This window comes from Macrotis lagotis, chromosome X, assembly GCF_037893015.1.
Source record: "Macrotis lagotis isolate mMagLag1 chromosome X, bilby.v1.9.chrom.fasta, whole genome shotgun sequence".
NCBI classification, from domain to species: domain Eukaryota; kingdom Metazoa; phylum Chordata; class Mammalia; order Peramelemorphia; family Peramelidae; genus Macrotis; species Macrotis lagotis.
The window spans coordinates 353,255,839-353,400,017 of NC_133666.1; the positions used below are offsets into that span (position 1 = coordinate 353,255,839).

At 35.0% G+C, this 144,179-nt stretch overlaps 1 long non-coding RNA gene across 4 annotated transcripts; it reads left to right on the forward strand.

The window, feature by feature from the left end:
- The first annotated feature begins 26,958 nt into the window (after positions 1-26,958).
- Positions 26,959-120,029, forward strand: LOC141497772 (uncharacterized). Of its 4 annotated transcripts, none has more exons than XR_012471445.1 (5): positions 26,959-27,488; positions 28,387-28,650; positions 52,991-53,073; positions 105,392-105,557; positions 106,894-108,190. It is a non-coding gene; the product is annotated as an uncharacterized LOC141497772 (long non-coding RNA). The 4 variants fall into 4 exon arrangements; XR_012471446.1 differs by having other exon boundaries at positions 107,384-108,190; XR_012471447.1 differs by lacking the exons at positions 105,392-105,557; positions 106,894-108,190 and adding an exon at positions 114,026-120,029.
- The last annotated feature ends 24,150 nt before the right edge of the window (positions 120,030-144,179 follow it).

A 144,179-nucleotide genomic window follows, 5' to 3' on the forward strand; every position in this document is an offset into this window, starting at 1 on the left:
ATCTAAAAACCAAGGGAGAAGGGGGTATTAATAAATGAAAGTAAAAGGCTACAGAGAGAACAAGAATAATGAGGACTGAGAGACCACTGAATTTGACAACTAAGAGATTTTTAGTAACTTTGAAGAGAGCAATTTTGGTGGAAATATAAGAATGGAAACTAGCTTGTAAGGGGGTAAGAAGAGAATGAGAGGAGAAAAAATTGGAAGTAGCCTTCTTGAAGAATTAACTAGAAAGAGCAGAAGTATTATAGAGAGATGTTTAATGGGGTTGGAAAGACCAAGTGAGGGTATTTTCTAGGATAGGGGAGCCTTGGACATGTTTTTAAGGCAGCAGGGAATGAATCAGCAGAAAGGAAGTGGTTGAAAATAAGTGCAAGAATTGGGATGACAGAGGGGGAACTATATTGAAAGATATGGGATAGCTTTAATATTGAATAAGGCTACTTCATCATGTTAGGGATAAAGGAAAACAATAGTGACAGAAGGAATCTATGTGATTAAAAAATGAAGGAGAGAAGATGGAGTTAACAAAAATGTCCTCATTTTTTTTCTAGAAAATATTCTCAGCTAAGAGAGTTAGGGGAAGGAAAACCATGAGAGATTTGAGAAGGGATAGAATAATTCAGAAGAACCCTTGTAGAGAGTGGGATAGTGAATTGAAAAGGGAGAGTAGAGTGGGATAGTCTAGCAGCAATAAAGGCCCAGTTAAAATGTATAATGCTTGTAGTGGACCTAGTCAAATGGTTGTGTAATTTCCTCCACCTTCATTCAGCAGTACATGTAAAGAAGTGAAGGTAATGAATAATGAGAATGATCCAAAGCTAGACCTATTTGGGCATACCTAGTGATATGATAAGAGGATAGGGATTCAAGAGAGGAGGATAGTGTAGGGTTGAAGTGGCTCACCAAAGATGGGGGGAAAGAGAAGAGAGTGATTAGTGCAAGGAAGATGAATTGGTAGAGAAAGGTTCAAGCTACTAGAGATCACAGTGTGGATGAAGAGTAGGGTTATGTAAAGAAAGGCAGAAGAAGATGGGAAAAGTCAATAGATGATGACTGGAGAAGAGAATTTCAGAATTTTTGAATATAGATGAGAGGTATTTGTGAGTGATGGCAAGATAAAGGGTATGATCATCTTTGAGGGTAACTGAAGTGTGGTATAATAGTAGCTCATGGGAAGTGAATAGGTTGAGAAACTGAATGGGTTTCTGAGGTTTCTGAATGAAATATTTGGGGGAGAGTCTTTATGTATACTAAAGTTCCTTTTTATGAGGGCAGGGATTAGGGAGGAGAAAATAACGATAAACCAGATGTCAAACTCATTGAGGAAGGAGGGGGAATTACAAGGTGTTCTGTAGGTAGCAATTATGAGTAATTGATTGGATGATAGATATGAATAGTATGAATCCAAAAGGAAGAGTGGTTATTAGGTGATGGAGGAAGGAAGAGAATCTGAAAGTAGCAATGGGGAACAAAGAGTACTCCATCAGGATCAGTGAGTTGAAGAGAATGAGTGAAATTGCAGTCAGCTACTGGAAAGGGTAACTAAAGAGAGTGTATTATCAGAAAGGAGCCAGGTTTCAGTAAGAGCTAGTAGATGGAAGGAATAGGAGATGAATACACTTAAGATGAGAAGTTTGTTGTGAATAGAAAAAAGCATTCCAGAAGGCACAATAGAAAGACTTGAGTGAAGTCAGGTCAAAGCTTTAGGTTGAGGGGGATGACAATGATCAGGTGGTGATGGGTTGGAAAATGAGACTTTGGATAAAAATAAACAGAAGTTCAGAGTCACTGGGAAGTGAAGGAAATGACTATGTATGTGAAGTTTATTAGTTAGTGGAGGGTACAACTTTTTCTCAACAGATTGGATATTGACTGCAGGCAAGTATGATATGAAATTGGAGATACATGGTCAGATGGGTAGATGGGAGGCCTCATTCTTCCAAAGACTGGAGATTAGTCCAGAAAAGGGTACAGTTGGAAATGGAAATTGAACCTGCACAACAGGAGAAAGAAGTCCTATTACCATCAATTTTTTCCTCTTCATTTTTCTTCATAACATAGGCACACCAGGAAAAGGAAGGCTTGAAGTCAAAGGGAAGGTTGCTCATCTTTGCCCTAAGTTTTCCACATCTGAGGTGGATCATGGAGCAAGGGGGTGAGTGTTGCCTTTTCTGGCACAAAGAAGTGGTTGCTTTGGAGAAGATGTAAGATACCTTACCTAGTGGTTTGAAGCCTTCCCTCAGGAGATAAGTGAGTGCACTAGGGAGATGTAAGGCATAAAGTACTAATTTTTCTGAGGTCTTTTCAAATGAGGTGACTGGTTTTGAGGAAGCAACAGGAAATGATAGACTCCTATAAGGTGAAGTTCTTTGACCCAGGTAAAGCAATGCTTACTATGTATAACTCTGGAACTAAGAATCCCAAAATACTGTGTAAGAAATGAAATTATTTTCTTCTTTGCCATATCACTATATAGAACTGTTATTACTAGCTATTAAGTTCTGTTATTAGTACTTTATAGATTTCAAATTCCTTTATATTCATGATATTATTGAACCCTCACAATAACCCTGTATGGTAGGTAATACGAATATTGCTATCTTCATTTTGTAGCAGAGTTAACATAGTTAATATGATAGTGGACAGAGACTGGTCTTGAGGTCAGGAAGCACTGTGGTCAAGGTCCACCTCTGACACATGCTAGTATGTGCGATCCTGGGTATATCACTTAACCTTTTGATGCCCTGGGACACTATACAGGCTAAATGTTCAAAGTGGGTGCTGATCTGTGGTATAAACAGGTAGGCACTCCACCAATGAAATTGTAAGTTCCATGCCATTTCCATATACAACTGGAGAAACTGAGACTCAAAAGGTTAAATTAATTTCATTTCTCTGGCCATGGGTGTGCCATAGGATTCTGTCCTGGTTCCTCTTCTCCCCCCCCCCCCCACTCTCATCTCTATGATAATGATTCTAAAAATCTACCTTTTGTACCCTAGCATCTCTGCTGATCTCCAATATCACAGTTCCAACTGCCTTTCAAATATCTAGAGCTAGATATAGACATCTTAAATCCATCATGTCTAAAAATCGAACTTATCTTCCCCCTAAACCATGACTCTCCTCTTAACTTGCCTATTTTTATTATCAAGGGCAACATCATTCTCCTAGTTACTTAGGATTACAACTTAGGTGTCATCCTCAACTCCCTACTATTTGTAGCCCCCAAGACCCCAATACAATCTATGACCAAGGTCTGTTGATTTCATCTTTGTAATATCCCTCAAATAAGCTGCCTTCTTTCCTCTGACAGGACTACCACTGCGGGCCTTTATCACCTCATGCCTGGACATCTAGAGGGCTTGCTAAATAGCACAGTGGGTAAAGCACTGACCCTGAAGTCAAGAGGACATGAGTTCAAATCTGACCTCAGACACTACTAGCTGTGTGACCTTGGGCAAATCACTTAACCCTGATTATTTTGCTTCCAGGGCCATCTCCAGTCATCCTGATTCATATCAGGCCACTGGATCCAGGCTCTGGAGGAGAAAGTGAGGCTGGTGACTTAGCATAGCATCCCCCTCTCTCAAATCCAATTCAGGTGCTTGTCTTGGCATCATCTCCCCAATGTCATGGTATTTTTTTCGAAAATGAAGGGCAAACATCAAAAACATCATGGTTTTTGCAGTTATGATTTGTGCTGGTACCCTAAGTCTCTCCTCATTCTAGTCTTTCCTCTATTTAGCCAACAAAGGGATTTTCCTCAAGTTCAGGTTCAACCATGTCTCCCCCCTCCCTTCCCCTACCCCAAAACTTCAATAACTCCTTATTGCTTCTAGGATTAAATATAAAAGGTTCTGTTTTGTATTTAAAACCTTTCATAACTTAACCGCCTTTTACCTTTCCAGTCTTCTTATGGGCTATCTTGTGCATATCCACCATACACATACAACCCCTTTGATTTGGTAAGACTGGCTATCTGGCTGTTTCTTTTCTTTCTTTCTTTCTTTCTTTTTTTGGCCAGGCAAATAGGGTTAGGTGACTTTCCCAAGGCTACACAGCTAGGTAATTATTAAGTGTCCGAGGCCGGATTTGAACTCAGGTACTCCTGACTCCAGGGCCAGTGCTCTAACCACTGCACCACCTAGCCACCCCTCTATCTGGCTATTTCATGAACAGGATACTCCATCTTTCAGTTCCAGCCATTTTCTCTGGTTGTCTCCTTCGCCTGGAAGTTTCTCACACTACTCTGCCTACTGACCTCCCTGACTTCCTTTAAACTCCATATAAAATTCTACCTTCTACAGGAAGTCTTTCCTAACTCTTTTTAATTCTATTACTTTCCTTCTTTTAACTTTATTTTCTATTTACTGTATTTATAACTTGTATATATATATTTTATTTATTTGATATATAACTTGTTTATGTATGTATGTACACACACACACACACACACACACACACACACACAAAAGTTTGCCTGTTGTCTCTCTTCCACCCATTAAATTTTTAGTTTCTTGAGGGCAAAGACTGTCTTTTGCCTCTTTTTGTAACTTCAGTGCTTATAACAGTGTCTGGTTTAGTAAATGCTTACTGACTGCTAATAAGTTTCTGAAGGTTTTTGGCAGGGCTAGAGGTCAGCCTTTTGCCTAAGGCTTGTTTCTATATTGCTCCTTTCAGGGCTAGGACAAGGAAAACTAATTGAGACCTCCCCAGTTGAAAAGTGAGAAGAGGACTCAAGCAGGAGATTCTCATTCAGGGAAGATACAGAAGCATCAAAAAAAGCAGAAAGTAAGAAGGATTTAGATTGATTGAAAGCAGGGTATACATAGAAGGTTAAAAAACAGAGTGGAGTGGAAGAAGAGAAGTCATGCAGGACACATAGTTCAAATGTGGTTTCAAAATGAGATTCCAACTTCCACTGTGAGTTTCCCTAATTTATGGCACTCAACAATTTTGTTTGATGATAAGTATGCTTCACATTCTGGGAATTTACAGAACCTCAAACAAGTGATCAAAATGTTCCATGAATATCCAACCCAAAATGAGCTAGAAAGCTAGCCAGATTCCAGATTCTCCTCTCTCTTGCTCACTTCTCCCTCCCTGCTACTTACTCTATATTAAAAATATCAGTCTTTCCTTCTTGGATTCAGCTGATGTTCTCTCAGGAAATGAGAAATCATTAAGCACTTAGTATGTACCAAATGAGTTCTTTTTTTTCTGATGAGTTCTTGACAAAAAAAAAATTGTCTCATTTGCTTCTCATAGTAACTGGAAGATGGGTCTTCTTATTGTCATGATTTTACAGGAGAGAAAAATAAGGCAGATGGAGATTAAGTGATTTACCTAGGATCACAAAGCTAGTAAATGTCTGGGATCAGATTTCTATCTACTGTGCTACTGCCAGATCATTCTGGATTGCTCTCATTGCTGCCATTCTGGATGCTCTCAGGTTTTGGGCAAGGGACCTCAAGCATCCTACCTTTTCCTTCCAGTTACTATTATCATTACTACATAAATAGCTCCTAATTGAGCAATAACAGAGAAGAGAACATCAAAGGAATCAGAAACAAATAAGTTCTGATAAAAAAATTAAAGCTATGTCCCAGTTACACAACAAGATAATGACAGCTTAGGGTGTTCAAGAGGTGAATAAATGATTAGTAGAGATGTTACATTTACAATAAGAATGTGATTCTCATGAGTATAAGTCAAGAGTTCAAGATGTCCATATATTCTTGTTATTTGATTAATCAGCTTCTGGATGATGTTAAAATATTTTCCTCTATTTTCTGTTATGGAAATGATGAGTTAAAGATGCAAAAGGGAAGCACTAAGACCAAAATGCTTCAAACTCACCTGGACATATGTTTGCTATGGTCAAGATAGCATTTACAACAATGTTTTAATACTGTGTAAAAGTTGATTATTCAAATACTGAAATGGCTAGACATACCTTTATTTATACAACAATCATACATTTAATATGAGTGAAACCCATCTACCAGCAAACCATCTACTCTCCTAAAGTGTTAACACCTTGCTGCATATCTGGGACTTGTTTTTAATCTTTCATCAGCAAAGATTTGTTTCTGACATCTTTGATGACGTTCTCTTTCTGTTATTACCCAACTAGGGGATGACTTATATGCCAACTATACCTTTAAATAGAAAGGAAAAGAATGGGAGGGTGCCCAAACCCAGATAGCATCAGCCTCATAAGTCAACATATTAACTCATTCAGGGGAAGGAAAAATCAGCCAACTAGGGGAGAGAGTATCAGTTGAAACCAAAAAGGGAAGATTCAAAAAGCATGGAGGGAGGGGACAGTGAGAGAGATGATATTTTGGGGGGTGTGGAAAGATAGACACACCAGTGCATTGTTGGTGGAGATGTGAATTAGTACAAGCATTTGGAAATCAATTTGAAATTATATGAATAAAATGTCCAAAATTCCCATATCCTTTGACTCATGGATTCTGCTGTTAGGCTTATGCCCTAAAGAAGCCAATGATAAGGAAGCGTCTCTCTCTCTCTCTCTCTCTCTCTCTCTCTCTGTATATATATATACATACACACACACACACATATTATATATATATATTTAATAGATTTTTGTGATAACAAAAAATTAAAAATGAATTGGCAGATGGAGGGTCCCCATATGTGATGGAATGGGTAAAAAATATATTGTGCATAAAAATAATAGAATAGTGGTCATTATCCTAATGTCCTTCATCTATAGGTTCATAGTACATTCCAGAGAATAAAACTTCATGGAAAAAAAGTAATAGAATAAGTAGAAATTAACAAATAGGTTAAATACAGGAAGCCTGGAAATATCTACATAAATTCTAAGGGAGTGAAATAAGTAGAGCTTGGGTAACAATATATGTAATGACTACAACAACATAAATAGAAAGATCAACCATAAAAAATAAAAAATAACTCATGCTAGATTACAAAGAAACATACCCTAAAAGAAGAGATTTTAAAATATAGTCCCATCCTACCCCCCCCCCCCCCCCCGCCGCTTCCTACCCATGAGTGTGATACACTGACTTTTTTGTTGAGTTGATCAGTTATGATGGCTTTCCCCTCTTCTTTTCTTTTATTTTTTGCCTTTAAAATATAATTTTCATTAATGGGTTAATTCTTTAGGTGGAGTATGAAAGAAATTCTATAAGAAAATTTGGTTGGTCATGTAAAAAAATTGATAAGACTTATTTAGGAAAAAAACAAAAAGTCTTTCTTGGTGTATTTCATTTTTGCTCATCTGAAAGACCAGTGTCAGAAATATACCCTTCTTTTGTTTTATTTCCCTTCCTGCTCTAATTGTCTCATTAGTAACTCAACTCAGAGATTATTAAGGGGAGAGATTAAAAGTATAAACCCAGGGTTCCCAGGAGACAAAAGTTTTACAATTTCTGAATCATTTCATTTCCTAATAGTTTTTGCCTTTTCCTTCTCTTATCCTTTGAATCTTTGAAATAGAAGTATACCTGTTAAGTGCAAATCTTTTCTACAGAGTAGCTGAATGGAGTATTTCATAGCTCAGAATCCTTTTAGCATTGTATGCATAGGCTGATCCCAAAAATATCTTTAACATTTTTACCACACAGAGTCATTGGGAAATTAAAAAAAATTAAACACATAATCAACGAGCTTGAAAAGTACATGACATTGAAGAGTGTTGTGATAAAATGGCTGTTCAGTTCATATGTTTGCATCATTTCTATTTCAGTCTAATGGATGTACTTTTAGCAAGTTTTGAAGAATAACTTGACCTTCCATCTGAGATATACTTAGTTTCTTATCCAAATTGCAGGTTTGAGGAATGGAAAATAACTTTCTTAGGCTTGCTAAAGAAAGACTATTTGGAAAACTGAATTACTTGGGTAGTTTAAATGTTTCTGGGTTGGTTTCCTTTAGGGAAATAGTAGATACAAGTTTCTAGGAATAGATATTTTGGAGTGAACGTGTTGCTTTTTACTCATGCAAGTACCTTTTTATGCTTTTACCAGATAATGGATAAGCTTGATAAGCTTGTAACAATAGATTAGAAAGGATTTCCATAGTCAACAGGCCTATACCTCTATCTACAGGCTAGATTTTACTAGGGAGAATAATTTCAGAACATTCCTTTGAAACCTGTTCTTATGTCTAATATAAAGACTTATTTGATTACAAAGTAAGCTTATTTCCTTTTATATACTAAGGCAATATAGACTAGTTGATTACCAGCAGCAGTAAACTGCTGTTCAAGTAATGGTTCCTGTCTTTTTTTGTTTGCCTTTGTGTTTTTGTGAAAATCAGTTAAACTCTCTAAGCCTCAGTTTCTTCATCTAAAAATGAAGATGTGGGACTAAGTGAACTCAAGTGTCCCTTCTAGTTCTAAATCCATCATATCATATATCTGAAAAAGGCGACTATGTTTCTCTTTTTCAGGTTAGCCAATGAATCCCTAATTTTAAAACATATTCATTTATTTATTTATTTTTAGTTTTTTCAAGGCAATGGGGTTAAGTGGCTTGCCCAAGGCCACACAGCTAGGTAATTATTAAGTGTCTGAGGATGGATTTGAACTCAGGTACTCCTGGCTCCAGGCCCAGTGCTTTATCCACTGTGCCATCTAGCTGTCCCTAAAACATATTTATTTTTATGACTCCATGATGATTATCAGATAACATGCACCAGCTTTAGTGTTCTTAGTACCAAGGAAAATTTCAACCCATTTGTATTTTCATAGATAATTCTTTGGTTTATTTACTGTTGGTGATGTGCTTAGCTGAAAATGACTAGACCTTGCCCAATATATCAGCAATTCCATCCTCAAAGGCTTTCTTGTTGATTGTAGAACTATTAGAGTTTGTATTTGGCCAGCATGGTTTCAAGAATACAATATTCTTTCTATAATATGATGAGGGATCAGAATAGAGCATTAGGAAGGGACTTGATAATAAAGTAAAATTTTGTGAATAAATAAGGAAAAAAAGTTCCATAAGGATTGAGGAGATGGCTAGACAAGAATTAATATGAAAAATCTGAAGGCTTTAGAGAGCTCTACAGCTTTAGAGAGCTGCTAGACTACATTGAGAGAACTAGTATTCAAAATGGAACAGGTGATAATCTTCCTCTAATGTGCCCCAATTTGAATATTGTGCCACTTATTTAGGAAAGACATTGACAAACTGGTCAAAAGGTCATCCAGGAAGATAGGAGACTATGTTCTATTTTTCGTTGGAAGAACTCAGAATTTTTAGGTGGGAAAGAGGTGATTTAGAGGGAAGTAGTGGGTTCTTCCTTATAGAAGTTCTTTAAAAAAGTCTGGAAGATCATTTGTCAGGGTACATTATGGAAGAGATCCCTGTTTATGTAGAGAATGACCCAGATGACCTCTGAAATTCTGTAATTTAAATGATTCTATAACTTAAATTCTCACATTTTTACCAGGATTGAAATCAAACTCATTGGCCAATATAATCTGTAGGTTAAATTCTCTTGCCTTTTTCAAAATCAACCAATGTTCAGCATGGTTCGATCTTGGGATAGCTCTTCCATTCTTCATAATCTCATAAAGATCACTATCATTGACTCAGAAATAATATTTGTGCCTTGATTTCACCAAGGCAACTACATTCTCTTGTAATTTCACCTTGGGACTTTTTGACACAAAGTTCCTATTAATCACTGGGGAATTTCCTGTTATGCATTGTTTTCTCCCCATCTTTGCAGACCAGAAATTATTCTCCTTGCCAGTGAAAAGAAAAACACAAAATAGGAGTTGAACCACTTTGCCTTTTATTTATCATCCAGTATTAGCATCCTATTCCTGCTGAGCAGCAGTGACATCTCTTCTTTAAATTAACTCCTCATTTTCCAATAATGCTAACAGAAAAACAAAAATAAACTTTCCATGGTCCTTAGATTTCCTCACCAGCTCCTGTTCATTTTGATTATTAGGACTTTTGATTCAGGGCTTGTAGCACAGTGTCATACTTTTATATTCCTCCTTCATTATCTGGGCTTGCATTATCTTCAGCTTGCATCTTTTCATCTTAAGTTTGTTGGGATAGTCCCATAATTCTTTTATTTTCTTGCTCATTGGAACTATTTCTTGGTATTTTCAGAATGTCATAGCCCTCATAGAAATGACTCCTGCTATAGAATTTTAGATTATAAGATATAACTTTTCCTTTCTTGAAACCTTTTGAAATCGATCTTCCATAATGTAGGCCAGACTTTTCTTGACTTCTTTTTTCCTTTATCACTTGGGGAGGCAAATGGGGTTGAACAATTTGTCCAAAAGTGCCATTTGTCTGAGGTTGAATTTGAACTCAGGTCCTTTTGCTCTATCACTGCTACCTACCTGCTCTCTATCTCAAATTCCTTTTTATAAAATTGATATTTTATTTTTCCAAGTACATGTTATGAAAGTTTTTCGGCATTCATCCATATGCATATATGTATTTTTAAGTTACAAAATTTCCTTCCACCCTTCCTCCCCCCACCCCAGCAGCTGATAATCAGGTTAATGTTGTACGACATTTGTGTCAAACATGTTTATAGATTAGTCATTTTCAGTATAAGGAATTAGGATTAAGGGAAAGAAAAATATAAGATATTTAAAAAAAAGTGAATGTAATGTTCATCAGACTTTGAAGGGGTTTTTTGGTTTGGTTTTGTTTTTCTTCCTATGGATGGGGATAGCATTGTCCACAGCTGATCTAATAGGGTTGTCCTAGCTCTCTGAACTGCTGAGAGGAGTTGCACCCAGTAAGGTTGATCATCTCATAATGTTGTTGTTAATGTGTACATTATTTTCTTGATTCTGCTCCCTTTGCTCAGCATGAGATCCTATTATTCAGTCCATCCTTCTCTAGAATCCAACTATATATGGTTTCTTATAGAACAATAATATTTCATAATATTCATATACTATAACCTGTTCAACCATTCCCCAGTTGACGGACATCCCTTCAATTTCCAATTCTTTGCCCCTACAAAAAGAGCTGCTATGAATATTTTGGAACCTGTGGGACTTTTCCCATTTTTTATGATTTCTTCTGGATATAGATATAGATCTAGAATTGAAATTGCTAGGTCAAAGGGAATGAACAGTTATTGCTCTTTGGGCATAGTTCCATATTGTTCTCCAGGATAATTGGATCACTTCACAACTCCACCAGTAATGTATCAATGTCCCGATACTCCTACAACTTTTCCAACATTGATCATTTTCCCTTTTTCTCATGTAAGCCAGTCTAATAGGTGTGAGGTGATAACTCATAGTTGTTTTACTTTGCATTTCTCTAATCAATAATGATTTGGAGCATTTTTAATATGATTTATGTATGGCTTTAATTTCTTCATTTGAAAACTGTATATTTATATCCTTTGCCCATTTATCAATTGGGGAATGATTTGCAACCTTATAAATTTGATGCAATTCTCTATATATTTTAGAAATGAGACCTTTATCTGAACTTCTGGTTGGGAAGACTGTTTCACAGCTTTCTGCTTTCCTTCTAATTTTGGCAGTATTGATTTTATTAGTGCAAAAGCCTTTTAATTTAATATAGGCAAAATCATTCATTTTGCAGTTCATAGTGTACTCTGTTTCTTGTTTGATCATAAATTTTTCCCCTTTCCATAGATCAGATAATTTCTTGATCTATTATTTCATCTATTGTGTTGTCCTTTATGTCTAAATTCTATATCCATTTTGACCTTAATTTGGTATGGGGTGTGAGATGTGGATCTATGCCTAGTTTCTGCCATACTATTTTCCAGTTTTCCCAATAATTTTTGTCAAATAGAGAGTTCTTATCCCAGAAGCTAATGTCTTTGGGTTTGTCAAATAGGAGATTACTGTAATCATTTACCACTGTTTCTTTTGAATCTATTCCTAATCCACTGATATATTACTCTATTTCTTAATTAGCACCAGGCAGTTTTGATGACTGTCACTTTATAGTACAGTTTAGATCTGGTAGAGGCCTCAATTCCCTTGCTATTCTTGACCTTTTGTTGCTCCAGATGAATTTTGTTACTATTTTTTCTACCTTGATAAAATAATTATTTGGTAGTTTGATTGATATAGCACTGAATAAGTAATTTGATTTGGGTAGAATTTACATTTTTATTATATTAGCTTGACCTAACCATGAACAATTAACATTTCCCCAAATATTTGGATCTGACTTTCTTTGGGTGAGATTTATATTTGCGTTCATACAATTTTTGGATTTGTCTTGGGAAGTAGATTCCCAATTATTTAAGTCTGTCTGAAGTTACTTTAAATGGAATTTCTTTTTCTATCTCTTACTCTTGGACTTTGTTATTCATTAAAAGAAATAAGGATGATTTATGTGAGTTTATTTTATATCCTGCTACTTTGCTGAATTTGTTAATTGTTTCAAGGAGTTTTTTTTTATTATTTTTCCAGTTCTCTAATTATATGATCACATCATCTACAATGAAAGCTTTGCTTGCTCATTGCCAATTCTGATTCATTCAATTTCTTTTATTGTTAAAGCTAACATTTCTAATACTAAATTGAATAGTAATGGTGATAATGGGTATCTTTGTTTCCACCCCTGATCTTATTGGAAATGCTCTGAGTTTATCCCCATTACATATAATATTTGTTGATGGTTTTAGATAGATACTACTTATTATTTTAAGGAAAACTCCATTTATTGCTAAACTTTCTAGTGGTTTTTAATATAAATAAATGTATTTTATCAAAGGCTTTTTAGCATCTATTGAAATACATGATTTCTGTTGGTTTTGCTATTGATATTTTCAATTATGTTGAGTATTTTCCCAATATTGAACCATACCTGGCCTAAATCTGACTTGGTCATAGTTTATTATCCTAGTAATAATTTGTTGTAATCTCATTGCTAAAATTTTATTTAAGATTTTTGTGTTATTGTCATTAGTGAGATTGGTCTATAATTTTCTTTGTCTGTTTTGATTCTTCCTAGTTGATCTATCAGAACCAGGCTGGTGTCATAAAAGGAATTTGGCAGAACTCCTATTTTTTAAAAATAGTTTATGTTGAATAGGAATTAATTGATCCTTAATTTTAGGTAGAATTCATTTGTAAATCCATCTGGACCTGGAGACTTTCTTAGGGAGTTTATTGATGATTTATTCAGTTTCTTTTTCTGAAATGGGGTTATTTAAGTATATTATTTCCCCTTCTGTTAATCTAGAGAGTTTTTATTTTAGAAAATATTCATCCATTTCATTAAGGTTATCTAATTTATTGGCATACAGTTTGGCAAAATAGCTCTGAATTATCTCTTTAATTTCCTCCTCATGGTGGTTGGTTTGCCCTTTTCATTTTTGATACTGGTAATTAAGTTATCTTCTTTCTTTTTTAAATCAGATTAACCAAAGGTTTATCTATTTTATTGATGTTTTCATAAAGCCAACTCTTAGTTTTATTTATTAGATCAATGGTTTTCTTGCTTTCAATTTTATTAATCTCTTTCTTGATTTTCAGAATTTCTAATTTACTATTTAAATGGGGATCTTTAATTTATTCTTTTTTCTTGTTTTTTTTAGTTGCATAACCAATTCATTGATCTCATCTTTCTCTATTTTATTCATATAAACATCTAGAGATAGAATATTTCCCCTCAAAAATTGTCTTGGCTGCATCCCATAAATTTTGATATGATATCTCATAATCAATTTTTGGATATAATTATTATTTCTATGATTTACTATTTGATCCTCTCATTACTTAAAATTAAGTTGTTTAATTTCCAATTAGTTTTTGGTTTCTCTTTCCATGACACTTTATTACATATAGTTTTTATTGCATCATGTCTGAGAAGTATGTTATTTATTATTTCTGCCTTTCAGAATTTGATTATAAGATTTTTTTATGACCCAGTAATGATCAGTTTTGGCATAGGTGCTATGTACTGCAGAGAAAAAGATATATTCTTTCCTATTCCTATTTAGTTTTCTCCAGAGGTCTATCATATCTAAGTTTTCTAAGATTTCATTCTTCTGAACTTCCTTCTTGTTTATTTTGTACTTAGATTTATCTAGTTCTGAGAGAGGGAGGTTGAAGTCCCCCATTATTAAAGTTTTGCTGTCTATGTCTCTTTGTAATTCACTTAGCTTTTCCTCTAGGAATTTTTAAATGCTATACCACTAGATTCATGCATATTTAATAATGATATAGATTCATTAGCTATGGTGCCTTTTAAGAAAATGTAATTTCCTTCCTTATCCCTTTTAATGAGTTCTATTTTTGCTGTTGCTTTATCTGAGATCAGGATCACCACTCCTGATATTTTTACTTAGGGGGAAGCATAATATATTTTGTTCCATCCTTTTACCTTTACCCTGTCTGTATCTCTCTGCTTCAAATGTGTTTCTTGTAAACAACATATTTTAGGATTCTGTTTTTTAATCCATTCTGCTATCTGCTTCCATTTTATGGGGCAGTTTATCCCATTCACATTTACAGTTCAGATTACTAATTCTGTATTTCCCTCCACGCTATCTTTCCCCATTTATATTTTTCTCTTTCTTTTCCTCTTATTTCTCCTCACCAAATTTTAGCTCCCTTTCCCCCTTTAATTATTTTTTGTTTTTTTTTCCCTTTAATTTATTTACACATTACTAAAATATTCCGGTGTAAGAGTAAACATAATACCCCTCCCCCACAAAAATATAAAACCTCATGAGAAATAAAGTAAAAGAAAAAAGGAAAAAATGTGCTTCATTTTGTGTTCTGATACAATCAGCTCTGTCTCTTGTGGATCATTTTCTTTATCATAAATCCATCATAGTAGTTACTTCCATATTTTTCCACAGTTGCTGTTGCTGATTGTAATTCCCTCCATCCATTCCTCCCCACTACCATCTATTATATTTTCTCTCTCCTTTCACTCTGTCCCTCTTCAAAAATGTGCTATGGGGCAACCCAGTGGCTAAGTGGGCAGAGCAACAGCCCTGGGGCCAAGAGACCCCAAGCCCACATCCCACTCCAGAGACCCAGCAACCACCTGGTCCCATAGTCCCAGAAAGACCACCCAATGCCACCACTTTGAAAAAATTAAAAGAGAAAATGTGTTATATCTGACTATCCTCTCCTATGATCTACCCTTTCCTTTATCACCCATATCCCCTCCCCCTGTCCCCTTTCTCTCCTTTTCCCTCTAGATGTCTATACCCTATTGAATGTGTGCTATGTCTTCTCTGAGCCATTTCTGATGAGAATGAAGGCTCCCTCATTACCCCTCACCTTACCCCCTTTCATACCATTGCAAAAGCTACATTAAATATATTTTATATGAAATATCTTAGCCTATTCTACCTCTCCTTTCCCCTAGTACATTTTCCTTTCAACCACTGACTCGATTTTTACAATATATTATCTCTTCAAATTCAGCTCTCTCCTATGCATCATCTATAAAAGCTCCTTCTACCTGTTCTATTAAAAGAGAAGTTTCATATGAATATTATCAGTATCTTCTTTACATGCAGTAATACATGCAGTTCATCATCATTGAGGTCCTCATATTTTACCCTTCTCTTCCACTCTCTATGCTTCATCTGAGTCCTGTACTTGGTCAAACTTTCTGTTCAGCTCTGGTCATTTCAACAGGAACATTTGAAATTCCTGTTTCATTGAAAGTTCGTCTTTTCCCCCTGGAAGAGTATGTTCAGTTTTGCTGCATAGTTGATTATTGTTTACATTCCAAGCTTTTTTGCATTCCAGAATGTTATATTCCAAGTCCTACAAGCCCTTAATGTAGATGCTGCTAAGTCCTGTGTGATCCTAACTGTAGCTCCATGATCTTTGAATTGTGTCCTTCTGGCTGCTTGCAGTATTTTCTCTTTGACTTGGGAGTTCTGGAACTTGGCTATAATATTCCTGAGGATTGTTTTTTGGGGAGAGTGGTAGATTCTCTCAATTTCTATTTTACACTCTGCTTCTAGGATATCAGGGCAATTTTCCTGTAGAAATTCTTTAAAAATGTGGTCAAGGTTTTTTTCCTGATTATGACTTTCAGGTATCCCAATAATTTTTAAATTATCTTTCCTGAATCTGTTTTCCAGATCAGTTGTTTTTCATTGAGTTGTTTCACATTTTCTTATGATTTTAGATTCTTTCAGTGTTGACGTATTGTATCTTGACTTCTTGTAAAGTCATCAGATTCCTTTAGCTCCATTCTACATCTTAAAGATTTGTTTTCCTCAGAGAGCTTTCTTATCTCTTTTTCCATCTGGTCAATTCTGCTTTTTAAAGCATTCTTCTCCTCAATAATTTTTTTGAACTGTTTTATCCATTTGACCTATGCTGGTTTTTAACAAGTTATTTTCTTCAACATTTTTTGGATCTCCTTGATTAAGCTGTTGACTTCTTTTTCATATTTTTACTTCATCTCTCTCATTTCTTTTCCTAATTTTTCTTCTATCTCCCTCATTTGATCTTCGAAATCTTTTTTGAGCTCTGTCATTTCTCAATTATGTTGTTCTTTTTTCTCTGTTTACTCATTCTCCAGCCTGTGCCTAGTTTTGGGGTGCTTCCTGAGCTTTTGAGTATTATTGGGGCAACCCCCTCCACAAGGCACTCAGTGTGTGAGTCCGTGACTGCTCTTTGTCTGCGAATGACCACAAGCTCACCCCTCTGCCCCGAGGCTGTGGGGGGGAGGGTTCCCTGCCCTATGGGAGGCCTAGACTATGACCAGGGTCTGAATGTGGTCAAAGCCCCAGAGTCCTGTTCCAGGGACAGAGGACAGACCTTGGCAGTCTTCCTTCACTCCCTTACCTTCTGTGGATTGAGCACTCAGGGTGCAGCTGCGTGGAGGTTCCTGATGGATGGCTCCATGGACCTGCTTCCTTTTCCTGGATCTGGGCTGCCGTAGCAGCACTGAATGTTGTAACCATGCTGAAGGCCTGGGCTTCATGCTTACTCTGGCAGAGGTCTCCCTGCTGATATTCCAAGTTGTGCTTGGTGCTCCCTAGGGTACAGGTCAGGAAATTGCTTCTGCTGCTGGGAGCCAGTACTCCAAGCTCCCTGGGGCTGTTCCTGGGAGGCTGACATTCATTTGCTCAGCCTGGTGCTGCCTCTCCAACCCCAAGGAAGAGATTTTTCAACTATTTTCCAGGTTATCTTGGGTTGGAGAATTGCCTCACTGGATTTTTCTGTGGGTTCTGTCTCTCAAAAATTTTGTTCAAGTCATAATTTTAAGTTTTTTGAAATATTTTGGAGAGATCACCCAAGAGAGGCTTTTTTTTCCTGATGCCATCTTGGCTCTGCCCCCTCCCCTTTAATTTTTAAATAAATTTAATTTTCAGTTTATTTTCAATTATAACTTTGCCTTCCTTTTTAGCAGTTCCTTCATCCCTTATCTTTCCCTTCCCCTGCCCCACCTTCCCCTTTAGAGTAGGATAGATTTTTAAACCCAAGTGGGAATGCATCACATTCCCTTTCTGGGCCAAATCTACTGAATAGAATTTACTTAGTGTTCACACCCTCCCTTCCTTCCCTCTAAAATTATAAATCTTTGTGCCTCTTCCTTTGGTATTATTTATCACTTCTGTACTATTATTCAGGTATCATCAATCACAGCTTGATTTATTTGATTGCTTGATAAGCTCAAAGTGTTATCAGAGTACCATCACAGATTGATTGATTGCTTGATTGTTTGATAAGCAGTATTGCCTCAAAATCATTAGAAGTACACTTTTCAAGAGTTTTGGATTACATCAAATTATATTTTTTTACCTTACTCCCTTTTCAAGTACCCTCCAAGGATACACAATCCTCATGAGCCAAAGTATCATCCAAAGCCAAATCATCTAAGCATTCTTTCTCCCACACTCCCCTGTCCCTCTGCCAGGGTACTCAACCCCTTATTTATTTTTTTTAGGTTTTTGCAAGGCAAAAGGGGTTAAGTGGCTTGCCCAAGGCCACACAGCTAGGTAATTATTAAGTGTCTGAGAATGGATTTGAACCCAGGTCCTCCTGACTCTAGGGCCAGTGCTTTATCCACTGCACCACCTAGCCACCCCCTCAACCCCTTATTAAGTAAAGCATGTATTAAGTTCAACCCTGATTTAATTAACTATAAGAATCTCAAAGTGCCCTAAGTACTGGGAAGCTCTGAAGGTCTCACTTAAGAACTTTACAACTGATTGTAAGGTATGGGAGAATCTGACTCAGGACCACCCAGCTTATGATGTCCTCATCAGAGAAAGTACTAAGCTTTGTGAGCACAGAAGAATTAAAATAGGTGAAAGGGAACTGAGATACAAGAAGTTTAGAGTGGACACCCCTGCTTTTCATCAGGGCTATCTCAAACTATCTCAAACATAGTGATGTCATTTTGGTCCTCTTCAATAGAGAGGCAAGATCCAACCATATCCACATCTTCTTAGTCTGATCTCTTCAATTATATTTATTATCCTAAAAGAAATACAATTCTCAAGAGTTATAAGTGCCATATTTTTCCTTTTAGGATTGTATAATTTTTTTGTTTTCTTTTGTATTTTCCTTCCCCTTTTCATTTACCTTTATATGCATCTCTTGAATTGGGTATTTAGCAATTGAATTATCTGTTGAAGTTCTGGTCTTTTTGTCAGGAAATTTTGGAAGTCCTCTATTTCATTGAACATCCATCTTTTGGGGGGCAGCTAGGTGGCACAGTGTATCAAAATAGCACTGACCCTGGAGTCAGGAGGACTTGAGTTCAAATTTAGCTTCAGTCACTTAATAATTACCTAGTTGTGTGACCTTGGGCAAGCCACTTAACCCCATTACCTTGCAAAAACAAATAAACAAAAAAATCCCCATCGATCTTTTTCCTCTGACAATGCTGTATTTTGCAGAGTGGTAAATTGTTATTTGTAATCCCAGGTCCTTTACCCTTTGATACATGGTATTCCAGGTTCTCTGGTCCTTCAAAGTTGAGGCTGATAGGTTCTGTTTGAATCTGATTGTGTTTCTTTTAAATTTAAATTGTTTCCTTTTTGCTACTTGCAGTATTTTCTCCTTTATTTGGAGTTTTGGAATTTGGCTATAACAGGTCTTGGAGTTTTTATCCTGGGTGTCTCTTTCTGGAGCGGTATCATATATTCTTTCCATGGCTGTATTGTCTTCTTGTTCTAGCAGATTTTGACAGTTTTCCCTGATTATTTCCTGCATGATGTTTTCCAGTTCTTTTTTTTTTTGTTCTAGTCTTTCTAGTTCTCCAATGTTTTATAAATTATCTCTTCTGGATCTATTTTTCCAGGTCCTTTGCTTTTCCTAAAAGATAATTTATGTTTTCTTCAATTTTTTCAGCTTTTTACTTTTGTTTGGATGGAATCTTGTAGTCTCATAGATTTTTTGGTTTCTATTTGTTCAATTCTAATTTTTAGGCTTTCATTTTCTTCTATTAGCTTTTGTGTTTCCTTTTCCAATTGGTTATTTTTACTTTTTAACAGTGTTGATTTCTGTGGTCCTACATGACTCATTTATTTTTTTCTATTTTTCTTCTTCCTCTATTATTTGGCTTTTAAATTCTCTTTTCAACTCTTCTATGAGCTTTTGGATTTGAGGCTCTTGAGAGTCTCATAGACTCTTTTGAGATTTCCCTTGTAAATAATTTTTCATTGATTTCTTCTTCAGACATGGTATTATTATCATCTTTATTTGCATAATGGTTTTCTATAGTGAGTGTTCTTTTAGCTTTTTTGCTCATCTTTATTTTTTGAGTTCTACTTCTGGGTAAAGGGAGTATAGATCCAATCTTTTTATACTGGGGCTGGGGTCTGATACCTGGCTTGTTGTCAGCCAAGACATTACCTAGGCATTGCCTTGCCTTTGCCTTTGTGTCCATGTTCTGACTATGCAGTGGTTTGTTCCCAACCCAGTCCTCTTTTTTGCCCCAATGTTCCCAAGGTTTAGATTATGTTTGGGGTTGGGATCCTCCCTGCTGATTTGCTATCTAGCTGCCAGGACCTATGCTGTTGCCAAGCTGTTGGGACCTGGAGTGAACTGTGGTTTAAAGTCTCCCACTGGCTTTTCCCCTCTCCAGCCCTACTTGGCTTTATTTTTCCCTTTCCTCCCAAAGAGACAGATCTTCACTGAAAATCTTACTTGATATCTACTGTTGAAAACTTCTTCCAATCTTCTCTTTTTCTTGGTGGGATCTGTAGCTTTAATGTCAGTGTAGAAGTAGGGAAATGCTCCGGGAAGCTGCTTATTTCCTACCACCATCTTGGCTCCACCCCAAAAGTCTATCACAAATTCTAAAATGAAATGGCCACTCTTCTCCATGTACCTCATTATTTCTACCACAGCCAACAATTTCACCTTGCTAGTAAGTAAGAATAAGATTCATAAAAGGATTTCCCTTCCTTGGTACCTCCATATTTTGAAGTGTGATTGTTGTCAAATCAAATCAATGAATTAGTCATTTTTTTATTGAGAGAGTTCCAAAAGTTGTCCGGCTTATTGAAGCCTTCATCATTATAATATTATGCCTCTCTGTCACATTTATGATCTATTTCTTTTCCTTCTTGTTTATATCCTTTGTCTATTCAGGTTGTCTGGAGTATATTTTAATGATCTTACAACTTCTTTTTTGGTCTCTTGATTTTTTTCCCCAAATATGATACATGTTTCTATCCTCTGACTGGTTCCTGAATTTCTTTACATGATTTTATCTACTCAAGATACAACATAGGGAGCTTCTTAATTACCTGCTTTATTCTCTTATCTACAAAAAGCATTTTTTAATGCTTTAGGGTTTATAAAGTACTTTGCTCAAAACAGCACTGTGAAATAGCTATTGCATGTTATCTCCCAATTTTACAAGTGAAGAAACTGAGTTTCAAAAAGCTTCAAGATCTTACCTAAAATCTTCTAATTAATGAAAATCAGTGTAAAAAAAGTCAGAAGACTGATGAAGATGATGAAGAAAATCTATTATTTATATAGTGGTCTAAATTCTTTGAGCCCCTTATTTCATTAGACTTTCAAAATAATCCTGTGAGTTAATTGTTATTGTTATTTCTATTTTGAGTAATTTTCCTGGAGTCACATAGCTAGTCAATGTCTGAGTTGGATTTTGAAGCCAAATCTTACTCCAAAACAATTCTTCCATGATAACACATCCCTAAATTCTTGGAATTTAAAGAAGATGATTCAGACACATTGGGAGATGCTCTTCCATAAAAATCTGAAAATATTGCCAAAAGAGTCTAATGAAGAAAATTAGTTAATTAATCATTTGTTTATCAAATACAGTTTTATTAAACACCACTATTATGCCTGGAACCATTAGCTGCTGGGAATATAAAGACAAGAATAAAATCAGTCTATACCTTTAAGGGAACTTGTGCTTCTATTCTATTGGGAGCTGCTGACTTTCTCTCTAAAGAGGTTAACATGGCTCTTTCGGGAACTCCTCAGTGGGTTCATATTTTAGAAGAATAGTTAGAAAATATAGAAGGAAAGAAACATAACTGTGGATTAATAATAATAACTTTGTTACTATTATTATAAGTGCCATCGACCTGTTAGGAAGGCTAATGCACAGAATAAGCTAAGGCCTACTGAAAATATTGAGGATACCAAAAAAAAAAAGCTTAATAAAGTTATATTTGAAACAAAAAACAAAACAATAAAGTGAAAGCCTATTACCTAGGGTAGATGATACAATATGCTTGTCATGCTTTGATTTCATATTTTATGATAGCACAAATGAAACTTAAATTGTAAAGTGTAGTTCAGACAATATTAAGATGGAATTAAAGCTTTGAAATTAAAGTTATCCTCATGAACATCTATGACCATTAAAGATGGGTTGCTTGGCCATGTCCAAGAGGAAGGGAATTTTTGACATGTGTCCAGCTTATGTACTACACTGGTATCCATGAAATATTAGCATAGTTAGAGGCATATTGTGAAAATGTTATATGAAAAGTTTACAGAAAGATGTGAGCAAGAATCGCACAGGATATGAAGGCATGGATAGGCTGTTATAAGAATCAATAGAAGAGTAATCACCCTGCTGAGATTAGAGATAAGTCAAGGTCAGTTAAGAAGATATAAAAATATAAAGCAAAGATGCAAGGGGGACATGGTAACAGTATTCAAATATTTGAAGGATTGCTAAATAGAAAAATTAGATTTATTCAGCATTTCTTTCTGAGCTAGAACTAGCACCAGTGGGTGGAAGTAACAAGGCTCAGATTTTGGCTCAAAATAAGGAAAAGTTCCTAACCTTTTAAATTATAATAATATATATATAATATATAATAATTATAAATTATTGTTTTTTGTCATGAAGGCATGAGTTTCCCATAAAGGGAAATGTTCAAACCATGATTAGCATTCCATTTCTTAGATATGATTTAGAGACGATTCCCACATCAAGTTTGGTGTTGATATAGATTTACCCTTAAAATGCTTTTCAAATCTGAGATTAAATGATGAAGCCATATCTAATAATAATTTTAACCAAAATTTGGTTTAAGACATGTTAAACAAATTTTGAAAGATCAATCAATAGCTGAAAATAGTGTTGAACACTATACCAGAAAGCAGGAAATTTTACCCCAAATTAGTAATTGGGCAAATCACTCAATTTCTCGGAATCTCAATTTTCTTCTATAGTAAAATGGGAATAATAGCTTATCTCTCATAGGCTTTTAGTGAGAATTAAATAAGATAGCAAATATAGAAAACTTTGTAAAATTAAAACATTTGTTTATTGTTGGAATTGGGCAACTAGGTGGCATAATGGATGGTGCACTGGCCTCATCCTTCTGAGTTCAAACCTGGCCTCAAACACTAGCTGAGTTACTGGGCAAATCACTTAACCTGTTTACCTCAGTTTCCTCATCTGTAAAATGAACTGGAGAAAGATATCCCAGTATCTTTGTTGAGAAGACTCAAAATAGGTCATAAAGAGCTGAACACAATGGAAATGACTCAACAACAAAATTGTTGGAATGATCTCCAGGAATTTTTTATTTTGAGCAGATTTCATTTTGAAGAAGTCTCCGGAAATTAAAATGCAAGTTGTGGGATACCATAGTAAAGCTGATGTTAATGCTACATAACTTTAAGGAACCCAAAATTGAATCTTTGAGGCAAATTTAGAGCAACATGAATATGTAATGTGCCTCTGTCCTCAGAGAACCTTTAATTATAGGGTTAACTCCTTTTTAAAAAAAAAGGAAAAGTAAAAACAAAACACTGAAAGTCTTTAGTGACCTCATGAAAATGGTAATGACTAAGCCAACCTACAATGGCCTCTTTGGAAAAAGTACTCATTATATAATTTCCATAACTATACTTTAAAAATGAATAAATGAAGTAATTTCTGAGGAGTTAATTCATGACTGCAACTTAATGATTTAGAGAATTTCTTTTCTCACATAAAAGAAAATAAATGAAATTCATTGATGAAGACAAGAGAAATGAGATACTTTGCCTTACTCCCCAGATAAAGAATTTCTTTAAGGTTTTTTAAAGTTTTTTGCAAGGCAAATGGGCTTAAGTGGCTTGCCCAAGGCTACACAGCTAGGCAATTATTAAGTGTCTGAGGCCAAATTTGAAAGTCAGGTACTTCTGACTCCAGGGCAGGTGCTCTCTCTACTGCACCATCTAGCTGCCCCCTGAATTTCTTTAAGTTTTAAGAAATTTCTTAGTCTTCCAAGAAAGCAGGTTTCCTTATTAAACAATTATATGTATTCTACCAAGGTTTATTTCTCTCCCCTTTTTCCTTCGACCTTTCATGAGGAAATAATTTTTTGAATAGCATGTGACCGGCAATTAATGGATTTTATTATAAAATTATTTCTCCCTAACTCCTATATTATTTTACTGTGTGACAAATTATATTTTGCATCTTCTCCCTTTATTCTTCCTTCTGATATGCCAGGAAGATAGATAAGACCTTATTCTTTAAAGTACTTTTGGAGTCTAAGAACCACTGGCCAGGAACTTGAGGCAAGATTAAATAAAGGTCCTTCATTTAATAGATTGGAAATGGAAGCCCATAGAGTGTGGATGTCCTGCTTAGGTGGTGCAGTGGATAGAGCCCTGGCCCTGGAGTCAGGAGGACCTGAGTTCAAATCAAGTCTCACACACTTAATAATTACCTGTGTGAACTTGGGCAAGTCACTTAACCCCATTGCCTTAAATAAAAGTAAAAGAAAATTTTAAAATCACATAGCTACTTAACAAATGAAAAAATATCAATAGCTCTCTTGCAGTTTAAGAAGTCATGAATTGCAAAAAGGGCTCAGAAAACTCAACTAATGGAATATCTTTAAGGAACATTTGATATTCATAAATACCATTTGCTGGGCATATTTTGGCAATATAAAGAGTTATGAACATATATGACACCCTTTTGACTACATTTAAAATATTATAGAGGGTCTTGGTGCCCTAATAACATCTGGTACTCTGATGAGCTCTATGCTCTTCATTATATGCATCTTCCAAGCTACAATCATGCAGATTACAATTCATCCCAACCTTAATTACAGAGTGGCTTCATTGAGGTCTGTTCAATGTGGTCAGAGACTTTCTTTAGTTTGCATAATGTTGAGTAAATAAAAGTGAAGCACATACTATCCACAAGTTATCCCTTTGTTTGACCACATGATGATTAATTGACTTAGATTATACTATCTCTCTCATAAGACTCTTGGTTGGTATTATGTTGTAATTCATTTATGCCCAACATTTCCTTTATCTTTTATATGACTCCAAACTGATTGAGTACATAGTACCATGACTTGCAGCCATAACTCTGCCCCATGTAAATGTATACACATACATATTCAAACACTCTGTTGGAAGGAAATCATTAAGGTAGCATTCTGCTCTATCAAAATAAATGCTTTTTAAATAAGCAATAAACCAGTGAGATCTTGTGTTCTCTATATATTTCTAGTAATTGTGTCACTATAAAGAAGTGGTCTATTGTAGAATATCAGTTGAAAAAACTTTTTTTCTTATGTGTTTATCAAAGATGCATGTATAAGTTATATTAATATTTTTGGAGAGTTAGGGAAATAGATAGGTAGCTAGGTTAAGGATTAATACTTTTATCATTAGTTGTTACTAATGATAAATCTTGAGATTCTCCTTCGCCAAACTTTTAGTATCTTCCCTTCATTGGATAGAACTTTAGAATCAATCCTTCCGTCCCTTCAAAATGAAGACATTTCCAGCAATGGCCGTTTTGTGTCTACTTAGTCTAGACCAGCTATTCATGCCTTTGTTTGCTTTATTACTGTTTCTATTTTTTATGTGCAGCACAACAAGGACTGCGATGTTAGAATATAAATGTGACAGCTCCACTTTGATTGGTGGTGAAAAGATTTGTTATAAATATCTTAACAGATATTTTCAAAATTTTTTCATTTTTCATTGTATCTTTTTTGAGTTTCAACCCCAAATGTCTTGGGATGACTTTAGTTTTTTTTTTTTTTTTTTTTTAGATTTTTGCAAGGCAATGGGGTTAAGTGGCTTGCCCAAGGCCACACAGCTAGGTAATTATTAAGTGTCTGAGACTGGATTTGAACTCAGGTACTCCTGACTCTAGGGCCGGTGCTTTATCCACTGTGCCACCTAGCTGCCCACTTAGTTAGATTTTTCACCAAGTTTTCTTTGAGTTTATTTTTAGTTTATTTTTATTTTATTCTGTTGATGGTCTTACACCATATTTTTCTGCAAGATATTACAAATGAGTGAAGCATCTAAACTGGTATTGCCCTTTGAGACTCAGACCCAGGAAATCAAGCGTATGCTGGTTTGTATAGTTTCTAGAATTTGGGTGTCTGTTTGTTATGGCATTTGGTTTATATTCATTACATTTTTTTTTAGATTTTTCAAGGCAACGGGGTTAAGTGGCTTGCCCAAGGCCACACAGCTAAATAATTATTAAGTGTCTGAGGTTAGATTTGAACCCAGGTACTCTTGACTCCAAGGCTGGTGCTTTATCCACTGCACCTCATAGCTGCTCCCTACTCATTACATTTTTTAGGAAATAGTAATTGGTCAATTCAATTAAATAATAATTTGTCAAATGCCTATAAAGTATTAGGTGTTAGGAATACAAAGACGAAAATGAAATAGCCTCTGCCCTTAAGGAACTAATATTCTAAAGGAGGAAAAAATCCCATTCATCCAGAGATACAAATACAAATCACACAAAGGATGACTGAAAGGTGATTATAGGAATGATGTCTATTGCTTTGTGCATTTCCCATTTAGTTGATATTATTTTCCAGACTATCATATGCATTCCAATGGGTAACCTATTTATCTTTTGGTTTCATTTATAGCAAATATATCAAAAATCAATCTGACTCAGTTCCCATTCTAGTGTGTTCACTTAATGGTCAATGGATCTTGACTTCACATTTAGAGTACCAACAGCTAAGTTAGTGCTTGCTTATGGTTTTAAAACTGTGATTTTGAGTACCTCTTATTTCCCTCTCTGCTACTCCCCCCTGCCACTTTCACTGCAGAACTGCAGGGAGATCAGGAGGTAAAGATTTAACATAGGTTAGTGACTGAATGTGTGGAGAGGATCAGATAAAGGGGAGTCTATGAAGGTAGAATCTGCAAGCATTGGCATTTGTGTGGGGAGAGGGTAAAGGAGGGAGAAAAATAAAAAAAAATGACATTGAGGTTTCAGGCCTTGGTGACTAAGAGGCTGTTGTTGTTCTTAAGAAAAATAGGAGTTGGGGTGGCTAGGTGGTGCAGTGAATAGAGCACCAGCCCTGGAGTCAGGAGTACCTGAGTTCAAATCCGGTCTCAGACACTTAATAATTACCTAATTGTGTGGCCTTGGGCAGGCTACTTAACCCCATTGCCTTGCAAAAACCTAAAAAAAATAGGAGTACTGTGGACAAAGTTCAGTTACTTTGTCAGGGTCCTTTCCAGGGAGGTACACATTGACCATGAGGTTGACACACACATTGCCAGAACTAGCTCAGTATTTGGGAGGTTCTGAAAGAGAGTGTGGGGGAGAAGAGGTCTACAGAGTCATTGTGCTGACCTCATTATATACCTGTGAAACTTGGACAGTCTACCTGTGCCATGTCAGGAAACTGAATTACTTCCATTTTAAATTGTCTTAGGAAGATTCTGAAGATCACCTGCTGGAGAAGATACCAACCACTGAGGTCCTTTCTGGAGCTAAACTGCCCAGCATTCCAATATCACTACAGAGAGTGAAACTATGATGGGTGCTTGCCAAAAAGGCTATTTTATGGAAAACTCATATGGAGTAAGTGCTTATAAGGGGGTCAGAAGGAGTGATACCAAGTCACTCTGAAGGTCTCATTGAAGAACTTTAGAATTGATTGAACAGCATGGAAATCACTGGCATAGGACTGCTCAGCATGGTGTGCCCTCATCAGGGAGGGAGCTGCACTCTATGAGGAAGGCAGAACTGAAACAACTCAAAGGAAACCTGACATAGGTAAGTTTAGAGTACTCACCCCAGGTGTTCACATGGACTATTTGTGCCTAGCCTGTAATAGAATATTCTGTGTTCATTTTGGTCTGCTCAGCCACAGCTGGGCACACTGTCATTCATCTAAATGTCACAAGAAGACAAGAACCATCCAGCCAAGGAAAATAGGAAAAGTTAGAAGAGGATATAAATTTAAAGGACAATATCATTAGTTTGGTTCTGGATGTAATGTTTGAATTGCTGTTTATATAGCTTTTTCCAGCAGGTGGTTGGAAGCAAAGGTATAGAAGTCAGAGGAGGATCTTCATATATAGATGTGAAGGCTTCTTTGTAGAGATGATAATTAAAGTTATGCATAGAGGGGCAAAAGAAGAAGGTCAACAGAAATACTCAATAAATAAATCTTAGTACCTTTGAAATAAAATAAACAACACCATAGAGATGATAAACTAGCTTTCAGCCAATTCAGCTGATAAAACTAGCTGAATTGTTTGTCCTTCCTTTGCTAGAAAATGGAAAATCATTGAGGTCACAAGAAAATGCTTTACATATGTTCTATAAAGGTGATAGGATACTGTGATACAGTTTTGAAGAGGATGGCCTTAACTGTGGTATACCATTTTACAAATATGAAATTGAGACCAAGAGGAATTAAGTGACTTAAAATTTTCACACTTGGCTGGTAAAATTAGATATTTAGAAATAGTATCTGAACACTATATGCTTAAATCTTTAGCTGTCTTTCAAGTGAAATTTTTATTTAAATTGAATAGTATGTTGTTTTTAACTGTTAAACATTATGGGATTTTATAAAATAGGAATATTCTTATTAATTTTTTTAACTTTAAAGGACAAAGCCTTTAATCTCTTTAATCTTTAATCTCCTTTTCTGCCTATTTTCCAGACATTAGGTGTGCTTGGAGATAAAAGATTTTCAAAGAACTTCTTAAAGCTGCATTTGTGTTGTTTTTCTTAATGAAGGAGAGACTGAGTAAATCTAAAATGTACTGCAGTCAGCCTGCACTTTGAGAAGATAAGTATACTGCCAATATGCACTGACTTCATATGGTCTCCAGGATTATATTTTTTTCTGGCACAAACAATACATTCTGAAAAGAACCTGGTTTAGCAGCTGGGGATTTCAATTTTGCTGGGTAACCAGAAAAAGGTAAGCTGGTCATTATCACTTTCTGCTTCCTGGCCTAGGTAATTTTCTTCTATATAATTATATGCTGTGCTACTAAGCCAATCTAATAATTATATTTATGGAAGCTTTTTTCTCCTTCCTTTCCCCCCTTTCAGTGGGGAACCACTAAGCATTTAACAATAGTTTAACGATGAAATTGCCAATTTAACTTTATGCACAGTGCATCCTTAGGGAATGTTAAAATCTATAGTTATCTTTATTTGATTATATTTCATTTTTCTCTACATTTGTTTAGATCCTATATTGTTTAATTCTGGATTTTGTAGGCACTACAGTTTTTAAGCTAGAAAGGATATTAGGGTGACCCTTGATGTGAGAGGTCATAAGAGGTTGAAGATTTACTAATGCAATAAACTTATCAGAGAGCTAAGGATGTCTAATGGATGTGGTCTAATGGATGCAGTTGTAGAAGGGAGACTGCTTCCTAGCATTCTGTCTGGAGGTAGGCATCAAAGGAGAAAAAGGAATGAGGAGTGATTGGCAAGGAGGAGGGATTTGTAGGGGCCTCCCTATCACTCATATCCCTCTGGTTACACCTTTTCTGTTAAATGCCTCCATTAAGACCACAAAAATGCTAACATTATCAATATGCTATTACTAATAATTATCAATCAAAAGTTATTCATTTTAATAATGTCCAATAAACTGTATAAAGTCTATGTCTCTCATTTAGGCATGACTATAGCACAGAGACTTAAAGTGACTTGGTCAAAAATTCCAAAGATATGTGGCCAAGTCAGAATTTGAATCCAGATCCTTTGACTGCTAGACTAGTATTTTTTTTTTCAGCAGAAGTGGTTAATATAGAGTTTAGTCTTGAATTAGTGGAAAGGATTTTATTATTTAGGGTTTCCCATATCAATGAAATCACAGGTCCAGTTCCTTTTAAATTAGGCATAGAATGTTGACCTAATAGTCTAAAAAAAGTGAAAACACCCTTAAAAAAGAAAAAAAATACTTTTCTTGAAAGAGGGATCAAAGAAAACCCTATGCCAGATATTTTTGGTTTATTTCTCTAGTTTTATAGATTCTGGTGAACCTTTAGCATTGTCATGAAGAATACATACACAGCACAAACTCCATATTGAAAAAAGGACTCCCAGTTGATCCTAAGGTTCTCCAGCTGCTTTCATGTGAAGATAACACTGGATGATATCAAACCCCAGGAGAATGAAGAGTCTCTTAAAAGAGATTACATATCAATTAAAAAGAATTTGGTCTTACAATATGAAAGGAAAAACAAGTGAATGAAGAATTTTTTCCCCCAGACTATCATATACATTCAAATGGGGAACCCATTCAACTGGGACATCAGTAGATATCTAAGGACAGCCACTTAAGATGGACAATGCCTTAGAACTAGGATTGAATAGGAGCTAGTTTGCATCTGGGAAACTGCCAAGCTTCCTCAATTATGCCTAGTTTTTCTGAATTAAACCCTGATCTTTTTAACACCAATATTCTTCCAGTGTCTTAGGATCTGGACCACAATCTCTAAATAATTAGAATTGTAGATGATGCAAAGTTCAAAGGAAAGACAAGTAGTGGTCCTATACAGTGTGAGAGAAAAATCATTTAGGAGAGGAGATAGGCCAACCATGTAGCAAAAATGAAAGATGACATGCTGGTCATCTATAGAGGGTACATTACCGCCTGTGAAATGATAAGAGGAATGGAAGAAGCCTCCAGGATAACTTCCTTATGAAGGTTATTGGCGAAAAAGCTCAAGGGTTGAAAAAACAAAAGCAGGGATAAGCTGCAAGCTGTCTTAAAACAATGCATCCCCAACTTCTTGCTCTCAGGACTTCTTTGAACTTTTTTTTTTTTTTAGGTTTTTGCAAGGCAAATGGAGTTAAGTGGCTTGCCCAAGGCCACACAGCTAGGTAATTATTAAGTGTCTGAGGTCGGATTTGAACTACAGGGCTATCCATTGTGCCATCTAGCTGCCCCCAATTCTTTGAACTCTTAAAAAAAAAAATACTGAATATTCCAAGGGTTTTTTGTTTCTATTATAGTTATCATATTAGAAATTAAATGATGCATGTAAAATATATATTAATTCATTTACAAAAATAATAAACCTATTAAACATTAATATACTTTAATGAAAAATAACAATATTTTTCCAAAAGAAAAAAGTAAGCTGAATGACTTTTTTTTTAAAAACACACAATATATGTGTATATATACATATAATTTTTAATGGCAGTTTTTATAGAAGACAATTGAATTTTCAGTATCTACTTCTACATTCAACATGTTATAAGATATTATTTTGGTTGAAATACTGGGATTTGGGGGAAAAATAAACTTCACATGAATAGGTAATTGGAAAAAAGAGGAACATTTTTAATAGGTAAATAATGCTTCAGTATTATTATGAAAACAGGTTTGAGCTTTAAAGGATCTTCTTACTGAGAACCACAGAAGGACATTTTTTGTTTTGAAGTTCAAGTCTTGATGGACATAATCACAGATTCCTTGAATTCAGCACTGAAATTCCTTGAGACAGCATTTTAAAAGTGCTTTTCAATCAGAAGAGCATGCATTTGCTTGAATGAATGCAAAAATATCTCTTTTAATTCTTTTTGTTAAATGAAGCCTCCCTAACCTATCATTATTTATTTTGGCTATCTGAAAAGGTAAATACAAGATGTAAAAAAGCTAATGGAAATATTGGCTGACTGAAAATGGGTAAGCTATGTGTGAATATATGTGTGAATATGTGTGAAACTGCGTGAATTCTTTAAACTCTTCTCAAATATCTCTTTGGCCTACTTGAAAAATGGATAGACACTTCCTAGTTGTGTGATCCTGAGCAAGTCACAACCCAAAATGCCTCAGTTTTCTCAAGAATTGGCCAAGGAAATAGCAAACCACTCCAGTACCTTTGCTAAGAAAACCCAAATGGGGACAGAAAAATGGGGACACAATTGAACATTCTATTTAAAAAATGTGCTTCTGCACATTCTGTGCTTTTGCTGATAACTCATTTCCCACCTTTACTTTCCACTCACCCTCTCCAACTTATTGCCCTTCCCAGGACTTCTTGTGTAATAGAGAACTTATGTAATTTGTTTTACATGTTAACTGTCTCAGTGACAACAATAAATGGATTGAAATTTGGCTGGGGCAATTTGTCATATAGAAGTGCTGTTCCCAGGAATTTAATAGTCATTTCCCCTTATTGTATATATATTTAACATTCAGTAGTTCATTGATAAGATATATATATATATATGTGTGTGTATATATATATATGTATGTGTATATATATATATGTATGTATATATATACATATATATATATATATATATATATATATATATATAATCTTAAATCATCAAAGGGTGAATCAGTCCCCAGAGATGGAAAAGAAGCTTTCATTGATTGGAATGGAGTTTTCATGCCTTTCTCAAAGTGTAGGCTTTTGGCTTAGTGTTTTGCTTCAAATTGAAAATCAAGTCCTTGACTTAGAGTCTCTGTTTGAACAAGACAGTTTGCATTAAGAGAATTAGTTACTAAGTTGGAGGTCAAAGAGTTCTTGAGATTTTGAAGGCTAACATGGCTGAGTGACCAGGTAATGAAATGTAATAGAAAGTTTCACTTTGGTTCTTATTTTGAACATTTTCCAAGGTTACTCTAGAGAAATAGGATAAATAATTTCCATGTCCCAACTCTGATCAGGAATCTGTTGTATGGAAAGTAAAGTAAAGCATTTGCAATCATTATGATAAGGGGGAAACTTTTCTCATACTACCTTGGAGTTTGTAATATGAATATATAAACCATTGTATATATATATGGTAACTAACCAGAGGATGATGCTTAACAACCAGTTCTCCAGGAGAAAAAATATACATATGATATACTTTTAAATTTAATCTGCATTATTAATGTTTTCTCCTTCAGTTTCTTAAGTCTAGGCAATCATATAAATAATAAATTAAGCCCCAAGACATAGTATTTGCAGATTTTTGATATTTAACTGTTTTCAGTGAAAATTTAACGTGTACTCTCAACTCACATGTGAGCCCCAACTCACCCCCTCATGGTTATTCCCAGTTTCCCAGGACATCTGCCATCACTTGAAATCAAAGCTCATGAAACCCAGCAACATTTTCACCTTTTCTAGTTATCCAGAGGATATAATTCATTTGATGCAAAAGAATTTGAAGAAATAGAAAGGTAACAATAAATTATCTTCATTAATTCAGGGGCACATTCTCCCTCAAATTCTCACATCAATAGTGGAAAGATTAGACAAGTATAGGATATGCACATATGTGGGGTTGGAACAGATTTGTGAAGTGGTAATTCACTCCTCTGAACTAGAGGGCTTCAGATATTTTTTGTTGATAGCATCATGTTGTTTCTATTGGGCTTACTCTCAGTTGTTTTGTCATATAGTCCAGATATATGGGGCTCTGTTCTTTGTTGACCTCATAATTGATGTGTTTCTTCTACTGGCCCTGTGGTCAGTGCCAGAGATGGCTCCACTGGTCGAGAATTTGTGAAACTTACTTTTACTTTCAGCTTCTACCTTCAATTAGTCCTGAGCTGAGGTTCTACTCCATCATTGGAAGAATGGTTTCTACCATGATCCTTTAGTTTAAAGCCCATGGTTTTTTAAAACCCCTAAAATAATCAGCCGTTTGCCTTAGAGGGAAAAAGAACTTATTCCTCCTCTGAACCCCCGCCCCCACCTTCTCCCCACCAAAAAAAACCAAACCCCAAACTTACTAAGAACGAAAAAATAGAATAAACCAAAGCAAACCAAAACAATCTTTCCAGGATTTTTTCCCCCATTAGGTATAAAGAGCACCGGCGAGAAAAGATCCATTTTCCAAAAGTCAAGACCTTATCCCAGATCTTGGATTATATAGCTGGGTAGAACCCTCAGGCTTAAATCTAGATTTTGATCAGTATTTCCTGATTACTGCAATTTAAGTTTCTATAAGAAATGATTCTCTTGTTTATTTCTAACAAATCTTTGTAGCTCCTTGCTTAATTTCTTTCTTTCTCTCTCTCTCTCTCTCTCTCTCTCTCTCTCTCTCTCTCTCTCTCTCTCTTTCTTTCTTTCTTTCTTTTTTGTTTTTGCAAGGTAATAGGGTTAAGTAACTTGCCCAAGGTCACACCACTTACCCAAGATGGGTAATTATTAAGTGTCTGAGGCAGGATTTGATTTCAGGGCCAGTGATCCATCCACTGTGCCCCCCCACCCCCGATTCATTTCTATAAACTAAACTATACTTAGTAGAAGTTTCTTTTCCAGCAAACTGTGGAGGGCTTTGAAGTCCAGGGTCCTTCAATTTCAAAACTCTTTCTTTCTCATTTAAATGAGTAGAAAGGGGAAAAGGTCTTGGAAAATACTCTTAACACAGGTATCTTGCTCCTACTAGATTACTGTTTTTATTATGTATGCATAGCCAGAAGATTCTTTTCAGCATTTACTGTAAACTCCTTTCACAAAAATCCATTGATTTTTTTTTGTTATTTTTTTTTCTGAACCAATCTTCTTTTGGTCATTTGTATGAACCTTTTTTGGGCTTATCAAGATAAGCAGTATAATAAAGGAATACTTACTTTTTGAGATCATTCCAAAAAGAGCCTGGATAGTCACACTTTCTCTTTTCAGTGTGGCAACAACTGACAGTTTGTTGTTTCTTCTCCTTACATTGGTCAAAATCAGTGGGAAAATGATTAATATTTCACTCCAAACTTGAAATACTTTAGATAGCAGTTAGGGATTAGGAATAGGTACTCTTGATATTTGTTCTCATTTTTCCCCCCATGGTTGGGAGGAAACATCATTAGAAATTTTTCTTTTGGATTGACCTTGTAGAGACTTGTCTCCAACTTCATGGTAGAGATGATTTCCCTGACCTTTCCCACTCATTAGTAAACCATTAAATTTTCAGAAATTGGGCAACTAGTTGGCACAGCAAATAGAGCATCAACCCTAGAATCAGGAGGACCTGAGTTTAAATCTGGCCTCGGACACTTAATTACCTAGCTGTGTGATGTTGGGCAAGTCACTTAACCCCCATTGCCTAGGAAAAAAATATTAAAAATTAAAAAAAAATTCAGAGATCAAAGATTGGCTTGCTTCTTCTCTAATCCTCTAAGTCCTTTTCATCAAAAACTATAAGATACATTGAATGATAAATTCTAGGACCTGGGAAGATAGTTTGATGACCATTCTCCCCCTTTCCTCTATCACATCAACCTAATCTATTCAAATCCTCAAATACCTGTGCCTTGTTAGGTACTAGGGACACCAAGACTAAATGAAAAATTATTTTTGATTTGAGGAAGCTAATAGTTTAAAGCTGCACTCCAATTTGAATTCTAGACTTGACTTGCTATCCAATTTTCAAGATTCTTCAAGGGAATAAGCCATTTTCAAAAGAACTGAAAACTATTGACAATATGAAATATTTTTTTTTCAAATCACTAAGAATAAGAGTAATAAAAATCAAAACAACCCTAGTGTTTTAATTCATACCTAAACAACTGACAAAGATGAAAAAAGAAGGGAATGAAAGTCAATGTAGAATGGTCTGTGGAAAGATCTGTTTGTGGAGCTGTGAATAGGTTCAGCTATTCTGGAGAGCAGTTTGAAATTATGCTAAGAAGGTGACTAAAATGTCCATACCCTTTTCCTCAAAGATCTTAGAGTTAGGCATATGTTTTATTTAACCACTTTCCCCTTATTTGATTAGTTGTTTCAAAAATTGAAATTCTGGGTAGGGGAAGGAGAAGGAACATGTTTGGAGATTAGAGTTTTGCAAAAGAATTTAACAAAATAGAGAAAAATTATTGAAATTTCAGTTTGGCAGTTGAAAGAAGGGTGAAATGGGGAAGAAATAAGACTGAATGCAGACAGACAAATTAAGAGGCTCTTACAAAAGTTAAGGCTAGAAGTGCTCAGAAGTTTGATTAGTGTGGTTGTAGTGTAAATGGAATTGATAGACTAGATGACTAGATTAGAACATGGATAATGGCTCAGCAAAGAAGACTGTGGAGTGGAGGCTAGACAACAAGCAGGAGAACAATGCTGGAACAGTTTATGAGAATCCAGAAAAGAAGAAGGTTGTCAGTGATGCCAAAAGGCATGAGGACTATGAAAAGGTCATTGGATTTAGCATCAAAGATATCATTAATGAAGAAGTTTCAGTTGCATGATTTTGTTGGATGTTAGAGTTCAAGGGGATGAGGATAGCAGGGAAGATGTAGAGAGCTTTTTTCCCCTAGTAGTAAGGTTGTCAAAGAGAGGAGAGAGGTGAAGGAAAATAGCTTGATGGGATAAAAGAGTCAAGTAAACATTTTTGAGAATGTGAGAACTCTGGGCAGATTTCTAGGCAGCAGTAGAGAGTATCCACTCAAGTAATTCACATTAATTTTTCTAATAACTCTCATTTATATAGTGATTTTTGATTTATTTAGTCCACTCTTGTCCTGTGTACAAGCATCATTCATTTTGCAGATGAGAAAATCCATCCTTCAAATCTCAGCTCAAATGCCATCTACTCTAATAAGGTTTCTCTAATTACCCCAGATGAAAATGATTTCTTGCTTCTTTGAACTCCTGTAGGATATTTTATCTTTCATGTGGTACTTTTTACATTTTAACCTTCATGATAATTATTTGCATATATTTTTCCATCCCTTTTTACTGTACATACCCTGACAGTAGGGCCTGTGTCTCTTTGTTCTCTATCTTCCATGTTCTCTATCTAGTAAGATTATGAGAGTTCAGCAAACAAATGAATGAAGATACTTCATGAATGGGTCTTAACTTGAGACTCACAGACTCCCAAAGGGCTTGAGGAAAGTTTTCAGGGGTGCTGGAACTAGGATGGTAAAATTGCATGTTTATTTTTATTTATTTTTAAGTGAAATTTAGTGTTTCCCTCAATTATTAAAAAACACCCCAAACCCAACAACATCAGTCTGCTAAAGAGGTTCACGATACCAAAAAATTATGGATCCCCTTTCCTAAGCTCTCTGGTCATAGCAGGGAGGCTGCAGGACATTGAAACTTGTGTAAATAATGTATCTTCTGGGTACACAGCAGAAAGGGCCCACCTAAGGGCATTGTGATAACTGGATGAATAGTACTGTAGTAGTGACATCAGTGATATCTCAGCTGGTGTATGAAAGGGATGTGACTGTTGAGTTGTTGCATCACTGAGACATGCTGGGTCATTGACCTAGCTCCCAGCTATCAGTCAGTCAACCCTGAGCTCCTACTTGGTACAGAATCATCTATTTCTCTAACATTGGAGATAGATAGGGATAGGTGAGGAAGAAGAGAAGAGAGAGAACAAAAAGGAGACAGCGTGATAATTAAAGCCCTCCATAATCTGTCTGCAAATTACTTCTCAAGCCTTGTCACATTCCATATTGGAATCTTTAGTGGATGGCTCATTGTTCCCTGCTTTCATTCCGTCATTTTCTGATGCCATTTTTTTTTTGGAGCCTGGGATGGTCTTTATATATATGTTGAAATCCTCCTTTTCTTTAAAGGTGTCAAATCCCTCATGAAATCTTTTATCTTCTTCCCTCCTACCTATCCCTATGCACCAATCTTAGATAAAGAAAATTAAAAAATATTTTATTTTGACATATCAATATGTTACCAATAAATAACCCCTATTATACCTCCCCATAAAAAGTTAAGAAAAACATTAAACAAAACTGGTACTGACAGATGCCACTTTCTATTTTTTTTTTTTATTTTTCTGTTTGTTGACAAAAGGAAGAACATCAGTCAGTCAACAAAAATTTATTAATTGGCTACTATGGGCACTGCATTTGTTATTGGTAATACAAAGAAAAGAAAAATCTAATCTGGGAGAAAATAAGGAAAACCACCATGTATAAATAAACATGAATATAAATTTGTATAAATAAGTACTAATAAATAATAGGATAAATTAGAGATAATAAATAGAGGGGAGGCATTGAGAATTAAGTGTGATCAAGATAAGCTTCCCATAGGAGATGGTATTTTTATCTGGGACTTAAGTCAGGGAACCAGGAGGCAGAGATGAAGAGAGAAAAAATTCTAGGTATGAGGGATAGCCAGTGAAAATTGTTCATTGTCCCGAGATGGAGAGTGCTATATGAGGAGTAGCCAGGTGGTCATTGTCAGTGGATCAAAAAGTGTGTATGGAGATGTGTAAGATGTAAGGAAGACTGAAAGGGTGAGGTGGGTAAGGAACAAGTGATGAAGGACTTAGAATGCTAGAGGATTTTGTATTTTGATCCTGGAGGAAATATTCACTTTAGTTTATTGAGTGGGGACTTTGGGATTAGACTGTACTTTAGTAAGATTACCTTGGCAGTTGAATGGAGGTTAGACTAGAGTGGGGACAGGCAGACCAACTAGCAGTCTATGACAACAGTCTAGGTGTGAGGTAAAGAGGTCCTGCCCCAGCTTGATTCCAGAAAAAGAGGAAGGGGGGGAGCATATTCAAGAGACATTGCAAAGGTAAAATCAACAGGCTTTGGCAACAGATTGAATATGGAAATGAAAGAATGTGGAGGTCAGGGATGACAACAAAGTTATGAGCTCGGGAGGATGGAGGTACCTCCATAGTAATGGAAAATTAGAAAGAAAGAAAGAGTTTGTGGGAAAATAGAAGAGTTTTGTTTTGGACATGTTGAAACATCCAGTTTGAGATGTTTATTAGGCAGTTGGAGATGAGGGACTGGAGGTCAGCAGAAAAGTTAGAGCTGAACAAGTAGTTTTAGGAATCAGTATAAAGATAAGAATCAAATTTATGGCAGTTGATGAAATCATCAAATTAAATGGCATAGAGGAGGATGGGAAATTCTAGGAAATTCCAGAACTCTGTGGGACACCCGTGGTTAGCAGGGGGAAGCTGGAGGAAGATCCAATGAAGGAGACTGAGTAGGAAGCTTCAGGTAGATAGGAGGAGAAATGAAAACTATCAAAGACAATATTAAGGACAAAAGAATGATTGACAGTGTCAAAGAAGGATACAACTCAGAGCAGGCCATTAGATTTGGCAATTAAGAGATTATTCATTATTTTGAAAAGAGTAGTTTTGGTTGAATGATGAAGGCAGAAACTAGGATATATATTTTAAAAAGAGATTTAGAAGAAATATATGAAACATCCAATTTAGAAGGCCTGCTCCACTAGAGATATGGAGCAATAGATATTGGGGATGGACAGATGAAGATTTTGAAGATGGGGTAGACATGAGCATGTTTTAGTTAATATTGAAGCAGATAGTAGACAAGGAGGGACTGAAGATAAGAGAATAAATAGGGTGAAAGAGGGGCTATCTGTTGGAGAAAATGGGATGGAATGGAATCACTCATGCATGTAAAGGATTTTGTCATGCTTAGGATATGAGTGAAAGAAGAGACAATGAAAGAAGGTAACTGAGAGATGTGAATTGAGAAAGAGGAGGGGACAAGAGTGATTTCTCAGAAAATGACTTTAATTTGTTCAGTGGAATATGAGGAAACATTCTCAGCTGAGAGAGTGGGGGAGGGTTAATTATAGGTGGTTTGAGGAGGGTTGAAAAGATTTGGAAGAGCTGTGGGAAGTGGAATAGTAAGTAAATTAGGAGATGCAAAATTATATCCTCGACACAGTGAGGACCCAGTTGAGATAATATAATATAATTTTTCAGTGAACCTAGTCAGCATAATTTCAGTCTCTCCAACTTTTTTCAGCATCACATGTGTATAAAAGAATATCTTAATAATTTGCTACAAACATTATCTATTGTGTTTGACAATTGGGGTTTATTTACTTGCTTCCTGAAACCTACAGAATACTGCACTATCAATCATTTAACTATCAAGAAAGAAGTATAGTATATAATTTGGTCATCATGTGGCAGTATCCCAGGCCACTAGTCAAATGATTATCAAAGGTTATTAAAAATGTGCCTCTGCTGGTTCTTCCCTCTTTAAGTTGGGGAGAAGGTACAAACCTATATTAGTAGTGTATTCACCCAGATTTCTATACCAAGGAAATTGCAGGTCCAGTCCCTATTCTGATATTTGTGTATCAAAATTTTTCTTGAATTTCTAATTGTTAACCCTGATATTTGTTTCTAATCCAGCTCTTTTCTTCTTCCTGCATTGCTATTGTCCATGCAAACATTTTTTACATTTTACATAATTTAAATAGCCTATTTGTTTATTTTCTTATTTAAATGAAGATTTTATAACTTTTACATTTTACATAATTGAAATAACCTATTTGTCTATTATCTTATTTAAATGAAGATTTCATGACTAACCTGTTCTTTTACCCTCCCTATATAAACAATATCTTCCTTCTCAAATCTCTTATATTACTCTATTTAGAATTCTCCTATGCACATATATTGATCTTTGTTGCAATTATTTGTCAAAGGGTATTCATTCAGTGTGCCTCTCCTGGTTCTCCCTAAGCTCACATGAAAAAATACCCAGACTAAAACTTCTTAAACTACTTCCCCTCATGCTATATCCCAAGCTTCAAGGTTCATGGTATGGTACTAAGCTTCAGATCAATATAAAGTTAGGGGTATGACACAGAATATGTGAAAAATTTTAATATAAGAAATCTTTCATGCAAACTTCAAGTCCTTATTCCTTATTTGAAGATCTCTTCTCATTCACAAATCTTTACATTCATTATTACAGAGAAAATTCACACTACATACCTACACAGATACATTCACTTGTTTTACTGTACCAAGAAATTAATGATACTTGTTAAGACCTATTCTGTGGAGTGCTTCTCATCTTCTTGACCATCCTCACCACAGCCAGAGTAGGGGTGGGAGCTGGAAAGAAATTCAAACTCTTTTAGTACTTGAAAGTCATGAATAAATGAAAAGTAGTTTGTTCTTCTGAACCCAGTTCAGTTCTGTCTTATCCATATTAGGTCTATCTCACATCACTCACACCTTGACTTGATATCTACTCAATTTCTTCTTATGGTCAAATCTATCCTTATTTAACTACTCCTGTGTCCATCTCAGACTGCCTTCTTATTGAGAAGTCATGGCTCCTCATTATCAAGTGGTGAGCTAAGGACCTGGGGATGGCTACCTTTCCACATGTAAATATTAACATGAAATGGTAGAACAGGAGTCATTTTCCAGAGTGAGTCTCAAGAACAGTTAAAGAACTCAGAAAAAAAAATCTCTTCCTGCCTTTTGACTTCATCTCTATGCTGAACTCTTAGAAAGTAGTTTGTGATGTCTGATAGACTTAATCTCTCTTGGAAGAGCCCCCAGGACCCCTAAGTCTTCCATGAAGATGAAATGTGCTATAAACTCTGCTACGTACTTGAATCCTTAGCAAGCATGGTTCATAGCACATTTTATAAATGCCTGTTACCCAGGGGACATGAAGACTAGAGAAGTAGGGGTTAGAGAGTAAAGGAACACTTTGCCAATGGCTGTGGCTTGTAATAAGGCAAGGTCACCATTTTCAGATCTTTAAACTCATTGCCTGTCACAATGAAAAGTCTGAATACTTGCAAAGCCTGTATCCATATATAATAGTTAAAATTATATGCTTATTTCCTACCTTAAGCAGTGAACTTAAAGACCTTGTTTTGGAATGTTGAATTTTCTTTGGGAAACAAAGAACTGCACTTGGTTGAACCTTTACTCCTTCGGTATGGTCCCTTCTCTCTCTTGCCACAGCAAGTTAAATCATTAAGCTCCTATATAATTAAAATTTCATCCAAGTCATTCTAGTTGTGTTTACTGGCCACAGTAGAGTATATAAATATCTCAGAAGGGCATAAAGACAGAGATTGCTTCCTGTCCGTGGTTTTCCATTTACCAGTCTGCTACCATATATTATCTACAGCTGGGTTACAGTTGAATTCATGGCTTCTTCCTGAAGGGCTATTGGTCCTATAGGATTTATAAACACATTTTAAGATAAGAAAGCTAGTTTCAAGGGTTCAGCATATTTTGGAAAATTAGTTCTTGCTTTGGGGGGTATTTTGTATCTCTTTCCATGGAAAATATGACCTATGGCATATTTGTTGAAATACATATATATTTACATTCTATCCTTTTTCTCTCTATGTTTACTGAAGAAAGAGTTAAATATAAAATCTATAAAATCTAGTCTAAAATTCATTTGTTGAAATACATGCACATAACTATACATTTTTAACCTATAACAAATAACTTTCTTTCTCAATGAGGGAGATGGGGTGGAAAGAAAGGAGAGAATTCAGGACTCAAAGTTTAAAAGTGAATGTTGAAACTTATATTTGCATGTAACTAGAGAAAAATAACATAAAATAAAATGCAAAATATATGCATGTAAATGGATATATTTATATACATGCTGACAAGTCTTTTTTTACTATATGTACTAAATAAATATGTCTATAAAAATAAATATAAATATATATGTACACTCCTTTCAATTTTTGTAGTATCCTCCTAATTGGTCCCATTGTTTTACTCCACTCATTACAATCTATCCTTTATACCACTATGACATTAATCTTCCTGAAATACCCTTTTTGTTATGTCATTCCCTTGTGGAAAAATCTTAAACAATTTCCTGTTAACTTATAGGATAACATCCAAATGCCTTAGTTTCATAATCAAAAACCCTCAATCTCTGAGTCTTCTTAACTTTTTAAACATCCCTTTACTCTCCTACATGAATTCACCTCACTGGCTATGGACCAATCATAATGGATTAATGTCTAATCAGTGTCTTTGTATCACACCATACACTCTTACCTCCAAGTCTTGGTTTATGATATTTCTTGCCACTTGGAATGCCTTCCCAACTATTTCTTGTCCATCTAAATCTTGCTATTCTGCAAGTCTCTGCTTAAGTTTTTCCTCTTGTTTTGAAGTTCATGTGACTCGAATCCATAGTATTTACTCTCTAGAACAGTTTTGAGGCACTCGAACCTATATCTTGTGTTGTGACTATATTAGGATTGCATTCCTTCTGTATCCATAAAAAACTGCAAGAACCTGACACCAAGAGGTGATTTCTTTGAGTTGCCATAGTGCCAAGCAATGGTTATTAAGACAGCGGGCACTCAATATTAGCTGACTAAATAAAAACAAACAAGTAAATAAATAAACAAACAAACAAATGAATGAATAAATAAATAAATAAATGTATGATACAAGAAACCAAGCAATGCTAATTTATTCTGCCTCTTTTCTTGTAAATAGAGAACAAATGGAAAGTTCCACACTTAGATGAAGCGAAGCATAAGAATTGAGGGTCACCAAAACAAATAAATAAACAAAAGAACTGAGGATCTCCAGTTTAACTTGTTTGAGGCAGTGTGTATATTAACTCAGAGATTAGCCAAGTTTTTCCCCATGTCTTTCAACTAACCACTCAAGCCTTTGATGTTATATACACATAATAAACAATACTTTCAAATATAATACTAAATACTAAAGTCTTGATTAAACAAAAGAAGCTATTATTTGCCTTTAGGATGCCCTGAAAAATACAAATATTTCTGGAATATGGGATCCAGATGACTAGAAAAGCTCCTCACAAGACTTTGGGGAAGATAGCACATAGTACTCATTAAGAAATGATCTCCAGGGGCAGCTAGGTGGTGCAGTGGATAGAGCACTGGCCCTGGAGTCAAGAGTACCTGAGTTCAAATCCGGTCTCAGACACTTACTAATTACCTAGCTGTGTGTCCTTGGGCAAGCCACTTAACCCCATTGCCTTGCAAAAACCCAACCCCCCCCCCCAAAAAAAAAACAACCTCCAGGTTTCTCTGGTTTTAGGGCCTTTATGGAGTTTTTCTTTCTCATCTCTGGTTCACTCTGATTATATGGGCAAGACTTCCAATTGATTTCCATTGCAGATAGTGCTTGCTTATGTATTACTTTCATTACTTATCATTTTAAAGTAAGTTCCATTTGCTCTCTAGTGTTTTAATAGGAATGGATGTTGTATCTTGTTTTGAGATAATCATATGGTTTTTGTTAGACCATCACTTGCAAACGCAGGGTCAGGGATGGGGGTAGGGGGCCTGGGGGTAGGTGATAGGACAGGGATGGACAGATACATATCCTAAAATCATAGATTCAAAATATGTTAGATCTGGAAACCATTTTAGTTATCACTTAGTCCAATTCCCTAATTTTACAAAAGAAGAAAATGACTTGCTTAAATTCACAAGAGCTAAGCAGCTGAGGCCCTGCCTCCTACTCACTAGTAGATGTTGAAGTAAGTGGAAGATATAAGAGCCATGGTTTTGGTGATACCACTAACCACTCCTAATTGGTTCCATTGTTTTACTCTACTCATTATAATCTATCCTTTATACTACTATGAAATTAGTCTCTCTGAAATACCCTTTTTATTATGTTATTACCTTGTGGAAAAATCTTAAACAACTTCCTGTTAACTTATAGGATAAAGTCCAAATGCCTTAGTTTCATGATCAAAACTCTCCATCTCCGAGTCTTCCTAACTTTTTAAACATCCCTTTACTCTCATACATGAATTCCCCGCACTGGCTATGGACCAGTCATAATGGAGGGGAGAAGATCATAATCATAATGAGGAGGGGAGAAGACACTCAGATTATCAATGGAGGATGCCAAGCCTTTGTTTGGTGTCAGCAGATATGAACTCACTGCCTTAACTGGGAACCTCTTGCCCAGCCTCTTTGTCCTGTTCCTCTCAGGGACTGTGACTCCTCTGATCTTTGCTACTCTGGCCTTTCCTTAATCCTGAAGCATCACTTCTGAGATCTATGATCTTGTCTTAGGGGGAAAAATGTATGCCCAGCTAGTAAAAGGGGAGCATCCAGACTTCTTACCTAGCCTTAATCAACAAATGAACATTGCCTTAGACAAATTGAGACCTAGGAAAAAATGTAAGCTTAAAAAGGTCAAGGTCTCCCATTGCATCCAGTCATATCCAGTCATCCTGATCTATATCTTGTCACTGGATCTAGATGACTCTGGAAGAGAGAATGAGACTGGTGCCTATGCACATCCTTCCCTCACTTAAAAATTAATTCACTTGTAATTTATGGCATCACTTTTCTGCTGTCACAGTCTTCTTTAAAGAATGAAGGTCCAGGGGTGGCTAGGTGGTGCATTAGAGCACCAGCCCTGGAGTCAGGAGTACCTGAGTTCAAATTCAGCCTCAGACACTTAATAATTACCTAGCTGTGGGTAAACTGCTTAACCCCATTTGTCTTGCAAAAAAACCTAAAAAAAATGAAGGACCAACAAAATTTTGAATCTGAAAGGAAGTAATGCAAAAAATATTATTCATTCTCCATTGCTGCTGAGGAAAGTGTTTCAAAATTAATAGCTCTTCTAACTCATCTTCTGTTCTCTCTTCCTCTCTTCTAGTGTCTGATGAAGAGATGACTCTTATCTTTGTCATATCCAAACTGATTTGGTTCTTGACCCTATTCCTTCCCCTAGGAGGCTTTTAACTTTGATCACCTCATTTCATCCTGCCAACCTTTATCTCTCCTTAATAATTAGCTCCTTCCCTGTGACCTATACAATTTCCCAGGCTTCTTCATCATTTATAAAACAAATAAAAAATAAAGCAATTTTCACATGACACTATCATTTATCTCCTCAAACTTTCTTCCTATACCTCTCATTCTTTTCATTGCCAAAATTCCAGGAAAAAAAATTACCTCTTCCTTATTTCTCCTTCCTCAAGAAGTTTCACTGTACATTCTGACTTAGTTACTGAAATGGACTTACTAATGACTTTCTAAATCTGATAGATTCCTCTCAGTTCTCATTAGTCTTTACCATTCCCCAGTTTTTGTTGTTGATGACACATCTAGATTATTCTCCATCCTGCTCCACCTCTATTCCCCCTAAGTGACATCCTCCAAAACAAGAATGACTCAATGACTTGAATATATCTTCTTATGTTCCCTACAGAAAAAAATAAACCACTCAGCTTGATCCTCAAAGCCTCTAAATTCTGGATCCAACCTATCCTTCCAGACTTATGTTATTTCTCTTTGAGGATGACAAGTAATAGGACATAATAGGACAGCTGGAAGAGGAGAAGGCTTTGGGGAAAGCTAATGAACTCAATTTTGGACATCCCAAGTTTAAGATGTCTAGAGGATATTTAATTCAAAATGTCAAATATTAAGTTAGAAATTTAAATTCAAGATTAGTAGGATAGATTTCAGAATTGTAAGTAAATCCATGGAAACTTATCAGATCATCAAGCAAGAGAGAGAAAAGACAAAAGGGGCCAAGATAGAATTCTGTTGGACATCCATGATTAACTATCACATATTGACCCAATATGCTAGAGGGCTTCCTTTAAGCCTCTCAGTATGTTGTGATTATCAGTCAATCATTCAGATAATCAAGTTATTATCCCTTTCTTTTGCTATACACACACACCCCATCTCAGTTCACAGAAACAGTTAATATGACACTATTAATTCTTAATTGTAAAACATTTCCTTGAAAATAAGGCAAAAGCAGGAATAATTATAGCATCACAGTTATTCAAAGTAAAGAAAATGCAGGATGAAGATTTAGCCAAGAAGACTGATAAGAAACAGTCATATATATAGTTGGAGAGTAGGTATCATTGAGAGTAAAGAAGTTGGGGTAGAATAGGATGATTTATACATGTAGAGGATTTAGTCTTGGCAACAAGCCCCTCTTCATGTGAAGCAGGGGTGAAAGAGCAGATAGCATCAGAAAGTATCTGGGTGATAAGGGAGAAAAGGGAGCCTTGGGTGGAGAGCCTCTTTTTTTTTCAGTAAAATATAAGGCAAAGTGCTCCGCAGGGAAGGTAAGAGGAGACAGAGCCATAAGAAATTTAATAAGGAATGAAAAGGTTTGGAAGTGCTAATGTGGCAAGTAAGATAATGTAATTAGTTAATTTTTTAAAGCAGAAGGATTTTTTCTGCTTTCATATGACTTTCTAATCAAGTTCTGTAAGTTTGTATCTACTCTTATGCAATAAACTAAATACATTCATGGGGAAAATGTGGCCAGGCTCACATGTAGGCTGTATGTATTTATTATTCCTGAATTACTTTTACTTTGAATAACTGTAATGCTATAATTATTCCTGCTTTTACTTTATTTTTAAGAAATGTTTTACATTTAAGAGTTAATAATGTAGGAGGCAGCTAGGTGGTGCAGTGGATAGAGTACCGGCCCTAGAGCCAAGAGGACCTGTGTTTAAATATGACCTCAGACACTTAATAATTACCTAGCTGTGTGACCTTGGGCAAGTCACTTAACCTCATTGCCTAGCCAAATAAAAAATAAGAGCTAATAGTGTCACTTTACTTCTGTAGGCTGAGATCAGTTGTGTATATGGCAAAGAGAGGTATAATAGCTTGATTATTTGAAAGATTGACTGATGATAATCATGACATGTTGAGAGGCTTAAAGGAAGCCCTCTAGCATATTAGATCAACATGTGAGTTCCTCGAAGACAGGATTTTTTTATTTCTTTTTGACTCTTTTTCTATATCCTCAGTGTTTAGCACAGTGCCCTGGACATAGTAAGAACTTAGTAAATGTTTGTTGACTGTCAGATTGACTAATATGGAAAATATATTGGAAGACATAGATAAGGAGTACATGGATAAGATAAGAAGGAATAAATAGGCTGCAATCTGCATCATTGAGTAGCCACATGGATGAGATCACAAGATGTTTAATAGCTTGAAATAAATGTCTATTTCTACACTTAGATTTTAAAAATCAGCTTCAGAAATACAGGAAGAAAAATAGTTTACTCAATGCCAGAGAACCCAAGTTCAGTCACACTGGGCATAACCCCTTGGGAATGAGACTACCCAGAACCTCATTGATATGAAACAAATAGCAATACATAGAATTAATAAAAAGGATGTTTGTCCTTCATTCTTTTTTCTTTTTAGGTTTTTGCAAGGCAAATGGAGTTAAGTGGCTTGCCCAAGGCCACACTGCTAGGAAATTATTAAGTGTCTGAGACCGCATTTGAACCCAGGTACTCCTGACTCCAGGGCCGATGCTTTATCCACTGCGCCACCTAGCTGCCCCTGTCCTTCATTCTTGAAGAAGATCGTGACATCAGGGCAGTGATGCCAAGATAAGCAAGCATATGAACTGGATTTAAGTGAGGAGGTGCTGTGCTAAGTCTCCAGTCTCACTTTCTCTTCTAGAGCCATCTGGCTCCAGTGACCAGATATGAATCAGAAGGAGTGGAATTGGCCCCGGATGCAAGGCAATCAGGTTAAAATGACTTGCCAATTTCACATAGCTATAAGTGACAAAATTCGAACTCTGGTCTTCTTGACTCCAAGACTGGTGCTTCACCACTGTGCCACCCAGTTGCCCTAGGTTCACTAGCCAGACAAAGAGCACCCACCTGGAGAGATGGGCTCAATTTGATTCTCTCTGCTTTCAAAAACCTCCAAGAAGGGTCTTTGTTAAAGTTATTGATGATTCTTTCATGTTCCCATGTATCAATAAGAGGGTGATCAGGACAGTAGGAGAACAAGAAAATATAAAATAGGCACCTTTATTGAAGGAACTGTGGATATTTAGCTTGGAGACGAGGAGTCTCAGGGAAATTTGACACATGGTAGGTACTTTATAAATGCTAATTGAATGATTGACTGCTAGATGGCACCATCATGCAAAGAAAGCTGGATCTTAAGTCTGGAAGATTCATCTTTCTGAGTTCAAATCTAGCACCACATCCTTCCCTACTAGCTAGTGACCCTAGGCAAGTCACTTAACCCTGTTTGCTTCAGTTTCTCATCTGTGAAATAAGCTGGAAAAGGAAATGGCCAACCACTGTAGTATCTGTCAAGAAAAACCCTAAATGGGGTCTCAAAGAATCAGACATAACTAAAAAAGGCTAAAAAACAATTGAGTAAACATGAAAGCTTTTCTTTCAATTATTTGAAGGGCTATCATGTGGAAGAAACACTAAACTTAATTGTTTGGCTTCAGAAGACCAAATTAGGAGAGGGAGTAGAAGCTGCAAATAAGCACATTTTGATTTAGTGAAAAGAAAAACTTCCCAACAATTAGAGCTTTTCAAAGGTAAATTGGCTTCCTTGGGAGGAAGCAAACTTCCCTTGACTAGAAGTCTTTGAGCAAAGGCAGGATGATCACTAGTTAGTAATGTGAGGAATCTTGCTTACCTTGAGTTGGACCAAATGACCATGGTGACCCGTTCCAACTCACTGGTTCTGACAAAGAATCTCTTCATTGCTTAGGAGAAGCTATGGTAATGAAAACTATTGCCTACAAGAAAATTTGTGTATTCGAGGGGGCAAGCTCTTTTAATCCCAGGTTTCTATTTTTCTGTGCTGAAGGAGACACCTACTGATCAAGTATGCATTAGACTGGATGACCTGGGAACTCTAGTCCATCCTGGGAGCCTATTATTGTGAGATGATTTCTCCCTGCCCTAAGGTCAACAAGAGAAGGTCCCTGAAAATATCTTAGGAACTCTTTCCTCAGGCATGTCTGAATTAGAATGAGAAAGACTTTTATAGTTAGTACTCTAAGGCACATTGATGTTTTTTTAAAAAAAAACAACTGTAAATCAAAGCAGGTTTCCCCATTATATCATTGTTGAGATGTTTGATAATCCTTTCTGACTGATCTTCACATAAAAAAAGGTTCCTTTTTTAGACTTCAGTTTCATGTTTCTTTGCTTTTGACTTGTCTGTCAAGTAGTTAATGATCTGTAAATATTTAAAGATACTAAAAGACCTTTGTATTTGACATAGGGGTTCTTTTGTAATGTGGATAATTTATCTGCTTGGTAACTGGATTTTCATGCATAGGTGTTTCTTAGAGCAGTGTGCATTCCTATTTATGATGACATTTTGAGGCCAGAGCTAGAATTGGGTGAAAGATTAGCGAACTAACTTGATTTTGGAATTATAATATGACAAAAAATTTGAAAAATAAACCTTTATATAGTATTAAAATAGAGATGATCTTACATATGTAGTTATTTTTATGTGTTTATACATATACAGATATACTATGAAGGTTGACTATTGAATTTACTTCAAGGTGAAATCATTTGGTAAAAGAAGCATAGTATATAATAGATTCGGCCCAGTTCCAAATGACATTTGGTTAGAAGGATTTGGATGAATAGTTATAAGAATGAAAATGCAAAAAGTTTTTATTTTCTTCCTGAAGGAATACTTTAGAATATTAAAGGAAATGAAGAGACAATCTTCACATAGTTAAACACAAGATCAAAGATCCAGTAGAAGTAGAGGTCATTTAGAAGTCATTTAGTCCATTTCTTTTATTATAGAGATATAGAAATTGAGGCCTAGAGAGGTTAAATTGAGAAAGGCACGTTGAATTTGGGGTCAGATAACCTGAAGTCAAATCCTGACTCTTCTATCTGTTTGGTTTGGGTAAGTCACTTAACCTCATTTTAAGGTTGGACCTCAAAAATGGTTGTGGGTCTCATTTTCCTCTTATGTAAAATGAAGGGGTTAGATTCAATGAATTCTAAGTTTATTTCAAATTTTAACTCAAAGCCTATTATTATCTCTGCTTAATTTCTCTCAGGTCTTATTTTTCAACTTGTGTTATGAGTAACTTGACAAAATATTTCTTGATTGATCTTGATTCTCTAGTGAGTGTCAATAATGGTCCTAAGATTCCATCCATTTGAATATTACATAGTAATTGAGATTTCTCTTGAGAAAATAATAGTCATAACAACAAACTAAAACTGACTTTTCCCCCAAATAATTTAAAATATCTCTCTCTCTCTCTCTCTCTCTCTCTCTCTCTCTCTCTCTCTCTCTCTCTCTCTCTCTCTCTCTCCCTGTCTGTCTCTCTTTCTCTCTGTCTTTCTCTTTCTCAATTATATCTGTGATTTCAATGATGGAGGGAATTCCTTGTGAGGAAACTTCCTTTATCACGATGCATTAGCAATTACTTATTTATAGTCTTAAGATTTCCTGGAGATACTGAGAAGATAAGTGACTTGTCCAAGGTAAGTCAGCTAATATATGTTAGAGGAAGGATATGAAGTCAGGTTTTCTGTACTTCCCATTTCAGTTCACTTTCCATTTTGACAGGTTGCCTTATTTTTGAGACTAATTAATTAGATTCTGTATTTATACAATATGTCTTTATTAACTCATCTAAAAAAATCACTCATTTTTCTTGGAAAAAATTGAAATGATTTGTTGCTACCTTATCTCTAGTGTAATAGATTTAAAAAGATTTATTGACTCTTTTGTCATTCATCCTTAGAACTTCTAGTAAGAGATGACCAAAATTATCTATAAAGGACTGCTTCAGGCAAAATTAGGCCCTTGATTATTATACTGAGATGTTGACAGACAATTGTTCAGTCAATAAATATTTATTGAATACTCATTATATATATATATATATATATATATATATATGAAATATGATGATACTCTGTGCAAGGAATTAAAAACATGATATTTTTACTTAATTTATAGCCATCTATTTATTAGTCAGCTAGCTATCACAGTGGAAAGAGCATCAGGTCTGGAATCAGGAAGAACCTGATTTCAATTTCAGTCTTACTATCTGTATGACTATGCAAGTACTAAATCCTGTTTGCCTCAGTTTCCTCATCTGTAAAATGAACTGGAGAAGGAAATGGTAAATCCCTCTGGGATTTTTGGGAATCAAATCCCAAATGGGGTCATGAAGTATTGGACATAACTGAAATGATTAAACAACAATTAATCTTTTTTTGGGGGCGGAGTAACTAATCATTTTATTAATGGGTCAGTAAAAATCTCAGATTCCAAAGACCCCAATAATTATTTAGCAATTCATTATTCTTTTATTTTGAAATTTATTTTTTCCTTTTTTAGAAAGATTTTATTCATTTTGAGTTTTGTAATTTATTTATTTTGAGTTTTACAATCCCCCCCCATTCTTGCTTTCCCCGACCCACAGAAGGCATTTTGTTAGTCTTTACATTGTTTTCATGTTATACACTGATCTCAGTTGAATGTGATGACAGAGAAATCATATCCTTAAGGAAGAAAAATAAAGTATGAGATAGCAAAATTACATAATAAGATAAAGGTTTTTTATTTTCCAATTTGAAGGTAATAGTCTTTGGTTTTTGTTCAAAGTCCATAATTCTTTCTCTGGATACAGATGGTATTCTCCATTGCTGATATCCCAGTATTGTCCCTGGTTGTTGCACTGGTGGGATGAGCAAGTCCATCAAGGTTTGATCATCACTCCCATGTTGCTGTTAGGGTGTACAATGTTCTTCTGGTTCTGCTCATCTCATTCAGCATCAGTTCATGCAAATCCTTCCAGGCTTCCCTGAATTCCCATCCATCCTGGTTTCCTAATAGAACAATAATGTTCCATGACATACATATATCACAATTTGCTAAGCCATTCCCCAAATTGAAGTACATTCACTTAATTTCCACATTTTTGCCACCACAAACATGACTGCTATAAATATTTTTGTACAAGTGATGTTTTTACCCTTTTTCATACTTCAGGGTATAGACCCAGTAGTGGCATTGCTGGATCAAAGGGTACCCACATTTTTGTTGCCCTTTGGGTATAATTCCAAAGCAATTCAGTATTCTAATTCCAACCTCTACATTATACTACTAGTTTTCTACCCATTATCTTCATTTCTTACCTATAGGAAGAACTCTGATCCAGTAAAACCCAATTAGGGGAAGGTGAACTTTTCCTTAACCTGGAGCAGACCTGTGCACTACTTTCTACCATCTCCACCTCATTCTCTCTCCATGTCTTTATCAATTTATCCCAATATCTACTTTATCTATTGCCATCATTTAAAAAAAACACCTATTATTCCAGTTCCTACTCACATTTTATAAATAATTCATTTTTCTTTTTGCATCCAATGTAAGGTCTTTATCTTTATACTGTATATCTCTGTCTCTTACAGGATATATATATATATATATATATATATATATATATATATATATACTGTATATCTTGTATTTTTTAGAAATAACAGTTTCTGTTAACTGTCCTATGTTCTGATCTTTTTACTATTTTCTCCATCTTATTCTGATTGAGTAAAGTCATGGAAGTAAAGTCATTGACTCTGATGTCAGAAGACCAGGGTCCAAATATACCCTATAATATTAATTATGTGGCATTGAGCTAGTCACTTAACCTTTGGTTAAGATTTTAAAATCTCTAAAATGAAGAGAATAGATTATAAAACCCCAAAGTTTTGGTTTGACTCTAGATTAATGATCTCAAACTGTATATTTAATTTCACTTCTTAGGGTGTTTGCTGAATGTGTCAGCTCCTACTTGGGTTCATGGACCGGAACAGATAACAAGGAGAAATTCTATTTCAAACCTGAAGGTAAAAACTCAGATTTCAGTCTATAATTAGGTAATTTTGGCTACTAAGAAGTTAGTCTTCAGTTAGAAATAACAAATGAATGATCTGCTGTTGGTTGCAAAAAACTGAAATGAAAGAAAAAATAGTACATAATACCTGGTAACATCCCTGCAATGTACAACCTCTAATACTTATTATGAAAAATTCCAGGTCTTAATGGGAAGGAATTTCATGAAGGATCTGTTTCTTGAAGCAAGACAATTGTATTTTCCAATTCAAATACTTTTGTATAGAAACAATTTGTTAGAAACAATTTATTACTCTAATGGCCATCATATCACTGTAGGGTAGGACATTTTGACTGTAGAAAGATATTTTTTTTCCTGTTTTCATTAGTATGCCTTTCACTTTTGGGTCATTTTTATAGTGTGGAAAAAGTAGATATTCAGTGAGACTCAGTGATGGCTATCTGAAAGTCAGATAAATCTCTGAATTTCCTTCATAAAGATCCTGAATCAGGTGACTTGAATGATAGCATCAAGGTACTGGTTATAGTCACTTGATTAAATAGACACAACTCTTATTTTCCCTCTGCAGTTGATTCCTCTAATCTCTCAGAGTTTATTTCTGTTTGGAGAGAAGAGGAATACAACATTTTATATTGTTGGACTCCCATAAAAATTTGATTTTTTTATAATAGTAAACCTGGAAGACAACTTCAAAAATCCTGAGAGTGACTGAGATTGAGACAGAGATAGGCAGACAGCAATATAAAATAGATAAAGAGAAAAATGGGTGCTGAGAAGTTAAATTGCTTAGGATCACATAGTCAATATACTTAAAATTCAAGTCTTGAATTCAGAATTTCCTAACTCAGAAAATTATTTGTTTTATATATATTATATTATAATGCCTCTCTGGTAGTGTTACATTTTGAAAAATAATGTATTCTTTTGTCATTATCAAGTTTAAAATAACTATACAAAACCATTGATGCCCTTTGACTTTCTTAAAAGTTATTTATGGAAAAAATACATCTCTTTCTGCCACCTGACTAATGAACTCTCATATAACAAAGGAAAACAATTATATAATTAAACAAATGTATGTGTATATATGTATATAAATATATATTCATATCCATGACTATACGTAATAGTATATATAGAGAGATATGTTTCATTATTAGTTCTCTGTAACCATTATTAGTTTTTCAATAAAGTAGAATCTGAATTCCTTTTGTTCTTCTGGTTCTCATTATTTCATACTTTATTAGTTCATACTACTTTAAATTCCTTATACAGTTCATCTCTTACTATTAAATATTTTTCAACCTTCATGTGGAAAGCCACAGTTTTCCCAACCATTCTACAATTGATGGGGAAACTTGATTCTAGTTATTTATTAGTACAAAGTCCTATTATATATAGTTTATATATCTGTTTGTATCTTTGCCTTCTTTGGAGTTTATGTCTAGCAGTTAGATCACTGGATCAAAGTGTTGGTGCTATTTAATCCCTTTCTTTGCATAATTCTAAACTTAGATTCAAAACAATTGGTTCGGGGTGGCTAGGTGGCAGAGTGGATAGAGCACCGGCCCTGGAGTCAGGAGTACCTGAGTTCAAATCTGACCTCAGACACATAATAATTACCTAGCTGTGTGGCCTTGGGCAAGCCACTTTAACCCCATGGCCTTGCAAAAACTAAAACAAACAAACAAAAAACCCAAAACAATTGGTTCAGTTCATCTCCCTCACCATACCAACAGATTTTTGAATTAGAGTGATCTGCCTGAGCATCTCCAAGAGTCAACTTCCCCTTTTATGTCAACTTTGTCACTTTTCAGAGTGTGAAGTAAAACTTCAGAGTTGTTTTGATTGTCATTTCTCTTATCACTGAATTGGAACATATTTTCAAATGATCATTTATTACTTGCAAATCTTCTTTAAAAAAGATTTCAAATGATCATGTTCTAATGGAGAATAGTGCTTAGTATTATGTGTCTATGTCAATTCCCTTTGTATCATGGCCATCAGACTTTTATCAATGATAATTGGATACAAATATTTTATCCACTCTACATTTTCTCTTCTATCTTTCTTGACTTTATACATGCCAAAAAAAGCTGTGTAATTAAAATTACTTATTTTCTTTTATATAATCTTTCCTTGTTAAAGCTCAGGATTCTCTTTTAAGCTATATATATATATATATATATATATATATATATATATATATATATATAAATTTGTAACAGATTTTTTAAAATATGTTGTGACCTTTTATCATCATATTGAACACCTATTTTGTCATAAGAAATACTGATGATTTTATTTTGAATCACCTACTTTATTTAAGTTGTTTATGGTTTGGGTTCACTACAAATTTATCTTACATAATTTCAGCTGGTCCTTCCTGTGTCAATACTACCTTCTTAGTCAATTCACTATTCCACTCACCACAATAACTGTTTATCTGTGCTAAAATCTCCCATGGCTTCACTCTTCATACCATCTCATCTTGAGAACATTTGCTCAATTTGAGACCATTTACTGAGTTCTACCTCCTCATCATTCAAATGCTCTTTGCCACTATATTCTGCTGCATAAGTAGATATAAGAATCATTAACATAGAAATGATAGTTGAATTAATAAAACAAATGACATCTCTAAGTAAAATAATATAGAGGAAGAAAAAAATAGGGTCCAGGATCCAGGACAAAGACCAGTGGGACATCCTTGGTTAGCAATTATAACCTGAATGAAGATACAACAAAGAAGTTTGGAAAAGAATATTCAGAAGAGGAGAGGAACCAACAGAGAGCAGAATGACAGAAACTCTACAGAGAAGAGTTATCTATATTCTCTATTCTGCTTTGCCCCATTTACATAAGATGGTTCTTCTTGAGAAAGCAAACTATTCTACATGCACAAGTGACTGCATTTCATTCTATATTCTTTAGCAGATTGCCCCCTCTATCATCATTCTTTTATCAAACTTCTGTCTTTCTTTCTCTATCAACTTCTCTTTTCTCTACAACCAAGTTCATATCTCCTACATTTTCAAATGTATACATATCCATGATGCATCAATCTCCACAAGCCATTATCCTGTAGTTATCCCTTTTTTTGAGAAAGACTTCTTGAGAAAGTTGTCTATCATCAATGCCTTCACTTTCTTTCCTTTCATTCTTTTTAAAAAATGCTTTAATATTCTGGCTTCTGACTTGATTGATCATTCAAATGAAAATACTCCTAAGTTATTCAGTGATCTCTTAAGTGACAAATCTAATGACTTTTTCTCAATCCCTAATTTTTCTTGACCTCCCTGCAACCTTTGACACAGTCACCCTATTAATTCTCTTCTTCCTAGGTTTTTGCTACCCTTCTTTCCAATGTTTTTATTATTCTGTTCTCTCTTGAGTTATCTCTTTTCTGTTTGAACATTCCTTCCTAGTCTTCTTAGCTGGATCTTTATCCAGGGTACACTTGTAATCATAGATGTCCCACATGACTTGTCCTGGACTCTATTCTGTTCTTTTTTTTTTTTTGCTATTTCACTTGAGAATCTCATTAAATTCTACAAATTCAGTGATTTTTTTGCCTACTGGACATCTTGTAGGCATCATAAAGTCAACATGTCCTAAACTGAACTCATTATTATTTCTCCCCTCCTAGTTTTTCCATTACTGTGAAGGTTACCATTATCCTCCTAGTCAATCAACCAGACTCACAACATAGATGTCATCCTCTCCTCCTCACTATCTCGCATTCAAATTCTATTGATTCTACCTAAGCAACTGTGTGTGTGTGTGTGTACATTTTCTTTCATCCAGTACTGCTGTAGTCTCTCTTTCTTAAGTCTCTTCCCATGCCAGTCCATCTATCATTCAACTGCAAAACTGATCTTCCTAAAGCACAACTCTGATCATTTCATTCCCTTATTTAATAAATTCAGCTTCTCCCTAACACCTTCAGGATTAAAATAAAATCTGTTCAGCATTCAAAATCCTTTGTAGCATGGTCCCTTTCTACCTTTCTAGTTTTCTTTTTTTCTTTTTTTTTTTATTAAAGATATTATTTGAGTTTTACAATTTTCCCCCAATCTTGCTCCCCCCCCCCCAGATAGCACTCCATCTGTCTTTACTTTGTTTCCATGTTGTACCTTGATCCAAATTGGGTGTGATGAGAGAGAAATCATATCCTTAAAGAACAGAATTCTCAGAGGTAAACAAATCAGACAACAAGATATCTGTTTTTTTTTCAAAATTAAAGGGAATAGTCCTTGCACTTTGTTCAAACTCCACAGCTCCTTATCTGGATACAGATGGTACTCTCCTTTGCAGGCAGCCCAAAATTGTTCCCAATTGTTGCACTGATGGAATGAGCAAGTCCTTCAAGGTTGAACATTACTCCCATGTTGCTGTTAGGGTGTGCAGTGTTTTTCTGGTTCTGCTCATCTCACTCAGCACCAGTTCATGCAAATCCCTCCAGGTTTCCCTGAAATCCCGTCCCTCCTGGTTTCTAATAGAACAATAGTGTTCCATGACATACATATACCACAGTTTGCTAAGCCATTCCCCAATTGAAGGACATTTACTGGATTTCCAATTCTTTGCCACCACAAACAGGGCTGCTATAAATATTTTTGTACAAGTAATGTTTTTACCCTTTTTCCTCATCTCTTCAGGGTATAGACCCAGTAGTGGTATTACTGGGCCAAAGGGTATGCACATTTTTGTTGCCCTTTGGGCATAGTTCCAAATAGCTCTCCAGAAGGGTTGGATGAGTTCACAGCTCCATCAACAGTGTAATAGTGTCCCAGATTTCCCACATCCCTTCCAACAATGATCATTGTCCTTGGTCATACTGGCCAATCTGAGAGGTGTGAGGTGGTACCTCAGAGAAGCTTTAATTTGCATTTCTCTAATAATTTCTAGTTTTCTTGTACCTTACTCATCCCCACATATTTTATGATTCAACAACACTTTTTACTGTTCTTCCTATAAAATACTCCCTCTCCTAATTCTACATATTTTCACTAACTCTCACTCTCTCATTTCTAGTTTGCTTTCTATCTCTGCCTCCTGCTTCACAAGATTCTTCAAATCTCAGCTCAATTCACACAATTGCTCATCCCTCTTTATCCTAGTCCCTTCCCTCTATCAAATATTTCTAATTTGTCCTGTGTGTATCTTTGTGTACAGTAGTTTTCTGGCTATCTCTCTCGTTAGATTGTGAGCTCCTTGTCAGTAAGGACTCTTTTGACTTTATTTGTTTCCCTAGCACTGATCACATAGTGGTTTTAACAAATACTTATTGGCTGGCAACTAGATGGTGCAGTGGATAGAGCACCGACCCTGGAATCAGGAGTACCTGAGTTCAAATCTGGCCTCAGACACTTAATAATTACCTAGCTGTGTGGCCTTGGGCAAGCCACTTAATATCACTGCCTTGCAAAAAAAATGACACCTAAAAATGCTTATTGGCTGACAGTTCAAGCGCCTGTCACTTGAAAGTATGTGTCATTACTTCTTGTATGCACCTTAGCCATGTGTCCCCTATGTGTACAACTCTCAGACAGTCGATCTTATGTGTTGGGGTCTATTCCTTGCCCAGACTCTGCATGTATTTACAGAGAATATGCCCAATATGGATGAGCCTGAGTGACAGAGACTTTATTCTCTTCCAAGGAAATCTATTTTTCCCCGGAGAATTTGTAGTTGCTAAAAGGTGTTTTCCTTGTTCTGCTTTCTAGGTTTGGCAAAAGAAATCTAAACTTTCTATACCAAATCTGAAAGGCAGCTATTGTGTCTTGCCCAAGTCTCTTCCTTCTCAGTTCCTGCTTATCCCCAGGTGGCATGATTTTGAAGTTTCTCATCCTTGCTGTCTCTGCTCTAGACAAATTCCTTCCCTTCACTCATACTGCCTGAAATCATTTTGCTAATCTACCCATCTAAGTATCATTTGGATTGACAAACATCTTTTTAAAAATGCAACTATTTCCCAGATCATAGTTAAAATTTATATAGCCCTTTCTGTATTAGAAGACACTATGCATTATTATTTCATTTGAGCTTCACAATAGTCCTGAGAGGTAGGTGCTAATATTAGTTCCATTTTACAAGTGAGAAAAACTGAGTGACTTTCCCAGGGTTATAGTCAGTAAGTATGTGTCTGAGGCTAGATTTGAACTCAGGTTTTCCTGGATCCAGACTGGGTGCTCTGTCCACTGTGCCCCTGAGTTGTCAAGGGGACTACCCCTAGATTTCTTCTTAACCTAGGTAAGATCAGTTACCCTGAGGTAATGGGAGGCTTGTTTTGTCCTTCATTTTCAAAGAATATTATGGCATCAGGGAGGTGATGCAACAACAAGCACATTAATTGGATATGAGTGATGGGGTGCTGTGCCATTTTTTCCTCCAGAGTCATTTGGGTCCACAGTCCAGATATGAATCAGGATGACTGGAGATGACCCTGGATGGAAGGCAATCAGGGTGAAATGACTTGCCCAAGGTCACACAGCTAGTGGCCAAGTGTCTAAGGCTGGATTCAAACTTCTGTCCTCCTGAATCCAAGGCCAGGGCTCTATCCACTACACCACCTAACTGCCCTGATGTTTTTTGCTTAGTAAAGCATTTAATATAAGACAGATAGCCCATCAACTCAGGACTGGATAAACAAATCATGGTACATGAATGTAATGACATATTATTATACTATAATAAATTATAAATATGATGAATTTGGAAGTGAGAAGACTACTATGGGGAATTGAGATGGGAAACTGGGTAATTTAGCAGTGGAAAACTTTGTGGGGCACATAAATGGAGGTAGAATGTCATAGTGATAGGGCAGCTTGTAGGCATTATTAGGTAGTCAGGAAGAAAGGCACATAAAGAAAGGAGATTTCAAGATTTTGTCTCATACTATTGTCAATTGGTTAGAGGAGAAGAGGGAAAGAAATTTTTCTTTTTCTGTCCTCAGGTAAATTATTGCCCTCTATTTCCAGGGCTATGATTAGTGCTATAGTTCATAAATATTATGAGTTAAAATGAGCTTTTGTGGCTTAACCTGGTAACCCAATTATCATTAATAAAATAATTTTGATGGGAGTAGAAGGTATTATAATTGTCAAAGGCTTGCTAAATTGAGTCAAATTGACTTAAAATTGCACTTTTGGGATACAGTTAGTTCATAAATTTGGAAACTGCCTGATGAATTCTTTCTTTAGAACTTTAAACAAGATTTAAGAATGAATTCTGATCATACTTTAAAAGCTGAACTCTTATTTTAAGCTACATACCACACATGTTATACAACCTATACATATTTTCATAGATATCCATTTTAATTCTCCAATTTTACAGATGAGGAAGCTAAGGCTTAAAAATTTGTCCAAAGGCACATAATTATTTAGTGTCTAGTTGAAATGAAAACCATAGATCAAAAATGGTAGTTCGTAAAAATTTTACAATTTGCAATCCAGGTCATTTGCTTCCCAGTCTGGTATGTATGGACTAAAGAAAAATAAGATTTCTGTGGGTAAGCCTTGTCCATATGTTCAATAATGTACAGTGGTTATGGTTAAACCCTGAATTATCAACAGAAGAATCTTCTTAAGTAAATTAAGGGTAATTTTAATTTTCCATTTTACAAATGAAGAAACTGAGGTTTAGAGATTTGTCCAAAGGCACATAATTATTTAGTGCCTAATTGGACTGAGAACCATAGATAATAAATGGTAGAATTTACAATCCAGGTCACTTGATTCTCACTCTAATTCATATGGATTAAAGAAAAATAAAGTTTCTGTGGGTGAATTGTACCTAAATTTAGTTATTTAGGCCAGAGTTGTACAAAATATGGTCTGAAGTGTGATTTTATGTATCCTGCTTGTTGGTTTTAGTATATTGAAATATTTTTATTTAATATTTAAATTATATTTAATATATTTAAAAATAAAATAATAATTTGCATGGAATGCATATTAGATTTTTAATTCCATCACTAATAAATAATCTCATTGATGTTAATTTTCTTTGCTGTTTTTAAGCACTGATAGAACAGATTTTTCAATCTGTGGAATGTGTTCTGTCTGATTGAAACAGACTAGTCAGTACACACCTACCTTTATACTGTTGTTGTTTTGCTGTTTTCTGTTTGCTTTTGTGTGCCTTTGCCTATCATATTGACAGTTCCCCCACTTTCTAAGAACTTAAAAGTACTATGATGTTTTTGTAGTACTTGCTAAACCTAAGGTAAGACTACAAATTAGTATGATATTAGTGTACTGTATTTTTTATTCTGGGTGTGGTCCTTGAATAATTATTTTATTTTAATGCAGTTCTAAAATAATCTAAGATTGGATAGCCCTGGTATAGGCTATAGGTTAATACTATTAAATCCTGATTTATCAACAAAATAGTCTTCTTAAGTAAGTCAAGGGCAATTTCTATATCTTTTGAGATATCCACAATACTTAGATCTATGCAATGATTCATGCAAAAGAGTCTAGTAACAGTTGATAGCAGCTGTTTTGTAAATGTTGTTTACTTGGGGTTTGGGGCTATGGTGGGGAACGGCAAGGTGAGAAGACAGACCAGAATGTCAAGGGGGAATGTTTCACTTTAAGTGATACTGATATAAATCTCCTTATGAGGAAAGTCCAATATTTTTGTTATGTGTGGAATCATTAACTCCTAAGCAAATTTCTAAGATTCTAAGGTCTAAGAGAGGTACTGTTCTGTGTGGGTGGAGGAATTTGCATACAGGAATTTCCCTATACCTATGTCTTTCCCCCTACCCCACCCAGAGAAAGAAATTAATATATATATAAAAGGGGAAAAGCTCTTAAATATCTCAAACATATTCTATTTGTAATAGTCTTCCACTTGTACTTTCTCCATAGTTTCTGTCTCATTATGCTTTTTTCCCCCATGGGATTGTTTAACTTATCTCACATTGAATCACTCTGAGCCACCTCTTCATGATTCAGTGGAAAGAGAACAGGACTTGGAATCAGGAGACATAAAGTCCTGGATCAGAGGTTAATGAGTCCTTACTTTGAGTGAATTATTTAACTTCTCTGAGTCCCAGTATCTATAAAATGGGGCTAATGATACTTTCTTTACTTACCTCATAGGATTGTTGTAGGGAAAAGGTCTTGCATACTTTATGGTTCTATATAAATGTGAATTATTGTTGTTATATCCCCTTTATTCATCTTGTAGATGTCAGGACTGAAACTAACATTTATTACTTAGCAAGGCCAATAACAAAGATGTCTTTGTACAAGCAGATAGATATGAGTTAAATATTTTACAATTGTCATATTCAACAAGAAGATCAAAGATATCCTAATTTGAAAAATGTATTAAATTATTTTAAAAATATCTCCCTTTTATCAAATCATATTTCTTTCATGGCTCTTAAAAAATAGGAAAAAAACTCCTGAGAATTAAAAATGGCACTGTCACATTTTCCCACAGTTGCTTAGAAACAAAGCTAAATATTTTATTTGCATAAGATTTAATTATTTTGTCTATTTATTTGAGGTAGTTATAGAACAGAATTGATTCTCATCATTATATCCCAGAAATGTTCATTCATTTAGTTGTATAAAATTAAAAACTTCATATGTGAAATGCATTGTAATAAGTGGTAAAGAAGATAAAAAGATAAATAAGACATGGTTTCTGTCCTCAGAGCATTTGCTTTTTGTTATGGGACATAATTTGGAAATAAGTCACATTTAGAAAATTCTTCAAAGTCTGCAATTCACTTTCAAACAATCTATTGGCCTAGTTATTAAACATCTTATTATTCCCATGTCTTAGAGGAACAAGCTAAAGTATCAGAGGAAAGGAATGAAAAGAGTGTGCTGAAGTCAAATAGAGCTAGTTTGGGAAAACTGCTAAATTTTCAATGTGTATTTATACTTAAGAAATTGTCTAATGCTACAAACCAGGGCTTGGTTGATTGCTTTGTTGATTGTCCAGACTTAAGAAAAATAAAGAAAATGTTAATTATGCAAATAAAACTTAAAAGTATATGCTTTTTATACTTGATTGTTAAACATTTACTGACTCAACACTGATTAAAACCCAATCCTTTTTTGTTTTATTTTTCTGTCAGGATTTTTTTTTTTGGGGGGGGGATTGGGATTGTGACCCAGCCAGGATCATGCAGTTTGTAAGTGTCAAGAGGCCAGATTTGAAATTATGTCCTCCTCGCTCCAGGACTATTGCTCTATCTACTGCTTCATCTCCTGCCCCATCTATAGGATTTAAAGCTAGAAAGTTCCCATAAAGGTCTTTAAAGTCAACTGGTCCATTTTACAAATGAGAAAACTGAGCCCCATGCATGTGCCATGACTTCCCCAAGGTCAACCAAGAAATGAATAGTAAAAAAGGCATTCAACACCAAATCCTATGACTCTAAATCTGGTGCTTTTCACAGTAGAACATCTCTTTTGCTGAAATCTGCTATTGAACCAATTGATGTAATAATGATTCTGATGGGTCTGGTTAGTAATATTTTCAAATCTTAAAAAACTCTTTATCACTCACAACTAATATATATTTGTTGGACATAGGAAAGATTGAAGATTAAGTTATGTGGTTGCTTATGATTGTAGTAGTTGTTCTTAAGAAGAGGGCTGAGGTTACTTAGGCCATCAACATAGCACCATTGGTGATAATAATCCTTTTTCCTTGTTTCTCTTTTTCCATCTTTTACTCACCTACTTATCATGTTTGATAGAGATTTTCTCTCTTGAAAAGTTCATATTTTCTTCTACCACTCAATAAATAACATGAAGAATAGAACTTCTTAATGATCATAGCCCATTACTTGCACCTTTCCTGGTGACAATGCTCAATTTTTTAGCCTAAGGGAGTGTGATAAACATGGATTTACTCAATCAGAATGGCTAGAAAACCGTTGCTTTTTCCTCAGATTAGTAAATTTCATAGAATCTATCAAAGAGAAGGTGGAATAATATTGCTGGTTACATGAAAAGAGAGAGGCAAATTTGAATATTTACTTGGGTATTAACTTTTGTAATGTTTACTCTTTTTGCATATGATCAATAAAAGGAATAAACAACACATAATAGGACGTCTAATAAATCTATATTTATAAATCTATCTATATAAATATATATATAAATCTATAATCTGTGCACTAATGGATTCACCTAGTTTCAGGTCTCCACAGGCAGTTTGTTGACATACATTGAACCCAAGAATTCTAAGAAAGTCATACTTTGTCCAACTCAACCTCCTTCCAGTTGCTACTCTGTGAGCAATTAAATGAATATTAGTAACTTCAACGATCTCTACTGACGTGTGCTTCATGCATACCATCCATATAAGTTAATTAGATGAAAAATTCAGGAACTTTAGAGGCAGGCAAAAAGTATGACTTGGGAGAGCTCTTGTACAGACAAATAATTTTATAATCAGTGCCTCTTCATTTGGTGTCCCATTGATGTTAGAGACCTCTGATTATATCTTGTACAGCTTGTTCATGGAGCAGACAGAATGGACACAAGGTCTGGCTAGGCAAAAAGAGCATTCTATCAGGTATTTTTGGTCCTGACCTTAAATTTAAATTTCTAGCTGAGAGGTATGACCTCTTTTGATTTTATGGGAATGATTGACCTAAACCCAGAGCTGTCAGTATCAGATGTTACACTAATTGCCTAAAACTGCTGTCTATTCTTTTTATTTCCCATCTACTGTCCACATTCTGAGTCTTCATTATTTTTTCCATTTCTAATCTTCTTGCCTCCCTAGGCTCCCTTCACTTTCTATTTCATGCTCTGTCAACTTGGAAGGTCAGTTGTGGTGGTGGTGGTGATGGGTATTATGATAGAGGGAGTCATGGGTGGCATTCCTATCAGATCTGAAAATGACCCAAAGTTGAGAACAATACCAAATATCCTGGATGTCCCAGGTAGGATGTGAAACAAATCATTTCCTTATCATCAACATCAAATCTTAGATGAGTTAAAAAAATGAACCTCTGAAGTGCATGTTAGGTGGATAGGTGGGGAATGACTAATTAGTAAGCTGTTCACATGAAAACAAAAATTGATATTTACTTCTTCTTGTCCTCCTCTTCCTCCTCTTTTTTCCTTCTCTTCCTCTTTCTATTCTCCTTTCTCTCTTTTTTAGCAGATTAAGAGCTCAATACAAGTTAACTGTGTGATATGGCAGTCAGGGAAACTAATTGAATCTTAGACTACATTAAGAAATATATAGCATCTCCCACTACGATGGTGCTAACTTGGCTATATACCTGGCTATATACAGTCCTGTTCAGACCATACCTAGAGTCCTTTCCACAGTTCTTGGCGCAATATTTTAGGAAGGACATAGATTACCTGATGAGCATCTAGGGGAGACAATTAGGATGGCAAAGTGCCTATGTCATCTGTAGATCTTTTGGAGAAACTGGAGATGTTTAACCTGGAGAAGAGAAGACTTAGGGGCCTCATATTGTTTTCAAGCATATGACAGTGTTTTCACATGAATGAAAGATTAACCTTGTTCTGTGGGGCTCTAGATGGTGGATCTGGGAGCAATAATAATTCATAGTTGCAATGATTCAATCCATTAATAGATATTTAAATGATTACCATGTGTCCAGATCTTGAATTCAAGATATTCTTCTTCTAAGGTAGGACACAAACATGAAAATAACTTTGTACATTCAAGAGAGTTTACAAGGTAGATAAAAGATAATCTCAGTAGAAAAGTAGCAGCAACTGGGAGGTTGAGGATCTAGGAAAGGCCGGGGAAGTTTGAATTTAAGCTGAATTTTGAAGGAAGCCAAGAAAATTAAGGTAGAGGTGAGGGGGCAGAATATTACAAGTAGGTGGGATAGATGGGAGATGGAGTCTCTGTGGGAGGAACAATTAGAAAGCTGTTGGAGGGGGAGGGAAATGTGAGAAAATAAAGGTAGGAAGAGGACTGATTTTGAAGAGTTTTAAATGAAAGAGATTTTATATTTGATATTGGAATTAATAGAGAATCACTGGAGTTTATTGAATAGGGGAGAGAAGGTCTTTGCTTTAAGAAAATCACTTTGGCAGCTGAGAGTATTTGAAATCAATTAACAGGCTATTGTCACAGGCAAGAGCTGATGAGGTCTGATGACAGCAGATGTGTAGAGGAGGACAGAGACAAAAAAAATCTTCTGAAGGTCAAAACAATAAGATTTGGATTGGAAACAGGAATAAGTGAAAATGAAGTGAGAATGGCAACAAGGTTGAGAGCCTGGGTGTCTTGGGGTGGGGGGAAATGATGACTGGGAGAATGGGAAGTTTGAAAGAGGGAATGTGAGAGAAAGATAATGAATTGTTTTAGAGAATGAGACAAATTTAGATTTGATGTCAGGAAGAGAAAAAAAAAAGAAACAATCATTTCTTTCTAACAATTAGAGCTATCCCAAGTAAAACGGCTTTCCTAAAGAGGGACAAAAGTCTTTCTCATTGGAGACCTATAATAAAAGGCTGCAATGTATACTCCTTGTCAGTCATACTATATAGGGGATTCTTACTGTGGTAAGGAATGGATTAGATGTCCTGTTTACTCCATTTGAGTAGAGAGTCTATGATCCTATAATGTCTTACATTTACATAGTGATCTTTCTAGAAGTATTAAAAGTATTTTTTAAATATCCTGTTTAATGACCTAATCAGTGCAGAACTAACTGTGGAAGGGAAATGGAAAATGGAGAAACTGAGGTAAGAAAGAGACTAAGTGATTCTCCAAAGATCATACAATGAGTCAGTCAAAGAGACAGGAATAGAAACCAAGATTTCTGTTTCCTAGTCTGCTTCTCTGACCACCAGACCACACTTCCTCTCTAGACTATGAAAAACTGGAAAAAAGGGAGTCAGGCAAAAGTAAATATGGAGGCTAAGCCACAAAAACACAATTTTACTTGTACCAAAATCATGTCATTTAGAAAGAGAAAACAGACAAATACCCCAATCACTGTCATAAAAAATGGTTTGTTAATTTAAATCCACAGTGAATGTTACAGGAAGTGGATCTGTCTTGACTTAACATAGTTTTCTTGTTAAAATGAACTTGAAGTGAATTGAATTTTGTTAATTTGTTAGAATTAGTGTGGTTTAGCTTCTCTAAAATGGGGGAAAATTTAAGAATCTGTTAAGCATATAGTATTCAGATTTAAAGGAGAAATATATACATAAATAAAAAGACATTTTAATCTCTATACTATTTTCTCTCCATCCTATAATAATCAATTAACCAACAAGTATTTATCAAACACTTATTATGTGCCAGCTACTATTTCTAAATTCTGAGAATAAAAAAAACAGAGCAGAAGTGGAAACAGTTACTGCCTTCAAGGAACTTATATTCTGATAAGGGAAGCATTATATAGATCTATTCAAACTACTTGCAAAGTAATTCCTGGATAACTTTACATGGGAAGGTATCAATAGCTGGCCTTTGGGGTTGGAAAGGAATAGACTAGATAGGTATCCTACAGAAAGTGGTGCTGGAATTAAGTATTGGAGAAAGCCATGAATTCCAAGAGGAAGTGTTCAGGTCTGCTGGTTAGCTAGTGAAAAGGCAAGAGACAGAAGAGGTAGTTTCATTTGTGAACAATTGAAAGTAGGAGAGGAATAAACGTGTAAGACTAGAAATGTAGGAAGAGATCATATCATGAAGAATTGCGTATCAAACAAAGGACTTTATACTTGATTATAGTATATATGATGAATCCCTGGAGTTGATTTGAATAGTAAGGTGACATGATTATATCTTTTCTTTGGAATAGTCACTTTGATGGCTATTTGGAGATAACACTGGGTTTGTGACCTTGGATGACTGAACAGTTGGTGGTTTTCATGATAATATGAAGAACTTTGGAAGGGGGTGGGTTTAGGAAAAGTGAGAGAGATCATGATGTACTGTATTGAACACATTGGGCATGCCATGGTTACTGGACATCAGCTCTAACATTTTTAATAGGCAATTGGTAGTGTGAGATTGACTATGGCAGGCATCTTATGAATGAATATCCAACAAAAGAAAGTGAGAAGTGGTCAGACAGGTGAGAAGAGAAACAAGAAAGATCAAAGTTATGAAAACTCAGGGAGAAGAGGGAAGTTCACAGTCAAATGCTGCAGGGGTCAAGAAGGAAAACACTAAGAAAAGTCTATTTAGTTCCACAACTGAGAACTATTTGTTAACTTTGGGGAGAATAGTTTTAGGGGAATGATGACATCAGAAGCCAAACTACAGGAAATTTAGAAATGAAAGTGAAGATGCCTTGTATGGGCTGCTTTCTAAAGAAATTCAACTGATTTTATGATCAATTGTTACTGATGAGATTTGGGGTAACCAATTAAGGATAGAAATCCAGGGTTACTAAAAAAACAAAGGAATTCGCATACTTCTTGGAATTTTAAAACTGTTCAGGATTTACTGTAAAGTAAATGGGTGAAAACTCCTAGAAAAGCAGTAAGCCCTTTGAGGATAAGTGAAGTGAGAATGGGGGGGGGGGCAGGGGAGAGAGGGCAGACAGCCATAAGAGCTGGCTTAGTCCAGCCACATGGCAAGGTGCTACAGAGGTCTAAGTTTGGGAGCATGTGGTCCAAGGAAGAGAGTGAGAGAAAAACTATCCTGAAGGTGGAAGGTAGAGTCAAGATGAAGCAAGCATTCTCCATTGGGAAGCAATGTACTGGTCCTTCTTGTCCCAAGGTACATGACTCTATGTTCAACATGTCCTTTCCTGTTGTGCCAGTCAATGGACCAGGTCAGGTAAACTGTAAACGGAAGCTGGGTGAAGGTGAAATGGGGAGATAGGATACAAACAACAGGTGTTAGTTTACATTTCAGAAGCAAACAACCTTCTACAATTAAAAAATCTAACAGCATAAAAGATTACAGAATTTGTTTTTTATTATAAATTTCCTATATTCACAGTTCTCTGCACAGTAATCACATGATTGATATATGAATCTTTATTGAGTACTTATGTTAAATAAATGTACAATGTTAAATCAGATTAAATTGAAATGGGAAAATATTTAATAGAATAAATGAAAATTCAATAAAACATAGATAATGTTGGGTCAAAACTGTCAATGTGCAGCTTCCAGAGATCCTTAAGTATGGCTTAGTGGTTTCCTTTTCCAAACCACTATTGGTGTAAAAGCATTGCTCAGGACTTAGAAGAAATGGTCTTAAGGGTGGATATAGAGAAGTTCAAGACAGTTTTTCTTCAATTAGGGGGGATTTAAATTTGGTTAAAGTAGTTATTAAGTTCAGAGAAGAGAGACATAAAGGTCAGGGAAAGCTTGATAGAGGGGCAGTTAGGTGGTATTTTGGATAGAAGGTTTGGCATGGAGTCAGGAATACTCTTCTTCCTGAGTTCAAAACCACTCTCAGACACTTAATAGCTATGTTACCCTGGACAATCATTTAACTTTTTTGCCTCAGTGTCCTCATCTATAAAAAAGAAAGGAGAAGGAAATGGCAAACCATTCTAGTTTCTTTGCCAAGAAAAAACCCCAAATGAAATGACTCAACAACAACAATAACGGAACTTGAATTAAGCTTTACCATATGGGCAGAATTTGAATTAAACCAAGGGAATGGGGAATTCCAAGAAATGAGTTAGGAATTGTGACATTTTTTGTCCTCTTAGTCTTAGGATCTCCTATTATTATAGATGAGACTGGGGTCTACAATTAAGATTGAGAGTTTCTTTGAATAGTGAAGGAATTCAGATGTCCTGTGGTATTTAAAACTGCTCAGGATTTATTATGAATTGCTGCAAAGTAGACAGGTTAAAACTTTTTTTCTCCTCCCGGAGAATCAACAGGCATTTTGAGGACAGAAATGAATAACAAAAGACTAAGTGAGGTTGTTTGGGATAGAGAGAGAGATAGGGAGAGATAAGAAGAGAGAAAGGAAGACAGGGAGAACTGACTGGGACCAGGAGCATGGAGGTCTTTAGGGGAGCCTAGATCAAGTTTTTATAGCCTTGCCCATCATCATCTGGGTACTAGGGGCAAAGGGGAAATCCTCCCCCCTTTCATGACTGAAACCAAGTAGAAGGTTGGAAGCTGGGGGTTGAGAATGAGGAGACAGGGTACAAGTTTTCCTTTTAACAATGGAACAATAGGAATCAATTTAAATCTCAGAGAGCCTTCTATACCAAAAAATTTTTACTGTATAAAAGATAACAAAATATGTTTCTAATTATAGCATCTTCCTTTTATCACTATTATGCAGTATGCAATTTCTATCAAGGAAGCCTAAATGACATTAAAATAAATATGCTTTGTCTTTTTGTTTGCATTTGATTATTGGTTGTTCAGGGAGAAAACAATTTATTATTATTATTTTGTTCCACTGAGGCAGCATTGCAGAGTGGATAGAAAGTTTTTCATGAGCATATAATTTCAAGTATTGCTTCTGAGACATACTCCTGTGGACCAAAACAAATTACTTAAACTCTCAGTGCTCTAGGCAGCTCTCTAAGACTTTAAGAGTAAAGAAAAAATTGATTGTCCTTGGTAGAAGAAATTCCTTCATCAGGAAATTCCCTGTACCAATGAAATTACAGATCCAGTCCCTAACCTCTATTTTTTTCTCCATTACAAATAACCCCCCTCCTTTATATCTTGAATATGTGAAAAGGAGCAATTTTAATAAATGAATATCTTGCCTGAATAATAATAAAGAGAGAGAAAATAATTTGCTGCTATCAGAAGGGAGTTTTTGGATTCAAAGGTCAAGAAATAATCTTTGAGAATTCTTTTCTTACATACACAAAGATAGGGGAAAAATATTGGCCCATCTGTGGTTCACTACAGGAAAGTAGAAATTGAGAACAAATTTTCACTGCTGAGCTAATATGGCTACTTAGAAAGTATCCCTAAATGACCTTCTTGTGCAAACAAGTTTGAAATTATATCCTAGGCCTCCATTTGTGGGTTGATTTTGGTATTGTTGGTATGAGAAGCTTTATGAAATATGACTGGGGGGAAGGGAATATAGTACAATGATTTATGTCCTATCATATTTCCTAGAAATTTTGAAAATTATAATAATAGATCCCTAAAGACTTAATTGACATAATTAAAGTTTGGAAATGGCTCCCATCTTTGATTTGTTTTCTTTTATCATTAAACCATTGTGTATAACAATTTCTCATTCCATGTATTACACACAGTAGAAGTATAAATCAGCATAAATCAGATTTTAACTGTCAATTGTGAGATCCTAAATATTTTGTGAAATAATGACTATTTAGAAGATATTGACTTTTTTCCTTTTAGATCTTAAAAGTTACAAATGGGAAAAAATTTTTCACCTCTTTTAGTGTATTATTTGGCTTTCTAATTTCTCTAATACTTTAGTATGCTTCTACCAGAAGGAAAATAATAGTTAACATCCAGGGAACAATACCTCTTTTTTTCTCGCAAGACTTTGGAAATACCATCTTCAACACCTCTAAATGAATAACACTTTGGGGTGGGTTGTAATATGTTGGCACCACCTAGTGGTAATGGACAAAGATGTCTTCTCAGAGAAATAAAGCCTATAGCATCAACCCTAGTCTCTAACAATACAAACATAGATGTAGATCATTTTGAATTGGAAGGTGTTACATAACAGTGGATAAAAAAGAGTGGTGGCATGATCATTATGCCTATACCTTTCTATGTAAGGAGACTTGAAGATATTCAAGTAATAGGTAATTAAGGAATTCTAGCTTAATTTGAAAATAAGAACCAATTCCTTGATCTGGTATTTCATTTGTTGTCTAGCAACCTCAGGTTGTTGCCAGTAAAGTACTCATTTATAGTATGTGTTATATATAGAATTGGAAATTGTAATTGTTGTTATGCACAATACCTTAATAAGAAAAGAAAACAAATCAATGATGGGAGCCATTTCGAAACTTTAATTATAATGTCATTTAAGAGTCTTTAGGGATCTATTATAATTTTCAAAATTTCTAGGAAATATGATACAATATAAATCATTGTAATTATTTTTCCTCCCCCCTGGTTATATTTCATAAAGCTTCTCATATCAACACAACCAAATTCAATCTGCTGATTGGAGGAAAGCCTAGAGAATGTTTTGTTGATTAGTAAAACATTGGTAACAGTTGTATTTGAATGCATTTCTATATGAGAATAATATTATAGCAGCAATTCCTTTAAGGACTTTAAGCTCTTTGCCTATTGATTTAACTTTTTTTTGTAGAAGGGACTACAGAAATAGAGATGAAATTATCTTAGAGATTCCCTGAGGTGATAATGAGGCTATAAATAGAAACATCCCTCCCTAACAATCTTTTAGGGAGATTTCAAATTTATTATATTTTTATGTGAAGGACAAGTTGGCAGCATATCCTTGTCTTCAAGACTAAAATGAACCCAAGTTCTTACTATTGCACATGCTTTTTGCAATGAGACTGATAATTCTTTTCCATGTCCTCCTCTAGATCCTCCAGAGAGACTTTTTTCTAGGTTCATAGGTATTAGTATAACACCTAAGCTATCCAATTATTAAGTCCTTGCTCTTGCTACATGAATAACTGGATTCCTTTTCTAATTAGGCATCTCCTGGATTGGTTGAATACTACAGTCTAATTATCCTGATCAGATATTTCTGTGTTGCCCTTTGAGTCACCCATAATTTGGATTTATTAAAGGTCCCAGTGTTTCATGATTCAGAACCATAGTATCACTGAGAAAATATTGGTTTTGAAAAGACATTTTAAAAATCTTTGTAGGGGCAGCTCAGGATCACAGAAATCATTGTATAATTTCCCAAATGCAACCCAATCTCCTTTCTTGCTCTAATTCAGTTCTTTGTCGTCTAAATCATTGTTCACCTGTGATTCTCTGATTATCACTGAACCTTCACATGATATCTTAATTTTACTGACTGAATTTCTTTCTTAAGGATCATACCTTAAATTCAAATCACTCTGGCTCTCTTGGATTGGCTAACAATAGCTCTCAAGCCCAGCTGATTTGGTCATTGCTTGGGCCCTGATTGTCTCAGAGTGCATGTAAATAGCAATTGTTTCTGTTTTGGTCAGATACCCTGAAGATCTAATTTTGTTTTGACTAGGTAAAAGAGGTCATTCTTTGCTTTATTCCTTCCTTAATCACTGAATAGGCATTGCTTTTATCAAACTGAGACCTATCAAAGACCTAAGCTTCGAAAGACCAAGATCTCCCATTGCATCCAGGACCATCTCCAGTGATTCTGATTCATAACTGACCACTGGATGCAGATGACTCCAGAGGAGAAAGTGAGGTTGATGACTTTGCACATCTCTTCCTCTTTTAAAACCATTTACTAGTGTGATAGTATCACTTCCCTGATGTCATGGTCATCTTTGAGAATAAAGGATAAACAACATCTATCATTTTTTCTGCAAGATTTTGAACTTTATAATTTTTCTCCCTTCCCTTCCTCCTCCCTCCACAAAACAATTCAACATTGACTCTACATTTTTAACTATGCTAAACATAGATCAAAATTGAATGAAACAACAACAATATTAAGAGAAGCATAAAGCAGAAGTTCTATGCTCAATCAAAAGTATTTGTCACTTGCAGTATGGAAGATGTCTTATGGGGAGTACAAATGGAAGAATTCTCCATATAAGTAGAGGTTTCCCCAGGTGCTCTGATTTATGGAAGACACACAGATTATATCATATCCTAGAATCCTATAGGATTTGTCAGTGAGATCCATGGTAATTCAAAAGAAATCTATCTCATGTTATAATAATATTGATAACACCAATGACTATAATAATAGTAATGAGAAAGGTAGAATGATGTAGTAGGAAAAAAATGTGGATTTAAGTCAGGAGAAATCTCATTTTATAACCTGCATTGCACACTATGTAATCCAAAGCAAGTTTCTTAACCTTTCTGAGACTCATTTTCATCATCTGTACATAATAATAACAATAAACATCTCTAGTATTTTACCTCACAGGATTGTTATGTATAAATGGGTTAATATTTGGATATGCTTTTTTCAATATTTTATTTGGTGCAAGAGATTTTGCCTATTATTTGAGACAGTGAAATAAAGAGGTTTATATAGCTTTTTAAGGTCTACAAAATTCTTTAAATAGAGCATCTTAATTTTGCCTCATAACATTGGGAGGTAGTTACTATGATGATCTCTATTTACAGATAAAGAAACAGGTTAGAGTGAAGTGACATGCCCAGCATCACACAGCTTATAAGAAGAATCTGAAATTCTATTTGAATGCAAGTCTTTCTAACTCTACATGCAGTACTATAATACATATGTGTATATTATTATTAAAAGGATAATTATTTGCCTTCTGTGTACAACTCTATTAAAGCAGTGGAGATTAAAGTCTAGATATGATATAGTCCCTAACCTTATTTAATTTATAGTCTAAAGATGGGATATGACATATGCATGAGTTAAATATTACAAGAATTATATATTACATATATATATTATATATATGTATGTATGAAACATACATAAAAGGGATGTGGGAAAATGCTTTGTGAATTTCAAAATGATCAGATGGGTGGTGAGACCATCAGCCCCTGCAGGGATCAGTAAGGACACCATCAAAGATTGGACTTTTGCTTAAGGTATATAAATGGCAAAATAAGAGAGTGAAGGAATGAAGAGATTCAAGGGATAGAAAAAGGTATGAACAAAATAATAATCTGAACATTGAAGGTGTATTTGGGAATGGCCAGTGATATGTCAGAGTTCTCATTTATATGGCTCATAATCATTTTTCCAGTTATATTTTTCATGTATTGCTTTCTGTCTCCTTTATATTATAAATACTTTTAAGGCAGAAATTGTGTCTATTTCATCTTTGGACTCCCCTCAGCATCAAGTGTACATTTTTGTGTTTCATTCAGGAAATGTCTGTTGAACTGAAGTGATTGGAGATCCTACTGGTATTAAAAAAAATCTTTACAAGTCCCAAGTCCACTTTTCTGAAAGATTTCATCAGAATCACTTCTAACTTCTGTCTAATCAATAGAGCACCTACTGTAGGTTCTAGCTACTCTGTAACTTTGGATGATTTATAAGTCTTAGTGATTCAATTTATTGATACCTAAACTATTATTGTGATCAGACTTATATGACTATTTACTCCAATATTATAGCTGGACACTCAGCTAAGCCTGTCTGCTAATGAATAACCTCGCATTAATATGCATAGGAGGACTATATCATTTGCCCATTATTAAGGATCTGCTCCTCCCCATCTCCCACCTTTCCTTCCATGTTTGTATCTGTTTTAGTGCAAATGGGATGTTTTATCCTATTGTACCTTAGACTTCCTGTCCTTTTGCAATCCAGAGGATTCAAGCATGTACTACCTTCTGGGTTATTCTTCTTGAAGGAGGTTCCAGTGGACATACTTGAAAGTAAGCGTGTGATTAGAATTTTCTGTGTAACTCATAATAGACTTTTTTGAAGTGATTTTTATGACATGAAAAATGCCTCGGGAACATGTGTGTCTTTCAGGGTGGACACATGACAGTGTGCACAATGACTTGACCTAGAAGTGATGAACACTTCAGTACACACCCTTTAATTAGTAAGGCCGCTATTTAAAGTATGCCCCTGTACCACAACCCAAATGTATAATGGCTTTGGAAGGAGGGCAAAAACCAAACTCCAAGAAAGAAGTGACTTTATCTGACAGGAAATGGATGTCTTCCTTAACCAAATTCTGAAAGGAAAGAAGAATCTATTTTTGCAAGTGGGATTTGTGTCTTAATGCTTAGAAGAGGAAATGGCAGCAAAGGAGAGACAAAATTAATTCTGAACATAAATAACTATTCTTCAGTGTAAATAGGGTATGCATGTATTCCTAGGTGAGGGCCAGGTGTCCTTGAAATCTAGGAGAAAAGACACCCTTTCTATAGATTCATTCCATGAAGACTTTCAACTCACTTGAAAGACTATTTATATTATTAAGCACTTGTGTACCAACTACCATGCCAAGCTCTTTACAAGTATTGTCTCATTTGAACCTCAAAACAACTCTGTGATTTAAGTGCTATTATTATCTTCATTTTACAGATTGGGAATTTGAAGCAGACAGCTGTTAAGTGACTTGCCTAGGGTCACACAGCTGATGTGTTTGAGGCTAGATTTGAACTCAGGTCTTTCTGACCCCAGGTCCAGTGTTTTGTCCACTGCCCCACCTAAGGCCAGTATAGACTATTATTTTATATTTAATAGGGACCACAATTCTTTGTCTCTCCAGTTCAGGTACCTTTCAGTGTTGGGATTCAACTAGTTTGCACCAATTTGACAGAACTGATAACTAATTTTATGTTGAGTTTGGTGAACTGTTTGTTAAAATGTTAATGTAATCAGGGTTCTCTCTAAGGTGGGTACCTGGGCTGCTGCCCAATGTGAAAATCACAAATTTACATTCCTTACTCTTTTCTGAAGTTCATCTGTGCAACAGTGTTTTCTAAGTGCTCATAGTAATCCATAGGTGGAAAAAAAAAAACTGATAGAACTATGCTTGTAATATTTGTTTATTCATTTCTTAAAACTCATTATACTTTGATGAAATACTACATTTTAATTCCCTCATTTTTGTTACTTCAGTAAGCAAACATATAACATAAAAAGAAAAAGTGCCAAACAACCAGGGGGTGACAAGTTGTCATTTGTTTCTGCTTTGTGTTATGTCCTAAATCCTCCTGTGATGTTATGAGTGTGCTAGAGTTCCCTAAACAGTGAAACCAATAGGAAACTGGGACACAACAGTCATTCATTTTGGAAACCATGAAAGTAGAACAAAAAAAGAATTAGAATAGGTAGAATGTGTTTTAGTTCTGCATATGTTCCAACATTATCTTCTGTGGTCACATGGCTGCTTTTGCTCCATAAAAATACATTTGCTTACTGTGAGTAATATAACATAATCTAGCTTTGTGTACCTCTTTTGTTTTTCTTGTTTGAGTTTTAAATGAATGTAATATTAAACTACCTTTTGGTATATCTTTTTGTATACTTAAAACGTTCATTAGGGCAGAGAACTGGTTGTTAATTTATTTGCATACCACCACTGGTACCTTTGTGTAGAGGAGAGTAATTGATACTACCTATCTTTCTCTGAGACATTTCTTTGAAGTTCCACCTGAGTGTTTGACTAATCTGACCCTCTTGCCCTTGAGGAAAATGAGGGAATAGAAGAATCAAGGAGAGAAACTCTCCATATCATTTATGCAGCAAGGAATCCAGGTTGTTAGGGGAGGAATGAAGTTAAACCCTCTGTAATTTTGACTTCCCCAGACTTTAGTTTTTTCACATGTAAAATAAAGGGATTAGATTAGATAATCTTTAAAAACCATGACTTCTGGCTCTTATACTCAGTGATTCTTACTGTTTATCATAACTATTTTAAGAGGTTGAAAATAGAGACTTATTGAGTAGCTCAAGAAAGAATTACCACATCCCTTTACCACAATAAACCTGTGTGAGGCTTAGCTGTTAAAGGATCTCTCTCTCTCTCTCTCTCTCTCTCTCTCTCTCTCTCTCTCTCTCTCTCTCTCTCTCTCTCTCTCTCTCTCTCTCTCTCTCTCTCTCTCTCTCTCTCCATATTTAAAGGAAGAGGTAAAGCTAATGGTTATAGATATGTATACACACAAACATATATTTATATCTGTATATGTATGTATATGAGTCTTTAAAAAAACACCTTTCAGAATAAATTCACTTGGGACAAATTAATGAGCTAGTCCTCCTAGGAGAGAAAATGAACAACATCTGATGTAGGGAGTCAAACTGTGGAGATCAGTGTGTTTTTAGCAGGCAGCAAATGAAGTTCCCCAAAATAGTTACTGTGTCTGGGACTCTTTTCTGATATTGAATGCCCAGGTATAGCTTGGAAGTCTTTTTACATGTCTGGATCATTGTACCCATCTAGCAATGCCAGTATCTGTCATTCTTCAATGATAACCACCAGGTTGCCTAACAAGCATATAGGCAAACAAGGTCAGAAACCTGGTCAACAGTAAGTCTACTATAAGAAGTACTGGGACTATGAGACTTAAATGGAAGATAAGAAAGACCCAAGGCTAAACCTAATAGAGGTATGGTTTCGGAATTATTAAAAACTCTTCAGATTAGTTCCAGTTGAGCAGTTTAATGAGCTGATCCCTGAGAAGGAGTATCACATAATGGAGGAGAGTAGAATAATAACTATAAGTGACAGGTTTGCAAGGCACTTTACTGAAGATATAATTTTATTCTCACAACTACTTGGTAAAGTATCAGTACCTAATTTTACAGAAGAGTAGCCTGAGATTTAAAGAGGCTTGAATGATTCAACAATAGTTACACAACTAGTAATTATCAGAAGCAAAATTTGAACCTAGGAATTTCCTGATTCCAAGTTTAATTATCTTTCCAATATACCAAACTGAGTATTTGTTGAATTATAGGGAGTGACAGAACAGAGAAAACTCCTCTCTCTTATTTTCCCTCTAACCCTTTCCTCCCTCCAACCTGGGTGGGGTTAAATGATTATTTGATTGCTTCAGATTGTCACGAAAACTTCTTTAAGAGTTTGATAGATGCATCTACCTGTTCTCCTGCCCCTAATGCCCTGGGTCAGGTAGAGAAGAAGGTTTTGTACTTCCTGTTATGCATATCTTTCGTCATTCAAAATTTTCTAAATTAGTTACTACAATGAAAAGAAAACACAAGGAAAAAATTAGTTCTGGTTTTGTTGAATATATGTATACATCTACACACACACATATATATTGTAACAATGCAAATTATTAGGATTTTGAGGTTTTATTTATAGATCTAATTCATATTTTTTATTGAGAAGTTAAATAAATATAATTAACTTTTTTTTTAAAAGAGAATCTTTTAGATAATAGTGTAATTGAAGGAAGGTTTCTATTATCCAGCCTCTAGGTTGATACTGATTTACTCAGATACAGCTGAAGGGAGGCTGCTGAGGAAGGTGAGTGGTGGCATGATGGGATCAATGGGAGCTTTTTGTAAATATGTCTGAGGAGATGTGGGTCAGTGATAGACTGATGGCAATAACAGTAACTACTACAATAATAATAATAATACTAGATACTTGTATTTTTGACTTCATAGGTTTTAAGAAATCATTTTGTATGCTTGTTCCTCAAAACAAATATGCAAGATATTTTTATTTAACTTCATTTGATAGATAAAGAAACTGAGATTTAAGGAGTTTAGTTGACTTACCTAAGATCACATAGGGTAGTCTTAGGCTAGAACCTGAATCTTCCATTTCCTCATCCAGGGCTTTCCACACTTTCACAGTACCTAGCATAGAGCATTCCACATTGTAATTAGCTTGATAAAAGTCTTAAATGAAATGAATATACAAATGAATGTAAGATAGTCCAGGGTGACTTTGTGAGACAGAATTAAAAACCTTTATTGTTAGGAGTCAGGTGAGGGCCCCAAGAAAGATGGTGAAACAGCTAAAGCCAAAAAGGTAGAGAAGGCAAATTAGGTACTATGGGTGAGGAGTTTCTTTAATGAATATATTTACTACACCACAGAATTTATGAACTGGACCATCCTCAGAGGTCACCTTGTGAGTTTACTATATAACATGGTTGATTTAAGTTATAAGTAGGAGAAAGGAATTAGACTTTTTAAAAAAGATGACTTCATCTGAGACATAATATTTGAAAGAATGCTGCCTTTCTTTTAAAATTATTTATTGAAGTCAAAGAACTTATGAAACAGGGTAAATGAGTAAAGGAAGGTAAATAAACTTTGTGAAAGAAAAGGTAAAAATCCCTGTGGAGTTACAAGTCTAGCTGAGGCATAGTTTGCCTATGCCTGTGGCACCATCTGATTAATTTAGCTACCTTCAATTCTCAGGCAAGTAGAGAAACAATTTGTGACTCTTAAATCTCCTGAGTGTCTTAGCATTCCAAACTTAGTGACTTTAACTGATAGGATGACACCAAAGTAAGAAGCAACACCAGTAAAACCTCTTAAGGAGGTGAGCAGAAGTAAAAATAATCTGACACATTTATGTTGTAAAAAGGAAGATGCAGTTATTATTTCTTGTAGTGAAAAGCAAAATGAGTTTTTTTGTCCTTTTTGTAAATGTTTTTGTTTTTACTTCACCTTTGCCAAAGCATGTAGGGAAGGGTAAGACAAAACCCATAGCCCAGTATGATTTACATGTAGGAATTTAGGTGACACAGTGAATAGAGTGCTGACATGGGAGTCAGGAAAATCTGAATTCTAATCCATCCTTAGATATTTACTAGCTGGGTGACCCTGGGCAAGTCATTTAATTTTTATGTCTTATTTTTTTCATTTGCAAAATGAAGATAATAGCACAAAGGTTATTGTGAGGATCAGATAATATGATACCTGTAAAGTACTTTGGAAATAGCTATATGAATATTAACTATTATTACTATTATTATTAATCAACCTGAAATTTTTATTTTCCTTCTACATTATTATTTCTTTATAAGATTAATGTAATGCTTCCCATAAAGTACTTGCAATCTGTTTGAGGTGAAAATTTTAAGCAAGAAAAGTTTAATCAACAAGATAGTATTCTTCTAAAACATTAGGGATAAATTCTACAAATCCCTTACTAAACAGGGAAACTAGAAATACCCACAATAGAGATTGTGAGGGAGGAGTTGGTTGGTAGAAAAGCAAGAACCTTTCTTCTACTTTTTTTTCTCTAGTCTTCTTATTCTTCCTTTTCCAATTAAGAAATCCCAATCTTTGAACTATCCTTTGGTCAATGATGGAAGGAATTGCCATTGATAAACTGTGTGAATGGTTTTAGGTAGAAATAAGATTCATATCACCAGGAATTTGCATACAAAAAAAGAAGCTAGTTAATCTCTCTGTTATGGTATAATGTGAAGGGAAGATTGTACCCTCTACCCTTCCCTTCCTACCATTTCATAGATGAGATGTAACTTGAGTTGGATCTTGAAGAATGAATAGAATACAGACAGATGAAGCATTCTGAATGAGAGGAAGAGAGTTTGAACAAAGAAAGGAGTGGTCGAGGCTGGGAGTGAAGCATAGGATAGAGGGACATTGAAACTAATAAAGAAAAGCAGCTTATTTTGAGCAGAGGGTTTTGGGTAATAAAGGGATAAGAAATATTTTAAAATGTTAAGCCATTTTAAGTTCTTGGTTAGTGGAAGGGCATGATAGAATCACAGAATGTGAGATGTGGAAGGAAACTAAGAGAATTTAATTTAACCCTTTGCTCTCAACCTATAGAAACTGTGACCTGCTCTGAAGAAATTAGAGTTGAGCTAAATCCCAGTCTAGTACTCTTTATACAATACCTTAGGAATCTTCCTTTGGGACCAGATTACATAATGTATGGGGAATACTAATATAGAGGTTATATGCCTTTCTCCTTCAACTGTCTCTTTATCTAATCTTTGATCTCTCTATTGACTCTTTCCTCTTTGCCTACAAACATGCCAAGCTCTCCTTATCATATAAAAGAATCCTTCCCTAGAATATGTTATCTCATTAAGCTATTATCTCCTTTCTCCCTTCTCAGTTGCTACACTTCTAGAAAGGGTAGCTTTTATTTATATTTTTTTGATTTCTTGCAATCTGATATTATTATTTCTCCAAAATCAATAGTAACCTTATTGTCTAATTAATAGATATTTTTATTTGATTCTCATTATCTTTGACTTCTAAGAGTGTGACTTTTGTCCTTGTTCTCCATACCTTACCTTTTTTCTTTTTATCTCTAACTTGTATCTCCTTCCTTCCTTCTTTGTTATCTTGTTTTATCTCTTTCTTCAGCAGAAAATGCAATTTAAAGCATATTTGAAAGAAAAATAGCAAATTTTCACAGAGATCTCTTTTAAAAGAGATAAAGTGATTTTTCTACATAGGGCTAATGATATGGGTAATTGGGAAGAGAAACAAGTTTGAGGAGTAAATTCGCCATATAATATGCAACTTAAGTTAGCAGCAGGGTATTCAGGAGATATGTAAGTAATTGAAGCAATGAAATAAGAACTTGAACAGAGCCTGGAAAATCAGGCAAAAGATAGAGACTTAGGGTCTCTTTGTATAGAGGTGATAAGAGGATATATGAAGAAAAGGATAAGAGCAAAGGACAGAGATAAAGAACCTGGAGGAATACCCATAGTCAGGGAGTTGGAGAAGAAAGCAGACACTTTCCCCATATTTATTTTCCTCAGTACTATGTTTGTCTCTTCTCAGAACATATCTGGGACTGTGATATCCTTAGCAATGCCAGCTTAGCTCTTATTGCCATCCTCTGGGAAAGCATTTCCTGTGAAGAAGAGGTCAGACCACCAACTATCACCTATAAGTCAGGAAATCCAGGTTGGCTGAAGCAAGGCACCCTGAGGTAAAAGGCAGCATGTGCCAGGCAATTCAAACCAGTATCACTACCATATCACCCACCATCTCCTCTCCAACTATGATGGGGGATAGCCCAGAACTCTGAACATAAGAGATCTATGAATATTGGAGCTTCTAGTATATCCAATGAAGCAAGATTTGTAAGGATATGGCTTCAGAGGCAGCTAGGTGGCACAGTGGATAGAGCACCAGCCCTGGAGTCAGGAGGACCTGAGTTCAAATTCAGCCTCAGACACTTAATAATTACCTAGCTGTGTGACATTGGGCAAGTCACTTAACCCCATTGCCTTAAAATAAATTTATTTTTAGTTTTTTTTCCCAAGGCAAATGGGGTTAAGTGGCTTGCCCAAGGCCACACAACTAGGTAATTATTAAGTGTCTGAAACTGGATTTGAACCCAGGTACTCCTGACTCCAAGGCTGGTGCTTTATCCACTACGCCACCTAGCCGCCCCACCTTAAAATAAATTTAAAAAAATAAAAAATAAGGTGTGGCTTCTGTGGGTGCCTCTGACATAGCTATTGAATACTCAGACAGTCAAGTTCTCACTGATGATGGGAAAAATATCCTTGGGGGGGGGGCCTGAAAGATTGGTTTTAGTACCTAAGTACAAAACTCACAGACAGACTATCTAACCCAGGTGGTAAGAAATGTTTAGATTTTAATTCATAGATTGTACAAAAGTTCACAAGTTACCATAAGTTCAAAAGTGACTAAAAGTTCACAAAAGATAATAGCAAAGACATGTAAAAAGGGGAAAAGAAGAAGAAAGGGAAAGAAAACAGCCATAAGATGTGACTGGTTTAGACCCACGTTTCCAGTCACATGGAACTGGGGCCATATTGGTAGTTGCAAGCTGGGAAAGGAGTAGTCAAGTTAAAAGAGATAAGAGAGGAAAAGAGAAGAAAAGCTTAGATGAGAGAAGAGAGAAAGAGAAGAAGAGAAGTTTAGATTAACATAGAACTAACTACATGGAGCTGGGGTCATATTGTTCTGGCCAGACTATTTGGCCATATGGCCAGACTATTTGAGTCAGAGAGAGAGAGAGAGAAAGGAAGAGGAGAGGGACTGCCACAGGGGCAGACCCCAAGGAGTGGCTAAGATGGTACTCATTGCACATGGGTGACTGTACTATGACTTTTCTGCCCCAAAGGGCATGATTTTTATGTCCAACATGGCGTAGGAAATGGAGAGAATGGAGGATGCTCTGTGCTATAGAGAAAAACCTCAAAAAATTATTGTATTTTTCCTGTGCCTTGCTTCATCAAGACTAAAAGTCTTTACACTATTAAATAATTTAACATTAGAAACTGAAATGATTTTATCAGAGGAAAAAACATTAAAGAAGAATCATTATAACCTGCTTTTTCACTGTACCCTAAGGACCATGGGATCTTTCTATCCAATTTGTGGTTGAAACCTTCCCTTGAGTTTCTGGAGAGTTGGGACTTTTTTACTTTTATAATTGTGTATCCATAGTACTTAGCAGATAATAAATGTTAATAAAAACTCATTTAATCATTTATTCATATAGCAAAAAGACAAGGAAAAAGAAAGGAAGAAAATCAGGAAAGTGAAATGTGAAGGAAGACAAAGAGAGAAGAATTCCAAGGATGAATAGAATCCTAAGAGGGATTGATATGACCTCTCCTTCTTCTGTATCTATCCTAATTCTAGAGGCAACTAGATGGTATAGTCTGACATTGAAGTCAGGAGGACCTGAGTTCAAATTTGATCTCAGATAGCTTCTGGCTGTGTAACCTTGGGCAAGTTACTTAACCTTGATTGCCTCTCATCAGGGGCTCTTTACAGTTGTCCTGATTCATATCTGGCCATTGGACCCAGATGGCTTCCCCTTGCTCAAATCCAAATCTTGTTCATGTCATGACTTCACCTCTCTGATGTCATAATCTTATTCCAGAATGGACAAGCATCATCATCATCCTAATTCTATCTATGCTTCCAGGTCCTACCTCATTCAAGGGTTCCAGTATCTTCCCAGTCAGCAATGGTATCTCCCTTATCTGACTCCTTTAGGGTTGAACAGTTTATCAATTTCATCATCTATTTAAGGACTATTTTAATTAATCTAAAACCAGGTGGAGGATGAGGGAAGAGAACCGCAAAAGGTGGGGGATAGTTCTAAGGTCAATGTAGGGATATTGAGGAGAGAATGAGGGTAGAAAAGAGGCTAGCTGATTTGTAAAGAGGTTTATTTGTGACCTTGACATGAGAAGTTTCTTTGTTGTATTGAGGATGACAGATAAATTTCAGAGAATTTAGGAGGGAATGTGTGATTGAAAAATAGTATCTGGTATAACTTGTTTGTTCAAATAGTTATTCATGAAAAAAAATCAACAATTGAATAGTACCTAGAAGAGGTAATGGAGTTACACACAATGATCATTTTCTCGCTGTCTCTCTCTTTGACTGTCTCTCTGTCTCTTTCTGTCTTTGTCTCTGTCTCTTTCTGTCTCTGTTTCTCTGTCTCTGTCTGTCTCTCTCTCTCCCTCTGTCTGTCTCTGTCTCTCTGTCTGTCTCTCTCAATGACAAGAGAAGAATATCATTGGATCTAAACAGCATTTTTGAAAGACAATGAATGACCAAGTTGGAAAAGAGAAATTCATGATTTATGTGAGAGCAGGGTCCTTTTGAAGACAGAAAGGGATGGGACCAAGCAAAGGATTTTCTTTGGAGAAGGGGTAGTATAACTCTTCTTCTGAAATTACTGTGGGGGAGACTGACTAGTTGTAGAAGCAGAGCTAAATTTAGGTGAAGTTGAGAATAGATGGGGAAGTTCCTGCAACATGATCTCACTCTTTTTCTGATTAGTGAAAAGTACTTCACATGTTTCACTATTTTTAGATTAACTTCACTCATGCTTCACTTGAAGCCTGCCCCCTCCTCATCTTTTCACAGTTATCTGTGCATACTCTTTCCCTTTCCCCAGCTTCCAATACTAAAACCCTAATCAAATCAATATTACTTTTACTACTGGAAAAGTCTATCATTTTTCTCCTCAGTGGCTCCATTCACCAATCCTGTAAATTTCCAAACCAAAATAACCTCTCTTGGCCATTTTTCATATGTTGCTTCCCCTAGTGAATGTGAGATCCTTGAGGGAAGGTATTATTTTTGTATTTGTATCATCCATGTTTGTCACAATGCTCAGAAAATAGTATTTAAAAATTCTTTTTTTTCATTTGTTCATTTTGTCACATATTTTAACCAGAATAATGAACACTTGTGTAACAGTTTGCAAAGTATTATGAGTAATTTTTATAATTCCTTACAAAGGGTTGTGCTCAAGATGAAAATAATTATTGGGACAAAAAAACATTATTATCCCCTTTTACAGAAGAAGAAATTGAGGCTCAGAGAGGTTAGATTATTTGACCATTATTACATGATTAGCAAGTCATTGTGTCAGTAGTTAAATCCAGGCACAACATCACTTATCTAGGGCTCTTTCTACTAAGTTTAGTCATCTGCTGAGGTTTAAGGTAAGGAGATAGTATTAAGGTTGTGAAGAAACCATAGAAGAACATTTTTACAGAACTGTTCTTTTAAAGCATTTCTAAATGTTATGTAGATGCGTGAGAAACAGTCTCTCCTGGGTGTGAACTTGTAGCTACTGGAAGTAATTTAAGAGAATAAAGGAATTTGATGCAAACTAACTAGCACAGATATGAATTTCAAACATCAATGAGGAGGAGAGGGGAGGAATGATTTGAAAAAACATAATTCTGGGAATGTGATAATGTAACCTTGAATTGGGTGATCTTAATAATAGATTTCAATTGGACTGGGTCACTATCTCTGACAAGTGATAATCTCACTCCTGCTTAGATTTCTTGAGAAAGAACCCACAACTTCCTGGGAGACCCAATTTTCTTCTTTGTCAGTTCTGATTGTTAAGAAGTTCTTCCTATAATTTTTTTCTCCATTTTCTCCATTTTGATCCATTTCGATCAGTTCTATCCTCTAGGGCCAAGCAGAAAGTGTCTAATTCAAAGTGTTATGTGATATGGGGAGAGAAAGATATTCCCTCTAAGGAGTATGTTAAAAATGAATGCAGAGCTATTGAGAATGCTTGAGGGATAATATAAAAGAAACTGATACTTCAGACACCAGAGAGGAGAAAGGGAGAAAAATCATGAGAATTGTTTTTTCCCCCCTTATCTGAGAAAGACAGTCATGGTAACTAAACCTTTCTTTGTACCCTCTTTGTTTATAGCATAGTGATTGGTCCATAGTAAACACTTAATAAATATTTGTTGGACTGACTGACTTAACAAATAAACCTAAGCTTCTAGAATGGAGAAATGGCAAACTTTTGACATCAAGTTGCCCTGAAGCTTTGTAATGTTAGAAACTGTCAGAAAACTATGTATATGTTTTTTTTTAATCTAAGAAAAAGTTAAATCTGAGTCAACTCAACATATAGGGAAGAATCAGAATTAGATAACATATAGGGAAGAATCAGAATTAGATGAAATAATTATTATTAATAAAGTTTAATGACAAAAATTATCAAAATTTACCTAGATCTTTCTGTTTCTTTAAATTTTGTTCTAAAATTTCTTTTATTAAATGTTAATCAAAGCTTAATAATTAATGATTTGCCTTTTTAACTTTAGCATGAAATTATGTGTTTGTAGAAGTGTTACTGATAAAATATACTTGTAGTATTCTTTCTTGGGGCAACCCAACTAATGGGATTGCAAAGTTGTCATGAAGTTATCTCATGTAATTGTGGAAGTTATCTACATCATAGGTATAGTACCTAAGAAGAAATAAACATGATTTGAAGATCTGACTTTGGAAATCATCTAGGAATTGATGGCAAAGATCACAGGGGTCTTGAGGAGAATGACAAAGTTCTGAATAACCTTAGTAAAGAATTAGGCTGATACAACACAAGAGACAAATAAGGTTTCTGAGCAGATGAAGGTTAGAAGAGAAATTTGTTTAAGATGAGGTTATATTGTTTTAAACTTAGTTCTTCAGTAACCTAAATTGAACATTAGTAGCTTTATAGACAGTTCTGGGGAAATTGGATCATTCTTTTAAGGACTAGAGCATTCAAACATGACATGGAGAGATTCATTCATTCAATAAAATGCCTATTATGTTTATAACATTGTGTTAGGCACTGAAGATTCCATACTTGGATGTATGTATGTAATGTGATGCAGACCTTTCACTCAAGGGAAAAATCTACTGTCTGTCTGTCTGTCTATCTATCTATCTATCTATCTATCTATCTCCCTGTTCCCAAACACACATGCCCCATGAAAAATGGAGTAAATACAAATCCTGTGAGAAATTTTTAAAAAAGGAGTTAGGACTTTTAGCGTTAGGTAAGGAGAGAGTACCAACCAACAAATAAACTTTGTTCCCAGAAACAGATAATACTCCCTAAAGAGATGATAGTCAAAAGCGAAACAATGAACCAGAAACCATCTCTGAAAATAAACAAGGAAAATCGTATGAACTTTCCACTGAAACATGGAAAGAACTATTAGAAGCACCCTAGCACCTCCCCCTTCCCCCCATTCTGAGGCAATATCCAGATTCTATTTAAATAGCAAACATACCTGAAAGGAAAGAAGAACTTCTTTTCTTCTGATTTCTAAATGTAAGGAAAGTGATTATGTGACATTCCATACATTATAGGGAAGATAATAATCTGTGAATGTTGAGAAGACTCTGCTCAGGTTAGTCTTGTTAAAAGAGAAATCATTAGGGGCAGCTAGGTGGTTGTGTGACCCTAGGCAAGTCACATAATTCCAATCCACTTTACCGGCCCCCATCATTAACCATGAAATTGATACTTTGTCCAGATTACTATCCAGCATTATCTATCCCCATTTAAGACAATTATCTAAAAAGAGAGGTATGGGGTTTCTGCTGCCTATTTAAGCAGAGTAGTCTTGAGTTTACAGATCCCAAATTACTCTGTGTCTGTTTGGTCAACAATAGGTCTCAGACCAAGCCCTACTTGGTCATTATTTGGGCCCTAAGTGAATGTAAATAACAACTGTTTTTGTTTTGATCAGAAACCCTGGTTTTCCCCTTCTAAGCTGACTTTTTTTGACTAAGATGTAATTCTTTGCTTCTCCTTTATTATCTACCTTAATCTTGTGGATTAGCTTTTATTTATTTTATTATGAGATCTGGGAAAGACCCTAGCTTTAAAAAGGGTGCCAAGGTCTCCAATATATCTACAGCCATCTTCAGTCATCTTAATTCATATCTGACCACTGGACCCAGATGACTCAGGAGGAGAAAGTGAGGCTGGTAACTTTGCACAGGGCTCCCTCACTTAAATCCAAGTCACTTGCATGTCCTAGTCTTCTTCAAGAACGAAGTACAGACAATAACCACAAGATTAAATACAGCAAAGGATATGCTAAAATATAAGGACATACATATGTGTTCATTCAGAATCTAAATGTACTAAAATCACTAATTTGGCATTCATGAATTCATGATCATTTCAGATGACCTTTATAAACTCTTAATTAGTCAAATAAGTCCATGTTGTTTATGTTGCAACTAACATGACCATTAAAACTGAATGTAGAGAAAAATTGTTAATCAATTTGAGTTGGAGTCTTGGCAAAGACTCCAACCATTTTGATCTCCTTTGGTGGTCATCTTACAGCTTCTCTTGAATGTGTTTTATCTTGGTCCTTAGAGTCACTGATTTTGGCAAGTGCTGAGGAAAATAAAAGCTAATGGAGTTTTTCACCCACACTAAAGCACACACCTTTCTTTCAATTACAGAAATTGGGTAACAGGTATATTTAAGACCAAGCCCATCCTGGAATTATGACTCAGTCACTAGCCTTGTTCAAATGTTCATCATTTATTTTTGCCTTAGTTATTTCCATAGCCTTTTAAGTCTAGCATATTTCTAATCTAGTCTACATAGAGTAATTTAATTGATTTTTTCTTGTCATGTTACTCTTCTATAATAAACTTAAGGGGCTCCCTTTTATCTCTAGAAGTAAATAAAAATACCTCTACTTGTCATATAAAACCTTTTACAACCTGGTCTTAACCTTACTTTGCAACCTTATAACATGTTGCTCCCCTTCACAGTGTCTATAATCCAGTTAATCTGCCTTTTTATTTTTCCTTATATACTTTATTTCCCATCTCTATGCCTTCACATTGGTATTTTCACATGCTTGGACTGCTCTTTATATTTGCCTCATACAACTCCTACTTTCCTTCAACACTCAGTTCTAGTACCACAGTTTTCTTCCCACCCCCATTGCATACCACACAGCCTTCCAGATGGCACTTAAGAAATGTTGAAAATAAACTTACCTATAATAAAGATGGAAAAAGTAGCATGACAAGAAAGTTTGGATTTCTTTCAGAACCTATTTTTGACTACTTTTTTCCCATTCCTGGCACAGTATTCTGATATATATATATATATATATATATATATATATATATATATATATATATATATAAAATCTTCTCTTACAGTTGGTAACTGAGAAACATGATATTAAGGTAGGAAAGTACATAGTTAAGTCTTTGTATAGGGAATGTTGGGAGGAAGGAAAGACTCTATAGTCCTTCTGACTATGCTAAGCATGGATGAATGATGAGGAACACACAGAGAGAGGTGACAGACTCAGGTCGCTATTTTTTTCCCCTTGACTTTACGTTTTTATTACAAAAGTTTTCTTTTTCTTTTTTCTTTTCCAGTGGGGGAGAGAGATAGGAGAGAGGCGGGGGGGGGGTGTATGACTATTAATTAAGGGAGGGAAAGGAGAATGGAGGGGAGTAGATACCTGCCCACACACCAACCAGCCAACTCTACTTTCTTCAGCACTCTTGACTCCCAAGAATGCACAGACAAGCTATTGAGACTACTGGGCTGGATTGTTAGAGTTTCATTATTTTTGAGCAGTTGCCCTGCCAAGGTCCTTGCTACCAGTGGAGGTCTGACTGTCCTGAGGCGTGTCTGCAGCAACTCTGTCTGCAGTCCCAGAGGGAGACACTAAGATCCAATAACACGTCCCTTATGTAACACTTGAATCTTTTCACCTTTCAAATTTTTGTGTCCATTCTTTGGACTGGTCAACTGGTGACAAGCAGGCTGGCAAGCATAGCAATGTGTAGTCTAGAGGGAAAATGGTTTATAATGTGGCATCTTCCTTTTCCCTCCTAGTGCTACAGCTCTCTCTCCATCAGTCTCAGGGACTGGAACACTGATTCCTAATAGGATAAATAGGACTCAAGTCAGCATCTGCCTGGATATTCTGATACATGAAGAGAATAATGAAATTGGAATTAAGAGATCTGGGTTCATATACTGCCTCAGGCAAGGCAGCTTGGTGTCCCAGCTCTGGAGTGAGGAAGTGGCTGTTCATTCGTTTTTCAGTCATGGCCAACCCTTTCTGACTCCATTTGGGGTTTTCTTGGTGAAGATATTGGAGTGATTTGCCATTTCCTCTTCTAGCTAAGCTTATCTGAAAGAGGGTAAAGGAGAAGTACCTGCAAAGGAATATGATGAAGCACAGCTGGGAGGGAAATTTAGCATGGCTGGCCTCTCCCCCAAAAGGAATATTCAAAAATGAGAAGGCAACTGGGCAGAATGGTAAAGGTCAATCAATCAGTCAATCTTTTAAACTCTTAGATATTTGTCCAGCTACTCAGTACATTTCATCTGGTTTCCTCATTATTTTAAAATGAATCTTTGATATTCCTGTAGTCCACCTTTCCATATGTTGGAAGTAGAGGATTAACAAAATCAAACCATCTCTGAGTTGAAAGGGACCTAAGGGACTGTTTAGTCCAATTTGTATGGGAGTAAGAATACAACTCTCCAATGTATCTGACAAGTTGTCATGCAGTTTTTACTTCAAGACAAATAGTGAAGGACTTGCCATCACTCTCTGAGGCAGCCCAATGTACTTTTGGGCAACTGCAATTGATAGGGAGTTTTCATCATTTTGTGTTTGGAGGTAGTGCCATCCATAGAGTACTGGCCCTGGAGTTAGGAAAATTTGAGGTGAAAATTGTTCCAAGACACATTCTAACTGTATGATTGGGGAAGTCACTTAACCTCTGTCTATCTCAGTTTCTTCAACTGTATAATGGTGATAACAATAGAATCTACCTTCTAGGATTGTTGTAAGGATCAAATTAGATATTTGTTAAGTGCTTGGATCAGTGTCTAGAACGATCCTTTCCTCCCTTACTGACTTTTGATGTTTATAAGTCAATTAAAATGTTATCTGACCAGAGTAGAATTTAGCAGAACTGTTACTTCCCTAGACATGGTTTCTTAACAAAGGCCAAGATCACACTGCCTTTTTAAAAATCCATATCACATTGTTGTCTTATATTGAGCTTTTAGTCCATGAAAATTTATCCATCAACTAGTATCTAATTAAGTCATACCTCATTTCATCCTTCCTGAAGTAGATTATTTTTTAACCCAAATATAGTCCTTTATAATTAGTGTATTAGTTATCTCTCCCAGTCTTTTACTGTCTATTGGTAGCTTCTTGACAATGGCAAAAAGCAAAGGGCTAAGCTCAGACTCCTGTGGTACTTCAAAAGCATTTTTTTTCCAAACTGTTAAAGTTCTCTTAACTATTCTTTAGATCTGAATTTGTTATGGTATTAGCATTATATGGTCCCCATCACTCCATATGTTTTACAAAAAAAGAGAACATTTGTCAAATCCCTTGTTACAATTCTAAAATTCTATTCTATTACGCATATTTATAGTAAGTCTCTTTATCCACCAAGCTGTTAACTTTGACAGAAAATCCAGCTAGTATGTCATGACTTGTTTCTGATAAAAACATTCTGATTTTGGGAGATCATTGCTTTCTTTTCTGGTTGCCTTCCACACTTGGAGTGTGTCTTTTGTTGTTGTTCAGTCACTTCAGTCATGTCTGAGTTTTTGTTACCCCATTTGGGATTTTCTCAGCAAAGAGTAGTTTCCTATTCCATTCTCCAGTTCATTTTATAGATGATGAATTGGAACAGGGTTAAGTGACTTATGTAGGGTCACACTTCTAGAGTCTGAGGCTGAATTAGAAACCAGATCTTCCTGACTTTAGGCCAGGACTCTATTCATTTCACCATATAAGCTGTTCAATAGGAGTGCATAATCAGGGAAGTAATATATTTAAGAATTTTACTTGGAATTAAAGTCAATCTCACTGGCCTGTTGTGTTTCCCTTACCCTGGTATCAGACTTCATTCTCTCATAGTAACTAGTATTTATATAAGAATGGCAAAATGCTTTATATATTTATTTTTGCATTTAATCCTCAAAACACTCTTGTGAAATAGGTACTCTAATTATCCCCATTTTACAGATGAGGAAACTGAGGCAAAAAGCGGTTAGATGACTTGCCCATACTCACACTGATAATCTGAGACAAGTCTTAAAATTCTCTTCCTGACTTCTCCAGAACAGTATGAACCTCTGTGCACTACTTTAGCAGCTAAACACCCATACCTGTTAGTCTTTTGGGCACAACAGTCTGTAGTTTATCTGGGACACACACTTGAACTCATCAAAGACAGCTCAGTGAACTCTTATCTTTATCTTGACCATCACTTCCTGTTAGCAGATTTTTGCTCTGTCCTTTTCTAGATCATTATCTTGGATAATAATAATCTTTAGGATTGATGTCCATAAGAACAAATATATACTTGGTTTCTGGGTAAGCACAGAATAAGATAATGAAGTAATCAAACTTGATTTTTTACCCCCAAGACTTGGGATCTCATCAGATTAGGGAAACCCCAAGAGGAATTTCCCCTTTATTAATGCAAATCAGCAACTCGCCAGGGAACAAATCTTAGAAAGTCATCTGGAGGTAGTGACAAGTTAGAAGACCTGCTCAGAGTAACATAGTCTACATAGATCCAGGGCAGGCATTCTGGACTCCAAGGTTCTCCATTCATTATGTCATGTTGCTTTCTTGACTTAGTTTTTAAGAATTGCTTAAAAATAGCAACAACAAAACCAGTAAAGTAAAATAAATATTTCTTGCAAGCAGTTATTTTGGTGTAGTTCCTGTTTCCCATAAATTATCTTCTTATCTGATCTTAGGATGATAATGTTTAGAGCCTCTGTTCATTATCTTGGGGATTCCTCTGATCAATTGAAATGTTCTCTCCAACACAGACTTTTAATTATCTTTTGGAAACTGGGTCTGCAGTTCTCTTAAGACTAGGAGACCAGCTAGGGAGAACTAATATCTTTTACATGCCTTAATATCCCATTAGACCATAGGGGGATTGCTAGTAAAGTGGTACTCATAGTCTTCTGATAATCTAGGGTAGATAATCTTTTTTATAACATGGATCCTTTTAATAGTCAGATGAAAACTATGAACCTCTTCTCAAAATAATGTTTTTAAATACCCAACATAAATTATCAGGGATTGCAAAAGACTTCAATTATATTAAAAAGTATTTTTACATCCAAGTTCACTTGATCCTCTGAAATCTGGGATCCCTGGTTAAAGAGTCTAGAAAGATACTAAAATACACACTTTGTAGACCCTAAGCCCTTTTAGATATTCATTTTTCCCAATTGATGCTTTTTCTTAAAAGTTGTTTGATGTATGGATATAATAGATAAGATCAACTGAGCCTATCAGTTTGTTAACATATATAATAAATAGGAAAAGGAATCTTTGCTTCCACATCCTCTTTCTCTTTCTCTTTCACTTCCCTTTCTCACTGTAACTGCTATTTCTGTGGTTCCCTAAGAAAGGGAAGATTTATTCTCAGTAAGTCATATACTTCTGTTCAACAGGATTTGTATTTAACAAGGAACATCTTTAAAAATATGGTATCTTTAATTTTCTATCTTATTGATAAAATAATTTTCCAGGAAGGCAGTAAGTAGGCAAGCATGATAACTCTTTAGTACTGTGGGAACTAGAGTAAAATGTAATTAGGAAGTGTTTAACAAAGTAAGTAAATGTGCATTAAAACACAGATAAATATTAATTTGAGGTTTCTAAGTCACTATTTCATCAGTCTATTTCTGTTTGAGACTGAAACCACTGAATAGTGGATAGAGAGTTGGTTTTTGGAAGGCAGTGATTTATGTCATGCCTCTGATGAAATTTGACTGGGTGACCTGGGCATCTCACTTAGCAACTCTCTAAGATTACTGGGTAAATTGCAGAACAGATGATCTACATTGTTAAAGGGAATTTCCTCCTGAGTATTCTCTGTAACAATGAAATTACAGATTATTCAGATAATTAGTAAGGTAGATGAAAAATCTCTGAGGGACAGACCTGATTTGTGTTCCATCTCAGGTATTAACTGTGAAACTCTAGGCAAGTCATGACCTCTCTGAAACTATTTCCTTATCTGAAAATAATACTTTCAGTACCCACCTTGATCTTGTTGGATAAAAAAGTAGATGCTCAATAAATGCTTATTAAATGCATTTTTTTCTTTTATTATAGTTTGCCATTGATTTTGAGGCAGTTAAAAACCATAGTGTATAATATATATATAATATACATATATTATATATATACATATATATATATATATATATATATATATATATATATATGAAACATATTTGTGTTTAAGGTAGCCAACTCTAGGGCAGTATGAAGGGGATGAAAAGAAAAAAGTGTAAAACATTATATAACTTTATTATATATTTACAAGAAATGGAATAGTAGATTTGTAGTTTCACATTGTACTATCAATTTTTTTGTCTATTCTATTATGTTAGGAAAATGCTTATTTTATTTCTTAAGGTAAGAGTAAAATAAATAAAATAAAAAAATTAACCTTGGCCATGGTAAATTGCATTGAATCACTAGGTAGGTGAGTAGCCTAGAAATTGATATTTGAAATTCCCCCCATTAACTCTCAGATCTCCTGGCCTAAGTACTCTTCAAAATGAAGAAATTACTATTGATTGCTATCTAAAACCTTTCCCTATTTAATAGTCCATGATCCACAAATTTAATTTTTCTCTTACTTCTTTATGCTCAGAGTTTGTAACAACTAAACAATCTTGGCATGTCTGAAACTAAACCCCTCCCTGCCACCTGAAGCTATCTCTGCATCTTTTTGGAGCTTTTGGGTCTGACCTGTGATTTCATGATCTGACCTGTGATTTCATTGGTAAGGGTACTCCCAAAGAAGAAACTGCATCAATGCAGCTTCCACCTTCTCTGCAAATTATCTATTTTAAATATTGGCCTGGCCACTATCTGAGACCTGAAGTGCCTGGTCCAAGGTCATTCAGCCAATGTGTCAGAGGAAAGACCTTCTGACTCCTCAGTTGGCTCTCTGTTCACTATTTACCTACTCTCTTCTCTACTTGTTTCAATAAATCTTGAGTCATGTCTCTATTTGAGGTTAGGTACTAGACTTTTGCCATTCCCTCCTCCAGCTCACTTTACAGAGGAAGAAACTGAGGTAAATAGGACTAACTGACTTGTCCCAGGTATTATAGTTTAGTAAGTATCTGAGGTCAAATTTGAACTCAGGTCTTCCTGACTCCAGCACTCCATTCACTGTACCAACTAGCATGCTGCCTGATACATTATGTTTATTCATTGCCATTAGCAATACCACTATTCTCAGTTCATCTAGGCTTGAAATCTGCCATCTTTGAACTCCTTTATCCAAAAGCCAAATTCTATATCTTCTATTAGTTTTCTTTCCATTTTCCCTATCATGAGTCTAGATTCTTGTTACTTCTTTTCCAAACTTTTAAAATAAATTTGTAACTGAGCTCTCCATATTCAGTCTCTTTATTTTCTTATTCACCCTGTCTACCATACTAGACTAATCTTTCTAATGTGTACTTTCTAGTTCCATTTCTCAGAAGTGTCAGTGATGATTCATTATTTATGAAACAAAGTCTCAAATATTTCTTGGCATCTAAACTTGGTATCTAAAAATTTTTCATATGTCCAGTTTAACATTCTTATTTCTGCTTTGCTTAAATTATTCTCTGTCATTGGAATACTTTCCTTTTTTGACTACTGAAATCTTTCCCATCAATCAAGGTTCAGATCAAATGAAATATTCTCCCTGAAGCTATCCCTAAGTCAACTTGGTCATGAATAGATTTTAAATAAGTATTTGTTGAATGAATGAAGAGCAGGAATCACAAACCTTTATCTTTACCTGATTATCATATTTTGATTCATTTAAATTAAAGGATGTAAGAAAGGGAAAACAAAATTTAAAAGATTTATTGTTCTTATAAAGTAGATTTATTATTTCTCATGTACATACATATCTAGAAATGCTGAAACATATTAAAAGACCAGAGTATCACTATTCTGTTTGAAGGTAATTTTTGCTTTTGAGGACAAAACACAAATAAAGTAAAATGTCTAGGTTTCAAAATGAACAAAGTAACAGCAGCTTTAGGTATTTCAAAAGTCTTAGTGTACTTTTAAACTTTAGTAAATTTAAAACTGCACTATGACTTTTGGGTTGACCTATAAAATTAATTATGAATAAAGTTTATTCAATTCAGTTCTACAGGAATTCATTTACCTCCAGTCCTATATACTTCATGTAATATGGACCTTCCAAACTCTTATTCCTCCAAATTCCAAAGAAAAATATTTGAAAAATCATTATTGATTTTAAAATTAGAAGATCATCTGGTCTAATCTTCCTCATTTTGTAGACTTGAAAACTGAGAATGAGAGGATCTCTGACTAGCTCAAAGTTAAACAGTTGTCCAGAGGCAGAGGAAAGAATAAAACCAGTTTTCTAACTCCCAATCTAGAGCTCTTTCCACTATGACATGTGACCTTGGGTGACTTCTTTTTTGGGGCTATCTGATGGAAATTTCCTTGGAAGAGAACACAGTATTTACCAGACTTCAAGGTCCTGTTAAGTGGTCAGTGCCACTTCACAGCCAATAAAAAAAAGAAAAGGAGTCAAACTGTCATTGAAGCCAAGAAATCAGGGCAATATTTCATCCTAGTAAAATGTTTGAAAGCTCAGTCACTGTAACTGATGAGTTACAGTTTTCCACTTACAATTGTCCTAAAAGAAGATTTATGTAGTTTTGAAATGGTACCTTTTTGTTTTTTAAGATTTTTTTTAAAGTACAGCAACACAAAATGAGGGCATAATGCCATAATATTGATATATATTCATGTATTTGGACCCTTTTCTCAAGCCATTGGAAAAATGAAGGAAAATGTTAATATTGCCCCATAGCATGTGCCATTTTTCTTAAAGGAGAGACAGTATGAAGGAATTTTTTACATCCCCAGGGTTGCTTAAGACTCACTCATTTGAGGGACAATGTTGCCCTCTAGTGTTCTAACTCAATTCCCTTTTGCTTCCTTCTGTGAAGGCCTCAAGAGAGGCTGCCTGTGTTCTAAGTTCCATTCATTAGCCCACAGGAGAATCTAGTATGGAGTGATTTCAGTTTCCATAAAAGAGAAAACATTAGACATATTTTCTGTTTATCTTTGAACTGCCATATATATTCTGTATTTTCAGTGGAAGAAAGTAGGAAAAAAAGGACCTCTTCATAAAATTGAAGGAAGTCCTTTATTTGAATTTTAAATCAAGTTCAAACATGGCAGCCAAATATCTTTCTTCAGTTTTGACACTGTTATGGGTTGCTTAGTATTTCTCATTGCTATAGGTTGTTAGCTTGTATCTTGTATATATTTCACTTGTTACTTAAACAACCCCCCCACAAATTCCTCATGTTAAATTACCTATTGTCTGTCTGTCTATCTATCTATCTATCTATCCATCCATCCATCTACTTTCCATCTGTTTTTATCAATCCATCTATCCATATCTGTGTGTGTATGTGTGTGTGTACACATTGGAAAAAAGTAACAATGTATTTAACTTAAATATGTAAATTCACATTGTCATATAAGCTATTAGAAATGTACAATCTAGGAAGAAGTTGACAGCTTCTTTAAGTTAAAAAAATCCTATATTTGCAATATTTATTCATTGTATGTTCTATGATTCCCTCTGAAACAAAAGAAGCTAAATGTACATTGAAAATAGGGGAAAATGAGCTAGAAACTATGGCTACGGATCCCATTATTTTTGTAAAATGCTATGCTGTCATGGACATATGATATAGTACCAATTATATGAAAGTCATTCCTAAATTTTTAGTTATTTTTTCCCCCTGTTGTTTGTGAAAGGAACTAAATAAGTTGTTTATTTGTGGGGTAAGAGGAGCAACATTCTGAATTTATTACACATATGTACATATGTATATATATATGCATATATAATTTAACCATAACTGTAGTTATAGTTAAAACACACTGACTTTGAACTTGATAAAGTAGTTCAATAGTAAGATGGTTCAGAATATGAGTTTTTGTCTTTATAGGCAGTCATCAAATTTTACAATGGATTTTCAAAGCTATCTCTCTACCCCTTTTATGATCCAATTAGATTAAAAGACTTTTTCTTATTCATTTGCAGCTCATAATGTCTACAGTATATCCTCATTCAATGTTTTAGCTAGTCTTAGTTAAGTGTACCTAAGCAGCAGGTAGAGGTGTTGGAAGCCTCCCAGTAAAATTCAAACAATTCCCACAATTGAATAACCTTTTCTCACTAGACAGTAGTTGGGCTAGATCCATAGTTAAATAAAAAGGGAACTGGGCCACATCCAGAATTATCACAAGATGTAGTCAATATGGTTCCCTCAATTCTCCACACCAGTGGTTATGCTGACCAGAAATTCATTAAGATTGATTCAAGGAATTTTTTCATAATTGTAAATTTCAGACAATCTATATGTCTTATCTGAAAACTGACCCTGTACTGGTCAATTACATATTTTTACTGTTCCCATGATTGAATGCAGATACTTAGGGGCAATGGGATACCTCTTTTTTTCTGATTTCAGGGAATTGAACCTGTTTGCTCTATTCCTCCTGACTTGGAAAATCCCCAGTCTTTTATCCAATTAGAAATCAGATTACCTAATTTTGTATCCTGGCTAATTAATTTTTTCAATTAATTGGCCTCTTTTTTTGATGCATAAAAATCTGTCTCTCTCTCTATTCAGGATCTAGTGCCAAAGCTGATGATGGTCCAGTTTGGTTGAGCAATTGATACACTTGAGGGAACCAAACTGATATGCTCAGAAATTCAGATCTTTGTTTTCTCATTCATTTAATCTTTCACCCCACCATGCAGGTTTCAAAGACTGTTGGCTATTGTTCATATGCCTTAATGAAGATTCCTCTGGATACTGATCTCTCTGACACTGTTAAGGGCATACCTCACAAAGCCTGAGACATCAAAGTAGCTATACCTACATGTTAAAAAACCCAGGAATCCTGTTGACCTTGTTCCATAGACTAAGTTTGCCTCTATGCCTTTTCCTCATCCTATTCTTCCATTCAAGAGAAGAGAAAGTACTTTGGATTGAAAACTGTAGAACCCTCAATTACAGAGGGTTGAGAATGACCATTATTTCCTTGGTAGTCTACACTTCGGTGATTAAAATAGGGAAGCAGATGGAATACCCATTATAAACTTCAATGAGATTCCTAACAACTGAATCCAAAGCCCTTGACCAAAAAGGCATGCCCAGCTATTGTTGGCCGTGGCACAGCTATAGTCTCTGCCAATCCTGGTTTCTGACTTGGATGAAGTTCTTGACTTATTTATTCCTAAGAGAACAGGTTCTGTCATGGTTTTTTTGTTTTGTTTTGTTTTTATTTTGAAACTCATTGATTTCTCCAAATTGTTCTAGAAAAAGCAGAAATCCTTGTTTGGGAGACAACATAAAGTCTCTTTTTTTGGCTTTTTGTGTCTTGTTCTCATAGAGCCTTGGGTATCAAAGTCTCTCATTTCTCCCAAAGATGAACCCCAGATTGAAATATCACATTTTTAAAACAAAAACAATGTCTTCTCAGCAAGCTAATGCCCCTAGGCTTAGCCTTTCTTTGAAGCATGTCTTATTGGTCAAACGTTTTGGATTCAGCTGCTTAGGAATCTCATTGTAGTTTATGATGGTTATTCGATCTGCTTCCCTATTTTAATCACCAAAGGGTAGACAACCAAAGAGATAATGGTTTTCTCAACCCTCTGTAATTGAGGTTCTACAGTTTTCAATCCAAAGTACTTTCTCTTCTCTTGAATGGATAAGTAGGGTAAGGAAAAGGCACAGAGACAAATTTGGTCTATGGAACAAGGTTATTGTTCTTTCAGTCTAACAGTATTCCTGAGTTTTTCAACATGTAAATATAGTTACCTTGATTCTCAGGCTTTGAGGCATGCCCTTAACTAAATATTAAACTGTCATCTTTTTAATAGATGAGGAAAATGAATAGTCAGAGAGCTGATGACATGGATATAGTCATGTGACTGGTAAATGGTTGAGTGGGTTCTTAAATCTTTTCATTCCAATATATCATACTTAGAAATAAGTGATCTCCCCTCTATTTAAGACCATAAATAAAATGACCATTATTAGAGTTGTTCATTCTTTGACAAATATCATGAGTCTTGAGTTTGAAAGTTATAAAGTATTTCAAAATACTATGACACTTCTTTTAGTGACTCAAAATGGCCATTAAGTTTATTATGAATGTGGCAAATGTCCATACACCATGAAGTGGTTTGATTGGACATTTGCCAAACATTCCAAGAAAATATCTTTCAAGGATTTTTTTCTTCTTAAAATACTTTTAAAAATAATCTATACTAAGTACTCACAGTAGTTGTTAAGAATAAATGTGATGAATAAAATTGTCTTTTATCAAAATATATAGTTTTGAGTTTGGCTTTATTAAAAAAATCCTGCCAAAACAAATGTCTTTTGGCTTTTGCATATATACAATAAACATTTTCACTTACTGGAGAGCAATGGAAATTCATTCATCTAAAAGATTATTTCCCCCTTTCATTCTAGTTTTACTAAAAGAATGATTAAATAAAATTTTCTTTGGTATAATTCACTTGAATGATGTCCTTGGGGAAATTGTAAGGAGGTGAAATGCAGTTAGGAATATTGTATGCTGCTTATTTGCAGAATAACATCAAAACGAAGGCAACTAAATTGGAAGTATGCTAGCATGCAAGAAAGAAGAGAGATAGTCTAGGTTAAGCTGATTAACCACTTGTGGCTTAAGGCTGAATCTTACTTCAAATTCTCCATGCAAGACATGTGTTTTCCAGGACCTCTACAAGATTAAAAGAGATGAATACTTTTTGGAGTGGCTGTTAAAGCTGTTAAAGCACTTAGCTGTGACTCTATGAAACAAGTTTGACTTTGTTATTTTGATGCATCCCGGAGTTCAGGGTAGCTCCTACAAACCCCCTCAAACATAGGATTCTTATGCATAGTTTCCCATAAATTCTCCATAGGAACACTAGTTTACTTGTGAGAAATCACCTGCTTTTTTCTGGTTTCATCTTAAGAGTGCAAATGTAGAGTGGTCATCCATTTATTTTCTCTCATTTTTGGTAGATCAACAATTCAACAATCTTATTGCCCATTTTGGTCATGCATGTCCTCAATGAATACAGCACAGCTTCTAACCCTCAGTTGGTCGACCAATAAGTCCTAGTACTTGGAAGGCACTGAGCCTGATACTATGGATACCAATATAAAAATGAATGTGTACCCTTGGGGAGCTTATAGACTCTCGACTTGCCCTGTCCTCCTTTTACCTACCATGTGTTTTTCTCTTTGTACTCTGTACTTCAGTGATCTATAATTTCATCTACTGGTATATTTCCTCTACTTGTACAGATCACAATTCTTCACATCTATTTATTTATTTATTTGTTCGTTAGTTCATTCATTCATCTATCTATCTATCTATCTATCTATCTATCTATCTATCTATCTATCTATCTATCTATCTATTTTGCTGTAGTAGACTGTCTTCATAAACTGATATGTCATCAGTATGAGGTTGACCTTTTGGTGAGGAATCTCTCCATCCTTAGCTAGGCTCATGCCTCACCAAGTCCATGGTCAGAACTGGTCTAGTTTGGAAGAAGTTGTCAGAGATTGTACCATGCTAATAGGGCTTTCAAGAACCCAAAGGCATCTTCTTACCATGATGAGGAAGCAGAGGCTTCCTAATTAGAGATTACTAATCTGTGATTAAAAAGACAACTGAATAAGACAAAAGGATATATATTTTTTTTACTTTGGAGCCTATTTGACTTGAAAGCATCCATTTAAGTTTTGTCCCTAAGCTAAATTTTATAAAGGTTTCCCCCTTCACCTCACACCTGCTGAAATGTTCTTGCCTCCTCCTCTATCTTAAACAAAGTCATGCTTCCTGGACATTTTTCTCTTTTCTACTGAATTGTATTAAGATCTCTGCCAAAGGCTTTCTATGTAGTTGCAGTATTATTTATAAAATTCAGAGTTGAGTCCATCTGTTATGAGAAATTCTTCCATAAGTTTTATTTTGCTTTCTGGCTTTTGAGCAGCTATTGTTGTTTTTAAATATCTATACTACTCTATTTTGTATTTGAGGGAAGAGAACAAACTTTTTTTCTAATAGGGGGCTTGTCTAGTTTTAGTGTACTGATATGGGGAAAAATATGGAACAAGGATATAGGTTAGCTTATGTGAGAACCACCTGGGATCCATGCTATACTTCATACTATACTTCTATATATATATATATATATATATATATATATGAATTCATGCTATACTTCAATATATATGAGGTGGAGCCAGGCCTTGATCTGCCTTGACTTCAGACTGAACATCAGTGATTCCTATCCAATGGGATTTACATTGATTTTAATATTCTGGAGTAAAGGAGTAAACCATATAGTAAACCATGACTACATATAAATGATCCAACACTGAGTAAAACAAGCAAAAAACTTCAGGTACCTTTGAATACACCAATCATGAGTAAGGCAGACAAAGCTACATAAAGGAGATGGATGTTATAATTCATTTTCTTTTTGGTTATTGAACCTATGAATTTATTAAACACTAAATATTTATTTTAATGTATCTCCTTATTCTCTGGAGAAAGGGCCCAAATCAGATATGATTTTCTCAATACTCAGGATCCAAACAATTCATTACTTAATATCTTTTCTAATTCCAAGTTTACTTGGCTTTTGTTACTCATTTCCCCATACTGCAGATGACTGTAGAGACAGTGTGGTTCAAGACTTCCCACTGACATATACTGCCTATATGACTATGGGCTTATTTCAGTATTATCCCAGGAAGCTTGCTAAGTCTATAAATTACAGATGAATTGCTGATCTGGATAGGAGAAGAGAGTTTCCTAAACTTTTGGTCTCAGCTCTGAACCAAAAAAAGCAAAGAAACAAATGCAAATTCCTAGTTCAATCAATTTAGTAGGAAAAAATACATTAATGATTATTAGGTATTATGTATACCTGTTACCTTCAATGGTCTGATTATGAAGGACCAGTTGATAAGAAAGACCATAATCACTTGGACAGTTATGACAATATTTCCTTAAGGCTTTTTGCCATTTTCAGCAAGATGAGGGGAAAAGTCTGAAATCATTGTCATTTGCTATATCCCCTCTTTGTAGCTCGAAGAGATTGCTAATAGCCACTATTCCCAGCACATTCTTTTTTGCCCCCATCCTCTTCCCTACTCAGGGACTTGAATTCTCAACACTTTTCCTTTCTCTCCTTGGTGGTTCCATCAGTGTGGGTGCTACCTCTACTGATAGTGAATGTAACTCCTATACATTATCTTATCTTATTCTTGTATCTGTCCTATATATCACAGAATCTGAATAATAGAATTGGTTGGGAAGGACCTTACAAATTAGGGTGTTTCCCCTCTCAATTCTTGATCTGCAAACTATAATGATATCAATATTGACTTTGCTTTGGAGGGAGAGTGTCAAAGAATATTATTTTTGCTTACTCTAGATTTCCTGGACAATAACTTTTTCCCCAGGTTACTGTTTTCCTATTCATACTGTTTCCCCTCAGAAGAATATATGTTTCCTGAGGACAAGAACTATTTTGATTTTTGATTTTTATCCTCAGTACTTAGGACAGTCTTTGGGGAAACAGGAAATGTTTAGCAGAGGCTATTCATTCTGGTTCCTTAAACTCAGTATAATATAGTATGGCAGGTTGTTCATAAATATTGCCTTTTATTATTTTATTGATCCATGATTAGTTTGCTTTCTTTTCTCCTTTTCTGCAACTACTTGGGGAAAATGAAAATTCTATTATTTTTTTCAAGAATTTTTTTTGCAAGGCAATGGGTTAAGTGACTTGCCCAAGGTCATACAGCTAGGTAATTATTAAGTGTCTGATGTCAGATTTGAACTCAGGTCCTCCTGACTCCAGGGTCAGTGATTTATCCACTTAGCCACATAGCTGCCCCAGTTTTATTATTCTTTGAAAAATTGATATCCCTGATCTTCTGCCTTTCCTGAACTTCTTTTCCAATTCTGCTACATTCTCTCTGTTACAACTAATTGCATTTTAGTTACTGCCTCTTTGGGCTCTGCCTCATTTATATGTATTCTCCTTTGATACTATCAATTGTGAGAGCTTATGGAAAATTATGGCAAAATTTAGTTGACCAGAGAAGTTCATCAGTATTGACCTCAGCTTATGATGGTGTACTAGCCCAAATTCTGGATAATGGACAATACCCTTGAACTTTCCCAGTCATCAAGCTAAGCTGTTTGCTCCCATGCTTTTTAGCAAGATGTTTTCTTTGAGGCCTTCATTGAGGATGAAAAAAAGCTTCAAGGTTAGTCATGAGTACTAACTTAAATTATTTAACTTAAAAAGGTTACAAGTCAGGGCAAAAGAAGGAGAATTGATATGTGACTTTTTGTTCACAGATGACTGTGCATACCCTTTAAGGCCAAGAAGCAACAAAATATGGACCAATTCTCTGCTAATTTTGGTCTGATGATTAACACCAAGAAAAGATAGGTTCTCCTCCAGTCAGCACCAACCATATAGAACCATTGGTTACAATAAAAGGAGAAATTTTGAATGCTAGGGGTAAGTTCACTTTTCTTGACAATATACTTTCCAGGGATATACATATTGATACTGAGGTTGACACAGAGCAAACTTAATGTTTGGGATACTCCAAAAGGAAGTGTGAGAAAGAATTATTAGATTGTCCATCAAGCTGAAGAACTAGAGTCATTGTGCTAACTTCATTATTGTATCCTGTGCAACTTGGATGATAAATCAGTGCCTTGCAAGGAAATTCAATTGTTTTTTTTTATTTTTTATTTTTATCTATTTATTTTTAGGTTTTTGCAAGGCAAATGGAGTTAAGTGGCTTGCCCAAGGCCACACAGCTAGGTAATTATTAAGTGTCTGAGACCGGATTTGAACCTAAGTACTCCTGACTCCAGGGCCGGTGCTTTATCTACTGTGCCACCTAGTCGCCCACAATTCAATTGTTTTCATTTGAATTTTCTTAGGAAGGTTCTGAAGATCACCTCGCAAGATAAGGATACTAAGGTCTTTTCTTGAGTTGAACTCCCAAGCTTTCAAACTCTATACAGAGAGTGCAATTTGGATGGACTAGCCATGTTGTTTAAATGCCAAAGTACATTTGCTTAAAAGATTATAATGGAGAACTCACACAAGGCAAGTGTTCACATGGAGGTCAGAAGAAGAAATACAAGGACATTAAAGATTTCCCTGAAGAACTTTGGAACTGATTGCAAGACATGGGAGACACTGGCATAGGACCATCTAGTATGGCATACACTAATCCAGGAAGGTGCTGTGTTTTATAGCAAAGCAGAACTAAAGTAGCTCAAAAGAAACATGTGATTCACAAATTTAGAGATATCTACACTCTAAATGTTCTTAGGGACTATTTGTGTCTGACTTGTGATAGAGTCTTCTGAGCTGATATTGATCTTATTGGTCATAGTTAGACAAACTGTTCCTTGATCCCATCATAGTGGTGTCATTTTGACCCTTGCCAGTCATGTAATACAATAACAAATCAACTATCTATTCTCTTTTCCACATGCATTGATAATTTTTAATAGATGACTAAAGATAACTATTATTCAGAGTAGTGATTTTGTATTTCGGTCATGTTGCCTTGAAAATAGGTTTATAAGATTTATAATGTAACCTGAAATAGCCAACAGTAAAAAACTAATATCTTTAATCAAGGCAAGGGAGTTGTAATTTGGTATTGCCACATAGCACTGAAATACTAGAATGCCCAAGAAGGACAATAGGGAGGGGAGCTCTCATGGGAGGTATAGCCTCTTAAAGCTATTAAGTTGTTTTGTGTTAATAACTGAAAATCCATAGAGAAGGCTAGGAGTGGTTTTGATAGTCCAACTTCCTTATTTTACAGATGAGGAAACTGAGACCAAGAAATCTGAAGTAATTTACCTAAGATCACATAGGATCAGTACTTATCCTTCAGCTTTTGATCCAATGTTATACACTGCTTCTACAAAATATGGTACAAGTGATATGGATTATGAAGTGATACATCTCTTCACAAGACTTCATTGAAGAGTGTTGTAAATTGAGATGGTCAACTCTAAGAATTTTCTAATCAGTCAATGGAATGAGTCAATGAATTTATGAAAATAAGTTTGAGATTCCAGTGATTCTTTTTTAAAAAGTCCAACATTGTGAATTTTAAGCTAGCTTTTGAAATTTGTAATAAACTAGCAGGATTTTATTTGAGTATTATGTAGAAAATTCTCATCTATCAAGAGATAGTATACTGTCTTTCAGAAATTCATTTTATATTTCACATTTTATCATTAGGTTTGCCTTTCTCTCCTTAGACTGCCTTTATTTTCATTATCCATTTTTCTTTTCTCAATCTTTAGGTGGAGACAGGAAATGACTTTTTTTAAGCATTGGTCAATCATCATTAGAGAGCAGATCTGGACTCTACATATTTTCTGTATGTTTTCTTTGTATATTCTCAATTTCAACCTGCTTTCCAACTTCCATTTTGCTGAAGAGAATGAGGAATTTTTCCCCTTCAAAATGTGTCTTTGAACTTGTCTCTTGGCCTTGAGCCTAGGATTTATTCTTCAAGCTGAGTATAAGGGGCAACCTATTCATCTACACCATTAAAAAACTATTGTGGGGTTTGGCTGAGAGAACTAAGAAGGAATCACCATCATTATTTAAAATGTGTGGTATTGCATTTGAGTGCCTGGAGACCTAACTTATTTTATAAAGCAAAGGAGATATGAAATAAATATATCTCCAGGTTTGACAGTTCACTTTTACTTGCAATCTCCCTTGTGTTTCCAAAAGGGATTTTGTATACATTTTCTACATAATATTGCTGAATCACTCAGTTTACATTTTCCAATGCTCCTTGAGGTTTGCAGAAATTTCTTGTTTTCCCCAACTTCCTCTTTGACCTTGTTTTATTTGGCTTTTTGAAAAGGATTTTCATCTCTGTATTATCAGTCTTCTACCATCCTTTTTCATTTAGGAATTTAGGGATAAGGAGTAGTAAAAGAGAGCTTTATGTACTTGGTTTCCCCATTATACCTCCCTCCACAATTATAGTTAATGTTATTATATAATTTACTGAAATTTGGTATTCAGGATTTTTGCTTCATCACATTTTTCTGGGAGGTCAATGAAGATTCTCACAATGTCTCATCAACTCAGTCTTCAAGGTCAATTTCTTTGGTTTAGAGGGATCTTTATCCCAAAGAGATCAAAGAAAAAGGAAAAGTATATATATATATATATACATATGTATATATATATATATATATCCTATATATATTTTATATATATTTGTGGTGCAGTGGATAAAGCACTGGCCCTGGAGTCAGGAGTACCTGGGTTCAAATCTGGTCTCAGACACTTAATAATTACCTAGGTGTGTGGCCTTGGGCAAGCCACTTAACCCCATTGCCTTGAAAAATACAAAAAAATCCCAAACAAATAAAAATATAATATCAAAAATTTTAACAGCTCCTTTTGTGTGGCAAAGAATTAGAAATTGATTTGTGGTATATGATTGTGATGATAAGCTATTGTGCTAAAACACATGACGAAGGGAGATAGTTTCAGAAAGGAAAAAATGTGGCAAAACTTATATGAACTTATGCAAAATAAAGTGAGAACCAGGAGATTATTATGCACAATAACAGCAATGATATAATGATGATCAATTGTGAAGAATTGGCTACTCTGCTCACTATAGTGATCCAAGACAAATGTTATCTACTTCTTGAGAGAGGACTGTGAACTCTGAGTGAAAATTAAAGTATGATTTTCTTTCATTTCTGCTTTATTTTAAGATTTGGCTAATAAGGAAATATATTTTGCATGATTTCACATGTATAATTGATATCATATTGTTTACCTTCTCATTGGATGAGAGAGGGATGTATGGGAAGGAGAAAATCTGGAACTCAAAATTTAAAAAGAATTTTAAAAATATGCATAACTATAAGTTTAAAAAGTATTAGAAATATATGTTTGTGATAATCTGTGTGTTGTTTCACATGGATGGATTGAAAGGAATGAAACTATTAAATCTTTCTTTCCTCAGTGGCTCCTTTCAGAGTTACTCACAATGGTTGACATTCTGCCTGTGATAGATTTTCCCCTTAAGGTCTTCTTAGTTATTCACTCTATATTTCACTTTTGATTGCACCCATACATTCATGCCTCTGCACTGTTTCTAATGCAACACAAAACTTTCCTCTGGAAACCAGATCTTTCAGATGTGCTGTAAATTCATATCATTTTTGCTTCTTATTTTCTGTTGTCTCAATCTTTCCGTTAAAGTTGCTTTTTTCTTAAATAAATAGAAATTATGGCACTTGAATGGCACATTATGTTAAAGTTGAAGTGTCTTTCATGAAACCATGTCCTTTAGCTAAGGACATAAGTGTTCAGTCTAGCTACTAGACAGTACAAGTTATAATTCAGTTGTTAAATCCACACCTACCTTGTTACTCTTGCCTTTAGCTTTATGCATTTTTGTCCTTTTTTCTAGATATACTATTTCTTTCACTAAATAAAGGTCTCAGCAGCTTCAGTGAAGAACAAAACTTACATTGGTTTTCTTCTTAATTATGAAAACATAATTGCTTTCATTTTAATGGACATTCTCCTTGAAAAATGATATATATTTGATTTTGGACATTACCAAAAAAGGTGAATTAGTATGGAGGAAGGAGAAATGGAGAGAGATTTGAAACTGAAAATAAAATTTATAAAAAATGAATTATAGCAATTTATATGATCCTTTGGGGTTTGCAAAGAACTAATTTGTGTGTTTATATATATGTATATATAAAATATGTGTGTGTTATCTTATAGTATTATTGTATTATAATAGAGGCAGCATGATCTGAAGCTATAGCAGTGACCTGTGAGTTAGGAAAATATTGGTTCAAATCCTACCTTTGCCTGGAAAGAACACTCAACTGGTCAGTCTTCTAGGCAAATATCTGTTGCAGAGAAGGTGGAGAACTGCTTTGGTAGAGGAAGTTTTTTCACTAAAAGTAGCCAATACCAGTGAAATTGTAGGTCTGTAATAAAAAATACTTATGTTTTTGAAATACTGAGAATAACAGAGAGGAAGTGTAAATTCACCACATAGAAGATCAAACAAATTGGGAAACCTGGAATCTAATCTTAGATCTGCAATGAACTGAAATATTTTTTGACAATTTTTTCCTTTGGAAAAACCTGCCCCATCTATCTTTCAATGTACATATGAGGGTAAATGAGGTTATATGTGTATATACATATATATATATATATATATATATATATATATATATACATATACACACACACACATATATATATATATATATATATTTGGGGAGGGAGGGATGGGGAGAGAGAGAGAGAGAGAGAGAGAGAGAGAGAGAGAGAGAGAGAGAGAGAGGTTTTATTTTGATAGAATGGCACTGATATTCAAGAGTTATTTAGGAGACAAATTTAATGTAATAATAACTATATTAGATTCCTGAGAAATACACCCTTGAGATTAAAAAGTTTTGAGTATTTGAAGTGTTATTTCATTAAGTGATGATTTCTATTGTACAATCTTTACTTCTTTTAAGAATTCAACAATACAATTCAAAGAATATTTCTAAAGCCCCTCCATTGTGTATGGTTCCTGAGTCATAAGGGATAAAAAATCAAAATGAAAAACAAAATATACTCTCAAACAGCTTATTCTGCAAACCATTGACTTTTTAAGGCATTATGTTTTCATTACCATCTTTACCATAGTTTAAGTTTTCCAGGTGGGAAATACTTCATACTACAATAACTTGGTGAAGAGCAAAGTGAGACCCAAGAGTCAAATCTTTGAAGCAAGGGCCTTTTCCCACTTTGGGAATATATCTTTAATATAGATTCCTCTATTTTCCTGTGGGCAGGTTAGATTTAGCAGGCTTGAAATGAAGCCTAAAAATAGAAATCAGAATAATGGAACTCGAGGACAAGGTAGGCAAAGTCAAAGACCATTGGTTTCACACATCATCAAGCAACTCCACAATGTCAATCATTTGTATGGACTTTCTCATGGTTGTCCAGGCATGGAATCTTGTAATCATTTGACTTTTTTGGCATTTGGTGCATAAATTGGATTGGGGTAGGGAAGAGGGAAGTTGGAAGTTGGAGGACACTTCTCCCCCCCATAATTTTCTTTCGATATGATTACTCTTTGACAAAATAAATTCAGTTGAAACAGAATTAATTCAAATATATAGTTGCTTCATTGTCTCCATATGATTTGAAGTCAACATTGTGCACAGGTTGGTGATTAGGATCATTTTAGCCAATCAACCCTGATCTCTTCTATGATTTCAGATAACTGCCCAAAACACACAGTCTCATCAGAACTTGTGGCTAGTGGTGTAAAAGAAAATAAAATGATAACATACTTAGAAATGACTGGGGCCTAGGCTGCTGTTTGAAAAACTAAGAAGAATAGTACTTATATGAGACACTTTCTACCACAATATATTTCTGTTATGCACAAAAGATTATGCAACCCTACCAAGGGATATATTTCAAGGGAATTAAAAGTCAGTTTCCCCAAAAAAAGCTATCAGTAGCTTGGTAAAATAACCCATTTTTTAAAAACCCACACACCTCTCCTCATAGACAATTTTACGCTGCCCCTTTCTAAAAATGGGGTCAAAATATCTCATAACATCATATATAGGATAGCCTGTGGGGGTGCAAGAATTCTAGAATTAATAAAGCCTGAAGGGACCACAAGAGTGAATTTCCTTTATAATATGTCAGACAAGTAGTCATCCAGGCTTTATTTAAATACCATTAGAGGCAGGTTCACTTACTACCTAACAGGACAAACTACTGCATCTTTGGACTTCTATTTGCTAAAATTTCTTCCTTATGTTAAATTAAAAATCTATCTCTGTTTCACTTTAATAAGTCCTTATCTAACCTTCTGGAGGCACACAGAAAAAAAAAAAACTTATGTCTTCCCCATTACAAGTTTCAAATATTTCAAGGTAGTTATTCTGTCCTCCTTTAAATCTTAATTTCTCCAGGAAAAATATTGGTCCATATGGGAGAACTACATATGATTTCATTTGATATATAGTAATAGGTCCATAGCACATTTACCTTGTTTTGTTTTTAGTTTTAGTAATGACAAAAAAGAATAATTTTCTCCATAAAAGAAAAATAGGTCTTTTTGTTCTGTTACCTATGTCCTATATACTAACATAATTTTTTTTTCATCTACTCTTTATTCTTGTCTCCATGCCCCAATTATTCAAAGTGAACAACTGAAGTTCATTCTCCAATCTTCTTGGTTTCTCTGTTTATCAATGGCACCACTGTTCTAGTCATTCCTGTGATATATTCAGATCCATATTTTACTCTTCCCTTTCTTTCAGTGGTTAGGGTGCAGGGTCCAGAGTCAGGAAGACCTGTGGTAAAATCTAGCCTTTAGCCACTAACTAGTTGTATAACTTAACTTCTGTTTGCTTTAATTCACTGGAGAGTGAAATGGCAAACCACTCTAGTTCTGTGTGAAGAAAACGTCATGAATGGTATTGATGTAATGTGGTCCATAGGGTCACAAAGGGTTGGACACAACACTGGATGAACAATGACAACTTTCTTTCATCTCATCTGTTTGGTTGCCATATCCTTTTGATTTGACCTTGATATTACCTCTTATATCTGTCTCGCCTTATTTATTCATGTTTTTCTTCACCCTGGTTTAGACTCTAATTTCTTCTGATCTGAACAATTTCTAGAGGATTCTAGCAAATATTTCCATCTCTTAATTCCTTGATCCTACCTTACTCCAGCCTACATACCAATCTATCCCAACATATCATTGATAGTTTGTGGATCTTCTTGGTGTGGGGTTCACCATTAAGAAACCTGGTATTTGAGGCCCTCCTTAATTTGTCTTCAAACTAATTTTTTAGTTTCTTTCATGATTTACTCCACTTCAACCCATGTTATTTCTGTTGTTAAGTTTTTACAGTCATCTCCAACTCTTCATGGGGATTTTGGATTTTCTTGAAAAAAGTTACCAGAATGGTTTGCTATTACCTTCTCCAAACTAATTTTAAAAATTTAAAAATTTAATTCATTTTTCCAACTAAATGCAATGGCACTTTTCAACAATAATTTTTTTGCAAGGTTTTGAGTTTTAAAGTTTTCTTCCTCCCTTCCCTCCCTCTCCCCCTAACTGAAAGCAATCTAATATGGGTTCTTTATATATATCCATGCTAAGCATAGATCCATATTAATCATGTTGTAAAACAAGAATCAACTCGCAACAGAAAAAAATTAGAGAGAAAATATGACATAATACATAAGACAACTTTAAAAAATTGAAGATAGTGTAAGTTTTGGCCTGCATTTAAACTCCACAGTTCCTTCTCTGGATTCATATGGTATTTTCTATCATATGTATTTAAGAATTGTCTTTCATTATTGTAATGATGAAGTGAGTAAGTCCATCATAATTGATTATTACCCAATGTTGCTGTTAGAGTGTATAATGTTCCATTTCACACACACATACACACACACAAATATATATATATATATATTTTTCCATCTCACACACACAAATACATACATACATATATATATATATATATATATATATGTATATATTTGGTTTTGTCAAACAAACATACACACACACACATATACACATATACCACATTTGTTCAGCCATTCCCCAATTGATGGACATCTCCTTAATTTCTAATTCTTTTTTTTTTTTAGGTTTTTGCGAGGCAATGGGGTTAAGTAGCTTGCTCAAAGCCAAACAGCTAGGTATTTATTAAGTGTCTGAGGCCAAATTTGAACCCAGGTACTCCTGACTGCAGGGCCAGTGCTCTATCCACCATGCCACCTAGCTACCCCCTTAATTTCTAATTCTTTGACACTATGAAAAGAGCTGCTATAAATGTTTTTGTTCATGTGGGTGTTTATCCATTTTTTTATGATCTCTTTTCCTCCAGCTCATTTTATAGATGAAGAGACTGAGACAAACAGAGTTAAGTTGACTTGTCTGGGCTCACAAAGCAAGTAAGTGTCTAAAGATGGATTTTAATTCAGGTCCTCTTGACTCCTGGCCTGGCACTCTACACATTGCGAAACCTATGGACTCTATATTATATAATTTTTTTCACTATTTCACTGTGACTTCAGTTATTCAATTCTCTACTGCCAGCTTTGTAATTTTTGTCTTTTGAGTTTTATTCATTCTTCAAAGCTATATTCAAATTCTTATTTCCTCTGTGATGCCCTATCCCTCAACTAGACATAACCTCTTTCTTAATTGACCTCAAAGGGATAGAAATAGGAACTAGAACTATGATTTCATTAGTATAGGGAATGTTCAGTTAAGGAAACTTCTTTTATCAAGGCAGGTTGATACCTTCCCTTAACTGATGATCATAGAATATTGCCCAGAGTTTTGAGAGTAAAGGTCACAGACTTGCCCAAGGTCACACAGGTATTATGTGTCAGAGGGGAGACTTGAAAATAGGTCCATCTTTAAGGCTAGCTCCCTATCCACTATGCTATACCAACTCTATTAGAATATCCCTGGGGGCAGTTAGATGATGCAGTGGATAGAGCACAGGCCCTAGAGTCAGTAGGAACTGAGTTCAGATTTAGCCTCAGACACTTAATAATTACCTATCTGTGTGACTTTGGGCAAGTCACCTTACCCCATTGCCTTCAATAAAACTTAAAAAAAGCAAAAAAAAAAGAAAATCCCTTTAATTTTGGAGTTTTAGATGTATCAGATGTTTATTAAATGTTTTGTTGAATAAGTGAATGAATGAATGAAGGCTGCTTGGTATGTAACTTTTTGTTGCTATTTGTCTTGTTTTAGTTATCATTCTTAAGATTTGTAAGATAAAGAATTATTTTTGAAAAGTTATGGAAAATAAAATAGAACATGATTCTTATTAACATGTAGGTTGGGGTGGCTAGGTGGCATAGTGGATAGAGCATTGGCCCTGGAGTCAGTAGTACCTGGGTTCAAATCTGGTCTCAGATACTTAAAAATAACTATGTAGCTGTGTGACCTTGGGCAAGCCACTTAACCCCATTTGCCTTGCAAAAACCTAAAAAAACCTATGTAGGTCAAATGCCATTAAAAAATTCTAAGACATGGAATAAGTATACTTCATACTCTTTTTTTTTGCATCTAAATGTTGATATCTCCATTCTTTTAATTTCATAGAATCATTGATTTAGAGTTGAAAGGGAACTTAGAGGCCAATCAGTCCAATTTGTTCATTTTACAGATGGGAAAGATAAAACCCAGAGAGTTGTGATTTATCCAGGGATGCAATATCTTTGGGTTACTTATATAGGAAACTCACCTTGTGTAGGTTTAATTTTCTTATGCTCCTGAAAAAATGAACTGCTTTCCCAGTTATGCATCAATGAAAACTCCCCCCTTTCTTCCTTTCTATGCCCCTAACTGTTGCAGACCCAATACCAGTCAGTTAATAAACAGCACCCGAATTTGAGGTACAGGGAAACTTTGAACTGTAGAAGAAAATAAGTTGAGAGGGAAAGGAAAACCTTTCCACTGACTCATAAAAATGAAAGATGAGCCAAATGGAAAAAGATCTTCCTCCCTTTTCTTTTGAACAGTGAGAGGATGTTATGAATCACTAATATTATCAATAAGAAAAACCAAACATTTCAACCTCCTACTGATATGACTAGGAGTGGAATTGAGCTCAATTTTATGGTCTGTGAAACATTAAGAAGAGTCATTATTCTAATCCCATGTGCACCGGATCCATTGTATGCAAGCCCAAGCTGTCTAGGCTTTCTAGACAGTGCTGCTCTAAGAGTGTGACTCACTGGCCCCAAGGTTCACGTCTGAAGGAAATGCAAATAAGCTGCCACCTTTGCTGCCCTTTCCTTCTAGATGGGGAGAGATATTCATATTAAAAACTTAGGGACATGGACTGGCTCTTTGGCTTTGGTTCATAGACCTTAATTCTTGATTGATGCTCACTTTTATTATTAGAGGGAACTCTGAAGGGTGATTCAACAGCAAGACATGAAGATGGACCAGTGGTGTGTGTCTTCATCTCTCTGGGATGGCTAGAGTCCCTCAGCTCCTGGAGTCTGTTTCAGTAAATCACCATTCCATAGAAGCAAGAGTCAAAATACATTAGTCATGTGAGGCTTTGGCTCATGTCTCATCTTGTGCCAATGAAAGATTTCTCTTTTTTATTCTGTTGACTGTCTAGAGACACATCCTGTAATTACTTGTGGCTTTATATGAACCTCATCTGAGAAACAGACATTCATCCCAAAAACTTGTTCAGGGCTCAAAGGAGTCTGGCTAAATTCTTGCCCTGAGCTCGATCTCAGTACATGGGTTAAATGACTGAAAACAAGAGAAAGTTAAAAGGGACAGAAGGTTAAACTCTTTTGAGTTTTGCTTATCTATCCTCTTGTGTTTTCATGGATTGACTCACCAAGCTCAACTAATTAAGCAAAGTCTCACATTGTTCTTTGGGAGGAAGGTAGGATCTTCTAGCATCCAAATCTATCAGCCTTTTTTCTAATGAGGAAAAGTTCATAGGACTTAGATGGCCCCTTTTCTGGAGTCAATATCAAATCATCTCATCAAATCATATTCTTTGTACCATGGATTTTGTGGCTTTAGTTGCAACTGCATGAACAGATAGCTTGAGAATAATTTCATTGTGGTTGAAATGTTTGAGTAAGAATCATATTTTCTTTTCTTTTTCCTCTCTCTCTCTCTCTCTCTCTCTCTCTCTCTCTCTCTCGATCTGTGATTTTATTTGTGTATTAACTTTCATGTAAGAAATTTCCTCTACTAATATAGATCAACATTTGCTTTACAATTTAGAGTCTTAGAGAGTTTCCTGCGGGAATGAAGACAATCAATAAGTGACTCGTCCCACTGGTATATTGTTGCATCCAGATCTTTCTGAGTCTTCATTCAGCTTTTCAGCTTTTACCCACTATGTCAGGTCGCTTCTCAACAATGGCAGTACTTTTAGGCTGATGAAATTATATTTTAAAGTTTTCACAAAGGGATGTCTATTTCTAAGATATGCCAAGATTAGAAATTTAAGCATTCTTTTCCCTAACCCCTTCTCTGTACCATCTTAGTCTGGGTAGATGAGTTTAGACTAAGCCCAGTCTCTACATAGTATTGTTCCCTTCATTTTTATATCCAAATGTGATAGTAATACGAAATGAGTCCTTTATTTGGATACCACTGCGTTGGGTTCCCAGGTAACTCCATAAAGCATCAATGCAGGGAAGATATAAGAACCTGGCATGTACTCTCCTGGATAGTTAGATGGTCTATTCTCCATTCTTTCCCAAATTCACAGGATTGTAGCTTTAAGATTATCCTTCTTGACATAAATGAAAGAACCAACACCAAGACAGAAAAGAACAGAGGCAGACATTCATGGGACCACATGCACATTTATCCAAGTGTATCTATATTTCAAGTGACAATATCAATTTATATTTAGAGGAAAAGGAGAGTACTTGAAGTTTAGAAAATCTTAAATTGCAAGCATATCCTTAAATACATTATGAGAAAAGCCATAGTAATCATAAAAAAGCCCTTTTTGAATGAATCATAGTATTCAGAATTTATCAGGTATTCAGAGTAAATCACTTGAAGTTATACTTCACAAATTCAGTGGCATATAATTTTTTTTCATTGGTGAAGTGATGTGTACTTGTTTCAAGAGTATTTATATAAGATTTTAATCTCATAATAATGTTCCCTGAGCACATCCATTCACTCTATTCCTCCATTTTTTTGAGGTTGTCTTAATCTTTCCCTAAGCTGTCTTTGGGTGATGAGATTTGTTTTATTGATATTTTATAGGTTTTCATAAGGATCCTTTCTAGATCTGTTAAGGTCTATTTTATTGTTCCAAAAGTATATGTTAAGACTGTTATTGCATGAATGTTAATTATTTTAAGCTTGTTCTTCCCTTTGAGATTTCATTTCAGGATGCCAGTAAATCTCATGACATTCATAGCCTCAGTTTTCTCTTTGATCGTTTTATGTCTGATATATCTTTCCTGGCAGAAGTCTAGGTATTTCTAAGTGTCACCTTTGTTCATTGGTTCAATTTAACCTCTGAATTCAAACTTAAAGCCTCTCTGTCTTTCTTTGATACATTGAGAATTTTACACTTATTGAGTTTGAATGACATTGGAGAAAGATTCCATTAAATAGAAAATGTTTTTAATATGTTTCTCAGTGGAGTCATATAACACAATGTCATATACATACACAAAGTCGGTGGTGTCAAATAGAAATAGGAACCCTTAAAACAAACATAAGTATTCCTATAGGTCATACAGTCATATAAACCCCACATATTAACATTATCTGGGGTTTTTTTGTTTTATTTATTTTAGCAGATATTTTCCAATTGCACGATACATTTAGCAGCACTTGGGAAGTTCAGACAACATATTTGACATCTCTACACTAAATGATGAGTAGGATATTTTGCTACAAGACTTACTTTAACTTGAAAGCCAAATTAAAGCCAAGTTAGCAGAGATTTGAGATTATCCTGCATCATAGAGGGTTTCTATTGTTTCCCTGAAAGATTATTTTACTGTGTTGCCTGATATTCTTTAAAATAGAAATCATATTTTGATGTGGACATCAAAAATTCTAGTAGTCTCACTAAACTCAGGTTTTTTTAAAATTTATTTACATGTATTGAATAAGCAATGAGTGTGTAACTGAATCAGAGAGATTACATTAATTTAGAAAAACAGTATAAATAGTATACTGTTTCAGGTTGCTTGGTTAAAACAACAGAATTAATAATAAATTTCCATTTAGATCACTGTAATATTTTGGCATGGTAGTATTTGGCTTTTAACCTTAACTGAATTCCTTGATAGAACTACCTTTCTTTCTCTGATTCATTCTATTGGTATCAACTGCTGTATATATTCTAACTCCTTTGGTGTTTTTTTTTTAAATTTCTATCAAATACTGTGGAAAAATGTCCATTAATGTTGATCATAACAATCCATGACTTTTAAAAACTATTCTATTTTGGTATAGTTGATCTATTTGGACTCCTGTGTTCAAACTCAGAATTATGAAAATTCTAATCCAAGAATCCCCATCTCCTCTTCAAAATCATTTGAGGCATTATTATTGTGTTGCCATCTGTTTTGTCATTAGGTAAAACATTTAGTTTTTGCTTTAAGTAAATATTTTTAATGACTTAAGGTGCTTAAACTTTTTATTTTTAAGATTTATTAGTTCTTTTAGGTCTTGTTTAATTTAATTTGAGTTTAGGGAAAAATTTTTTTCTATGACTGACCTTCATTGGTCTCCAATATAATGTGTGTATGAAGCAAGCTCTTACTAGTATGTAGGTGATGCAGAGATAGAATGAGTCAGGAGAACTTAAATTCAAATTTGGACTCACACTCACTGTGTGACCCCTAGCAAGTCACTTAACCTCAATTAGCTTCAATTTCTATTAAAAAACTTATCTCCCAAGGTGCTTAGCACAGTATCTGGTATGCAGAAAAACCCCTTTATAAGTTCAGGATATTATTATTATTCTTATTGTTACTGTTATAGGACTGACAACATAATGACCATATTCATATATTGAAGCTTTACTATTTAATTGGTGAGTAACATCATCTGCATTGAGGCAGGTCTAGCTAAAGAGGTACTGGTATTTTTGCCACATTCTAGCATTTATGTCTTTTTTCCCTGTCAAGAACATAATGATGTTCCACTGGTCCTGCTGTCCTTTTTATCTCTCTGTCAATTAGATCATGATGATAGTTTTGAATAGGGTCAATTTATAATTCTATATCACTCTATATACTTATTTGACTCCTTGATAAGAATATATCACAAGGATTGGTGTTATCCCCACAAGGTTCCAATTCACCATTATTATAGGTTTGCTCCCAGGTTTAAGAGGAAAAAGAGCCAGAGAGAGAGAGACAGGAGGGAGAGGGAGAGGGAGAGGGAGAGGGAGAGGGAGAGGGAGAGGGGAGGGAGAGGGAGAGGGAGAGAGAGAGAGAGAGAGAGAGAGAGAGAGAGAGAGAGAGAGAGAGAGAGAGAGAGAGAGAGAAGAGACAGACAGACAAAAAGATTGAGAGATAAAAAGAAAGAGACAGAGACAGAGGGAGGGAGGGGGAGAGAGAGAGAGAGAGAGAGAGAGAGAGAGAGAGAGAGAGAGAAAGAGAGAGAGATTTTTGCCTCCAAACTAATAAAACTTTGAATTTCACTATTATACTATCATAATCCTAACCAAGTAATCATTTATTAAAGGCTGGTTAATTTTTCCATTGTTGCCTTGGAGTGGCTTTTCAGTAATGCTTTTGTGTAGAGAACAAACTTCTGCAATAAAATTAAAATCTCAGTTCTATCATACCATCTGTGTGATGGATAGCAAAGTCACAACCTCTCTGGACATCACTTTCAACATATTTTAAATGAGGGAGTATGACTAAATGACTTCTTGGTCCTTATGGCTCTAAATCTACAATCCTTTCATCCTATGACTAAAATATCCCTTGGTTATCCATTGAAAATCTGAGGCAGTTTAACAGCAAAATCCATGGTGTATTCTAAACTGAAGTCATAGCTTAGAAAACTTTACTAGGTAAAATTCTGCCAAGATAAGTTGCTCTTGGTTTGGGCTTGTAGGTAATAAATATTTTTATTAAATATATATCATTTAATGCTTAGTCATTGCCAAATACTGAAATAGAGTTGTATTTTTTTTGTTCTGGCATCTTTTCGGCTAATATGTTAAATAGTAAATGAGAAGTTATGGCTACATATTCAAGTTAAAATATCTTTTATTTTTCAAGTAGGAATATTAGCTAGCCAAAGATGAAGTCTGAGATGTCAGAGCTAGCCAAGCCTGTGCTAGCCAGAGCTAACCATGGCTGTGTCCTGTAATATTTTCCAGGACATGAAGCATGATTTGTTTCTCAACTTCAGTGCCTGAACTTGCAAAGGTCTGCTTTCCTCCAAAATATCTACTATTTGAATGCAATATGTAAAATATGACTAAGTTACTTAATAGCAATACAGTGCCAAAGTGAGATATATTAATAATGGAACTGAGAGAGAAAATACCTTAAAGCTCATCTTTGAATCAAAGATTCAGAAATTATCAAAGTTAGAAGAGATGTTTTAAATAATTTTCCATGATTCCTGGCTTTCTTAGATGAGGAAATTGAGGAGCAAGAGATTAAGAGATTTATCCAAGGTCATACAGTTAATTTGTGGCAGAAATATGACCAGAACCTAGGACTCTTCATTCTCAACTTTGGACATTCCACTACACTTGGGCTTTCTCCTCATATTTCTGTTTTCAAACTTATGTATTAATGCTATCACAAATGAAGACTCTCCTATGGTAAGTATAAGGGAGGATGTGTGGAGGGGATATTCTTATAGTAATGGAGTGAGAAATATGCATTTTAATATAAATATAATGGAGAATTTCTTGACTTCTACTTTGTTTTTAACAATATTGTAGATCTGTTTTGTTCAAACATAGAAAAGGAATATGAGTGTCTGTTTGAGTGTGTGTGTGTGTGTGTGTGTGTGTGTGTGTGTGTGTGTGTGTGTATGTGTCCTATCAAGCAAGTTGGTTAATCTCTTTGTGCCTTAGTTTCCTGAAGTGTGTATATGTTTGTATATACAGATATATAAATATACACACATGGATTATATCTATCTGGAGAGAAATAGGAAGAAAGTTTACCTCCCTTCCTCTTACCGGAAATTATTACAATAAAGAAAGCAAATATATGAAAGCTACATATATTAAATATATAATAATTTTTGTTGTTATTGTCTCTACCCTTGAGAATTTCAGGAAAGAATTCTTCTATACCTCAGAGATCTGGGATTTGTTGATGTGGCTATTGTCTCCTTTTTGTCATAGAGCCTAAGGTTTCTATAATTTTTCTAGACAAGGCAAGAGAGATATTATGGTATCTTCTTCAAATTTATCCTTCAGCATCCTACCTAATGATAAACTCTAAATTTAACTGGGGCACTAGTCTTAGATTATAGACATATACCTTACCTAACCCTCATTTGATTGTTTCCAGTTTGATTGGACTTGCCAGAACTTACCTCTTATGTTTAGGCTTCAATAAGCCAGAGTAACCTCTATGTTCATAATATAGCAATAGAAGAAGACCTTGGTGAAGCAGCACAGATACATGCTTTATGCTTTAAAGGCAAGTCTCAAAAATTCTGAAGACTTTGAATGATACCAAGCTTACTAGATTTTTTCACCCAGTTTGCTATTTCTCTTCATTGCCCTTATTGACTTTATTGTGATAAATGATATAAAATGTTGCTCTAAAACTAATTTCTCCAAATGCTTTCCAGTTTTCCCAGAAATTTTTGTCAAATAAATGCTCCAAGAATCTTTTTTCCATTTATCAAACTTAGATATCAAGTCTATGAATCTACTTGTCCATTTTTAAAAGCCAATATCTTATATTTTGATATTTACTGCCTTTTACTATAAATTATGACCTACAAGTCCTATTGCTTACCTCCTACCTCCTTTTTCTTTATTTACATAGTATTTCCAGATATTTTGTTTCACCAAATCGATATTATTATGTAATATAGGTATTTAAAGTGATATTTTCTTAGTCTGATTGATATAGTGTATCTAAAACAAATTTAGATAATATAAATTTTATATTTTATTAACCCATTGAAGAAAAAAATAAACAATAAATAAATATTTCTTGAAAAATGTTTTGTTATTTTATTTACATGTGTTAAATATGCTTTGGTTGATTTATTTCCAGGTATTTTGTACATTTTTTATATTTATTTTGAATGCTATCTTTTTTTCCTGTAATTTCCCCTTGACTTTTGTTATTGCTATATTTATATATACACACACATACATATGTATATATACATATATATATATGAATATGATTGATTTTTTTGTATTTATTTTGTAACCTGCTAATTTATAGAAGTTGTAAATTATCTCAGTTTTTTTCTGTTTTCTAAGTAAAAATTTGTGAAAAAATGTGAAGGTGCCCCCAAGACAAAGAGGGGGTTCTCAGTCAGTTTTGGCCTGTTCAATATAAATATACACTAACCTTCCCAGAGTTTGTACTAATCAGGGATTAGTACATTAAACCCAGAATTTGTCCTAATTAGAAACAAATGTTACTAGAATTTTTGGCTTTACGAAAGAGCAAAACAGAATTAGGTTAGCATTCACATTTATTGGTATTTCTCTAAGTTGTATTTTGCACAGGTGTGCTAAAGAGCCAGCCCTCCCAAAATGGGAGCTATAGTGGGGCTTATAAAGTTTTCACTATCAGAAAGTGGGAAATGAATCATCAAACTTGGTTTTGTCTAATCAAAGAAGAGTATGACTCCAAACCCTGGTGTGGGGAACAACTTGGTATGAGGTAGGAGGAGGGGGAACTCAAGATGGGGGAGGGAGTATTTAGAATAGGGTAGAGGGAATTCAGGGAATCAGACATTTCAGTAAAAGGAGTGTTTTATTAGTTCTAAAGATCTTCAAAGAAATGAAGATAACTCTACAGTTCTTGATGGGATTAAGAAGACAAGCCTTCAAATGTTCTTTTAGGAGTTCTTTTTCTTTCTATTTATATAATAATGTAGTTTGTGATATTTTAAAAAATAATTAATTCTGATGCTTATGTTGAAAAATGCTTGTCTTTGATATGACTCCCCTTTAGTCACAGTGATCACATTTTAATGTATTTTTTAGATTTTTTTCTAGAACTAAGTCTTTTTACATTAATATTTATTAATGATTTTTTTTGTTTGACTAGCTGTTTTGTCTTTTTGCAGTTTTAGGCATTATGACAATATATGACACAGGTTCTTGTCATTGTTTGTCCTTCATTCTTGAAGAGGACGATTTTATAAGAAAAACGAGTTTGGCAGAATGTTTTCTTTTTCAGTATTTGTAAACCTTGAGTAGCTTAGGTAGCATTTGATCTTCAAATATTTGATTGAATATAACTTTTTATCTCTATGGGTTTTTCCCATTATATTTCCTTTATAATTTTTAAAATTTAGTTTTCTGAGATTTGGTTGTTTAAATCATTCATGTTCTGTGAATTTGGTAGTTTTATATTTCTATAGAGAAACTCTATTTTCTATAGCATGGTTTGATATTTTTAATCTCTGTTGTCATACACTCACCAAACAGACTAATTCTTCATTACCTCTTGCCAAGACTATTCTAATAGCTTCCTAATGGAACTTCCTGACTCATGACTCTCTCCACTCCAATTTATCTTTCAACCACCAAAGTAATTATCCTAATTTGCAGATCTGACTAGGACATCCCATTTCTCAATAAATATTACTACATTCCCTATGGGATCAAATACAAACTCCTCATTTTTGACATTTTAAGGTCTTTATAAGGATTTGTGGGTATAACAAACATGAGAATCACAGGTCTTGAAGAACATATCAAAACAAAACTTGAATGCCATATGAGAGAAAATAATTTCTGCAAAATTTCTGGATACAGACAAAGTTATAGCTTACTGTTGTTATTAAGCCATTTCCACCACAATCTAACTCTTTGTATCCCCATTTGGGATTTTCTTGACAAAGATACTAGAATGGTTTGTCACTTCCTTTTCCAGCTCATTTTAGACATGAGGAAACAGTTAAGGAACTTGTTCAGGGTCTCACAGTTGCTAAGTATCTGACACTTCAGATCTAAAATCATGAAGATGAGTCTTGTTTATTCCAAGTCCAGTGCTCTATACCTCTACAAGCACAAATATCCATATTTCAAATTCAAGGACATGTAGTGATTAAATTTCATTATTTTAATAATTAAAAAAACAAATTTTAGAAACAATTGGGAGAAAGACCTTAAAGAATGATGCTGAAAGTTAATTCAGATATCATGGGATTATTTTCTATTCACAAGAAATCAGAGAAAGGAATGAAATGCTATATTTCAAAAAGCAAAGGAATCAAGATAACATCTAAAATAATATAAACTGAAATTGTAGCATAATCATCAATAGAAATATGGATTTTCACTAAAAAAGTTGTTTATATAGTCCTAAAAAAGAAAAACAGCAATAAAAAAGAGATTAGGAGATTACTTCCAAACACTGAAAAATAGAAGCACAAAAAAAGCAAATAAGTACAAATGTTAAAAAAAAGACCAAATAATACATTCAATTCTCTCAAAAAATTTAGTTGCTTTCTTTCAGATGGATTGATCCAGGTATAAAAGAAAGAAGAAATAATGAAGGAATATAAAATAAATCAACTTAAAATGAATTTTCACAATTTGGGAACATTAAAGAATATACCTATTGTTCAACATTATTTGTTATCTTTACAAAAAATTAACCATGCTATACATGGTTCTTTTAAGAGTATTTAATTCAATAAAAATAATAATAAAAGAAGAATAAGGAAAAATATCCATTCCTGAAAGGACATTTAATAATGGCATTCTAAAGAATGTGAGGGTTAAAGAAAAAAATTATCTCTTAATATGAGATAATATAATTACTGTGTGAAACAATTATTATGTAAAAAAGTTAGTAAGATTACATATCAAAATTTTTGAGATGCACTTTTAAGCTCTCAGATAAAAAATTTTAACTCTAAAAACATTCCAAAAAGTTTTTAAAAAGACTAATGAATTGACTGTGAAATTTTAAAAAATTAAGAAAGTAAATATATAAATGGTTTTAGGAGAACTGCTTGTAATTGTCCTTAACCTAGGTATCAGATGGCTGTAAAAATTAGTTCCTCACAGTCAAGTCATCTGAAAGTTTACTTAACTTTTAAGAAAACAGTTTTCAAACAGAGTAAGGATATATCATGCAAAATTACACCAATAACAGGGCAGTCTTTAGTCAGACACACTATGCCTTTTACAATCCTTCACAAGTAAGACTTGTCCCAGGTTCCAATCAGAGTTATGACAACCAACCTAAGAGTCTCATAGGGTCAAACTAGTAATCCTTGCCAGTTTCATTTTATTCTGAATGGATGCTTCATCAACTCAAAAGTTGTTTAAGACAATTGTCAAAATAGATTCTATGTGAACTGAGGCATATGTTTCTCTCTTTTTTTAATAGTTTTTGTTTTGGACTTCACTCCTCTTTGACTTCACTTTTCTATTCACATCATATTAAATTCTTACCATATCCACTGCCTTAGGATGCTTTTTCATTCTAGAACTATGTACAGTAACTATGTCTCAGTGACAGTTATGACAGAAACTGAAAAAAGTCTGCCATATAAACAAAAGCAGAAGAATTACTTAAAAGAAATTTTTGAAAAAAAATAGATGAAATGCAAAGCAAAAAACCCTAAAATTTTATCATAAAAAGAAAACTTATCCTTTAAAAATATGATAAACTCTTAATTAACTGGATAAAATAGAATAAGAAACTTCCATTCTCTGAGGTCTCAGATACTTAGCAGCTATGAGACCCTGAACAAGTCCCTTAACTGTTTCCTCATGTCTAAAATGAGCTGGAAAAGGAAATGACAAACCATTCTAGTATCTTTGTCCAGGAAATCCTAAATGGGGATACAAAGAATTAGATTATGGTGGAAATGACTTAATAACAACAGTAAACTATAAATTTATCTGTATCCAGAAATTTTGCAGAAATTTCTTATCTTATTTTCTCTCATATGGCATTCAAGTTTTGTTTTGATATGTTCTTCAAGACCTGTGATTCTCATGTTTGTTATACCCATGAATCCTTATAAAGACCTTAACATGTCAAAAATGAGGAGTTTATATTTGATCCCATAAGGAATGTAGTAATATTTATTGAGAAATGGGATGTCTTAGTCAGATCTGCAAATTAGGATAATTACTTTGGTGGTTGAAAGATAAATTGGAGTGGAGAGAGTCTTGAGTCAGGAAGTTCCATTAGGAAGCTATTAGAATAGTCTTGGCAAGAGGTAATGAAGAATTAGTCTGCTTGGTGAGTGTATGACTGGAGAGAAGGGAACTTATTTCCTGAATTGCTTCCTAAAAGAAACTCCACCAAAGAAAAGTCCAAGGAATGTAATAGAATCCACAAGTCACAGAATGAAGAAAGAAGCAGTTCAAGTAAAAAGAAGCAACAATCAGGATCACACCTTTAAGTTGTTATTGTAAATGACAGGAAATATTAGAAAACAGTATTCCAAAAGGCAAATGATATAAACTTACAATCAAGATAAACTTAAACTGCAAGCTGAGTGTACTCCAAGAAAAAAGGACTTTAGGGGATTCAAGATAGCAGAGTAAGCAGTAAATTGTTATCTCTAAACAATCATATCATAAGTAATCCAAAACAAATACTGGAAAAGCAAAACCAGTGAAAAGACCCAGTGAAACTATTTTTTGGCTCAAGAAAATTGGAAGATTGTCAAGTTTATCATTCTGATAAAAGGGTAGCATAGTCCAGGACAGGAATCATCTCAGCAAGCCAGGAGCAAAGCCCACTTCAGCAAACCTGGAGGAGATGATTCTAAGACCCACTGCAGCAGAGCAGGCAAACACCAACATCAGGGTCTGCCATGTGCCTTATTTGAAGCATTCATCCACATACACACAGATTAAAGGCAAAAGGTTGGAGCAGAATATATTATACATCAGCTGAAATAAAGAAAAAATCAGGGGTAGCAATCCTGATCTTAGACAAAGCAAAAGCAAAAATAGATCTAATGAAATGAAATAAGGAAGGAAACTATGTCTTACTACAAGGTACTATGGATGATGAAGAAATTTTAATACTGAACATAGATGCTCCAAGTGGTAGAGCATGCAAATTCTTTTTTGCTTTTAAGTTAAAAAAGTATACTTCTATGAGTATTCAATCAGATGGGGATGATAGCATTCTTCTGGGCATGGATAATATTTTTTCAACATAAGCCTTTCAGAGTTATCTTGGGTCACTGTATTTCTAAGAAAAGTTAAGTCATTCACAGCTCATCATCTTACAATATTGATGTCACTTTGTACTAAATAAATCTCATTTTGCATCAGCTCATGTTAGATTTTCCAAGGTATGTTTTGGAGCATATTGGTCATCATTTGTTATAGCAGAATAACATTCCATCATATTACCACATAACATCACAATTTGTTCAGTCATTCCCAACTTATGGGCGTCCCCTCAATTTCTGATTTCTTGTCACCAGAAAAGAACTACTATAAGGTACTTGTAGGTCCTTGTACATATAGGTCCTTCTCCTTTTTGCTTTTCCATATCTTTTTGGGGAATACAGATCTAGTAGAGGCATTACTAGGTCAAAGAGTATGAATGATTTTAGAATCCTTTAGGCATAGTTCCAAATTGCTCTACAGAATTGTTGAATTAGTTCAAACTCCATCAACAATGCATTAATGTCTCATTTTCCCTGCATTACCTCAAGATTTGTCATTTTTGTTTTCTGTCCTACTAGACAATCTAATAGGCATAAAATAGTACCTCAGAATTGTTTTAATTTGCATTTTCCATTCAATAATGTGTTAGAACATTTTAAAATGTGCTTTGATAACCTCAACTGAAAACTATTCATATCCTTTGATCATTTATCAATTGGGGCATGGCTCTTATTTTTATAAATTTGACTCAGTTCTCTATATGTTTGAGAAGTGGAACCTTTAATAGAGAAACCCGCTTCAAATTTTTTATAGTTAGTATTGTTAATTGTAATTCCTTCCATCCTATTTCCTCCAACCATGTTTATTCTATTCTCTCTCATTCCTTTCAACTTTGTTTTTCCTCAAAAGTATTTAGCATGCAAAATCTTTTTTCCTATTTTTTATTCTCTTATTGATATTTTATTTTTACAGTTACATGTTGTGAAAGTTTTTCAACATTCATCCACATACATATTTATGTTATACAATTTTCTTCCTCCCCCTTTGCCCCTTGGTAGTGAATAGTCTGGTGAATTTTGTACATGTACATTTGTGTTTAACATGTTCGCATACTAGCCATTTTCTGTATGAGGAATTAGAACTAAGAGAAAAGAAAGCCATGGGTAGGAAGGAAAAACATTAGAGAATTTTTTTTTTAAAGTGACCAGTGTTCATTCAGATTTTATAGTTTTTGTTTTTTGTTTTGTTTTGTTTTGTTTTTCTTTGTATGTGGATGGTGTTGTCCATAAAAGGTGCTCAGAGTTGTCCTAATTCTCTGAACTGTTGAAAACAGCTGCATCATCAAGGTTAGCATGCAGATTCTTAAAGGAGAAGTTAACTGAATTACAGGAAGAAACAGACAGCAAAACTGTACTAGTGGGGGGACCTCAACTGTCTCTTCTTAGAACTAGATAAATCTAACCAAAAAATAAAGAAGAAAAAACTAACATGTGAATAAAATATTAGAGAAGTTAGGTATGACAGACCTTAGGAGAAAACGGAAAGGGAGCAGAAAAGAATATGCTTTTTTCCAGTAGCACATGGCATTACAAAAGAATTGAGCATGTATTAGGTCATTAAAAAGCCTCAAAATCAAATGTATAAAGGCAGAAATTTTATATGTTTTTCTTTTGAGATCATAATACAATGAAAATTTCATTCAGCAAAGAGCAGTGGACACAATAAAAGTTATTTGGAAACTAAAAATCTAATCCTAAAGAATAAGTGGATCAGGGGCAGCTAGGTGGCACAGTAGATAGAGCACCAGCTTGGAGTCAGGAGTACTTGGGTTCAAATCCGGTCTCAGACACTTAATAATTACCTAGCTGTGTGGCCTTGGGCAAGCCACTTAACCCCATTTGCCTTGCAAAATCCTAAAAAAAAAATGGATGGTAATAGACTTTGGTCTTTGTTTAAATTCTACAGTTCTTTCTCTGCATACAGGTGGTATTCTCTATTGCAGGTACTCTAAAATTGACCCTTAGTATTACATTGATGGAATGAGCAAGTCCAAGGGCTGTTGATCACTCCCATGTTGCTGTTAGGGTATACAGTGTTCTTCTGGTTCTCCTCATCTTGCTTGACATCAGTTCATGCAAGTCTTTCCAGGCCTAACTGAAATCCCATACCACCTGGTTTCTAATACCACAATTTGTTCAGCCATTCCCCAATTGATGGACATTCACTCAATTTCCAATTCTTTGCTATCACAAACAGGACTGCTATGAATATTTTTGTACAAGTGATGTTTTTACCTTTTTTCATGATCTCTTCAGGGTATAGACCCAGTAGAGGTATGCTGGATCAAAGGGTATACATATTTTTCTTGCCCCTTTGGGAGTAATTCCAAATTGCTCTCCAGAACAATTGGATGAGTTCACACCACCAACAATGTATTAATGTCCCAGATTTCCCATATCCCTTCCAACATTGAACATTGTCCTTTCTGGTCATATTGTATGCCAAACTTTTAATTAATCAAGTAGTATAAAATAGACTCATGGTCTTATATAAAATCCTTATTTTGTGTTCTATTGTGTATCTGTCCTTTCGCTTGTTGGTTAGGTTCAGAAAAAATGATAAAATGAAATGACAACAAAAATAAAACCCAAATTAGCATCTCAGAGATTGGCTGAGTTTAGATTCACTCTGACATCTCATGGCCAGTTTTGGATCCAAACTGTCTATCATAGGCATGCTGGTGTAAAGGGCCTTTCTATCACAAAACAGATGTTTTATTTTCCTATTCTGTTTGGCTTATTTCCTAATCCTAATCCTAATCCTATTTTTCCCTCAGGATCAGTTCCCAGGAAAGGAACTTCCTTTGGTCTGTAGCTGCAAAGGAGCTAAGAGTCTTTGGCATGGAGGAAATGGCAGCATGATACCATGTTGTCTCATTACAGTTTTATGGCACCTCTCCATTTTCTGTGAACTTTCAAAGATTATTGACAATGTCTTAATGATTATACTTTCCACTTTTGTTGGCCTCTTGGAATGCATTTCATTGGGTTTGTCAAAATCTTTTTCTTTAATCAGGGTGTAAGTTTTGTGGTCTTTCCCCTGTAAAACTTCTGATCTTTTTGAGCTATGTCATTTCTCCCTGCTCAACTCTTTGGACCTCTCCTATGTAATCATCATAGTAGATTGATACTATATTACCAATGGAAAGAGCATTGACACTGGAATCAGAGAATCTTATTTCAAATTTGACTTCTGGTGATTATTGGCTGATGTTGAATCCTCGGTAAAGTTATTTAATCTTTTTGGGTCTCAGTTTCCTCTTCTGTAACATGAGTGATTTGGCCCAGATAATCTCTGAAGTCTCTTCTACATATATGATTTTGAGATCAACTTCCTTCTGGGTTGCCTTTCTATTTTTACAGATTGTCATAATTAAGAGCCATATAAGATGACAGTTCATCCCATGGCTGAATTAGAACTCCTTGTACAATATAAAGCAAGGAATCTGGAAAAGTGATGTAGTGAATAGAGCACTGAACCTTGAGTTCAAATTCATCTTCAGACAATTAATGTGTGTGATCCTGAACAAATCACTTAACCTCTGTTTTTCCTCAATTTCTTTATCTATAAAATGGGGTTAAAAATAGCACCTATCTTCTAGTATTGTTGAGAGGCTCAAATAAGATAATATTTATAAAGCATTTACAGCTTTAAAATTTATAAAGCATTTATATATTTAAAATTTATAAAGCATTTATAGATTTAAAATATATGCATACTATTCATTTCTATTAATATAGAATATGCATTTTATACACACACACACACACACACATACTTTATACTATATCTTTCTAGTTACTGTTATAGAGAGGCACCCCCTTCTACTTTGGAATGATTCTAATTTTAGTAAGTTTATCTTTATCAGCTTCTTTGCAATTTTCTGTCCTTTGTTCCTAATTATGACCTCTGAAATTAATTAGAATAAATCTCCACTTGGCTATCCTTCAAGTATTTGGACAATTATCATTAACTTCTCCTTTGAAACTAAATATTTCCAGTTCCTTCAACTGATTTCCATTGGAGTGCTGGCTTTCTTTTCAGAGTGTCTGGATTAAAACCCTACCTCTGCCTGAGTGACCTTGGGAAAAGCTATTTCATCTATTACTTGTTTTTCCTCATAATAAAGAGTAATGGATTAAATGACCTCTAAATTCACTTCCAAGTTTTTATAAGGGACATCTAAATATGTGATCCTATGATCACATTCAGCATTCTCATACTCTGTTCTGGATATCTCAATGGTTTATTAATGTCCTTCCAACGATGTGGAGCTTAGAACTGAACCTAGCATAAGAGTGGCAACATAGAACAGGAAGATCACATTTCTAGTTTTGGAAATTATGTATTAAGAAATTAATTAAGAAATGTAGTGATGAGCTGCTAATGTCAAGAGCTAAATGTTCATGATTAGTCACTGGACCCAGTTATATTTTTGTGGTTCCCTGTGAACTTTTTTTAATTTTTTTTTCAAGACAATAGGGTTAAGTGCCTTGCCCAAGATCACACAGCTAGGTAATTATTATGTGTCTGAGGTCGAATTTGAACTCAGGTGCAAGGGTTGGTGCTCTATGTATTGTACCACCTAGCTGTCCCTCCCTATGAACTTTCAAAGTTTACTGACAATGTCTTTTTTTTTAAGGTTTTTTCAAGGCAATGGGGTTAAGTGGCTTGCCCAGGGCCACACAGCTAGGTAATTATTAAGTGTCTGAGACCAGATTTGAACCCAGGAACTCCTGACTCCAGGGCCGGCGCTCTATCCACTATGCCACCTAGCTGTCCCTACTGATGGTGTCTTAATAATTACACCTTCCAGTTCTATTGGACCCTTGGAATGCGTTTCATTTGGACTTGTTAACATTCTTTCCTTCATTCAATACCTAGGTCTTAAGCCACTGCTTCCATGAAGCCCTTCCTGATCTTTTGAGCTATAAATCATTTCTTCCTGCATAGATCTTTGTTTGGACCTTTGCTGTGTACTCATCATATTTATAATTTGCATTAACTATCTATATATTTTTCTTCTTTCCCTTACTAGATTATAAGCTCACAAGAGTATTGTATAAAGTAGAACCTTATGTAATTTCCTTCCTGATTCTGAAATAACATAGTCTTTCATTTCTATTATACAGATTTCTTTATTGTTTGTTCATGAGGGTGAGTCTTGAAACATTTTTGTCTTTTTTAATAGATTCAGAGGACACTGAAGTGCACAGTGAATGTTAGTGTGTTGAGTGGATCCTTTCTAGTGAACTGATATAAAAGGGGTACATGGGATAGGCAGGTACACCTGAGTCATGACTTGGGAAGACCTATAATATCATTACAAATCCACCTGGGGGGTTGACTTGAGGTTGTCAGTAGAGTGGGGAGAGAGGCATATTTAGAAACTTGGAAATAGAAGAATAAAAAATGTATGTCACACACACAAATACAGCTAGTTTCTACAGGGTCATATATTCTGTAAATAGTTGCTGCAAGACTAATCAATAGCTTCCATGTTTCTACATATGTCTAAAACTGCCAGAATAATTAATGAACATGGCCATGGGAATGGGGTTGGTGATTTCTTAGGAAATATTCTTTTTTGCATTGCAATGTCATGCAACAATGTTTGTGCTTCATTTTTGAAGAAGACCATGAAAAGCACATGAATTAGATTTGAGGGGGGCGGTGCTGTGCTAAGTCACCAGCCTCACTTTCTCCTCTAGAGCCGTCTGGGTTCAGTGACCAGATATGAATCAGGACAACTGGAGATGGCCCTGGATGTGAGGTAATCAGGGTTAAGTGACTTGCCCATGGTCACACAAATAGTAAGAATCAAGTGTCTGAGGTCAGATTTGAACTCCCATCCTCCTGACTCCAAGACCAAGTGATCTATTTGCTGTGCCACCTAGCTGCCCTGGCAAAATCATGTCAAGACAGAGGGAGGGAGATGCCATCTAAGGTCAAAAGCATGGGTATAGCTGAGCACCATGAATACAACTGTAGGAGTCTTTAGTTTTAAGTGTGAGTAGATTTGTGTCTTCTCTTGATCATTCTCCTTTCAGGAATGTCATCAGGGTAATTGTAATGACTGAGTCCCTGAGCTATTATTTAGAAGGTGTTATGCTTACACTGTCCATTGACAGTAGGCATGACTCCACCTAAAGGGAGGGCTTATGATGTAAACAAATTGTTTAAATGAGGGCATTCTGCCTTCTAGAGAAATTCCCTGAGACATACACCTTTACCTAGAGGCTTTGTTTTTGAGGTCATGGAAACCCTGACTATCTATCTATCTATCTATCTATCTATCTATCTATCTATCTATCTATCTATCTATCATCTATCTATCATCTATCTATGTTTTCCCTTCAGTAACCATTATTTAGGAGTGACATTTCCATCAGACAGCATTGTTTACCTCTCTTAGAAAGAGTCCACTGCTCTTTTGACCCTTAAAGCATCTGTACTGGTTGAAGAATTAAGAACTGATTAGGATAATACTCTGTAAGTTACATTAAGATCTTTTGCTTAGTGTAACAAGTAGATAGAAAAAATGGAGATGCTCCATTATATTCTACAGCAGGGATGGGGAAAGTCTGGACCTCCAGTCATATGGGCTGTATGAGTTCAGTGGTCTAGTGCTATCAAGGCAACCATAGATAGGATTCAAAGTCCAATAAATTTAGGAGCTTTTAAATGTTTGACCAAATATAGCAGGTGAATAATGTTATGAATATCCAAATGGCTCTTGGAAGAAAAAAGTTCCCCATTCCTGTTTTTCTGAGACCACTGTAGAAGCTTACAAAGCAAGGTTAATCTATACTTTTCCTCAAAAGAGGAACGTTTTGTATACCCCCTTTCCTCCTTCTTCCATTCTGGCTCCCCAGGGTTAAGATCCCAGTCTATGGCCATCAAACTTGTCCAAATCCACCAATTTTGGGTAACTGTATCATTGTGGTGGTAATTTTGACCTCTATATCAAAGAATGTGGCTCTATTCCAATTCTAATTTTATCATTTTCAGCTGAGGCTATTTTTACAATTCGGTCATATTTTCACCATGATTTTTCAAATGACAATTAATTCATCATAAAGCTGGCATTCACACTTTTCAGTGGAGCAAAATGAATCCCCACCTGCAATCTGGAAATTAGGTATTTGGATTTAAGGCCTTTGTTTACATGGTAACACTTTAGAACTTGTTCAATCCTTTTCAGAAAGATTTTATTTGGTTAATCTAATTACATTTCTAGCAGCTGGAAAATGTTCATACATATTCATGGACTTTATTATATACTTAAATTACTTTTCTCTGAAAACCAGGCCTTGTAGTTCCATAAAGAAGGCAAGGGAATGCTTAGGCAAGAAGACTGCGAATGAGAAGTAGGAGAAGAAGGTAGACTCATGAGAAAGAATTACCCTAGTTTGTTATTTATGCTTCTCTAAAGGGGTCTTGAAGCATTTCTAAAAGTTATAGACTTTAAAATTCAATAATTTGCGCTAGTGCTAGGCAATATAGCAGTTCTCTATCAAGAAACAATATCTTTAGATAATGATTAGTGTGAAATAAAGATATTTTTAAAAAGGCACATATAATCTTAACTATATTTTAAAAGAAGGAACTAGAAATAGAAGAGAATTAAATTTCCCAGTGTTTTGTAAAGTTCAAGCTGTGCTTTGGTTTAATGCAGAAGTGTATTTTTTTTTAACACTTATGTTGAATGGAAGAATAAATAGAAAGAGAATGAAGTGATTGCTTCAAATGAACCAAACAAAATGACTAAATTCTTTAAGAGGTGAGAATACTTTTCTTCTCTTATGTAAGTGGATGAAAGTTTCAAATTTATTGATATTAGTTATTACTTATGTTCATAAATGCTTTAAGATTTCAAAGCATTTTAACCAGAGAATTTCAATTTATCTGTGTGATACTTTTGAGAAGTTAAATGACTTTCCCTTGGTCACACAGCTAATAAATTCTTAGGCGGAGATTCACTCAAGTCTTACAAATTCAGTGCTCTCTTTGCATGGAGTTTCCTTGCAAGATCATTTTAATGTTTCAAATATAATCTTTCAGGGTCCCCAGAAAAAAATTATTCCATTTTCAAGGGTCTCTGAAGATCCACATTTACTCAATGGCTATGGCAATTGAGTTTCCACCAATATGTTTTCTTTTATTAGTTAGCCAGAAGACATGCTTAGTTCAAAGGAAAGGAATTTAATAAAATAGCACTGAAATAAAAAAGTAACAGTAGAACATTTTCCCTCATAAAATTCAGACTAATGTTCAATAGAATATGTACACAATTGGAGGGGTGAGTAGACACACCCAGGAAACACGTGTGAAGGAGACCATATGTAGAGAATACATGTGGCCAGTGTCCATGTATGGAGGGGTCAACTCAAACCCCTGAGATTCCTGGACTGTCAAGTCCTCTCCCTGCTGTTCTCCTATAGATTCTGACAGGAATGTTCTGTAGGTATTATGTGTAGGTCATGGGAGGCTGTGTTTTTGAGGTTGTATGGTTAATGCTAGGAATTGGGAAGAAGTCAGGAGGACTCAAGTTCAAATTTAACCTCAGACTCTGATTAGCTAAGTGATCTTGGACAAATCACTCAGCATAGCACCCCCCTCACTCAAATACAATTCAAGTGCATGTCATGTCATCAGCTCCCTGATATCTTGGTTTTCTTTGAGAATGAAGGACAAACATTATCATCATTATGGTCATTGCTAAGTATTATTGTCTTAGTCTCATGGTTTTGGTGCTTCTCTCTGTTAAGAGTCTAACTTTATTTAGAGCAGGAATTCTTAACTTGGAGTCCATGGGTCAGGGGATCTGCAGATAGATTTTAGAGTCTATGAACTTGGATAAAGGGAAAAAAATTTCGTTAAGCTTAATTTTCATTAAACTCTAATGAAAATTTGACATTGTCTAATTTTGTAGAAAAACATTATTCTGAGGGGCCTATAGGCTTCACTGGATTGCCACAAATGATCTATGATACTCCTAAATGGTTAAAAACCTCTGATTCAAGCAATTTTTGTCAAATGATGGATTCGTGTACCAAAGCTTGGATCTGTAGGCTTATCAAATGCTAAATTATTATGGTCACTCACTAGTGTGCATTTTATACCTTGATTCCTTTTAGGAATTTGGTTACTACTTTCTTCATGAGGCTTTTTCTACCTTCTCTCACATCCCACCGGCTGCTTATGCCTTCCATTTATATATTTGTGCATATTCTATATATCTATATATTAATGCATATTCTTTCCCCTTTTAGAAGCTAAGTTCTATGGGGACAGAGATTGTTTGCCATTTATCTCTATATTCTCAGTAACTCTCCTGTTACATGTTATTGTTGTTTAGACATTCATTCATTTTTAGCTCCTCATGACCCTATGGACCACATAGTACAAATAGTACACATAGTCCTTCCCCACTCTCTTTCAAAGTTTGTCTAAGCTCATATTTGTTATCTTCTTAACATTGTCTATTCATCTCATCCTCTGCCATTCCCTTTTTCCTTTTTCCTCCAATCTTCCCCCAAATCAGAGTATTTTTTCTCATAGTAAATACTTAAAAATGTTTGATTTTGCCTCTTCTTCCCTAAGATTCTCAAATCTTCACTATCCAACATCTACCAATCATCTCAGTTATTATTTACTTTACTTTCATAAGATATTGGGTCATGTATGAAAATTAAAAAATGAAATAAAATACTGCAAAGCCGTATGCTCAAAACAAGTGGTCAGTAAGCTAATAGGTGGGGTCTCGGAGAGAATTTCTGATGACCCAATCCAGAAATGCATGCATTCCTAGACTGTGAATGGTAAGATTCTGTAGAGAAGCTGAATTAGACTTAGAAGGCATTTCAGCCCCCATTGGGCATGCCATGTGTAAATCACCAAAATCCCTAGAGAATTCTCCTGTATTTGCTATTTGGACTACCTGGAAACTTAAGTATAGTTGGGGAGTGGTGTGTGTGTGTGTGTGTGTGTGTGTGTGTGTGTGTGTGTGTGTATGTATGTGTGTATGTGTGCATACATGCACATGTGTGTGAAGTAGACTTTAGGACCATTTGAGAACTATTTTCTTCCTGTGACCCAGATTTGAAATAAGGGAATGTATTTGAAGACACTTATGTTAATTTATCAAAGCTGGCAGTGAAGGGGTAAGGGATGAAGGAATCTAAAAATCAGAGCATGGAATGCCAAAAATGTTTTGGCAAGAAAGGAAACTTGTTTTGGAGATTATAGAAATCTCTAAGAAATAATTGTGGGATGAGGGGTCATGGGAAAGAAGCATGAGGAATACTCTCAGGACATAAAAGGCCTGTTGTTATCTTTATTATTTCAAAAAAGTGATTACTAAGGATAATTTATCATGAAGACTAAGAATACCTTTCAAGGAAGGAGTAGGGTGGAGTCATACTTCTTTTGGATCCAGATTTCACCAACACATTTGCACACATTTTTTTCCTCTGGATAGCTCATTGTGTAAGTTACTATTTGTAAGTGCACTGGATAAAGTATATTCCCAAAGAAATTTTTTTTTTTAGTTTTTTTTGCAAGGCAAATGGGGTTAAGTGGCTTACCCAAGGCCACACAGCTAGGTAATTATTAAGTGTCTGAGACTGGATTTGAACCCAGGTATTCCTGACTCCAGGTCTGGTGCTTTATCTACTGCACCACCTAGCTGCCCCCAAAGAAATATTTTTTAAATAAAAAGAATAAAATTGTAATGTATTCTCTGTCTGACACAATATTGAATCTTATAGCTTTCCTTTTTATAATTTTCATCCTGGGTATTTTCCAGTGTTATGCAGATTCTTTAGAGACAAGATATGTTTATAAGGGATCGTGTTCCAGAATGATGTGAGATATATGCTTCTCTCTTTAACTTTAACTCTCATCTATTCTGCTTTCAGTCAATGTGTTTGATTGCTATGTGGTATCCTTGGTCATATCAACCACAATAGTCCCTGGCTACTCCAAATATTTTATCAGCAGATGAAGTCTTTATCTTCCTCTCCTACTATTGTTAATTGTTAATAGTATATGTTTGTATATATACATATATGTATATATCTATATCTATATCTGTATCTATTTCTAATAAGGTATCAGATTAGGAAATCCCTGGCTTCTAGGTTTGTCCTGATTTTTTTTTTTTTTACTGTCCAGTTGTCTCTACAAATACTGTCTTCTCCCAGAGAGTGATCACTTTGGAATCCAGCTACTATTTGGATAGTTCCTGTCCTTCATTATCGAAGAAGACCAGAATGACATTGCTATGTTTGAGATAAATTACAGTGTGTTCTACTGTGATTGATCAGCCCAATTATGAGCTTGGAATGCTCTGCTGCAGTCAGGCATAAATAGTCTATATGAACTCCTGGGGTGCTTACTCTAAACTTGCATATATCACATTTCCTTGGAGGTGCTTCAATTCTGCCTTCCTCATAGAGCATAGTGCCCTCACTGATGAGGACATGCCCTGCTAGGCCGTCCTGTGCCAGTGTCTCACATGCTGTACAATCAATTCCAAAGTTAAGAGAGATCTTCAGGATGTCCCTGTATCACTTCTTTTGAACCCCTTGTGAGAGCTTGTCTGGTGTGAGTTCTCCATAGAATAGCCTTTTTGGCAAGTATACTTCTGGCATTCCTACAATGTGATCATAGGTCCACTCTCAGTAATAATGTTTGAATGCTAGGCAGTTTAGTTGTCTGGTATCTTCTCCCTCCAGGTGATCTTCAGAATCTTCCTAAGATAATTTAAATGGAAATGATTGAGTTTTCTGATATGGTACTATTAGACTGTTCATGTTTCACAGACATACAATGAAGAGGTCAGCAGAAATGGCTCTGCGGACTATCAATTTGGTAGTTAGTCTATAAAACTTCTCTCTCACACTTTCTTTTGGAGCCTCTACAATACTGAGCTAGCTCTGGCAATACATGTGTCAACCACATCATCAATTTGTACCTTCCTGGAAAGTACACTGCCAAGGTAAGAGAACTTGTCCACAGCATTCAAAACATCTTCATTTGCTGTAATGGATGATTCCACATATGGATGGTGTGGCGCTGGCTGATGGAGGACCTGTATTTTCTTGGTTTTAATTGTTAGACCAAAATTAGTACAAGTAGCAGAGAATCACCCATACTTAGTTGCATCTCAGTTTCAGAGGCTGCATTGATGAACAATCATCTGCAAAAAGAAGATCATGAAATAACATTCCCTCCACTTTGGTCTTGACTTGTAAGCTTTTCAAGTTGAAGAATTTACCATCAGTGCAGTAGCTGGCCTTGAAGTCATGTTTATCTTTAGTAAAGACGTTTGATAACATGGCTGAAAACATCATACATGAGAACAATGACACATCCTTGTTTTATTCCATTGGTGATCAGGAAATCTCAAGTGCATCATCCACTATCCAGAACTTGGGTAAGCCTGAGGTCATGAGATTGATGTACAATACTGATGAACTTCTCCTGGCAACCAAATTTTGACATAATTTTCCATAAGCCCTCATGATTGACGGGATCAAAGTCAGATCTACAAATGTTGGGTATAAACCTCCATTCTTCTCCTGGCATTTTCCCAAACATTTTATCAATTGCTCCTTGACTGAAGCCACACTGGCTCTCAGATAGGTGACAATCTTCCAGACATGAAGGATCAGTCTATTAGGAAGGATTCTGGCAAGAATGTAATCTACAGTGACTAAAAGAGAAACATCCTTGTGGTTGTCAAAGGACAAGCTAATCCCTTTACCTTTATAAAGATGAGTGCTGGAGGCATCCTTGAGTTCTTGGAGGATAATCACTTCATGCCATATAACCTCAGAATGGAATCACTTTGGAATCCAGTTATTACCTAGGCATCAGTTCAGAGTATCCATTTCTTTCTTTTCTTTTTTTTTTTTTAAATCTTGTTCATCCAGAAAGCCAGGTTTTTTATTTCCTTTTTCCATAACTACCAAAGCAAATTTCAAATGTGTTATGATGTTCAAACAATCTGTGGAAAATGAGTTGGTAAAGTTCTTTGAGATGCTTGAAGACACTTGTTATATTAGCACTTTTAAAAGATTAAGGAGCATGAAACTCACAGATGGGGAAGAATAAGAATGGAGAAAAAAAGCAAATGATGCAAAGAAATTCTATTTCAAAATAGAGCTATTAAGCTTCAGCTAGCTATTTGCATCTCCAAGTGGCAATTGTTACCCATCTGAGGTTTACCTTCTTTCTCATTTAGCAAATAATAACCAAACAGCTCAATATAAAGATGAATTCAGCATTTAAATGTAACTAAAGCTGAAAGCAGAGCATTTTATCACTGTTGTCTCTATGAATCACATCATGAAAGTCATATCATGGTAGATAAACTCTAATGGACTAAGAAAATGAAAGAATGGGATATTTTATAGCATTCAGGAATATTATTTCAATCAAGGGATTTAGGGTTTTTGTTTCCATATGTGGAACTTTTCATATTCTTCTGAACTTGAAGTTAGCCCTGTTTGATTTCTCTTGGAGATGGTCTTCAGGGTGTGGAAGGCAGGTTTTGCTCTGGTGCTTGGTTACTGATAACATTGTCATACACTTAGATTGCAGTCTCATGAAGTGATAGCTCTTAAGAATTTCAAGGTATTTTATTAAAATGATCCTACAACATTTGTTTAGAGTAGAATCTGAATTACCTCAGGCACTTTTTGGAGGAATATAAGCAAATTTTTGCATAAGAAACCTAAAATAATGGAATAGAAATAGATGAAAGAAATGTAGATATCTTGAAAACAAAACAAAAAAGGGAAGAATCTACAATGGAATGACTGGGGTTTGATTCAAATACTGACTTCTCTGATGGGGATTGGTGCAAGAATTCTTCCTTCCCACAGTTGTATGTTGTTTCTCTGTTACCAATCAAGGAACTATTTTAGTGGGCAGGGACTATTTTTGTTGTTGCCATTTTTTAACAAGGCAGTGGGGGTGGGGTTAAATGACTTGCCCAAGGTCACACAGCTAGGTAATTATGAAGTGTCTGTAGTTGGATTTGAACTCAGGTCCTCCTGATTCCAGGGCCAATGCTTTATCCACTGAGCCATCTAGCTGCTCTTATGACAGGGACTATTTTTGTCTTTGTAATTGTATCTTGAGTACAGGGTTAGCATGAAGTGCTTCATAAATCCTTTTTCATATATTTATTGTTTTTCTCTATTGATTGCAAGTTCCTTGAGGGCAAAAAGTGCCTTTTCTTTATAATACACAATAGGCACTTAATAAATACTTATTAAAGTGAAATAAATTATTTTATAGGTGATTTGGTTATAGTCTAAAAACACTGGAGAAAGAAAATCCTTTTTGGTAATGTAGATAGAGAATTATGAGTAATTCAACCCTAGCAACTTAGAAGTTTCCTAAATGGTTTAATTCAGGTTGATAAAATGATTGTATTTGTACATTCTACATTTCTAGTGGATTCAGATGGGTAAATTACAAAATAATCCCTATAGATTCTCTAAGGGGATGACTACTCTATTTCCCCTTTTATCTGGGTTTTGAACATTTTAGAATTTCAATGGGAATCATAATAGGTTAAACCAGACCAAGAGAATCTTAGTTTTTTGTAGTTCTTTTTTGGTTTATATTGTTTTTAATTTTCCCTTAATTATATGGAAAGACTATTTTTAACATTCATTTAAAAAAATTATAAAGCTAAGATGCCATTGGAGCTTGGTCAGAATGGATTTCTTTTTATGTGCTCTTTTAATCACTTTAGCATGTTGAATTTTTCCCTAGATTGTTTTTCCCCACTTGTAAACCAATCCTGAAAAGTATAACATCCCAATCTGCATTATGTAGTAAAGGTGTAGAAAACTGAAAGTAGAATCAAACCAAACTTGTTCAGAGACTGAAGAAGGAGGAAAGATAATTAGGAGTAAGGTGGATAATATCTTTAAACCTTAGGACCCCAGTATGTTCGGGGATCATATGAAATCAGTACCTTTAATTGGATTTTAGTGACCAAGAAATTTTAGAAAATAATGCCAAGACAAAAATGTCTTTAGTGAAGCCTAAAATCTGGGGCTGACTCCTTTACTGGATCAAAATAATCTAGAGATCTCTAAATTCCACCACACCTTCCCTGAATTTTGTATCATTCCCATTTCATTGTAAAATATTCTTCCAACAAGAAGCACTAGATATTGAATCAAATTGAACTGTCCCCTTGCTTATTGATTACATCCTTTGCTTATTAAAGAAGGAAAGGACTAGGACAAAAAGGATTATAAATGTATGTTCTGGAGAGTTGCAAAAAGCAATGAAACTGTGAATAATGGATTAATAAGACTCTTCCCTCCTTTCCTGCCGGAAAGTCGGTGGTTTTTGAGAGCTCTCTCCTTCTTTCTCTGCCCTCTGTCTCTTTCTCTTTTTTTTTCCTGAGAGAGACCCACCTTAATTGTCTTTTCTTGTCCCCAGGGCTTTTATCTACTTCTCTACATTCAAAGTATTTCTCAGTCTCCTTTTGTCTCTGTTTATTACCCTTCTCCCAAAAGTGGTACTAAGGCTTCCTAGAAATGAGCACTTTCTTTGAGTAACAGGTGGAGGTAAATGGAAGGATGTCTCAACTGGAGCCATTTTAAGAATATTCATGTGCTCAGAAGGCTGGGAAATTTAAAAAAATAATTTATGATAAATAATAAAATGAGTATTCCATGTCTTCTGACATTTTTGTGATAAATTGAGGAACTATTGGGATCAGAATATTTGCTCTAGTTTAGAGACCTCCCCCAAAACTAAAGATATTGAAAAATAAAGATTTAAGTAGCTGGATACAGTGCAAAGAAATGTTTGCTTTGGAGTCAGAGAATGTGAGTTCAAATGTTACCATTACTGTCAATTATATGACTTTGGACAAGTTGCTTAAACTCCCTGGACTCAGTTTTTTCCAACTATAGAATGAAGAGGTTCAACTAGATTATTATTAATCTCAAGGAGTTTGGACCAGAATAAAGAAATTTCCTATTCTGTTGTTATTTTGACAAGTTCATTTTATTACTTAGAAAAGGAGAATACCATAAATATAATATTGGGATTTCAATAAGGCCTTTTGACAAAGGTCTTTGATAATATCCTGATAGATAAGATGGCAAAAAGAGGC